General features: G+C 32.3%; 5 protein-coding genes and 2 non-coding genes across 7 annotated transcripts; 4 read left to right on the plus strand and 3 right to left on the minus strand.

The window, feature by feature from the left end:
• Positions 1-32,485: 32,485 nt before the first annotated feature.
• Trnap-ugg lies at positions 32,486-32,557 on the plus strand. Its single transcript has one exon. It is a non-coding gene; the product is annotated as a tRNA-Pro (tRNA).
• Positions 32,558-34,735: 2,178 nt separating this feature from the next.
• Trnap-cgg lies at positions 34,736-34,807 on the plus strand. Its single transcript has one exon. It is a non-coding gene; the product is annotated as a tRNA-Pro (tRNA).
• A 6,995-nt stretch (positions 34,808-41,802) lies between these two features.
• On the minus strand, positions 41,803-85,224 carry LOC123658203 (RNA/RNP complex-1-interacting phosphatase homolog). The gene is made up of 8 exons (XM_045593645.1): positions 85,151-85,224; positions 85,009-85,084; positions 61,142-61,179; positions 60,826-60,913; positions 58,810-58,889; positions 49,692-49,732; positions 42,400-42,507; positions 41,803-42,332 (listed from the first exon to the last, which is right to left on the minus strand). Exons 1-8 carry the CDS (start codon positions 85,171-85,173, stop codon positions 42,013-42,015), a joined length of 774 nt encoding a protein of 257 aa, XP_045449601.1. The 5' UTR covers positions 85,174-85,224; the 3' UTR covers positions 41,803-42,012.
• A 139-nt stretch (positions 85,225-85,363) lies between these two features.
• LOC123658204 (protein DPCD) lies at positions 85,364-88,332 on the plus strand. The gene is made up of 4 exons (XM_045593647.1): positions 85,364-85,460; positions 85,721-86,090; positions 86,684-86,920; positions 88,157-88,332. Exons 1-4 carry the CDS (start codon positions 85,399-85,401, stop codon positions 88,259-88,261), a joined length of 774 nt encoding a protein of 257 aa, XP_045449603.1. The 5' UTR covers positions 85,364-85,398; the 3' UTR covers positions 88,262-88,332.
• LOC123658205 (nucleolar protein 16) lies at positions 88,243-91,952 on the minus strand. Its single transcript, XM_045593648.1, has 4 exons — positions 91,661-91,952; positions 91,584-91,587; positions 90,056-90,306; positions 88,243-88,658 (listed from the first exon to the last, which is right to left on the minus strand). Exons 1-4 carry the CDS (start codon positions 91,756-91,758, stop codon positions 88,403-88,405), a joined length of 609 nt encoding a protein of 202 aa, XP_045449604.1. The 5' UTR covers positions 91,759-91,952; the 3' UTR covers positions 88,243-88,402.
• A 3,092-nt stretch (positions 91,953-95,044) lies between these two features.
• On the plus strand, positions 95,045-97,169 carry LOC123658198 (testis-expressed protein 10). The gene is made up of 2 exons (XM_045593641.1): positions 95,045-95,499; positions 95,575-97,169. Exons 1-2 carry the CDS (start codon positions 95,134-95,136, stop codon positions 97,147-97,149), a joined length of 1,941 nt encoding a protein of 646 aa, XP_045449597.1. The 5' UTR covers positions 95,045-95,133; the 3' UTR covers positions 97,150-97,169.
• A 2,108-nt stretch (positions 97,170-99,277) lies between these two features.
• Positions 99,278-121,565, minus strand: LOC123658513. The gene is made up of 9 exons (XM_045593912.1): positions 121,438-121,565; positions 113,659-113,731; positions 113,057-113,254; positions 106,875-106,988; positions 104,657-104,796; positions 103,305-103,418; positions 102,597-102,750; positions 100,010-101,361; positions 99,278-99,602 (listed from the first exon to the last, which is right to left on the minus strand). Exons 1-8 carry the CDS (start codon positions 121,467-121,469, stop codon positions 100,063-100,065), a joined length of 2,124 nt encoding a protein of 707 aa, XP_045449868.1. The 5' UTR covers positions 121,470-121,565; the 3' UTR covers positions 99,278-99,602; positions 100,010-100,062.
• Between the last annotated feature and the right edge of the window lie 331 nt (positions 121,566-121,896).

Genomic DNA, 121,896 nt, shown 5'->3' on the forward strand with positions numbered 1-121,896 from the left:
ATGAATATATAGATTACAATAAAATTACTTTTTCGGATTTTATCGCTGTTTATTAAGTTTTTTAGATGCCTGACGTTTCGGATACTTTACAGCAACCATGGTCACGGGAGGACAATGACACGGGAGAACCTTTTATTGTAATGAGTGAAATTCTCGTAAACATTAGAAAACAATATATATTTATACTGCTGTTTGCTTATATTATACAATTTTTATAAGCAGTTTATTTATATTTTTTTACTGTTAAAGTTTTTGTAGTGAAATAAAAATGTAGATGTGCTTCACAATGTCACTGATTATTTTTATTCGATGAGGTGAAGTTGGTTTTATTGATTTATTTAAATACATTTAAAATCGACGCTACGTCTAGTTCTAATGGTAAAAAAAAATTGACTGAGTGGTTCAAGACTATTACAAACAATCAAGTTTTTTCTTGATTTCCTTTTATATTAATGTAATATATTTATAGTGGTCGTGGTCTGGGTGTTTATGCTGTCCTTGTGGGTCTCCGTGAGAGAGACCTCTCGGAGAGCACGTTAAGCCGTCGGTCCCGGTTGTTATCATGTACACCTGATAGCGATCGTTATTCATTGTAGGGAATATATCCGCCAACCCGCATTGGAGTAGCGTGGTGGATTAAGCTTTGATCCTTCCCCTACATGGGGAAAGAGGCCTATGCCCAGTAGTGGGATATTACAGGCTGAAGCAATATTTATTGTGATTCGGTCCGTTTGTAGCCTAAAAAAATTTACATGTAAAACCCTACAATAAAAAAAGACTCTTTACTTGTAGTATTAGCATACCATAGATTATTTTTCAGGGTGGGCCTGAGCCGCTGCTCGCTAATATGCGAAATATATGAAATTTAAAGAGTCCACTCTTTATCCCCCTTCTTTACCCAACTTCCTTGACTAGACCATACTGGAGTGAGTACGACTCAACGGGTCCCCTTCTATATCTCTCACTAGGATTTATTCTTGTTCGGAGGTCCGGAAACACATAACGCAAATGTGTGCCATTTACGAGGATCGAACCCACCACCGCCATCGCAACAGCCATTATGCCAGCGTTATGATCGTTGCGCTAAAACGTCGTCAATATAGTGAGTATAATGGGTATTCCCCATATCTACAGTATCATCTAATATAGCAAAATAAATTTTAAAAGGTAGTTCACACTAAAATAACAATAAAAATATTTTGCATTCAGCATTCTGTTAATACCTACAATACTAAACATGAGACTTATAAGAGGTACCTATAATTTAATTAACAAAAATACCATCGACGTATTTTTAAACTTGCTAACGGTTAGAGTCTAAGCTCTTGATTACGTCGTTTAGATTTCAGATTTTACAGAACAAAAAGAAACAATATCTTTACCGAATCTCATTATATAGAAATCAAAGGTATTGAATCTACTTGTATCGCTACATATACATACATAAAGTTGTATTTGTCTAAATCATACATATGTAATTATGTTTTCTTTGACGTGTTTTTTTTATATATTTTTTACCTATGTATCTTACCTTTACTTATAAGCACCATAGCTTTACAAAATAAGTTACGTTTTAAATGTGATGAAAAAAAATGAAAGAGTGAAAAGTCAATAAAAGCTAGAAATTAGCAATCATAAAAGTTATATACATAAATTGATTTGACATTTTTTTTTAACTTTAGTGACCAGAGGACTAAAATAACTTCAATATTTTAGAACTTTTTCGTATTTTTATAAAATTGACAGAGTAGTGCTAAAAATATAAAAATGAAAAAGTTATGCGACGCCATTGCACAAACACGGAAAACATCTTTTTTTCCGAGTCATGCAAGGAAAGCTTACATACATTTAATTAAACATGTATTACTTCTACGTCTAGTCCCACATTACAATTATAATAATTGTGTTAACTCGCAAACTAAAAAAAACCGTCTTCAATTACATCAACAAGTAAGTAGACAAAACAAATTAACAAACGCACTAGTCGTCACTACGATTTTGCAGGGTTTCCCTCGATTTCTCTGGAATCTCATTATCAGATCCTGGTTTCCTTATCATGGTACCACACTTGGGATATCTCCTTTCCAAAAAAAAAAAGAATTATCAAAATTGGTTCATAAACGACGAAGTTATCCCCGAACATACATATTATATATATATATTCGGTCGAATTGAGTAACCTCCTCCTTTTTCGAAGTCGGTTAAAATATAAAAAAAGAGCATTTGACGAGTTTTGCTGTTTCTCTCTGTTCAGTTGTTGTTCACTATCGTACATTTTTCTGTAATTAAATTATAATTATATATTTATTTACTATAAGCCGTAAATAAATATATAATATCGGTATTTATTACGTAAAATTGTCACCCACTAATTAAAGGAACATGTTTATAACAGCAAACTATTTAATTTAAAAATTGTTTTAATATTTATACTTACTTTCAAACAAATAACTTCATTAACAAGTCTCGAGCGTCGACGCTTAACTTGGTGTACTCCTACCTTTATTTACGATTAACAAATACAAAGAGATCGATATCATTCAACTACTCCTAACTACGCAAATTATTCTTATTTATCTTGGCGTCTCAAGTGTACGTAACGTGTTATCTAGATGTAATACATTGATTATTTGATATCTGTAAACATTCATTTAAATGTAATTTTTACTCAATTACGTTATCTTTAACTTTCGGTGTATTTTGGTTTCAAGTATCTGTATATTTAAGCAGTGTACTTAAAAAAAGACAAGAACTGATGTCTAAACTTTACCAATGTGAGAAGAATAATGAAATTATTGTTTTATAATCTTTAAATAGCGTTAAGTTGCAACGAGTACGTCACATAACATACAAAAAAAAATTGCCAAGAAATATGTGTGATATTATACAAGTAATTGCAAATAATACTGAGATTGATCCCAAAACATAAAACGAGAAAACCACGCTATTTGCTTTTGCTTATAATTTCTCAGTCTTCAGATACGCTTAAGCGTACCTTCCAATAGTTTGATTTATTCTTCAGGATTATAAATTTTTATATATTGCAGACCTCTCGTCAATCCGTTATCCTTATTACCGTTTTTAGTTCTTAACACCTTATTATACCTAATGTCGTACAAAACTTTTGATAACTTCGGTTCGGCTATATCTATTCGGTTCCCGGGGAATTAACGTGATGACTTCCGTCGCTCTAGTAGGAAAAGTATGCAGCTTACGACGGATTCTTACGTGCAAACCTTCCCATACTGTGATTATTGTATATGTATATTGTATACTTTTTTATTTATATCCATATACTTCACAAACTCAATTGATCACTCATCTGATTAAATAATACAATTGTTTTGTAAGTAATGCAAATTGTATCTATTTGTTACTTGCATTTTTTTTATCTTTAAGCATAGATCAAGTACTTCATCTATGTCTTTAAGTATAATATTTTTCTATAGTATACATGTCTTCGGAGAAACAAAAAAAAAACTAGGAAACTAAAATAATAAAAAATAATAAAGTGATTTAAATGTTATTATTTGCATAATCGTCCATCTTATATTTAAATATAAACAACATTTAGCTATACCAGCTTCTCGCAAATATAGTCACAATAAACGCGCCTCATTGTTACCAAGTAGACCGTATCAATAGCGGAATACTGCACTAAAGCCAATAAAAACCATAAGCTGACATGGTATTTATCTGTAACGGCAAAGATGAGGCAATAAAATGGTTCTACGTAGTAGGCGCCAGTATAAACTCTTGTATAAACTGCGTTTATAATATCGTTTTGGTTTACACCCAGGACAGTTCAGTTACTTTAAATATTTTTGTATTGTTCTATGACACGTTCGTTGTATAGAAATGTTACATGTTGTTATAGAAAAAGAGTAAATGTCAAAACAAAAAAAAAACAATTTAGCATCATCATCATGGGCCTTTACGTCTATTCCAGACGATTTAAACGGTGTCTGAAGAGCATTTCTTCTGATGGCTGTGCAAGCCGATACGGGAGCGGCAGACTTTACCGCAGACCGAACAAGGAAAAGATGTGCTAGTGTCACTGATGTCACTGTTCTAGTGTTTTTTGTTTCTCCTGTCCGATAAGAGTCCAAACCAGGCTTCATCGTGATGTTTTTGACCATCCTTCACGCTCTTACGCCATTGGTCTCTGTTCTCGGCTAACTTTTCCCAGCTGTTGTGATTTATGTTAAAAGCGACCATATCGCGCTTGGTGCAGTCTTTAAAATGGAGCAAAGGCTTCCCAACATCCCTCCTTGCGTTCGCAACTGCGCCAAGCATGATCTGCCGCGGAAGTCGAGAGGGGTCCATCCGGTGTACATGCCCCAACCAACGCAGCCGACGCTGTTTTAGCATGGCAGTTAGACTGGGCATCCGCGCTATTTGTAGCACCCTCTCGTTGGTCGCTCTGTCTTTCCAACTTATACCCAGGATGTTCCGTGGGCAGCGCATATAAAAAGTGTTAGTCTGACGTTCTTGCTTCGCGTAGGACGTCCACGCTTCCGCTCCGTACAAGAGCGTGCTCAAAACACAGGCCTGAAATACTATCATCTTGGTCCTGTTGGTAAGATGTTTGTTGTTCCACACTCTTGTACTGAGCCGCCCGAACGTAGTCGCCGCTTTTCCGATCCGAGTATTGATCTCTGCTTCTAGAGAGAGATTGTTCGAGACAGTCGATCCCAGGTAGCAGAACTTATCAACCACTTGTGTAAGGCAGCGCTATCCAGCATTATTGCAGGTATTTCTGCACTGCCTTGCGCTAGAACCACAGTTTTTTTGGGGTTTATGGACATGGAAAACAGAGTGCATGCTTCGGAAAATTTGTCCAAGATTGTTTGAAGCTCGAGAACTGAGTTTGCCACAAAAGCTGCATCATCGGCAAATAACAAAGAGTCAACGAAAAGATCATGACGCTTTCGTTTAGCCTGAAGCAGTGAGATGTTGAATAGCTTTCCGTCTACTCTTGTATGAAGGTGGATACCATGTTGGCTATCGCCGAAAATTTAGCATACATTTTCAGTAAAGTAGGGATTCAAAATATATATTTTGGTCTATAGTTATCTCTACAATATCAACATTTATTTACAAATAAGATGTACTAAAATTTACAAAAACTGATATTTAAAAAATTACCAGCTGACGTGCTATTGAATACTATCGACGAGTATGGATAGAATATAATTAGACAGGGTGACATTCCAGTATTTATTGTTCCATTTACAAACCTATAGTAATTCGATTTACCTACATGGTTGCTATTCACTACACTCATACATCAAATACAAAATGACCAACCATTACGCCCTAAATAAATCGGAAACGGATAAATTCAGAGCCGAATTGCTCCATTTCCGAATATAGACGACTCAATTCGCCACGGTGTAGACAAATTGTCCGCCAATTACACGTTAATACAAGCAGAGATGGTGAAACGAATAAAACCCCTAGCTATTAATTAATTGAGTCCAAAATAAAGCGCAAAAGCATGAAATGGGTATTAAAATAATCTGCCATTCCTAACTATTGTAATCGTGTTAAATACCAAAATATGGAATACAGAGAGCTACAAACACAATAGCGAATTATTCGTAAACCTCTACTTTCGCCATCTGCCAGAGGGTATTTTTGGCAGAAGTAACGTTTATGCCACGTGTCTATCACCACAATGGCTATAAATTGTATTAGTTTCGATTATTGATACAATAGGTGTCAGATGGACTATAATTCAAACATTATATTGCGGTCTACGGTATTAACATTGTTACTGTTTTGGACAGTGGACGTGTAGTGTTCAAATCTGTGCTTTGAATGAGACTGTTAATATTTATTTGCAAAACGTTATTACATCTTACTTTCACGTATACATTGTTTTTGTTGATGAACGCAATCTGGCGACCATTACAATAAATTAAACAAACATTTCGAGTTAAGTGCTCAACATTTACTCAATACATCCGACTATTTGAAATATTTGTTGAAGGAATCGACTCGACGCCTACGCTAATAAAACACAATTATAAAATTAGCAATACCTTTAATAACATCATTGCCCGAAGAGCAGACACCTTCTTATGACCTTCTAAATTGTCCAAATTGACTCATGTTGACATTGCAAAGCACACATCAGTGTCATAGATGACTTTGTCTTTGTATTATTATGACTATGTCTTTGTTTATGTTCTTCATAGATATTAAATTAACGTTTATTTTCATTCAACTATACACCACAAAGATCAATACGAACTTATAGTTTGTGTGTCATAAATATTTCTGACATGGTTTTAATTTAACTTTGCTTAATAACTAACTACATTTGCTCAGTAACTAAGTAGTCGCACACGACTTTTCTCGTTTCGCTGCTATGTTATAGATTAGCTTTAGAAATAATCGTGATACTTGGAAGTCAATTTTGACCACACTTGATGTAAAATCGTCATCACTCAGCTGTCAATCCGCTCAAATAATAAATAACAGTAATAATTTAAATTATTAGTAAATTTGTTGTTAGTACTTTTATTGTTCTTACGAATAAAATTGAATATTTTTGTAATTGTGTTTGCACTGTTAATTCATGAAGATTTATTTTCTTACGAAATTTGTAGCTTGGACTTAAAACCGCATCTGAATGGGATGTTGATGATTCAATAAACTATTCAAAAAACTATAAGCAAATAAAATTGAAGTAGTTATTTATTATGACAAAATTTCAGTGCTCTAGCACTTTTGTTGCACTTTGTTTGTGAATTAAAAAAAAATTTTAATGTGTGATGTTTAACTTAAATATGAAAAATGTACAGATAACCATGCCAATAAATTATTATAATAAACGGTACTCCAAGTAAATAGTGTACCGAAAAATAATCAAAATAGCATAATTATTTGACTAGGTTTTACGACTTACAATCAATGCTGTTTTTGCCTTTCTTTCTATGAAAAAAAAAAATTAAAACAACCAAGCTCACAATAAGTGTGAGTTGAACTCGCATCTCTAGAAATTATAATATTTACAACAAAACATTTATCTATTAAAGAATATCTATCTATTATCTTTTGTTTTGTGTTGTTATGCAAAAATATTTATAAATACCTATCACGAAACTAAAGACAAAGCGCTATAACAAAGGGACGGTAGACGGCGGAGTCTCAACAACAGGATCCCATTAGTCACTGCTAATTTATAATTGTGGAAACTTTTTGTAATGAATGTAAAATAATGGGATAAATAGCAACGCCAATGACAAGTGGAAAAATTTGGCAAACTGTTACCATGAAAAAATGAAATAAATTTCGAGAGATTACTTCGCTCAGTGACAAAACTGTTACCTTTTTACTTTTAACGACGATTTGACGGTTGGTCACAGTTAGTCTTGCTTTGGAAATCGCGGTTTCGATCCCTGCTCCTGACGTTGTGTTTCTTTTAATTAAAAAAAAATATATGACATTGTTTTTTGAAGTCATACTTCTTTTTGGCGCGTTGGGGTAAAATTATGAGAATGAATTTTTATGATGCGCGTACACCGTCACAAAAACCCGACACCCTAAAGTTAGCTAGCCAACGAACAAGAAGTTAGCAACGTGAGTTAGCTAGCAAAGGAAATATAACTTCTTACGTGCGTATATAAGTACTGGGGGCAGTTCAGTGTAAAACGTATATAGCTAGATAGATAGATACTCTTTATTGTACACAACAACGATCAACACAATAACATATTACAAATAAATAAAAAAAACAGTGTACAAAGGCGGTCTTATCGCTAGAGTAGCGATCTCTTCCAGACAACCTTTGGGTATTTGGTATTTACTATTTTCAAAAATACATACATACATATAATCACGCCTCTTTCCCGTTGGGGTAGGCAGAGACCACTTCTTTCCATTTGCTTCAAAAATACCTTCAAAAGTAATAAGCAAAATTTCAAAAATATATAAACTACTTTTTAGAAATTACAAGATAAAAAAATACAATTATGTAAAGTGGCTACGATTACCTACCTACATTTCTTCATTGTACTAAAGTACTATAAAGATTTTTAACACATTTGTCCATGTCCTCTATTGAATTTTTTACCTTAACCGAAACTGATTTAAGCTCGACGTCTAAATAACGTGTTACTTTTTATAGCTGATAGTTTTAAAAATAAAGTTCTTTGAACGTCAAACATAAAATAAAATCCTGGCAGACAGCGTGCCGTGAACGCTAGCCACTAATTTATTTGACATAGAGTTACTAAGCATTTTATGGTTAGTAAAATGGAGGGAAATTGCCACTGGAGAAACATTATTTTCTGTCAAAAGTAGTAATAACATTATAGTCATGTTATCAATATTTCCTCTATTGACAGGGAATGTCTGTCGGACCGCGTTTGCTCTTTGTTATATTAAAGTACTGTTATTTTCTTTGATCGAATTCTAAATGCAAAAATAGCAAAGTATTAAATAAATATTTTATACTAAACACAATAAAGAATTATAATTTAAATAAACAATTTAAATAAACATACTTATAACCTTGCGTTAAGCTCCCACTTCGTATTCTAATATTTTTATACTCCTACCTTTCATTCAGTGCAAATTTTATTTGAATTTAACCTTAATTTGATCTATAACTAAATTACAGTAGTCTTAACTTCATGTTACAAACATCTGGACAAACCAAGGCCTGGGAATTGAGGAAGTATGACAAGATTAAAAAAAAACTAATAATCTACTATTTAGACGTCATTAAAAATGGTCGTGAACAAAAAAAAAACAAATACACGTTATCTGTTATTTAAAAACAAACACGCAAAAAGTAATGAGTAGTCAAACCAGATCATTTGCTTAGCAAGATAATGTTACTGTTATTTGATCGATAAGTAGCACCGTAGAGATAATGATATAGTTGATCATTGATTTGTTAAATATTCAAAATTCAATCTGAAGTGTAGTTACTTCCCGTTATACCGAGTTCGTATTTAGAAAATACAATAATTTACCTTTAAAATAAATCAATAATTTTATCACTACCTATTTTATATTATTATTGCATGTTTACGAAAATCTAAGAGCTGATTTACTTACGAGAAATATTTTAGGTGTAATCATGGTGTAATTTAAATCAATTTTGTATTACAAACCAACCGTGTTGTATAATAGTAATACCTTCAGGACTATTTTCAGGTATCTTGTAATTCTCTTTTAATTAATATCTGTAAATTGAGCTACATATTATATATAGCTGTATATGCAACCCTTCATGTTTTATAATACATAATAGTCTGTCGATGTTGAAGTTCTGTAGATCAATTGCTAATGTTCTCATACTCATTATATCGAATCGAAAAACTTAGCTAACGTTTATTTATATCTAATTACATTCACATGAAGTAATGACTTAACAAAAACATTTGTCTAACAAATTTAACTTACTTATATAATAAATTAGTAAGAAGATAATAAACGGATGCGAGCGAGGCTAAGCTTATACGTAAGACAAAAACGGATGCTCTGTGATTGCAATTGCTTACATATAAAGCATCCTTTTTTGTTTTTTCTTGACAAACACCATACATTTCATAACTGGCAAATAATTTCGCAGACCGGGAATGTGCATAAGTTTGTAGTAATACTTATCTATAAAAATTGAGGAGCTTCTTAATTCGACTATATTTTTTATGTGTGACACTCACTGAACCGATTATTTTTTTTATCAAAAGGTGGGGCTTGTCGTGTAGTCTCGTGTAAATTTAATTGAGATCTGACAAGTACTTTTTGAGTTATCTCTAAAAATAGGCATTTATTTCCTTTCCTTCCAGGCAGTCCTTTTTAGGAGTCGGTTGATAATATGACCAAAATTAATAAAAATATCATCCAAGCATTACCAATTGTTTTAATTTAATATTTATGTTGGTATCGACGCTATAAATTAGACATTGTTTGTAATTTTAATTTATAGAAGCCATCAAAATGAGGAGCGCGGGAATTGTATTTCACAAACCGCAACTTCGGCCGCATCGATGACTGGCGCCGTATCGCGTTACAATTCACCGCTGTTTTCGTATTATTTGTATTGCTCGTGACACAAATAGAAATATTTTAGGTTGTTAGTTCACTCGAATTTATTGCGTATGTTTCATACAATCAAATATCCGCCTCTTGTTTAACATTTTTACAAATATTTTTTTATGCCAAACAAATACAACACACAGCTAAATTTATTCTTACTTATTCTATATTATGTACTTTTAATAAAACTGTCATAGTTTTAATTCTGTATATTAAAGACAATCGCAGTATCCCGCGCACTTAAAATAATATTGTAAATTCTAACGAAAACTACAGACACTTGTTTATCATATCATAATGTACACAATACCTACATTTTTAAATGACAAGTCACATTAACAATCATAATAATTAAATCATAGTCAAGTAAAGATAATCAGAATTTTCAGGTCAATCGGGTAAATAATCTGTCAATCGGAAATGCTTACGATTAGCTAATATATGGTCAAACATAATATACATATGTATGTCTTGAGTATGACTTTTTTGTATACTATCATCTTCCTTTGGCATAAAATATATATTAGACATAAAAGTTTTTTTATCTCTCGTTTATAGGTTGCACTGCCATAGATATATATATATATATATATATATATATATATATATATATATATATAATGAATATGGTGGATTACTCTTTTAATATCACAACTATTTAAATACAGCAATTATAAAGTTAATTTGATAACTGACGGCTAGTTACGGATAGTAGTTCTGAAACGAGTTATTTCACTAAAGTAAACATATAACATAAACATTTTTCTCCTTATCGTTATATTGACGAATAGTAAATTAAGCTTGTCATTACTAAAAGGAAATAAAATTGATTGATTAGTGATAGTAAAAATTTAACGCGCGGTCTCTAAAATCGTTCAGGCTTGTTGAACTGGTATTTCGAACTGACTAATAATACGACAGCAGTTTTAACGTAGAACCTTTTACTTACATGGACATTTAAGGCTTATTTCATGAGAAAGCAGATAAGCGCCATCTAACAGCTCTATTTTCTTGACTTAATGATACCACATAAGAAGATTTATTTAAACGTAATCTATATTTCAACTTTACTATAAATTATATCATAAATACCTCTAATTTCTTCGATAACATTTTAATTATCTTTTATAGAATTAGGAAAAATAATCATGCATATAAAATTCAAGCAGTTAACAATACGCTTTCTTTTCAATTGAAGTGAATTAAAGGTTTTTGTTCACATTTTAAAAATTTACTTACAGAGATTATTGGAAAATTAACATTTAACGAAAATCATCGATAAATAATAATTGAAAGTATCTATACTTGTTTTTTTTTTAAATAAATTAATTAAGTTGCTACATGTGTCTTTTTTTAATAACCATTAATCCAATAATGATTTAAATAGTAATGAATATATAATGAGTCATAACGATTTTTTATATATAACTCATTAATCTCGAATCGGACACAATTTTATTTCAATGAATACATTAAGAACTGAATTTATTATTAACATACATTAATTTTTTACATGGAAATAAATGTTTGTATAGAAATTTTCAATTAAACCAACTGAACAATGTGTAAACAAAAGTAGATGAATAAAGAGCTTAATTGGTTTTCTTGTTCGTTTTTATCGCATTATATCTGTAATAACATGGAGTGGAAATACGAAGCCTCCGCCGAAGTTTTATTTTTTTACCGATGTAGATGGAGAATGTTTAACAAGAACAAAAGAGAACGGATATCAAAAAGAAGTTATTTCGCTCGCAAATACCGTTCATAACAACATCACGATTGAATCATAAAGACGTTTACACAACGAATGTCTGTAAATTTATATTTGCAAGTATTAAATTGCTATTATTATGTATAGATCAAATCTATATGATTTAAACTGACTACGTTATATATATATATATATATATATATATATATATATATATATATATATATATATACAATATCAATAAAAATATCTCATAATTAGTACATTCTTTACCCATGTACAAAAAGTACTGCTAAATTTTATTTAAAATTTGTGGTAAATTTAAACAAGGTAAGTCTAAAAGGACAATAATTATAGTTTATTTAAAAAAATATACCAGATTATAAAATCATTTTCAACGTTTCAATCTTATTATCAAAAATAGTGATAATCTCTACATATAACCTACCTGAACAGAAAAATTGTCAAAATAAAACCATCGATCACCGTGAAGAAAACTTATGGCGCGAGTACGTAAATAATTTACAGGTGTACGTGCGCAGTTCCGAACCAATTAATGGGGCGCATGATTCGATTTCGGAAATTTTTATCACTTTGTTTGCAACCTTACATCGTATTCAATTTGAAATGTTTACTGCGCTCAGGAAGCTGAACGCGACGTAAACATCCAAAGAGCGTCTACGGTTCGCGGTGGAAAGATATCAGTTTACGTAAATATATTTATCGTAGGTGGAGAAACTTTAGCGATATTTTTGTTTAATCATAGTTAAAAATAGGTTTAAAGTTAGAAGAGTTACGTAAATACCACCAATAATTATTAAACAGAATTTTAGTCTACAGAATGTATTACTCCTGAAAACATTACACAAATTTTACGCGTTGCTTTTACCACATTTATCTTTTTATCATTGGTAAATACGTTTGTTTCATACCGAAACATACTTGTAGTAAAAATAAACAATTGGTTAAGTTAAGTATATCTAGGCAATTACAATTAAAACTTATAAAAACAAAAAGCGCAATGCTTAATGCAAAACATTTTCTCATTACAACAGAATAAATTGAATTGCACGGATGAATCTGCGACTCCCCGGTTCATTTATTAAGTAGGTCTCGCGTAAGCTTATCAATATTCATTCCAATAAATAGTTGTTCTTTGTTAAGTTTTAATTTGGTAACTATTAATTGTAGTCTATTATTTTTCATCTTATCTTTATTAAATTATTATGGTGGATACAAATTAATACTGAATATTGTTATAAGATTCTCCTCACAATAAGAGAATATAAAAATAGTAATAGTGTCTAAAATATATTGATTTGGGTCCCTATATCATCCAGTTAATTACGTTTAATCTTAGGTTGTTTTAGTTACAACAGTTACAAAGAACATGTTCTTTTAGAGCGTTTGTGATCGATGTGCTATTTCGCGATTCAATAGATTATACACATAATTTGTATTTATTATAAATATTTGCAATAAAATAATTAATTTAAATAATGTGATTCTGATCTCATTTCAATTAACATTCAACGCGGTGCTTGCACTATCTAGTGAAAATACGCCGAATAACATTTTGGGCTTATTGATTTTGCAAATGTTTAACAAAATAGTCGGGAAATAATAATTTATTCAGTAGAGTTTAAATAAGTCTTAATTGTCAGAGAAAAAAAATAGTTTGTATTTTTTATTAAGTACACCTAATTTTACTTACAATGAAATATAATGTAATGATTTTTTGATGTTATAACATTATAATTATACTCCTTTTTATTTATTTAAAATAATGTAAAAAGATTGAGTTATAAATAATAATCAACTATTTTATGTGTTCTGTGGTAACTCCTCGGAATCACCTGAATTTCGTTTGTCATTGTGATGAGTTTGATAATCCACCAAGCAGTCAGCTTATCGCTTTGTACAGACTGTTTCAGAAAAAAAATGTAAGTATATATATGAAGGTCTCTGAAGGATTCGATGAAACTGTAAATAAATACTTTTTTTATTATATTTTAAAAATAATGTTCAATGATCATATTTTTAGTACTAAGTACTTCTGAACCGGATTTATAACTATTAAACGATAAGCAGAAAGCTATTTAGTAAAACTTTAAAAGCATGTGTATATAATAGACCGAGATAAAAACACCTATGGTGCTCGTATCCCTTGTCGGTTAATTGTGCTATTTTGCGAAAGCGTATTTATGAATGAAAATTTTTAGAATAAATTTGCCTTTGGATACTTGCCATATCCAAAAACGTTGTATGTTACACTAAAAGGCCAGAGGTTAACGAAAAACCAATGCCAAAAAGAGATTAACCCAGATTGTTAAAATAATTTCGTCGCATATTATTCGAAAATGTAGAACAAATAAAACAACTTTGAACTAAATGTGTACGTATTAAAGGATATCATAATTCTTATGCTCCATTAATAGTACTACCTTTAACAAATGATCATCCGCTACCGCTACTGGTTGCAATAACCACACACATCTTAATCTTTACACTTGACTAATAGTTTGAAAACAATAATTAGAATATTAGCATAAGATAGCTAAGTTTAGTTTTGTAAAAATTTTAAGTAAAAACTGGGCATTGACGTCGAACGATCCATATAGGTATATCAACTAACTAAATAATATATTTATATCGAGTTTGTAACGCCAAAAATATTCGTTTCCAGCATTTGTTTTGACTCTATAGTTCCATTAATAACTTTACTACAATATTTTCGTAAATTATTCCTTAAGCGAGTATGCAGTTTTGTAATTATATTTTAAAATAATATTATCATATTTTTAACACTACGTACTTCTGAAACGGATTTACAACTATTTAACTATAAGCAGAAAGCTTTTTAGTAAAGAGTTAAGAGTTTTTATTTTTTTATTTTCTTTTAGTTTAAGGGTACCTAAGTAGTTTGATGCTTCTGGTGCTGCTGACGTTTATAAGCTACGATAATCGCTTACCATTAGGTGAACCGTACGATTATTTGCCGAACTAGTTATAGGACCTAAGGTATGTATTTGAGATGGCGAATGCTAACGCGACCCCATCTCGCCCCACCCAGGCGGACGACTGCTCACACGTTGTGGTTTTTAGTCAGTAGGAGTCTGACATAACCCTCTGGCGCCCCCGTGCTGGAGGGTATCCATGATGGATTTTCCCCACGTAAAAAAAAAAAAAAAAAAAAAAAATTGTACCTATATAAAAAAGCAGTAATACGAACTCTAAAAAGTTCAAGTCTCTAATCTATCGTAATATAAATGACACAGTTAAGTGTCAGACGGACGGGCATAATAAACTCGTAACATTTAAAATATGATTTAAAGTTAGGTGCATTTATCAAGTTTTAAGGGAATAATGTGATAAAAATCAACAACCACGGCGAAATGTGCGTTTCTATAAAATTTACCTCAAGTCTACGCCATAGTAAAGGAAAACATCATGAAGAAGCCTTTTCGTCGAAAGTTATTGATAGAGAAGATTTTTTTTTTTGAGTTTTAACTTTTATTCTTCGTTTTTTTTACTCTTTAAGCTAAAGTCGAACACATTTTTAATTTCGGCGACAAACTCATAATATTATTTGCCATGTCGTTTATTTTATGATACAGCTACGCAAACTAAATTCTTAACAGTCATGTTTACGTTCATTGAATTTGTCTTGACAGGTACAAGCTAAAAACCTCAGTCAGTATGAAGTAAGAAAGAAAGAAATCAAATCTGTAAAATATATAAGCATATTAAAGTTTTGATGTTAACAACCTAGATATGGTTTCAAATTCTGTGAGCCAGAACATTCACTATAATACATTTTTATTTAATTTATTTATCAAATAAACAATATTGTACATATTTAATATAAATAGCATTAAAAACCACGCAGGTTTATGACAATGCTATGTAGTAACCAATGAACTAAATATATATATAATAATTACATAATTATCCACCCTCCTATTAGAAGCAAGCTGGCAAATTCAAATAATAAGATTCACACCACTAAATACGTCAAGTCACAATAGTATCAAGAAAGTAATTTTTAACTTTATTTTTTAAGTTAATTGGTGAAATACTTTCAATCAATTTTTATCGTAAGTCAAAATGATATGATATATATATATATAAATACATGGTCGTATAACCCAGTGGTACCTCTCCGTCACACCACGGGGACGCTCGCACATGTTACCGTGGAAATAGCATCCCCAAGAGAAACAGCCAGTTCCCAAGACCACGAGCTACTCATTAAAAAAATTATGTTATTTGGGTTTAACTCGGTTATAAAAGTACTTAAATCTGAGTATGTCTACTCATACATTATATATTGTTCTTTTTCTAAAAGTTTCTATCAAAAACTTGCCTGGAAGAAATTGCTGTGTAAGATAATGTCACCTATTGTCCATTTATTCTTTATGTTATTTGTTTTTACTTTTTCTGGTGTACAATACAAAATGTTATTATTATTTCAAAATTTAAAATTTTGCTCATGTGGTTACATCGCAATTAATTACTGATTCAACAAACAAACAATACTTCAGAGACAAAATTCCCTTTACCAGGTTACATAAGTTTAAAAATATCATTATTTTAAGAAGTACTTTGATAGCTTAAATACCCCTCTGTAAAAAGAAATAACGCAGTAGTAGAAATCATGAATGAAAAGCGGCGATTTGGCGAAGATCCAAATGGTGGGATAGATAGCGTGGGCTTGTCTGTCTTGAAAAGGTTAGGGGTGACGAAAATAATGTAAGAAATCATGAATTTGCGTTATATAGTCACACTCTTAATTATATTCGTATAAAAATAACAAAAAACTTTGTTTAAGGAAATATAATTTTAACGTCAATCAATAACAATTACAGTTTTCAGACTATACCATTAAAAAAGTACAAAAGCACCTTGTTTAAGTTTAGACAGTTCGGATACAATCTGCAATCGAACAGCGTGATGTTTTGAACTCCGACACTTCCATTTCGGGAAGTAAAGGAATTTTATTAAAATACAATAAAATAATTATTATGTCAATCAAATATCAAGTCAATAATAAATCGATCTAAGTCGAATAAGCGAATAGATCCTCATTTCGCATTTGTATCGAATATTTTTATTTAAAATTGTTAGCCAATTCAAACAAGCAAAATCAATATTCATATCTATAAGTTATTATGATTGGAAATGCAAATATTGTCTTAATTACTTACAATTACAAGATAACGGCCTCGAGACGAATGCAAATCTTCTGAAACCTTATAGTAAAGATCACGAATCATGTGTTTTAGTATCTACTCTGACTTTTGTATTTAAATGATAAACGAAAAGTGTTTTGTATTTTTCCACGTCATTTATAAAAAATTAAAAAACATTTTTATTTACTTTACACACTCATAACAATCAATACAAACATACAAATGACAATTTATTTTATCAACTAAATATATTTACTAGAATACTGTTAAAATGAAAAATAAAATCAATCCAAGTAAACTAGAGTAGTACAATAAACATTTCTCTCTTTTAGTAAAATCAGTAAAAAGTGAAAATTTCATCATTAATTATCAAAATATTTTTTAATCTTTATGACTGAACATATTCATATTTGATTCAAAATGTACTATTTGTGTTCGAATAAAACAAATATTACAATTTTATTAGCAACATAAACTTATCTCCAGAAGACATCTAATCTGAAAAAGTAATAATAACGTAAATTGTATATATAGGTGGAGATGTATTTTTAGCTGACATTTTACTAGTAAGATACTCATATATTTCATATTCCAAGGTCAATTCAGGGCGCCATTCCACCCTCGCGTCTTTCAGTGTGCCCACTGCCCATCAAGTTATTACGAGTATAACGAAAACATCTACGTCGCCTACGCACTGAAACGCCCACGCCATTATTTTGTTGTGAACGAAATATATAGAACATTATGTTTGAATGTCAAAAGTTAATCTAATTTTGTACCAAGTTGCTCGTGTAAATTTTTCAAATATGTACCTATATGATACCTTGTAGGTGTAAAGTGCAGTAAATAATGATAAGTAATGTGTGGTTCGTTATTTTGATCTATTTATTACTTATCAGGTTAAAGAGATTACAATTTTTACTTACATTAGTTAAAGATTTTCTTGATTTATGACTTTTTAATTTACAATACTTTGGGTTGGGGTTTGGGTTTGGGTTGTTTGGAAGAAATGGCTAAAAAGCCATAAGTCCGCTCGTTGTACTTCACAGTCTGTAAATGTTTTTAAATGTGTTTATTTTTTAAAATGTAGTTGTGGTGTACAATAAAGTGTAAATAAATAAATAATACTTATAAAAAAGTATCATTTTTTATTTAAATATTTATCTAATGAAATAATATAAATGAGCTATTTTCCCTCCTTAATTAATAAAATGGAAATTATCAAAGTTAAATAGAATTAAATACAAAGTTTAATCTGTTAAAAATGTATCACGCGTAAATGCGAAGAAACAGTCGATCGTAAGAAGACTTTCATGTTTCGAAAGATGTTGTCCGCAAATCATAACGAAGCAGGGCAGCGTGGTGAATTAAACTCCAATCTCTTTCTTCCTGCGTATAATATTGTAACACACAGCAAAAAGACGTTTCTTTTCTCAAAACTAGATATATCTCTCCATAAACACCTGATTCGGACTTTTGGAGGCATATAAAACAGAAAATCGTTTTAGATAAATGAAACTTCATCTTCTAAACAATACTTAATTTTTATTTCATCATCATCATCATCATTACAGCCTATACAGTCCACTGCTGGACATAGGCCTCCACAAGTTTACGCCAAAAATAACGTGAACTCATGTGTTTTGCCCATAGTCACCACGCTGGGCAGGCGGGTTGGTGACCGCAGTACTGGCTTTATCGCACCGAAGACGCTGCTGCCCGTCTTCGGCCTGTGTATTTCAAAGCCAACAGTTGGATGGTTATCCCGCCACCGGTCGGCTTTTTAAGTTCCAAGGTGGTAGCGGAACTGTGTTATCACTTAGTCGCCTCTTACGACACCTACGGGCAGAGAGGGGGTGGCTATATTCTTTAGTACCGTAGCCACACAGTACTTACAGTAATTTTTATTAACAAAAATACATATATGACGATGTTCATATTTTTACTTTACTTTTTAGTTTTTGAACTTACGTAAGCCATTGTAAACTTACATAATGTAGAAGTTCTACCTGTAACAAATTATAAATATTCATCAAGAGAAAAATTTAAACTTATATTGCGATATCATCTTTATATAATACGTTTATCGCATAAATTGTATTTTTTTCTGTAAACAAATAAATAAATAAATATAATAATTCATTTGTTTATTTTTATTGACTTCATAACTACGTCACAACAACGTTCATAAAGATACAGAAAAATAACATTTTTACACAGACCAGCGTCGCTAGTGGTCTGCATAAGAAATATAAGTAATTTATTAAGGGCGGGAATACATCAGATAAACAGAATACTTATTTATGTACTTATTGTTGGTTTTCTTTCGCGAGATTTATTGCTTGACGTGATTGTATCTACTTGAAAAGATTTTTCTTGCTTCGAGTGGACTTTTTATGCCATTAATTGCGTTAAGATTTATCGTGAAGCATTGTCATCATGATTAAGAATCGACTAAAATGTTTAATGTTATAAACTTTTTGATCTCATTAAAAGTCGTCACAAACTTAAGTAGGAATAAAACCATTATTTAGTGAAATGTGAACTCATCCATAATTAATAAATCATATAATAATCATACGAGTGTCTAGTGAGGCTCAGATACCCCAGTTCGTGAAAAGTAAAGATATAACTAGTTATTTGTATCAATATAGTTTTGTCACATAGTAAAGTTCTGTAAATGTCTTACGGTTGTTTTATGGTCACATTCAATAAATTTGTCCATCCGATTTGTAAAAATCCCTCACGATCACGATTTAGTCTGTAACATCCCACTGCTGGGCGTAGGCCTCTTTTTCCTTGTAGGAGAAGGATTGAACCATAATCCACCACGCTGCTCCTCTGCGGGTTAGTGGATATATTCCCTACTATGAGTATCAATCGCTATCAAATATTTATGATAGCAACCGGGACCGACGGCTTAACGTGCTCTAATCCAATCAAAACCGGAAAGAAATATTTCTACAAATACAAACATCCATTCCGGGTGGGAATCGAACCCGTAAACCATCGATGTTCAGGCGACTACACCCACCTCTACACCAGAGCGGTAGTTAATCCCTCATTTTTCTTAATTCGTAAATATTTTAATAATAAACTAATTTTAGTAAGAAACTATTTTTCAATTATTTTTTTATTTTTGTAGAATTATCTTAACATTATTTAATTAATTAATTTATTTAATTTCTTTATTGAACAATACAAGTGTGTACACAAGGCAGGCTTAACGCTAATGCTGAATGATCATTAGGTAAAATACAAACTTAGATAATGTACCCAGTGCAGCAGCAACCTTGTATGTAATATAATAACCGAAATGACAATACTTCTAACATATAAACAAATATACATACAAATAAAAAATACACACTGTACCTTACTTTACTTTACTCTTTTTATACAATATGTATCGCTTTAGACTTCGTCAGTCTTATAAGTAAAGTGTGTAAGCATTAGCTATATGATTTACTTCCTTCTTTTCCTTAGTTTTTTTACGTTTTTACAACTATTATATTTTCCACAATGAACAGATATATGGTTTACAGCTGTTCTAAAGATCGTCACCCTTTAACTAAGTCACATAACCGTTACCTTCTTCACAATCTTTCGCTTAGTGGATCTAAAGAGATTTGCACGTCGTTCCTTCCCTCGGCGGGCTTTGTATTGTCAAGTTGTCCTTTTCGAAAAGATTAGCGTCAATAACAACTGTACATCACTACAAACGTCCCGTTTACATATGGTCTAAACGAGAGCATTTATATTTATTTATTACTTTAAAAAAAATCAACGAAAAAACTCCACCTTAAAAGAAGCAGCACAGCGCTTTAAGCTTCAACCCTTACTCTTAAAGGAATAAAGGTGATAACAAGAAAGAAAGTAAGTAAAGAAGGTTATAAAAATAAGAAAAGCGGGATATTGGTTTACGTCTGTCTTTCCCGGTTCCCCGGTTTCCCGGCCGTGGGTCCCAATTGTTATCATGTACCTACACCTGATAGCGATCGTTACTCATAGTAGGGAATTCATCCGCCAACCCGCATTGGAGCAGCGTGGTGGATTAAGCTGTGATTCTTCTCCTACACAGGGAAAGAGGCCTAAGCTCAGCAGTGGGATATTATAGGATGAAGCGTAATAATATCTAATGCATGGTGATAGTATATTTCATAACTATGACATACAAACAAACTTCAAAAAAGTAATTTGTTTTATTGGTTTTTTTTTTGAATTTTTTAATGAATTAATTCTTTAACAAACTGACATACTTGATGCGACAAATGTAAACCGGCTCCAGGTATGCGTGTCATTCATCGAATATCATAAAGCCTCAAAATTTAGTTTACAGCTATTTACTCACATTTAACAAAACCATATACGTACAAAAAGAATTAAACATTAAACTCATGTTGTATGCAAATTTTAAGTAGGGTGGTCAGTTATAAGTCGCGAACTTTAAGATGAGTCACGTGCGGTTTTTTCTTTCAAAACATAAAGGAGAGAAATATTAACGTTCATGTTTTTTATCTTCAAATTTAGGTCGGATATCATCCACGTGTTAACTTTATTGAATAGCAACATTGTGAACTTTTTATTACTGTAAGTTATAATAAATGCGTAATTTGTTCAAATTATACCAAAATAATTTTGAGATAAATTAAGTCGCGTTTCATTTGTATAAAAAAAGAATACAGCATACATAATGATGGCATTTGTTTTAGTATTTAGAAGCTGTACCCTGTCCTTAAACCTTTGTGGACATGCACAACACTTTGCTAAAGATCATGACATAATCAAATGCATAGGTTACGATTCTACAAAAGACACACGGACAAACATTCGATATATATATATATATATGTATATATATATATATATATAGATTGGAGTTTGAGAACAGTGTAGGGATGTATCTTGTAAAACAACTGACGCTGACACTCCATGAAGCTGATGGTCAGTAATGCTCACGTTTTAAAGCACTATTAGCCGTTTATGGTATATAGGTATAAAGAATACCGATACGAATAGCAGGCGTTAATTTATGTTTTGATTTTAGAGTTTTATTATTGTAATTTACTACAATTCAGTTAATTTAATAGAAAATTTAATTTTTAAATATCACCCTAATCGCACTTATTTACTCCTTAAACTGCAGACGCATATCGGAACTGACATGACACACAGTTTTACATTATTTTATCTCTTTCTTTTAGTAAAATAAAATTAATAAAAAAAATTACAAACAAATTATTCCATTTATTTCTTAGTTTTTATTTATGTAATCCAAAATATATTAAAATAGCTTTTGTCATTTCAACACGCGCAGTCTGGTCCTAATAACAGTAAGCAAAGAAACTAAAATATGTAATATACCGTCGCAAGAACGTCCGAACGGTCAACAGAACAAACTATTGCCTTGTTTGTCTTTACAATTTTACATTCTCGGAAGACATTATTCGGCAGGTAGATGCTTTTTATCGCCAACTAAACCCGACCGTATCGAAGTGAGAAGTAGCGATAAATAGGTAATGGACATTAAACTTTGGTGCCTTTTATTACTCAAATAAATGACCACTATATTTGAGCTTTACACTTAAAATTTAATCATTACGTTCAAGATGAAATTATTATGACAATAAAACACGCTCGTTGACAACTGTAATCGTAATATAAATATCTATGTATTGCTTATTTTTGATCTCTTGCAAAACTTATCATTCCTGTCAAACAGATGCACCTCTTTAATATAAATCTAGTTCAAAACTTGCGTTTTTTTTCAAAAGGACAAAATATGCAATTTAAGAGCATGTACCATTACAATATTTGTAGGTATATAAAAAACAGATGTAGAGCATTTTCAATGTGATTGATTTAAACTGACAGTTATTGAGTGACAGCCGACAATCGAAGAGCCAACGCCTCGACTTGTCAATCTCATAAAGATGGGATTTTATTCGACGCATAAACATTTTTCATTCACTCAACAACATCGATATCATAACTGTAACCACTAATGAGATTATATTATACGAGTATTTTTATATTTGAAAATCGATCTTGTACTAAAACAGAGCTTGTATTAACACTTTCTCTATTTATATTCAAATATTTTTTTATGAAGCGTTTCTCGCCTACACATATAATTTCTACTACAAATATATGAGTATTGTGCTAATATACCTGCCCTATCTGGAAAGTGCTTTATAATTTAATTTAGAAATATTTGAACACTTTTTAATATCAATTTATGATATTAAAAAATGTTTAGAATTCCTTAATGTGTGGGGTAACACAATAAATAAATAATACGAATAAGAATTATTTGATCTATTATTTTTTTTAAATAATTGCGAGCCTTATGAAAGACAACGGCGGTTTTACTCGTCTTGTTTTTGATATTATTAATGACATATATAAATATTTACGCATTACTTTGTTCCTACGAGTGATGCTTAATAATCCCTCTTTTCGTAATAAATAGCATTCGAAAAATTATGTAACTAAAATAATTTTTCGAATACTCAAATATAAAATTAAAAAATTATTTTAGTTACATAATTATAATTATAATTATGTAACTAAAATAATTTTTCGATTATAATTATAATTATGTAACTAAAATAATTTTTCGAATACTCAAATATAAGCTCATTTATTATTTATAACTTCTGTTAATAACATTTTAACGCAAAAACAAAGATGTTTTCAAGACAACTTTAATTAAATTTTTCTTCGTCATTGTCATTTTTATAATATAACATGATAGAAGTGTAAAAATAATAAGAGTATTTCACGGTTGCTACGTTTTTAATGATTTTACATACGTATAATAAAAGGCTTACTTGTATTAGACTATATATCTCAAACTCAACCGTCTGTAATAGGACTACATATTTTGTCAAAGATCCGGAAATCCACATAAAATCAACTAACGCCTACAAACAACGAAAAACATCTGTACATTCTATATAAATAGTACCCGGGTGACCGAGCTAAGCTCGGTATTTTTACGAATTACATATTGATAAAATATGAATAATATTTTTCGATTTTACCGACATAATAATAAAAAATAAGAACAGTCTATTAAAATAAAAAATAACGAGTGCAATTAGAAAAAGAAAAAGAAAAAATAGTTGATCAGGGACATGAGGATTTGAACCATGATCTTCTCGGTTGATCCCGAGCGGCCGATTTCCCACCGAGCTATTGCAACTACATAGATTTATGCGAAATTTACCTTCTTATTCTAACGATATTTTTTTCAATTCCTAAAAACAGGGATAAAACGACATTTCCTGAAAATGAATCCTAGCTAGATAGATTTATCTCCCCCGAAACCCCCTAAATACTAAATTTTATGAAAATCGTTGGAGCCGTTTCCGAGATTCAGATTCTATATATATATACAAGAATTGCTCGTTTAATAGTATAAGATAAGATAAGATATATTTATTATTTTTCGTGATAGTCGTGAGATTGAAACAGCGACCGCTACAGCAAAACCTACATATATTGTTAACTACTACACTAAAAGTCTATTCTGTTAACTAACTTAATAAATTTTTGTATTTTATTATTATTATTTTTTGTAATTCGCAGTAATTTTACTGCATTAAAATTTATTATTCTATAATTACAGCCGAAGAAATGATACTTTGATGATGATTTAACATTAATGAAGGCAAAAATCTGTACTCTATTTCTATTTCTAATACTCAATGACTTAACTTGCCACCTGCACTCAGTATCAAAGTAAAAAATGAGTTTCTAATACAATTAATATTTTAGCACCCATTTCGTTGCATTACCCTTTACAATAAAACGTTTTAGCATTTCATATATAAAACCTTAAATTTCCAAAGATGAATAATTTAAAGACCATGTTGCTAATCGTTTTGAATATGCACCATCACGGAGTAAAAACTCGTAGCGCTAATACCCCGCTTAATGCTAATGTCCAAGTCGATAATTATAACTGTAAATCGAGACAGGTTAAATTCCGTTATCATCGCCTATTATAAAAAATATTAAAGCGTCAAAAAGGGATTTCAATAGACACTAAATTGTTGCTTCCACATTGTGATTGTTATGTTTCGTACAGTATGTTTTTTCTAGGTTGATTTTGGCTTAATGTTGATATATATGTAAAATTAAGTTCTTGAAAATATATAGAAATATATTTTAAATACTAACTAGGCTAGGCTGGCGTATAATGTATTCGCTCTTTGCAGCTACGTCCTTTTATTTAAAATGTTAAGGAAATAATTTTTATTTTTATTTAATCATCACGAAGATCACTTAAAATTGTCGCCAGTATTTATTCTGTCGTTTGTAGCGATTTAAATTTCTTAAGAAGTGATATCGTATGTAGAGTGTTCAAATTAAAAATCTAAATTATTACATCATAAGCTCCATCATTTTATATACACATGTAAACAAGTTTTTTAATTTGGCAGGTTTAGAATAAGTCTGTATTTGAGGAATCTGAAATCTTGATCGGCAGTCCTAATTGCAGATGCTTTTCCACCTGAAACCTAATCTTGAGTGTCCAACTTTTTTTTTAAATATAATTAATATATATATATACCTATTCATTAATTTAAAAAGAGTAAAAATCTGTATACTGGAGAATGTTTTTCCGATTTAATTGTTTGAACGCTTACAACTCACATAGTCAATACTGACTCTACAATTTGCTATATATAATTGTATTATATAGCTTCTTCTTCTGTTCAGCGAGCTTTCAAATGACTCTCATATATATTTTCTGCGTTATGTTTAATTTATTATGCGTTGAATAACAAATAATCCAATCATACCGAGTGTTTTATATATAAAATATACAAAATGGACAATTCCACGTACGAATATCATAGTAGATAAATCGATGCCATCTTTATTTACGATCTGTAATATCAAACATTAATATTTTCTAAGCGTACAAAACAAGATGAAAATACAAAAAATACTAAACGTATTATTGAAAGTATTATTGAAGACGTAAGCGCAATTTTAGAACCCCGCAAAAGTATCCAATATCGAAAAAGCTCGAGATGAATCTGTTGAGAATCGCGTTCCGTGTCATTTGCATGCGTTCAAATTTACATGGTCATAAACAACCAACATTGTGTTGTTACTGTAGTATTAAGTATGCATAGGTAGGTGCATATTCATATGGTCTTACACATACATACATGAAACGATGTACCTGAAAGCATTAAAGTTGTTAAAAAGTCACACTTTTAGTCGATACATATGCTTAAATTAATTGACGTTTATGAGACCTTTTATATACTAATAGCGTCGTACAAATAAATAAAATTCTTTTTTCAACTTTACAAAATGTAGGTACATTACACACTTAATTCATAGTAGTTATTCAAAAAGAAATTAACAAGCACTACTTGAAACTACCCATACAAAGTATAACGATGCGTCACGGACCAATAAAAATAAAGTTGACAGTTAATACGCCCGCAAATAATAATTTTATAACAGCATCCGCAAAGTTGATATGGGCAATAAAGCTCGCGAATACGTAGACGAATACAATTACATCTGAAATACAATGAGCGTGAAATAGTTGCAGCTATTGTGAAATTTCACCGGCGCTGTGAAATGTTGGCTTATTTAAATGCTATTTAAAACCTAACGTAAAAAAACGTAACTGCCACTTCTACTACACTTGTAACTGCGAATTACAAAAAATTGAATATATTAGTTTTAATTACGGTTTGCACTTGAAGATTTACATTTTTGAGTTGTTTAAAAGTAAACAGTTACAATAGACCTAATAAGCCCAACATTCAAAATAACTATACCTATACACTTTAGTTAAAAAGTTATTACTAATTATTTTCTAACAGACAAAATAATATGAAGCAGTAAATATCTACAATACCGAATGTCTGTTTTTACATACTATCTGCAACATATCGTAGTTACCGAAACGAAGGAAAGCCGCGTGAAATATGGATGTCGTCTAGCAATTTGAGGTTCCGTCGGCAGGCTTGCATGTGTTGCAGTTCAATACAGTGCCAAAACTGCCATCTTCCGTTGGCTGACGAAATAAGATGACTCTATTTGTTCGCACAACTAATTTTCGATTAAGATTTTTACGACTAGATTATTTTGATATATAGAAAACAAATATCATAATTTTACATATTTCGTTAAATAGTGTTTAGAATATATATATTTGATTACTTTAGTATAAGTGCTTTATTTTAATGCTTATAGATGTCTTTTCACAACAAAGCAATAAGGGAATATTAATCTTTTTTAGGGTTCCGTACCCAAAGGGTAAAAACGGGACCCTATTCCTAAGACTTCGATGTCTGACCGTCCGTCCACCCGCCTGTCTGTCACCAGGCTATATCTCAAGAACCGCGATAGCTAGACAGTTTAAATTTTCACAAATTATGTATTTCTGTTGCCGCTATAACAACAAATAAAATTTGAAGAAATACAGGTCCGTATACAGAACACCTTGAGGTGCAGTGCAGCCCTGCACAAGGTTTTGGTGTCCAAGCTTCTTAGTAGGAAGACAAAAATCACAATTTACAAAACCATTATTCGTCAAATCCTGATGTAGGGTTGTGAGGCTTGGACACTTACGCTCAGAGAGGAGAATAGGCTTCTGGTTACGGAAAGGAAAATTTACCGTAAGATCTTGGACCAACTAAAGGGCAAGACGGCAGCTGTCGAATAAAAACTAATACTGAAATTGCAAACCTGCTGTCTGAGCCAAACATCATTGGAGTTACCAAATCCCATCCGTTGCGGTGGCTCAGACATGTCAAACGCATGGTGGAGGATCGAGCAGTTGAGAGAGCGTATCTGGATCGACCAACTGGACGTAGACCGGTGGGTTGGCCCAGATACTGCTGGAGGCACTTCCAAGCCAATAATTGACGGAAAATCGTGCAAGATCGTGCGAAGTTTCAGTGGCTAAGACTCACTTCAGGTCCCTGAGCCAGATGAGTAGTAATTCTCTTCTGGCGCGAGTACGACTCGCACTTGGCCGCTATTTTCTCCTTTATACTCCAACCATGAAGGAGAGAACTCGATCTACCCAATGAAGATGATAGAAAATATAAATAACAATTATGTTATTTTCAAATGTATTGTTAATGAAATTATATCATAATATTAAAAATAACGAGAGTTAACAAAAAGGTTATTTGATGGTTAGGTTCCAAAGGTGACGCAACTCTTGTTGCGCACATATGATAACCAGCAGTTAACCAGTTTGATTTAATATAATACACTATACAGGATAATAAAAAAAAAATAGCTTGCAGGGACAGCTGAAAAATGGAACTATAGCTTTACTTAGGATTTGAATAATGTAACATTTTAAATGTACTTTTTCGTTGGTTGGCTACCTCAAAACTTTGCAAGTCTAAATTTCTTTACAAATAGAATTAAATATTGTAGTCTCACATCAGTATGAAGTAAAATATCTTAATTTTAAATATTACGTCATTTACTTTTGTTGAAAACATTACTAAATAGTAATTGATCACTTGCTAAAGATTAATTAATGATTAAATTATAACACCCGAACTTTAATTGGTTTTCTTCTAAAGTCTTAGAAAACTTTATGATACCCAATCCTTAATAATCCAATTCACGAGTTTTGTTCAATAATAATGGGAAATGACACAGAAATACAGTTTTACGGCTCGCTACGAATAAATCAAGATGTTCATAATAGTACTATGAAATGTACAATAAAATATTTTTGTAACTCATATTCGAATAATAAGCAGTATCTTCAGAGAAACATCAAAATTGATAGCCCAGAGATTTATTCAAAGATATAATTTATGTAAATATGCTACAAACACTCGACCGGTGGGAAAATCATTTCACACTTGCCATGCATAACATTTACTCTCAGCGGCTGTTTGTCGGTTCCACCGACCAATTCGCACTTAGCTCGTAAACCTGCGGTCACAGAGCATACTCAGTTGCAAAAGTCGTTTAAAACTTCATTAGTTTTAGTACACTGGTTCGTCCAATCATTCAGCCTACTTGTCAATTTTTTTTAATATTATAGATCAAAATAATATTAAATAAAATATCCCATCATCATCATACTCGACATTAAACTCGACAGATTTCCCAGTTATATCTTGTTTTATTTTTAATTGTTTTCAAATCTTCACAGTAAAATTTATGATATTTTTTTTTTAATTAAGTTGTCTGAGTAGTACCTAAATGCGTCATTCCTCAGAAGAGAAAACGCAACAGATTTTTTATCCCACCACACTGTTACTTTGTCAATAAAGTCAAAAAGACATACATTTTTCAAATTTTCCCTTTACACTAGTTTTTCTTCATCGGATTAAAAATTTATCAGCACCCACAACCTTTCAGGGACATCCACGAGATCTGTCAATTTTCTCGGCTGATAACGATAAAGGTGATGACTATTAAACCATTTTTGTAGTTGACTGTATGTCGCCTTTCAGGTGCTTATATCATATATACCACTGTACCTACTTAATTTTGAAGGCAATTCAAGTTGTTTACAACGCCAGCTTATATCGCACTTAATAAAACGACATCGATCGCAAAACACTCTTTATGATTCGAGTCGTAAGAAATCTCACAAATCAGCTCGTAGAACACTTCATCGTTAAAGATTTTCTATGAAGAAATAAAGTTTATAAGCCTATATCGACACCTGATATAAAGAACATTGTATCTGATTTTGTTAAGTTTTCAGGAGAGCGTTTTACAAAAAGCGGCCAAGTGATATTAAATAAAGCCGCATCCGTAATGAAATAATTTGTTCTACTATTAATTTTTGCGTTCTGTAGTATGACTTAACCACGTTGTGATACATCCAAGGAAAGCTGTTTTTGTTCAAATTACAATGATATAATATATAAAAAATACGATTGTTTTAGTTTAAAAACATTGTATGAATAGTTCCAATAATGTAGTATATCAACTTAATGTATAAGTATTATAACACGTACAAATAATATGGTTCCTGGCTTGAAACACCTTTTTTCCCCCTCAGTATTTTGATGATATAGTTAGAAAACATTGTTTCTTTACTTACAATGTTCTTCATATCAGGTGTCGATATGTATATCTATACATCTATGCAAATAAATAAAATTGGAGTGTCAGTTTGTACTATTAAAATAATCGCTTTTTACCAAATGCATATGGATGTATTCACGGTACATACCTATACAAAAATAATATTTTTTACAATTTTTGTCTGTCTGTCTATCTGGTTGTTCCGGCTAATCTCTGAAACGGCTGAACCGATTTTGTCGGGACTTTCACTAGCATATAGCTGATGTAATAAGGAGTAAGTTTGGCTACTTTTATTTTCGAAAATTATATATTATATAACTCTGCGAACTGAACAATAACTTTTTTAAATTCCACGCAGAAGAATTCGCGGGCACAGCTAGTTACCAGTAAAACTGTAGCAAGATCGTGTCAAAATGTTATTGCAATAACCCAAATATTTAAACTTATTCGTACAATCTTACCAGTGTAAGTTACAGTTCTTACCAGTACAGTTACTTACGAATACTATGCGAAGATTCGCAACATTATTTCGTATATCGTGGTGGAGGAACAAGTTTTTTTAATTAAATTTCTTTTACTTTCGTATTTATAGTATCTAGTCGATGTTGTGTATATGCGTGCTAAGTATTTATTATTACAGATATTTACTCTCGTTCTCTTTAGATTTTTATATTTTACATCGACGTACATTTAAACCCTCTCTTATCATTCAGTATCTTGATTGTGATTAGTAAATATACGTATAGACGCACGAACAACAAAATAAAGCAGAATCATTGTATGACGACATCAGAAGAATATACATAAGTAACACTCGTTCTACTATCAATATTTAAATATATATATATATATATAATTTATATAGGTAAATACATACTTATTCGAGTAAAGAAATAAAATATAAGCCACAGTCAGTGGATCTTCGACAAGGGATGGAAAGCTTAAATGCCATTTCACACATAGGAGGCATCTTTCTCATATGGTGATACTACTGCAACCTGTTTTCTAAGCGTAGATTTTCTCCTATATGATCGCTGCCGATATTGTAAAGTGTGGTGAAGCATCATATTCACATGAGTACTTTCAAAAAGAACACATAAGCTTGTGGAGTACCTACGTGTTTTTTTTAAATAAATAAAATCAAAATAAAAATAAAAAATAGCTTTATTCAAATAGGCTCAAAGAGCACTTTCGAATCGTCATTTTACAAATTAACGCTTTAAAAATAAAATATTATTTTTGTAAAAGTGAAGCTACCACCGATTCGGAATGTAGATTCTGCAGAGAAGAATCGGCAACAAACATTAATCAAGCCATGTAATGATTGCACTTTGTATAGACATAGATATATTGATAATAACTGAACTTTTGTCGCTTAGATATGATTTAGTAAAGAACATGTACTTTATTCAAAGCACTCAACTTTATCTTATATATAAAATTCTCGTGTTACGATGTTAGTTACCATACTCATCCGAAACGGCTGAACCGATTTTTATGAAATTTTGTGAGCATACGGTTAGGCTTGAGAATCGGCTAAAATCTATTTTTCATACCCCAGAGTTATACGAGGGAGTGGATTAAAGGGATTAATAATATATAGGCAAAAAACGTTTGCAGAGTCGGCTAGTTGTATATACATTTATTATAGCCATCTAGTTACATACTACGAAACAAAAATTAAAAATTCTACATTTAACGCAATGTCATACTCGCTTTTAGTTTATCTTAATCATTAAAATTTTACTTTTGTAGGTAAATATTTACAAGTTATAATTATGTATTTAGAACTCCATTTCTACTCACGATCACGATCACGATTCAGCCTGTAACATCCTATTGCTGGACATAGGTCTCTTTCTCCATGTTGGAGAAGGATTGGAGTTTAATCCACCACGCTGCTGCACTGCGAGTTGCTACTCATAGTAAGAAACATATCCGCATATGTTTCCTACTATGAGTAGCAATCGCTATCACGTATTTATGATATAAATCAAGACAGACAGCTTAACATGATCTCCGAGGCACGGTGAAGAGACCCATAAGGACAGACATCCAAACCGGAAAGAAATATTTGTACAAATACAAATATCGATCCTGAGCGGAAATCGAACCCGCAAACCGCCGGTGTTTCAGGCGCCTACACGCATCATTACGTGCATGTTTTCATATTTTGCCTATTTACAATGTCTTTATGTGTTAAATAAGAGCGTGTCTCGCCATCAAACAGCAAAGTTTGGCGAGGAAAATCAAGCTGTAAAACCATTGTAATTATTTTTGAAATAAAATAAATTTAAAAAAAAGATGTTACTACTCATACGTGGTTTTATTTAGAGGTAAATAAAGCTATGTTATGCTAGGTAACTACAAATATGAAATTAAATTATTTTTGTTTTCTAAGATTATAAAACGTCATTAGAGTTACTTTGATTATGATAATTATTTAATTTGACTATATCAAGTAATTGGCTCGTTGGTCTAGGGGTATGATTCTCGCTTTGGGTGCGAGAGGTCCCGGGTTCAAATCCCGGACGAGCCCTACTACTTTTGTATTTTAATGCTTATATTGTGTATTATATTTTACTAGCTACCCGCCCCGGCTTCGAACGGTTGCAAACACTATCAGTGTTCCTCTACTATAATATGCATATATTATACATATAAACCTTCCTCTGTAATCACTCTATTTACTAAACAAAACCGCATCAAAACCCGTTACGTAATTTCAAAGATTTAAGCATACAGACAGCGGGAAGCGACTAATCAACTCATTTTAAAGAATCATCTCCCATAACTTATTTATTTTTTACTTTTACTTTGTACTATGCCAAGTGTATATTTATGTACGTATAGCATATATTATATGGCGCAAATCGCAGAAATCTTGAGAACTTACTTACTATCGACTATTATTAGTCTTAGTTCTCGACTATAACATAACAACGTAAGAGTACAACAGTAAGTAAATACTTCAAATGACGACTAAATTTATATTACAATACTTTACAGTCACATTTATCTATACAAATGACTACAAGTCGATCTCTACTAAATGGAATACACAATATTTTCATTTCTATCTCAATAAAACGCATTATAATAAATAGGTTATAAATAAAACGGTGCTGCCTAAGATCCGTAAGAAAGAATAATGGTCCATTAATGAGTCAAAGAAAACATGGATGCTCAATATATTACAATTTAATTACCAATAGATTATACTTATCACTTACACTCGGCAAGAAAGAAAAATGCTTTATTTGACCTGATGATATGTATCCAGCATTTACAAGTGTATTAATAAGATTATCGACTGAATTATGTGAACGTTAATAACAAGTCATTTGAAGTTGTTCCGTCCCTATGTACCCTTTTTTGTAATAGTAGCTTAAAACAGAAATATATTATAGAAGTTATTTAAAAAAAATAAACTTTAATTTAAACTTTGTCTTTAGTTTCAAAAGAATAACGAAGCCACAAGAAGTGGAACATTATTTGACTGTTTACTGTGAACTGTTTTTTAAGTTTTAAATAAAAGGCTATGTTAATATAAGAACAATGAATTCATAAGTTCTAGAATTCTTTACACTCTTATTTCCATGGGTGTACGTAGGTACCTACGGTGTGATAAGGTAAGGAATATTCCACCTTTAGGTCGCTACAGTTTTGATTGGAAGTTGACTAATACATAATATATATAGTTTAAGGTATATAGATACCAGTCACCAGATATCAGCTACTTCCGAGCCCCCTCACCTACAGTTCACTACTATCAATATTACCTGTGTCCTCAAAATAGAAATATTTTGATATATTTGTGATTCAAGTTCTTTGTTTTATTACAAACAGTACCTGGGTGACCGAGCTTAGCTTGGTATTTTTAATAAATCATATTTTTTGGAAATCATATTTAAATACGAATTACATATTGATAAAATATGAATAATATTTTTCGATTTTACCGATATAATAATAAAAAATATGAACTGGTTATTTAAATAAAAATCATGAGTGCAATAAGAAAAAAAAAAGGAAAAATTATCGGTCTGGAGACATTGGATTTGAACCGTGGTCTTCTCGATCGATCCCGACCCGCCGATTTCCCACCTGAGCTATTACAAATTTATTGACAAATGCGAAATTTACCTTCGTGTTTTAACGATATTGTAGCCATTTTTTCATTGCCTAAAAACAGGAACAAAACGTCAGTTCCTAAAAATGAATCCTAGCTATATCGATTTATCGCCCCCGAAATCTCCTGCATACTAAATTTCATTAAAATCGTTGAAACAGTTTTCGAGATTCCGTGATATAAAAGTTATCAAGTTATATTTTCCATTACAGCTGGTGAACTAAGTAGAAAATATTTGTAAAGCTACTTTTTTTAAATGTATCCATGCTTGAATTGATACATGAAAATAAAGGTCAAACCCTAAGTAACACACGAACAAGGTTCGTAAGTTGATATCCTTTTTTGTTGTTGATGAGAGATGCACAAAATCACGGAAACAATCGCATTATCCTACTATCACGAACCATCGAGCGCCTCCGTCATTATAGTCATTATTAGGCTTATTTTATTTTGTACCACACACGATCAGTAGTATCAATCGCGTTAGTTAAATAGTTAACATACTAGTTAAGTGCTTCAGATAGACTTCAGTGGAAAATTATTTAACCTTCCCTCATTTTCATTCAATCAAGATAAGGCATGTGCGGCTCGTTGGTCTAGTGGTATGATTCTCGCTTCGGGTGCGAGAGGTCCCGGGTTCAAATCCCGGACGAGCCCTATTTCTTTTTAATATTACATTAAAATTTCGGTATCACACATTATAAGTTATTTGATCAATTATTAATCTCGTTATTTGTTTTATTTGTTCCAAAGAAATATAACATAGGTACAAAAACAAACAAACATAGCTGAAATAAAATTTTATTAAACGACAAAAGATTAATAATAAGGTTCTGGCGGCGTCGGAGGTAATAAATGGAATCAGTGAATAAATAAATAAAAAATTAACAAGGATAATATCAAAGTCAACAAAGGCCTGTTATTTTTTACACGCACCCTGTGATCAAGCGATCAAATTTTAATAAATCGCTTCCTGCTCTTCCATCGATATTATTTCAAATCCAGATAAAGTTCTACGTATCGAACGAAAAATAGAACAAGTAACTAACAGACATATCTTTCTTACACAATCTTATCGAAATATCGCCTCAAATTACCGTTTACGTTATTATGGAAATTCTTCAGATATAATATTATTTTGAAAATGCCAATTTACATATCAGTATGAGCCCACGCCTTGTAATCTCATACTTCCTTTTTTGTCTCATAAATTATAGAAAAAAATATATCATTTAATATTGAAAGTTGAAATAAAAATAGACGATGTAGCAAGCGTATTTTACGTCAAAAGATATTCAAGTTATTTTATTATGTTAGTCACATACTACGACACTCATCTGATTTGTTCGTTAATTAAACAATCTTGCAAAATTTTTTTTAGATGTGATCGCTGGATTTGAATCAGAAATTAAAATTTGGTAATTGTTAATTTGCTTTAAAATCTCGAAGCATTTTTCGGTCTCTGTTCGCATGTAAAATAAAATAAATAAAGTTTAACGAATTGTAATTTGCAAAACAAATTAAGCCATTAAATATTTTATATTCGGTTCTAACAAGATACATGATTTTCGTCTTTACTAAATTTTACATAAATAAGTGGAACAAATTGATAAATATAATAGGATTAAATAGTTTAAAAAAAAAGAAACATCCGCATTCTATTGTAAACGCTACTCAAAGTGAATACAATAAATTATTTACAAATTTAATGCTTTATTGCACATTTAGAATTATATAAAAGAATATTTAAACTTAAAACACTTAGTGCGGTTAATTAGTTACGTTCCACCGAATACTAGTAGTTAATAAGGATCATCGATATATGTCTTTTCCGATTATAAAAGATATTCTAATTGTGAAAGTCTTATATTAATAATTTAAAGACGAATGTAAATCATCAATAAAAATATTAATATAAGCATATTTTAAGCATGCTGTATAATTGTCTAAAAGGAATTGTATGTAACTATAAATTAAAACTAATAAACATTCGAAGTTGATATGTAGTACTCGAATTAACTGATTATTGATTTATTGCTAACAAAACACTGTTGCAAATTAAAAGAAAATAAAGTTGAAGTCGTAAAATTGTAGTAATTAATTGACAAAATAATCAAGTACGATTCAACGACTACTTCTTAAAATCACTGATGGTTGAAAACAACTTTATTGAGTAGTAAAATTTACGACGAGTATTAAAATCATTCTTGTTGTGAAAAATGTTAAATTGACGTCCAGACAAAAAGAAAAAATTAAAGGTCAATTTTTTTAAATTAATTAAATATTTATTAAAGATTATACATATTAACAAGTCACAATTTAAATATGAAACCACAAACTAACTTTATTTATTTAAACTAACTTAAACTAACATTATTTAACCACATTAACCTTTCAGTGTAGTAATTTTCAAACTGGTAATTTTCACTTTTCCGCAGTTCTCCTATCAACGTTTGAAAGTTGATTGTTTTGTTGTAGTAGTTATTAATTTTTAAAAATAGAGATAGGTAACCTTCTTTAAATATTTACGTTACGGTGGACTTCCTTCTCTAGATTAAATAAATTAAGTTGGTTCAGGTTGGTAAGATTAAAAATGAAATATTTTAGGAAGAAAAATTTCCATTTTTCGATGACAGTATCTATTATATCTAACTAGATTTAGATAGTGTGATGAAGATTTTTTTTCGCGGTGAAATGCTAGTATGATGAAGATAATTTAAATTATTCCAAGTTTACTCAGTTTCCCTAAACCTATAAATATACGTTAGCACAACTGGCCTACTCAACGTTTTCTAATAAAACGATAACAATCGAAATGGCGCCCGAAGCGTCACTAACTGTCACCAATGTAAACGAGCACATTAAAAAGAAACAGCTCAGAGTAATGGACATAAATTAAACGCTCATCGATGTCACTCAAGCGAAGGATCTGAAGAAATACGCTTTGACGGAAGCCAGGTAGTTAAGATTTGAAACAAAAATATGAGATAACACCAGTTAAGATGTTAAATTTTATTAGGAACTAAGAAAGTGAAGTTAATTTACGTTCGTTCTACCGACAGATAACGCCTATAATGATGGATCTCGTTTAACTAAACGAATCCTCGTCCCGAAACAACGCAACACTAAAAAATGTCAGGGTTCTCAGTAAAGAATATTCTTATTCAAGTATTAAAAAATATATTAGGCGTATTATATTATTTCGTAACAGAGTATATTATTACTGCTATAAATGAAAATAGCAACATTTATATGTAATATCCAAGATCGGTTTTTAAAAAAATACGATATAGGTACCTAGTTAACGAGTGTTTATTTTCAAAAATTTTATTAAAATTTTCAGGATCGTGAGGTTTTTCCGACCAATTTTTAAGTAATATTTATTAAGGAAAAGGGGCTAAGAGTTATAATTGTCTTGTGTCTTAGATAGATAATTCACAAAGTCTTAACTAATCTAAATTACTTTCTCCGAGTATATATAAAACCTTAATCTAAAAAGGTAGGAATGTATATAGGAATAATTAAAATTTGAAACGATTTGAAGCAACGAAGTACACTCATAAATCTGTATGAGTTCCGTTAATTCGCATCCTGCCAAAAACGACCTTTTCCATAGCTCAAAAAATTAACAAGCGACATTTATTCTGGGCGTCCTCGGTGCGACAAAGCCAGCCCCGCGGTCCCCAACCCGCCTGCCCAGCGCAGTGACTATGGGCAAAACTTGGTGCAAACTTGGGGAGGCCAATGTCCAACAGTGGACTGCGATAGGCTGAAGTGAAGTGATTTATTCTAGAATTTATTTCTAGTTACTGACACCGTTTCACAGTAGGTATTACTGTACTAAGGACCGGATTATAGATTACCTATTATGTACATCTTACACGTAAGTTACTGAAATGATTTATCTGCGGGAGATAAAACAGGTACTGGAAAAACTTTTCTATTGAAAGGTTGCGAATAGAAACATCTGATGGATAAATTAATTTGATAGTGAAAAATTGTCAGATTACTTTTAGCAACTGATAAAATAGGCCGTTAAAAGTGAGTGTGTGTGTTTGTGTGTGGGTGTCTGTGGGCTTTTTAAACATTGAGTTTAAATAAGTATCAATGGCTGAAACATCAAATGCTGCAATGTTATTTTTACCGAAACAACCTTTAGTGTTCTTTATATGTATGATATCATTTATATAATAATCCCTAAAGTGTATTTACTATACGAATACCAGTACAAAATACACCTACCTACAAAACAAAATTGTTTAGCTCAATCTGCGAGTTACTGGCAAACAAAGCAATAATGGAGACTAGGCCCGAGAACTGACTTCTCGCGAAAGCTACCAGATATCGTCAACAAATAAATCAGAGACGAAACATTATCTACGTCCCGTGAATACACCGAGAATACAAGACTAAGCAAACACAACACAAGTCGATTTTCTAAATCAGCTTCGGATTAAACCATCGTATATAAACGTAAACTACAGACATCGATAAGTAATAGGTGAAAAATTTGTTGCAAATAAAATGTTCAATTTATTTAAGCTATATTGTGTAATCTTCCTACTTGCTTGCAGCTTTAATTATTTATTTTATCTGCAAAGAATATCGTACTCTTGTCGAAATTTTCAAGATAAAAGTTTTACTTTGGAAAAATTTTATATTTCCAAGAACCAATTACATATGACTGCACCATAAAAATGATAATTAACCAGAATAAGTGACTCAAATTCTTTCACGGGCGTATTTCGTAAGCGCAATCTTAAGAGCATCGGAGCAGGTAGAGAAAATCGACTTCATTGCGCACACAATTAACCAGAAGCTTTGTTTAATAAATAGCCTCGTAGATTTAATCGGACTTCTTTGCATTTCACAATATACTTTACGTAAATATTATTCTTTTGTTTAAGTTTAAGAAACATGAAAATTTTTAAATATGAAAGGGACAGTGTCTATATTTGCTTTGCTTGTAATTCAATTTAGGTTTATAAATTCTAATTACGGTACCCACCCCCACACCAGCATAATTAGGAACACGAATTACCGTATCACATTAAGTTACTGCACATTTTTTTTATGTTTTATTTAATAAGCGCGTCCAAAACAATATTAGGACACTTAAAAAAATACATTACCTGTATTGATCTAGCAATGTTTTAGGGTCGCCCTTGACAACACATTTAGCGAATCGTACGATTTTATTTTTGTGTTACCCACACATTGGGGAATCCTAAACGTTTTTATTATCATATCAAAAATCGAATCTATCGTTTACATCGTTCCATATTTAATTGGCTAGAGCACGAGAGACGCAAATTTGATCCCCGCTGGAACGGTCGATTTTTGATATGATATTAAAAAATATTTAGCGAATCGTTTTTATGTAGATATAAGTTGTATGTATTATACAACTAAAACATTTATTTTTCGCTTTCATTCTATGAATATACTAACTCGCGGTTCAACCTGCGTTTAAAATCGATACTCACCTGATTAACTTTGATATTTACTGATCCAACATATCACTATGATTACCATGAAATAAAGCCTTTTTAACCATCCTCTATAAACGGAGTATTTAACCCGAAAATATTTTACAAATATTAATGACAGTGTATGACAAAAACAAGCGCATTCCAAAGAATTATTTAGCTTTGGTATATTACAATAGTTTGAATAAAAATGTATTGCTTTGTTTTGTTTCAATCACATGCTGTTACCTATTATCCTCTGCCCTGCATGTAACCTAGTGCCTTCATCACGCGCTAAACTCAACGCATCATACCGTCACCCAATCTCAAAGTCATCTCGATGCTATCAAGCACGTGCAACTTTATTCACGTCACTATACGTGATCCAACAAATTTCACCATAATTAGAGTTGTTCTCATGACTTACAATTTTTGTCTTCTGTCACCTATATCGAATTATTTGTCATATTGATTAAGCGGATAAGGGTCTAGACCTAACATTTATTGATTATCCAATCCTATTTTGTTAATTCTCGCTAAGGAATGAAAATTGTCATAATAAATCCATTTTTCACACTTTCCAATCACATTTTGATTTATTCTTAAAAAAAATCGTCAATCACTCCATCACATTACATATTTCCGAGTATCCGTTTCCGGAAAAAAAAAACGATTTAAAAGAAACTCATATACGGTTTTGGTAAAATTTATTTAAAGTAAAATTAGACTTAATCAGTGTTAAAATTGTACGGTATAAAATATAAATAAATATCTTATAACATACACACACTGTCATCTGTTCCTAAGATAAGCAACTTAATACTTGTGTTATAGGTAACAGCCAGCTGATATAGCTAAACACTTTTTTAATAAATATACTTAGAAATCTTACATACATATAAATATATAAACACAAATATTACACCCAGACTCGGGCGGGAATCGAACCCGCAACCAACCGAGCAGAAAGCAGGCATATAGACATATAAGGCAATGAAATATTCTATTGCAATAGATTCTTTCATAAAAGGTACAAAATAATCCTATTGGAGTTGAACAATAATTATATTCCTGTTATAGAAATGCACTAAATTGTTGAGATAAATATTATATTTATTTATTATCGCTTGACTGTTTTTACTTACAAAATAAAATATTAAGTAATACAATAAAAATATTAAACTATTACTATTTACTATTACTATTAGTTATTATATTATGAATGCTTTCTCAAACGAATACAATAAAGTTTAAACAGTTTATTATAAGCTTTTAAGAGATTATTTTTGAAAGTCCATTGTTGCCAATATATATATATACGAAATCAATAACCTATTTATTTACATCACAAGAATATACACTCAAATTTTCCAATTACTCATCGGAAACATATCAAGCGTTGTTTCAGTTTTGTTGTTCTCAAATGTTGAGATTTAATTAAAAATAAACGAAGTTTTAGATAGACATTTTAGTGTTTTTGAAGAAAAAATATGAAGATAAAATTGATATGTTGACAAAACCACAACTTCGCAATTTGCTTTTCCGTCAATACTACATACTAATACACACACACACTACATAATGTAAACCTTTTTTTATTTCTGAATACATTGTCTGTACTTCAATTGCTGTCTGTACTTTCATTTCTGAATAAGTCTGTAAGTTCACAATCTTATTCACGTTCAAATTCTTGGAAAATATCTCTTCCCTGTACAATTTCATTTACATTATCTATTTAAAAAAAAAAAACAAACGTAGTGGGCCTTTTTCATACTTTTACCGACTTCCAAAAAAGGAGGAGGTCTAAATTCGATTGTATTTTTTATGTATGTTACCTCCAGAACTTTTGACTAAGTGGACCGATTTTGGTACTTTTTTTTAAATTATTTCAATTTTAAAATCAATTAAGTTTAGTTGAGATCTGATAAGAACTTTTCGAGTTATTTAATAACGCATTTACTTGACTATTTTTTTCGTCGACCTACGTTGTATCGTATAATTTTTCACTCGGTGTACCGATATTGATGAATCTTGTTTTGATCGAAATATGCTTGTCATGTGGTCCCGTTTGAATTTAATTGAGATCTGAACACTACTTTTTGAGTAACCTTTGATAACACGTATTTACTTGACTATTTTTTCGTCTACTTATGTTGTATTACTTGTGGATGTAATTAAAATCGGTTCTTTTCGTTTGCGAGGAAACACAATTATTTATGATACAAATGAGTTCATCGAATATACAGTACTTCAAATAATATAATTATGCTATAAATAAATCCCACTTTACAATTGAAAATAATTATCTACTTCACATTGTTCTTTTTTTTAAAGTACATTAAATTTTATACCCATCACGTGTTACAAAACTTTACTATTTTCACCAAGTAGCCGTTAATAATCGTATCTGTAGTCAAACTCATAAGATGAAGTACTTGATTTTGAAATACTGCGTGATCGTTTCATTTTTTTAGAACTATGATACCTACTAGATTTATCACTATCCCTACTTGTAATTCTGTTGAGAGTTCTTTTTTGTGGGTATTTTTCTTGTTCTTCGTTTCTGCTTACTGATTTCGATTTAACGTAATATTTTTCTTCTACAGGTTTTACATTCGTTTCTTTTCCTAGATCAGGTGGAGGTGGACTTTTACCTAGAAGATCAGCAATGAAGTTGTCTCTTTCTATTTGATAGCCCCTCGCTATCTCAAAATCTACAAAAAAAAAATAATAATTAAAAAACTATTATTATTTTTGAATCATGTCTAAATATTTACATACTTTCTATTGCTTCCTTAGCGGGTATTCCGAGACGATCGCGCATATACCGGCATACCATGTAGCCTGTTCGATTTAAGCCATGTGTACAGTGAACACCAACCAGCCAGTCTAGAAAAAAAAGGATACCTACATATATTATAATTATTAAGAAACAATTATACTAGGGAAAAGTAAAAATAAACATTAAGATATTACGATGTTATGACCAACTCAAAAAACATTTGTTAACAAATAAACTATTTCGACAGCCAGTTTAAACATAGTTCAGAAACAAAAGTATTAAAATGACAACGTACTGCCGGAACAAACAATCAACCTCCAACTGGTTTTAGGAAATACTATTTGCAATTGAATTATCAGACAATGCTCGATCAATAACTTAAATGATCCTCGGAAAAATAAACGGCGAGTTCATGTTTGTGTCTTCAAAATCGTACCGCAAACATCGGACAGGGGTCGTTGACTCTCACCCGCTTACACCCTACGAAAGGGGTGGACGGGGTGAACGGAAGCCGTGGCCGTGGTTTGACGCTTCCTCAGGAAGACCTTTGAAGTAGGACGATAAATTCACACCCATCATAGCGCCTAGCAATCGTATTTACAATATTTTTATTTGATATAATTGCATTTAATTCTTTTAGAAAGAAAATGTCGAAATAATTTATTTAAAAGTCCAATTAAAAAGTAGCATGACATACGTATCTAGGGATTTAATCTTATCCGATACTATTCACGCAATTTTCTGACGCAAATTTAACCGGCCAATCTCTTAAACAGAGTTTTAACACAAAACAGAATGCAAGAGATAAAGTCGTTGCAATGTGAAATTTCAACAGTGAACCAAACATTTGTAAATAAATCAATCGATTGGACCAAATGAAAATTTGAAATAAAAATTTACCCTGGGTGTATAAATATATTTATTTATACAACTTTATACGATACCAGTCGGCTATATGTGTACCTATATCAGTCGCCTACCTTAGGAATGGACGACCGTTTGTGTATGCTAAAAAAACACATTTGTAGCTTAGGGTATTCTGCTAGGTTTTAATCAACTACATACCTCCAACATCAAATCTGACCTAAGAAAATAGTTCAAAGTAGTTAAACAAGATAGGAATGAATATAAGGTATTAAAATAGTGCATTCCGTAATTATAATAGTGATAATGATGATGAATATTATTAATAAGTACAAGGTTTAATTAACAGGTTCAAATAAAACGAGTCTAAAAATTTACAAATATTATCTAAAATAAATTTAAGGAGTATTTTTTTCAACTCTTTAAAATATGCGCCGTTAAGTTAAAAAACATTGGACTTATTTTAGATAAAAAAGAAATCGTAATTTATATTAGACTTACGACTTACTATATTATAATAAAGTTTCTAGCTGATAAAAAACACTATTCTAGAAGAGTCTCGTACGCTTTCTAAAGCTTAGTCCTGATTTCATCACAATCACAACTAAATGCGCGACATATTGTACATGTCATTAGCTAGGTGCGCACATCTCGTTGCGGATCGATTGCCGACATTCAGTGCACTGTGAGACAAGTCGATAACGATATGGGAGAGTTCACCCACGCAGCGACCCCCTTACACCGTAATCGGCTTATTAGGATTTTAAGACACGCGTCTCAGATTATGTCTCGCCTTTGGCGATATCCAAATCTTTTACAAGTCAATTTTTATATAATTGCACAAATAATGTATTTATTTTTAAGACATAAAATACAGATAATTATGTAAACTTTATCCGACGACAACAGGCTTTGACTAATTGCACCTCTCCAACACGCTCCATTGCCTCATTCTCCTTGGCGCCACGCGTGGGATGAGATGAGATGTTGACTGATTAGGTATTTAAAAGATAACTGTTGCACTACACGTTCTGTCATTCGGTATTTTTATGATGCACCGGCGGTAACATTTGTGTTACATAACGTTTATTTAAAAAAATTCTCTTGACATAAAAATACTTTAACGAATTATTGGTTGTTATCATCTATATTTATTTTATTGCCATATGTCACAATTTTATATCTTTTAACGTACGTTATCATGTTCCCAATAGTACTATCTCAGCTACATTTGTCACCGTGGCCCCCTTAGCTCCGAGTGCAACTTTGTCTACAAGTATTTTATGTTCGAACAAAATAGACCAAACATATTTTCTGTTTCCATACAGACAAATTTAACAAAAAAATTTTCTATAATCTCAGCAAAATATTTTGGAAGTAAAAATCTTAGTTGATATTTATCTGCAAGAAGCAAGTCATCTGTCTATAACGGAGCTATACTTCATTAATCAATCTTATGATGTTAAGAGTTGTGACAACTCCTGCCACACGCGTCAAATAATTTCTAGTATCAAATTTTTTGACATCATTTTATAGTCATTGTATAGAAATGTTCAATGACAAACATATGTAACATAATATCCATATATATTATACATAATTTAAAATTTATAAAATTATAATTGTTATGTAAGAATCTATAAACACGAAACAGTTTGTCGAATGTGTCGATAAGTAAGACCACCTTTGGAGAAAATAACAGTAGCGAGTGTAGGACATTCCCCGTGCTGCGCATATCTTGTAAATCAGTACACGAGCGCGATTCGCGTGCGATAGCGCGTGAAACATGAATATCGTCGCATTACCGAGCCGGGCGCCACGTCCTATTTCAATGCGAACATGTATGACACCTCAAAGCTCAAGTAGGCTTATTTATAATACCCTTGCTATAACTAATACACTATTAAATAAACTTTTTTTTAATATTTATTAACGCAATATCACTTGACAAATCTATTTGCGGATATGTTATTTAAACAGCCTGCCAGCAGATTTTCGTGTACTTCTCAACTTCGTTTGTTAAGAGTTTACTAATTGAAAATGACAATTGTTATTTAAAAAAAATACAATTACTGTCTAAAAACAGTCCACCATCATTGATAACAAGGGATATAAAAGATAAAAAAAAAACTAATAATAAAAATATTTCTCAAAATACAAATGAAGTAATAATAGCAATAAAAGGACAATTGGATTCAATTAAATATATTTGAAGAACTGGCGCTAAACAGAGAAAACCAGTCTCGTATGACACACAACTCGCTCAATCTACTTAGCAAGACCGATAACCAGCCATTACCAATGAAAACGCCGACAGATACTATTTTACTCACAATTAATTGAAACTACCCACGTAATCTAATAAAAGCTAGTTTTGGTGATCAAGACAAACAAGGGCGCTCATTCGTAATTAGAACTTAATGAACATTCTGAATATTGAGTTCGGCACCGTGAGAAGTTCGACGATAACCACGATTTGTGTCAATGTAATTAAAAGTGTAGCTGCCGATAATCTTAGACGTGTGGACCGAACTTACTAGTTTTGATTACTATGACGTATTGACAAACCAATTGAACGAGAACTCCGACGCGGCCTTCTTATAATAGTGAGTGAGATGTCATTACAGCTCTTTATTTGATAAACGCGTTATACATTCCGAGTTAAAATCGAATCGATCTTTAATTGAAATCGTATGTTGTGTCCAGCATTAACGATAAGCATTCAAATAAAATTAGGTGATCCAATTACGTAATATATTAACACTGCAAATGAGATGGTGAAGATATAGCACTTGTCTTCATTTAAGTTATTGTTGTTATTATGGTACACAATTTACAAAATTTCAAGAAAGGAAAATAAAAATATATACTTTTCACGATATTGCTTAGTGGACATGATTTGATTTGAAAAATATAAACCGCCAACGTAAAGTCACATGATAAAGAAACAGTTTTTTATTCAAGTGAACTAACTCTACAGTCATGATCAACATGCAGTTTGAGACGACTTCAACAATAGAATAACAATTAGTATCTATAAAGGCTTTGCTCAATGACACTCTTTATGGTGGTCTCGTAAAGTAATACAATTAGGCAATGGGCGTGCATTAACACCTCGCCGAAAGTTTTCTCCCACGCAAGTCATTTCTCCTTGTGAATTGTACCTACATCAAAGTTTACAAAACCTACTTCCACTTGTGCCATTAGCTATGCTCGCAAAGTAGCTGTCCGCTCCGACTTTGTATGGGTTTAAATTAGAGTCATACGCAACATTGACTCGAAAGGAAAGATAAACTTCTTTAATAAAAGGAATAACAAATGGTAGAAACCAACAATGAAATCACTTGATTTCTGAAATAAATCCTTTAAGCCTTTATTTTATACATATAACAACATTTTGAAATTAATGAATATCTCTATCATACGCTTAGGGTAGTTTTTAATAAACACTTAAAAATTTTGTATGCGTGGTGATGTTGTGGTGTGTAATAAAGGTTTGACCCCCCTCCCCCCCGTTGTACTGATCGCCTCTGACCGGAGGACCGTATAGATGGAGAAAGAGCTGCATGGACGGACGGTTTATCAAGGCGCTTCACGTGCTCCTCGTGACATATATATCTCCACGGACAGGGCAATACTATTGAACAATCTTGATATCGTGGTGATGGACGGTCAAGAGCGTTTTTAGTGGGCATTACCATCTCACATGATACCAACCTCGGGAAAGCCGAAACAGACAAAAAACGCTGCATTTTCACTTATCATCAGGTGAAATGGTGGTTAAACGCAAGCCTAAAATTATATTTAAAAAAAAAAAACATAAATATCTGGACCTGGCGCACGAAATTGTCGATGTGGGGTGTGAAGTGTGCTGAAATCATTACTATCGTAATTATCTGCCAACGGTTTGATTACGGCTAGCCACACTCACCATCTGAGGCAACTAGGGATCCGGTACGGGTCGCTCGCAGCCAGGATAGAAGGCGGTATTACTCGACTCGGCTAGGACAATGACCACTAGGATTTATTCCTGTGTCGGGGGGTCCGGAGACAAAATACACAAGAACAAACGCCACGCACGCACAGATCTGTATGGCCAATAAAATTGCATGCCATGTGCGGGGATCGAACCCGAAACCGCCAGCGCAACAGCTGCAATCCAACGCTGTGACCGTTGCGCTATCGCGTCATCAAAATTTAATTATTTCTCCTAAAAATGAGTGGAGATTTCGTTAGTTTAACTGTTATGATGTTGTATCAAAATGTATAGTATCCAAGGCATAAATAAATATTTTTAGTCTGTTGCGAACCAACTACGTGTTTCAATAGGTTATGGGCTTTCTACCGGTTTATCAGTTATTTTATAATTTAAAATAGGTAAATTGTGTAAGTTGTATCGCAGAAACACGACAATGAACTATATTGCTAGTGTGCCGAAATTAAAAGGCAGGGAGAACTATGACGAGTGGTGTTTTGCGGCCGAAAGCTTGTTGGTACTTGAAGGTATGGACAAGTACATCAAACCAACGGCAGATTTTGAAATAAAGCCGACTGATGACGCCAAAACGAAGGCAAAGTTAATATTAACGATAGATCCAGTTTTGTACGTGCACATAAAAAACACCAAGAGCTCAGCAGAATTATGGCATAAATTAAAAGTTATGTATGACGATTGTGGTTTTTCAAGAAAAATTACCCTCCTTCGAAATTTAATATCCATAAGGCTTGAAAATTGTGACTCGATGGCTACCTATGTGACACAAATGATTGAAACAGCTCAAAGGTTAAATGGAACGGGATTTATTATAACAGATGAGTGGATAGGATCGTTACTATTAGCCGGATTGTCCGATCGTTATTCTCCGATGATTATGGCAATTGAACACTCAGGTATTTCGATTACTGCGGATGTCATTAAATCAAAATTACTCGACATGGAGATTAATAGTGGTTTTGAAAATAATGGCGCAGCATTAGCAGTGAAAAATAAATATTCTTCTAGTAACAACACAAAGAAACATGGCGGATCATTTTCTACCTCAAATAAAAAAATAGTGACTGAGAATACGTCAAAAAAGTCAATCACATGTTACAAGTGTAAAGAAGATGGACATTATCGAAATCAGTGCCCTATGTTAAAGAAAAATGCAAGTAAATGCTTATTTAATGTTGTTTTTCTGAATGGAAAGTTTAATAAGAAAGAATGGTACGTGGACTCTGGAGCAAGCGCACATATGACTGCAAATAAAGATTGGGTAAAGAACGTGAACTTAACGCCGTGTTTACCAGAAATAGTTGTTGCTAATAAATCAAAAGTGCCAGTGGTTTGTTCCGGAGACGTAGACATTGTTTCAGAATTAAAATGTCAAATAACAGTTAAAAATGTACTGTGTATTCCAAGTCTTACAACCAATTTATTATCAGTAAGTGAGCTTATTAAAAATGGTAATAATGTCATATTCAAAGAGAAGCACTGTTATATTCGAGACAAGAACAATAGGTTAGTTGCGACTGCGGATTTAACAGACGGTGTTTATAAGCTAAGATTACAACCACATAGTTGTTTGTTGGCTGCTCCAGTGGTTAGTGGAAAGCTATGGCACAGAAGACTTGCACATATAAATAGTCAAGATATGCATAAAATGAGAAATGGTATTGTGGATGGCTTGTCATATGATAGTAAGTTTGATATATCCAAGTCTCAATGTTCTGTTTGCTGTGAAGGGAAACAAATGAGATTACCCTTTTCACATGTGGGTGAGCGAAGCACAGAAACGCTACACAGAATTCACAGTGATATTTGTGGTCCCATGGAAACAAATTCTTTGAGTGGTGCTCGATACTTCTTGTTATTTATCGATGATTATAGTCGAATGACTTTCATTTATTTTCTGAAGCACAAAAATGAAGTTTTCAACAGATTTAAAGAGTTCAAATCAGTTGTTGAAAATCAACAAAGTAAAAAAATAAAAATATTGAGAACCGATAATGGACTAGAATATTGTAATAAGGAGTTTGCAACTTACTTAAATCGTGCTGGTATAATACATCAAAAATCAAATAATTACACTCCAGAACAGAATGGTCTTAGTGAAAGAGCCAACCGTACAGTTGTGGAGAAGGCTAAATGTTTATTATATGATGCAAAGTTAGACAAAAAGTTTTGGGCTGAGGCGGCCAATACTGCTGTATATTTAAAAAACCGTTCTATTGCATCAGGATTGGATAAAACTCCATATGAACTGTGGTATGGATCTAAACCAGACTTGAGTCACTTACGTTTATTTGGCAGCAAAGTGATGGTTCATGTCCCTAAACAGAAACGTTTAAAATGGGACAAGAAAGCCACACAGCATATTTTAATTGGATATAGTGAAGATATAAAAGGATATCGTGTGTGTGTCTACGTGTTTCAATATTAACTCACCATCATTTTTCTTGAGAAAATAATCCATGGTCTCCATAAACCTGCAAAGAAACGTTAATTTAAAATAAGAATAATCAGTACAAATAATAAAAATCAAATAAAAACCAGAGAAGAATCAAAACACACGATTAAATTAACACACATAAAACTATAGGTGTAAAATATGATAAACTATAAATAACAATAAACGCTAATGGTCTTTATTTTGAACTAGAAACTGCTTGTTGTGTAATTTTATTGCATTCCAACACTCCATAATACCTTGTTTCTAATAGTGAAACATCAATAAGCTTGGCGACAAGGTAAAATGATATGTAACATCTCTGCGTCGCATAATATTTAATTGAAATTCACAAAAATGTTAAAACTACGACGCGGCTGTCCAAGATGAAATATTGTCATGTATCGATCACAGCGTGTCGCCATACTTTAATCGATTTTTTTACACCTAAAAACCGCATGATCAGTGGGCGTCCCAGAATTACAAGGCGTTTCTGCCGACCGGTAGATTGCATTTCTGCCTATTTGGTGAATTATGTTTGTTTTAATCATAACGAATGTCTTTTATGTAATAGGAGAGGTGGCGCCGAATACGTATGGAATTTTCTGAAATGATGACTAAGGGTGGTCTTTACTGATGCAAATTGATATTTTAACCAGTTTCAACGATAAATAAACCTCAAGTTATGTCACTTAAAAGATGTCTGATGGCACACTAATGATTGAGATTTGTCATGTAAATTATTATTTATCATTACATAGTACAAAACAAGGTCGCTTTTCGCTATCTGTATACCAAGATCTTTAAAACTACACAACGGATTTTGATGCGGTTTTCTTTAGTAAATAGAGTGATTCCAGTGGAAGGTTTATATTTATAATACATGCATAGGTAATATAAAACACTGATAGTTTTTGCAATCGTGAGAAGCCGGGGCGGATCGCTAGTTATATATAAAAGTGCTTTACTATTTACTTGGATTTCCCCCACGTTTACGTAAAAACCTAAGTAAGAAGATCACGTTGTGTTAAACTTATAAACAAAATATGTAAGTAATAAAAAAAATAAACGATTGTTTTAATTACCGTTCTTAAAATTAACCGTGAAACAGTAATTGGAATTGCTAGCTATGGCGGCTAAACAAAGACCGTATTAACAAACAAACATAAAAACCTCAATCCAATAAGATTTATAAATCGAAACTATTCACGATGTGTGGCGACTGGCGCCAAAGAATAAACAGTTTAATTATGCATAAAGCCACGATTCCGCAAATTCATTGAAACGGGTCTTAAGTACAATTTAGCGACCGATATTCCGAGATTGACTAGATCATCTTAAGCAGACTTCTTATTTGAAGAGGCAACAACTTCGAGCTCGTTGTCATAATCTAAGAACTTTAGTAAAAAAAATATTCACTGAATTCATCTTATTTACGACTCTTTAGTTTATGGCGCAAACATTTGCATTCATTTATTTTATTTCCATATTTTTTTTTCATACTTAGCGTTTAGTATAATTTCGAGGAACATTATTTTTTCTTCATCTCGTGGCGTATTTCTACGCAATCGGTTCACAAAAGGAAATGAGAAATGAGAATTTTTGATGAAAAATACTATGTGAAATTTGATAATTATGTACATATTCAAATAATTATCCGTCCTATAATTTGATTTTAAATTTTAAAACAATAATTAAAATGAAAACCTTATCAAAAGAAATCAAAACTGAGATTGAATGACTTTAGGGCCAAACTGAATTTAAACTTTCTAAGCATTTCCTGAGTAACCAACCAACACGGACGTCATTATTTAAAAACTGTCAGAATTGTGTATTTTATTGCTTGGCTGTGTAGATCGAACCAACGTGAATTACATGCTTTCTTATTTAATATTAGTCGCGTCTTACGGTTGTGAGATAATTTATATCTAGCGGCGTTATCTGTCGGTAGATCGCTCCCGAGTTATAATCCGGGTATTTTTCATGCGGCAAAGGCCGTGCCTCGCCGCGGCGTTACTGGAAAATTTATGTAACTGCGAGGTACGTCGCTGCAATTATTAAAACCCTTTACAACAGAAAGGACGGAAATGAGGACCACGGTCATATTTGCGTGCCTAAAGGTTTATACGAGATATCATGTAGCAACCTAATATGTTGTCTTATCAATGTGCGATCTCCAATGGGTAATCCAAGATATCCGATCAGTCACCAAGCCTGTGCGGTCTTTTTATTAATCGACACACGCACCTTTAAAATACTTATTACTGACTCTCCATCTCATCTTTAGAAATGTGTATAATTCAATAGAACTTTAAAATATACAATATTTTATTTGTTGAGAAATAAAATCGTAACTCGCTTTGTCTTACACACTCACCAAGCAAAAACTGCAGAGGTGGGTATCATGTCGTTATAATAAGACACGCAGATCAAATCACAAATATCATCCGGTTTAAAATAAACTAGTCTTTACAAGTCTTCATTAGTGTATTATGATGAATCGTTAACGATGACCTTGATTGTGATAATGTTAGTCGTGACATTGCAAGACATCGGTATCACATATGTCAAGTAATCAGATCTGATAGATGAAAGTAGTCTCACCCTTAACAACAGACCTCACATACGTGATACGAGCGCATCCATCATGGTAGCGTACAGCGTACATGTCCGTGCTCTACAAGCAAGTGGTCGAAACTGAGATAATAGGCGACATTTTGATACAACGCGAGATAAGGATTCGGATGGTTCCCATGCAATCCAGAGCGTCCTTAAAAGCAGAGACATGTATTGTAACTGTCCCGTGGGCCAAAGGTCAAAGGGAAGTGTTGACGTAAACGAGCAAGACAAGCAGAATGTACTAAAACACTGTACTAAACCTACGACAGTTCATTTTTAGTGCGTCCACTGGACCATCTCATCAGCTCGTGAAATCTAACTATAAATTTAACTATAAAGGAAAGATTTTATCGGATAGATGCGTCTGAATAAAACGAATACAAATATAACAAGTTCCGAATTATATTTTTGCATGGTTGTAACGAACTGTTCACATTTTATGATGTTATTTAAAGAGGCCATCCATTAATCAGGTAAGCTATTTTTAGATTAGTTTAGGCTCCTCTCCCCCTTAGGTGGGATTGAGTGAGATTTACCTGAACATCCCTCCTCCCATTCTGACCTCACTGTATATGTATTACACTAAATTTATTACTATTAACTGCCTATGCCTATACTATAGGCTCATTGCCACCACCTCGAGCAGCGAAATTTAAAAATTGATATGAAGTATAATACAAACAAATTAAAATAATATCAACAAGTCTAAACTAACTACAGAGTAAATTACCATGATTGCAAAAATTATCATATTTAATAGAAAACATATGGCTATTTCATATCTATCTGGACGGGGTGTAGGCGGCCGCGGTAAACACGGTATTTTCCCGAGTCAATCCCGATTTTACGGGAATCCTTAGATAAAGAATTAATATTGCTCCAGAAACTCCTCTATCTTCTAGTGAAAGTCCCATTAACAACGGTTCAGCCGTTCCGAACATATAGATCGGACAAACAGAAAGACAGACAGCCAGATAGACAGACAGAAATTTTAAAATCGTTTGCGTGTCTTTTAGTGTTTAACTACACGCACTTGAAAAAACACAGTTATTTTGAAATCACAGATAGGCACTTCAATTTTATTTATATGTATGTATAAAGTACAGATACTAAATACACCGACTTATATTACGTACCTATTTTCTTCTGACAATTTGAACCCAAAGGTCCAACTTGAATTCATAGAATAATATAATCATAGATAATTCTTAAAGTTACCATCGAACTTACTCAGACTTATAAAACTTATATATTTGTTAACGATTACAATTAAAGCATCGAAGCTTACGTCTTTGTTTCATAAAAAACCGCAATAACATATGAATATACTTAGTTTTACGACCACCCAACAACGAGTTACACAATTCCCTTTAAGAATATTCTCACAAATTGTGACTCACGAGACGTCACATAAGTATTACGTGTTCAGTACAAGACTAGTAAGCCCATCTCAATTAGATGCAATGATTCAGTGCCTACAGATGACAATTGTCGGTTCACAGAATAAGCAAGCCTTTGCGGTTTATGATATTGCCTTAAAAGGATTTTAAAAACAAACCGCTAAAAATAATGTATAAAGTAATGGTTTATGTAAGTCGCGACCTGAATTGTAAACAGGAATTTAGTTAAAATTTATTGATAGTATGGAAATAAAATAATATTTCTGAGACCTCAGACATACTAAATATAAATAAAACATTGATTTTTATGTCGTTATATCTAAACGGTGCTGAGAATTATGTTTTGCAGCATTTTATTGCTTAAACTTTTTATTTTAAAAGGAAATCTTCGTCTGAAACTTAAGAGCAATAAACGCCTCAATATGCATTCGTCAGCTAATGAACATGTAGGATGTGCTAATTAATTAGCATCAAAAGCCGGCGCCAGTTATACATAAACCGCGGAACAAAATACTCGAAACATTAATCGTGAGTCATTTTTGTGATTAATTTAAGTACCATCGCTTATATCGTGGAACAATAAATATTCGAATTATTTAATACTTCACAACTTATAAATAAATATTATAATTAATGACTGTACACTTAATAATGTAATTCATCAGTTTATATTGAGGCCATAACGAATAACCAATTGTGGGATTCAATGTTACATTTTATTATGAAGCGGTCATTCTGTTCAAATTTTCTTAAAATTTACAGCAAGTAAGAATCAAAAATTACTGACGTAAAAAACCGTACTGAAAAATATGAAATATTTATTAAAAATAATTTATATATATTGACATCACCAGCGTATGGTAATTAGATTATAGTAAATTTTGAAATATATTCAACGAACCTAGCATTACACGATCAGAATAATGATTACGTACATTAAAACAAGATTATGCCCTAATCAATACATGTATTTGAACATGTTTCATAACCCGATTTTAATTAAGTCCCACAGGTCAGCGCGAGCAATTTCGTAAGGCTCACTGACAAGTCGAACTATGCACAATAATAAGATAAGCAAGTATAATAATACATATTTGTCCAATGTCTCAATTATTACATGTGTGGTCTATAAATGATTATATAGCAGCGATGTAATGGAAGGAAACTATAACATTGTCGACATTAAGATCGGTTATTACTTCGAATGAAACGCGGTAACCACTAGTAATAGCCACGTTAGCAACCATATTATTACAGACATTATAAAAACCCTCCGTTTGTTTCTTCAATAGTTCTATGAATTGTACTCTAAATAAAAACAAACTTCATCTTTCTGTACTCTTGAAAATTTAAAAAATTTCAACTCTTTGTTTAATTTTTACCTCTTTAAACTCCATAGCTATTACAAAGCCTGTGTAGTTCTCTGACGTCAATGACAGCTTCTAGTTCCTACCAATTAGGCTGCGCCACTCAATTCAAAACAACTTTTTTCGGTTTTCCCATTAAAAACTTGAGTAGAACAAGTTAAAAATAGGAAATGACTTAATACAGCACTGTCAAATTGTCTCGAAATAACTCTCAATCATGTGCTAATAGATTACCAAACAAAAAATGTTAACGAAAAAAGCTTTAACGCGGATTTAGCGTGAGTAGATGATACGGTATCCAATGTATAAATATTGAAACAATCGATAGCATCAACCGATGATTTTAATCACAATTTGAATATATTGATGATTCTACATCACATATCCGGCATCACATTCGTATGTGAATTGAAAATGCATGAAAGGCAATAAGTATTCATTAGCGGCCACTAAATATAAAAAAATGAACCCCTCGGAAATCCTTTATAGTCTTGAATCATAAAAATCTATTAATCCGACAATCCTTACTTCAACGGTGGTCACAATTTATAGTCGGCCTGATTGTTTGGTACATGAGCTGGTTTGTAATGACGACATGATTGTGGACAGTCGACATGGAAAACAAGTAAAAATATAGCCGTGATAAATGAACAAACGGTCGAGGCACGCGAGCATCATTACGTGCGTGCGCCTGATCATCTTCGTATCGTACAGGGAAAGGTCACAACGAAGGTATTAACACGATACATTTGGTACGTGTGTAACATTTTATTATTTTATTTGTATTTACAAAGGGATACATAGTCAATAACTATTTATAAATGTTTGTTAATGCCACGCCAACTATTTTCTAAAACGTCACAAAGCGCCCTTTTAGAAGTAGTTGTACGGGTGGCACATTTGTCTAGACCTAACAGACAGATGCGAGGCTCACGGGCGCGATAACAGGGACGAAGTATCTGAGAAATGCCGATGGTTATTTATGACGATGCCATCGTCGTAGCGCATCCTCTAACAAAAGACTAAACAAATGACTGAGATAATCTTTGAGTTAAAGCTCTTAAAGTTTATGCAGGTGATAATAATCTGACGAATGCCACTGTTGTAATATATATTTTTTTATACTTTTATATTCAATTAAATAATTTGATATCGGGAGTATATAATGAACGTGTTTATATTTTTTTATTCATCATAAGTAGTGAGACATGTGTTACTTGGAGGGCGACATGCACAAGCGACAAATGCCTTTCAAATTCCAAAAGGCATCGGAGAACGCGTGGGAGGCAGACGCAGCGCGCCGCCAATGAACACAAGAGCTAGATGTGACCGGCTTCAATTGAATCCGAAGAGGTACCAGTGGTACCACTACGCTACACTAGCTTCGAGCGACTGCGGCCCTCAGGCGCGCCGACAACGCCCACGCATGCGCAGAGATTTATAACATTACCCATATTCGGCCTACGAATGGCGCCAATTCGACGCTTCAAATTAAAATCCGCGGCGAGTGCAAAAAGGTAACATACATCAGTACAAGTAAATCGTATTTATCGATGGCTACGCTTTTTGATTTACAGCGTTTATATCACAGTTAATACTGTTGTCTGTAAATTTATTTTGTTAGTTGTCAAAACAAAAATAAACGTAGATTAAATATTATATTTAGTTAATATTTTTTGTTTCTTAATGTTTACGCAAATTGCACTCATCATAATATATCTGACTGATGACTGATGAATATGTTTAAATATTGTTTTCTAATGTTTATGCGAATTTTAGTCATTATAATAAAACAACTTTTTCGGATTTTATCGCGGTTTATTAAGTCGTCGGTTTATTAAACGTCGGGCATCTAAAAAACTTAATAAAACGCGAAAACATCCGAAAAACACTTTTTTATTAATAATAATATCCCTCCGTATATTATCTAATATTTTAATCAGAAATAAAAAAAGAATTCACGTCAGCGTTTTTTAGAAATTTGTCCAACATTGAGAAAGAAAAATAGTGAAACAAAATATAACTCGGAATTTCGCCATTTTTAAGTATAAAAAGTGTTAGTTTTTTTTACGAGAGATTAAAAGATTAATTTAAAAAAGTGATTAAATAGAAACATTATATATTCGAATGTGTGAATGTGTGAAGCAAAGTAAATAGAACAGGTTTTACTTTATTATAGATATTTAACAATAATTGTGTTTGCTCGCAAACGAAAAAAAACCGACTTCAATTACATCGACGAGTAATACAACGTAGATCGACGAAAAAATAGTCAAGTAACTGCGCGTTATCAAAGATTACTCAAAAAGTAGTTATCAGATCAGAATAAAATTTATACGTGACCACATGACAAACATCAGCTTTCGATTAAATTAAAAATTATTAAAATCGGTACACCCAGTAAAAAGTTATTGCGGATTTTCAAGAAGTTCCCTCGATTTTTCTGGGATCCCATCATCAGATCCTGGTTTCCTTATCATGGTACTAAACTAAAGATATCTTCTTTCCAACAAAAAAAGAATTATCAAAATCGGTACACCCAGTAAAAAGTTATTGCGGATTTTCAAGAATTTCCATCAATTTCTCTGGGATCCCATCATCAGATCCTGGTTTCCTTATCATGGTACTAAACTTGGGATAGCTCCTTTCCAACAAAAAAAGAATTATCAACATCGGTACATCCAGTAGAAAGTTATGCGGTACAATACAACGTAGGTCGACGAAAAAAGCGTCAAGTAAAAACGTATTATTAGATATAGCTCGAAAAGCAGTTGTTAGATCTCAAATAAATTTAAATGGGACCAATCGGCACACACCACCTTTCGATTAAAAGAAAATTTGTCGAAATCGCTCCACCCAATCAAAAGTTCTGATGTAACATACATAAAAAAAAAAAAAAAAAAAAAAAAAATACAGTCGAATTGAGAACCTCCTCCTTTTTTGTAAGTCGGTTAAAAATTTCAAAAACAAAAATATACACATAAACAATCATATGTGATATATATAACATGAGCCTATGTTGCTTGACGATGTTTATTTAGTTTTATAAAAGATTTTTATTTTTATTTTATATTATAAACCCTTCTATTTGTGTCTGGTTACTAAATGAAGAAAGTTTGAATATTATTATTTTAATGAACTTTTATTTTCATTTTAATGATTTTTTTTTGTTATTTATTTCATAATGTATAGGGAAACCCTTAATGTAAATATAATATAATGTTATTTTATTAGAAAAGAATATTTTAGTTATTTTTCTACACTTGAGGTTACATTCTTGGGAGTTTTAGCTCTAATTTTTAGAAAATATATGTTATAGCCTCAGATCCGGTGATAGTGTAGTTTCGCAACAATGAAAGAATTTTTCAAATCGGTTCAGTAGTTTCGGAGCCTATTCAATGCAAACAAACAATCAAATATTTCCTCTTTTTAATATTAGTTAGGTAATTACCTATAAGGGTGTGAAATGATTTAGATATAAGTTCGACTCCTAGCTGCGTTTCTTCAATTGGGGTTCTGTAGGTATAATAGATCAAGTTCCGCGTGAAAAAAAATTCCTATTCATTTGAAAAAAAAATTTGACACATTTGGAAAAATTCGAAAAGATACAACAAGATTCAATGGTATGGAAATAGGGATGACTTAAAAAATAAAATTTAGATATTACTATTTATATTAAGTCAGTTTAGTAAAATAAAAAAAAATTATAATTTTAATATAAAGCATCTTACACATTGACGCTTTCCTCCGGTGGTATTTGGCGTCCTGGCACTAAAATTTTCTTATATAAAATACCGTTTGACTTCAGTTCCTACAAAAATAAAAAATAACCTTAGAAAAAAAAACATTGAAAAAAATATTCTCTTCAACCTTTAGATTGGCGCAACGGTCACTGGTTTGTGGCTGTTGCGCTGGGGGTTGCGGGTTCGATCCCCGCACATGACAAACAACTGTATTTGCCATACCGATGTTTTCCGTGGTCTGGGTGTTTGTGCAGTCCTTGTGGGTCTCCCCACCGTGCCTCGGAGAGCACGTTAAACTATCGATCCCTGTCGTTATCATGTAAACCTGATAGCGATCGTTACTCATAGTAGGGAATATATCCGCCAACTCGCATTGGAGCAGCGTGGTGGATTAAGCTCTGATCCTCCTCCTACATGGAGATAGAGGCCTATGCCCAGCCGTGGGATATTACAGCCTGAAGCGTAACCTTTAGATATTTCTTAAATATAAATTATATATGTATATTACCTCCACTAAACTGGATACGTATTTAGCTTTGTGTATATCTAGCGAATATCTTATATTTAGTTGTGTCTGCCATTAGCGCAACGACAGTACAAAAGATAACGTGCATGAAGCCTTTTTGAGATGGGCCTAATTTCGAATTTCCTGGCAACTGTGAATATAATGGAAGATAACATATGTCTATATGTTATTTTCCAGTACTTGATCGGTGTCGGCGTATGACAACAAGACTACATAATAACCACGCATATTGCACAAAACGCTACGAAGATTGTGCAATTACGAAAATAAATTATTTTTACGTCCAATAATTTGACAGATAGAACGGCTGCTGGCACAAGTATATTTTCAGTTATGACTTAACAATACAGTATATAAGACAACGAAACATTCAAATATTACTTATAATTGACTGATGATGAAGAAGAGTACAAATTATTTCACAAGTTTTTATAACGTTTAGTTAAGGGTTACAATCATTTTATTAAGGACAAAAAAAAACACTTTCCATAAATTGTAAAACAAAAGAACACAAAACTTTTGAATAAAAGTAAATACCTAAGTTAACATTTACCAAAATTCTAAAACGCAATGTTGTAGAAAACGGAGCTAATGATATTATAATTCAAAAATTATTTTATTAATCTGAGCCTTACTAAAATACGAAAACGCTGGTTTATGAAAACTTAGTTTATGATCGGATTATGCTAGCAGATGAATGCATGGCAATGAGACATAGAAACGAACAAAGCATCGTAGTAGAAAATGTGACTTTCAATCGTAAAGCTGAACATAATTTTATTGCTTCCCAGTATTCGGTACATACTGGGCGAGACGGGAATTTTACAAGCGCTATCTTAACAGCTAAAAATTGTTATCCTTAGCTGGAAAGTTGTTTTAAGTTCCCACAATAAAATTTTATGTTTTATTTATTACTTACAAATCACTTCAAAAATATTACGGTTGTTTGATTATTTTTTATTGTTATAGATTCGCGATAGATCAACAGATAAGCTTGATGGTTAGTTGCCCAATATAATACACCTGGCATTACTAGCTAATATATATAATACTTGCTGACTCGGCAAACGTTATGTTGCCGCTAAACGCTATTTAAAAATAGGGTTTGGTGGTAGAAGAGTGAAAATTTAGGGGTGTATGTATTTTTCAACGCCAAATAATAAAATAAAGAATAAATAATTTATCTAAAAATTAAAAACAAATAGGGGTGGGACTACCTTTAACATTTAGGGGGATAAAAAATATATGTTGTTCGACTCTCAGACCATCCCAATATGCACACAAAATTTCATGAAGAATCGGTCAAGCCGTTTCGGAGGAATTTAACTACAAACACCGCGACACGAGAATTTTATATATTAGATATTCTCTCTCTCTTTCTAATTATTTATATTTACGCAGAAATAAAAATGTTGAGAAAGAGAGAGAGAGAGAGAGGATAATTTGAAACTTTATTAAAAAGGTACAAAAGTAAGTACCCCTGGATCGTAGTACTTCGCTGTATTCGTTAAGTCTATGACTGCCCCCATTTTTGGAATAGCTTTCAAAAGCGCTTTAATGTCCCATCTGAAAAAGAAAATATATTTATAATGTTACAAGAAAGACTAGATAAAATATATTTCATAATAATTTAAATTTTTACCAAATTTTATTTTAATATTTTGAAATATAAACTATTTTTCAAGTCTAAAATGAGAACCATCACGGTTGATTGCAATTATTTGAAAAAAAATTTAATCTCACTGACTAAAATAAAAAATAATAATGACAAAAAATATTATCACGCATACTTACATGTCCTTTATTGCAACAACGCTGTTTTTTTGCACGACCTTAAACAAAAGATATACAAAGATAATTTATTATTTCTTAATTATTAATTTATTATGATACGCTTAGTAATGATTTTTGTGTCATCAGTACGAGTACACACCATTGTGGTTATAGACAATAGTACTTTGAAAATGCCGCACGTAGGCGACAGTGCACTGATAAGAGACCTGATCAATCATCGACTAGCCCTACCTCACCGGTGTCGTTGACCTATGACGCCGGCCACCTGATGGAATCAAGTTTTCGATGGGACATCCGAATTTCTAAATTAGTGGGCTCGTAAACATTAATTCCCAGATCTAACTATGAATAACTGAAACTATAGTATACTAACAATCATTGTTATACTCGTATATGAAAATTAGAATGTTAATATAAATAAAACAAAATGTACGTGAGAATTTAAAATTACCATAATTTTCAATAAAACGCCAAACATAAATCTCAAAATTCATTTATGTTGCACCGCAGGCAAAAAATTTTGTTAAAAGTTTTTAATTTCGGACAAAATCACCATAAATGAAATGTCAGGTGCCTAATAATAGGTTGTTATGGTGGAAATAATTTATCGGTAGTGTTGACAAGGTGAAAAAAGATTATCAAATAAAAATTCTCTTAGCCGAGGGGCGTGTTTTCAAAAGGGGTCAATTTTCAATTTAGGTAGACACTTAAAATATTATTTATATAAATGTTGCATATTGATTGCAACATTAATTATAAACATTTCGTACGTTCAGTTATTTATTACTACACAGAAGCAAACTGAAATTATTATTGCTTATACCTCCTTTCACATATCTCATACCAAAAATAATTATCTTGCAAGTATTATAAACAATACTGTTATTACAGTAGGCTTAGTCACCCGATTATCAAAGCTTAGTCATTTACATAATTATTATATCTGTGCCTCCTGTGACAAGTAATACAAGTCATCATTTTACATGGGAGTAAAAACAAGGTTTCAAAAAATTCTTGTTCGTGAGCTAAGTGGGCTAGGTTCAATTGGAGTATCTCCTTTTGTAAAGTAAAACATTCTCTTTCAATATTCATTTAAGATTATTTTTTTAATTTACTATTAAAGTAGGAAAAAAAACGATACGAAAGAAACTAGAGTTGTATCTTTGTTCACAATTATCAAGTGCTTAAATTATGTGATAAGTTATACTTGAACAGTTCAATCTTACCTATACTTTTCTTAGTGTAAACACTAAAATAATGATCCTAGCGGAATATTCCTTAGGCAAAAGATAAAGCCCTTGAAAGATATAGCCTTTAGACTTAATTTTTTTTATAGAACATTAATTATCTAAAACAAATATAAAGCTTGAATAAGAAAAATAATAAACGATTAATTGTGTTTCAGTAATTCATTAGGGTATGTAAACTTTTGAACTGAACTTAGCTTTAGTAGCTAACTGAACAGCATTTCGCCTGGAGTTGCTGTTAATGTTTTGGTAAGCGGATACTACATTAAAAATGTTTTTAAAAAGACAGAAAATACGACTTTAATTATTTGATTAATTTGTAAACAAGCCTTGTGAATTGTGATATATTGGAATGAAGAAAATGATGATAAAATTATCAACAATGCTCTTTAATAAATCTCTGATTACCCGCTGACAAAAATATACGACGCGACAACGCATTACTTGGACGTGTCGTGTAAGGCAATAAAATTAAATTTGTTATTTTAACGGCAGACCACTTTACATTTGCAAACATGGAAAAGAAGTCACCACCTGCAGCTATAATTACATTTTTATATATTGATAAATTAATTAAGATAAGACGGTTTACGAATTTATGATATTTACACGCGTCATTTCGACCTATATTAACTTGTAAAATATACACTTAAAGCATTTAAATATATTTAATGTACATTTTACGTACAATATATTTTTTAATTACGTCAATTATTGCATCAATAGAAATCACACTTATAATATGAACACTTAAATGTATGTTTACTCAGAAACTTTCCATCTCAATTCTGAATGCCAACCACTCATCAGATATTTAAGACGGAAGATTTTTTTTTCTAATCGGGCAATAAAATAAAATACCAATATAGATAATACAATAGTTATAGTCATAGTTGACCAATTACCATCAAAATACCTATTTCGTTTTTCGTTACTGCTGATATATAAGTACGAGTATGTCTAAAAACACAAAGATCGCCCAGTTGTTGTAACATATTTTCCGTTTGAATATGTCATCGTTTGTAGTATACCTCATCATCATCATCATCACTTCAGCCTATCGCAGTCCACTGCTGGTTAAGGTCTCCACAAGTTCGCGCCATTTTTGGTTTTGCCCATAGTCACCGCGCTGGGCAGGCGGGTTGGTGACCGCGGGGCTGGCTTTGTCACACCAAATACGCTGCTGCCCATCTTCGGTCGGTGTATTTCAAAGCCAGAAGTTAGATGGTTATCCCACCATCAGTTAGCTCTTTAGGTTCCAAAGTGGTAATGGATCTGTGTTATCCCTTAGTCACCTCCTACGACACCCACGGGAAGAGAGGTAGTGGCTATATTCTTTACTGCCGTAGCCACACAGCAGGTACAGTAGTATACCTACAATAAGAAATCTTTTTCATCAACAGTAAATCTACTATCCACTTACTTTATTTTATTTACACGTTTTCAAGTTTATTGTCACAACTGCTTATGGTATAATTGTAATCCGAAAAACGCCTATAACATATTTTTTTTAATGTTATATTTCGAGCGATAATAATAACAAAAGCCTCTAAAATCATACTGACTGACTATGAAATGGCACATAATCGGACTGTGGTGAGTCAACTTACATTCAAGTATTAAATTTCAATAGAACTCTATATTCACAAAACAAAGCTGATCGAACAGACATTGTTTACTGAGACGCAAAAAATAATTAGAAATAGCGATCAAAACACTCGATTTGTCATAAAACTTTTTTTTTTTAATAATTAGAATAAGAAAATCTAGTCTAAGTTTCAAATATTCAAAAAAAACATTACAAAAAGATCGCTAAAACAAAACTTCATGTTAAAAATTCTTTTAATATTTAAATAATTTAAGGAAAATTCAGGAACTGCAGTCTATAAATAATTTATAAAACTTTCGTCAAATTTTAAATGCTGCATCGTCAATCAAAAGGTGAAGGAATCCCTATAATTTTATTCCAGAATCTATGGAATTCATTTTAACAGTGTTTCATCAAATACTTATCACAAACCGTATTGCGTTGTGGTTCATTTTTTATCGTCTGATCCGATAGGCCGTTTATTCGAATGGTAATGATGGCATAATTGACAGAGATCAACCATTGTTCCCATTGTCTTCTATTGGTATAAGGGTTTTGTCGCCTTGTAATGGAGCGACTTTTGTTATTGTTTTAAATATCGTTACTTGCTCGTTCCCCTTTTGACACCGACGGAACTGACGCGGTAGATTTAGAAAAGGTGGAGTTGTAATATTCAAAGAATAATGTTTTATGCGTCTTAAGATTCATCATAAATACAAAAAGGTGAAACAATACCTTGGATGTGTCGTAAAACATATTTTTAATTATATTATTATTAAATATATAAGATCAGAATAATATACAGATCACGATATTTTATTGTAAGTGAGACATTAAACTTAACGAGTTGTACGATGGATAATGCTTACAGTAATCTTTGATGTCAGCACAATTGATATGTGGCGAGTATTTCATGCATGCGGGTCTTGTCAGTAGACCAGTAGTTGCGCTTAAATCATATTTTAATGATTTCAAGTCAATTATTTTTTTCGAGAACATACGGGTTTCAATTACAAGTTTTTATTTTACAAAATATTATACATATTTACAAGTCACAACTAAAGATATTAAAGATGATTAAGAAGTTACAAATTAATAAAAATAAACAAAAAATAATAATAAACAAAATTACAAGTATATATGAAGGTTGATATGGACAGTAAAATAGATGGTAAATAAATATCGTCAGGTGCTAGGTTACAAAAAAAAAATAATCATTCCATATTTTTAATAAATTCTTCTATAAACAACTAAAAGAAATGACCCGTTAAGTTCGAATTCCGTTTCGACCGATTAATCGAATAAAAGCTAGTGGATCGGATGTCGGGGGCATTTATCGCGCCTAATTGCGACCACCGCGCCGAAAATCGGCTTCGAAACGAGTTGGGTGGTGTGGCTTTAACGACGTCCTCTTAAAAGGATCCAATCTCTGGCTATCAAGAATGCTTCGTATTATTTCATTTTCATCATATAATGTTTACCAACTATATAGCAGGTCAAAACGCTTTCACATTATATAAATATAGTATTTAGTACGGAGTAATATCAGGAAAAGTGAATAGTTTATAATATTATGCTACCGTGAAGTATGTCTTCTTAAATGATTGTTATACCACCTATAAAATCATAACTTGTAACGTTATTTGAGATAACGTAATGCATGGGGCCACTCTACATGATATCATTTTTCAGATGTTGCAAGATTAAGTGGCTTATTTATTTTTCGTAAGATTGCACTCAAAGTTTTGATTTATAATTTTGAGTGGTACAAGTACAGCAAGTTTGCTGTTGTATGTACAGATATTAATGTATATTAATATAAACTTATGTATAATCAAAACTAAACAAATCTCCTGTTCATACTTTATTTTTAACTGACTTCAAAAAAGGAGGAGGTTCTCAATTCGTCTGTATTTTTTATGACGTGTGTTACCTCATAACTTTTTACTGGGTGGACCGATTTCTTTTTCTTATCCAAAGGTGCTGGTTAAAAACTGATAGATATTCTGATAATAATATGATGTACTCGTATGTGTTATAAACAAAATGACAAGTATTAAATTCCGGAATATCGTAAAACTGTATCTGGAAAATGATCCTCTCAACGTGTTCTTAAAATTAAATTAGGTTTTGATTTTTGCTTCACTTTTAAATGTAATTTCACCACGATGTTCAACCAGATACCCAACAGCTTTTCAGTTAATAACGACCAAATATATCCCGCAAAATAAAACGTAGCCGTTTAAAAGATACGACACGAAACACCCACCTTTCATATCATTTGACTGTTGTGAAAAGTGTAATTAAATCAAAAAATCAATTTATAAAAAAATAATATAACTAACTTAATCTCAAAACATCCTCTATGAGCTTATTGATTTACTTTTCTTGGCTATGTATTAATAAAAATAGCATAAAATTAGGTAACAATACATGCAAATACAAAAAAGAGAGTATGTGTAGACGCAGATTGCAAGAATTATAGTTTAGTTTAATGTATAATTCCACGGTTTGGAATCAAAACAAGACGGTCAAGAAAGCTGATTACACGGTGATCCCACGATCTCATGCCCTGGCGGCTCGAGAAGTACGAAACTTAGCGCGTACGTGTCAAAAGATGTAATTATGAAGAAATCCAATCAGCGGCCGCGCGAACCGGCGTAAGCGTCGACGTTGATTGAGCGATAAATTTATTGAAGATAAATCGCCTTATCGCGACAAATCAGTAGCTGATATACCCTTTATAATACCAGAGCGGAAAGAACAAGGGCTGATAATTACGTTAATTACATGCACTAAAGTGTTTTCTTATTGGTGATAATAAAAGAACATTTTTTTTATTTGACGTTTAATTTTTGTCGGATATAAGTACAGATATTTTAATTCAGTATACTTAAAAACTCTTAGTAATAGAAGCCAGGTGGTAATAATTTTGTGAGTTAAATTATTTTAACTTGAAGAATAATATTTTGATAACGGAATATGCACTGATATGTACTCGTATTGTATAAACTTAATACGTGAGTTATAAGTATTTTTATGACTGATATATCTTGCTGTCAATATACTGAACCTACTTAAAAGCATCAGACAAGAAGATTTAATGGCAATGCTAAATATGAAAATACTTTTATGAATATTCTCCGACAGATGAATCTCTCCACGACTTTTGAAACACAATGCCTTCTTTGTACAGACGTTCAATATAATATGAAAATATTATGTCCTTGTAGGGGTATTGATGGCGCCCTGAAAACGCGATATTAAATCTCATAGCGTAGGTACATGCAAAAGATATATTTTATGCGATGCTTTTAGAAGGTACATGGTGGACATACATTATTAAAACAATAAAAAAAGAAATCGTATCTGAAAAATTAATATATTCACATTGCATTTCATACCTCAACAAATCACATCGCATCGTATTGTACACCGTAGTAAATGTTAGCCCGCGGCGAGCATAGCACTAAACAGTCTGACTAATTAGACGCACTAGGCAACAAAAGGCAATCGTATGATCTGAAGAATCGTAGTAAGGAGAGAAAAGCTAGTAATATGAACCTTATGTTTATTGTGCTAGGTTAAAGGAGATGATATGTGTGTGAGGCGAGTGTATTTCATGCGACGTGCGATGGCGGCGTATGATAGGCCGCCCACGCTCAGGCGCCGCAAAGCGAAATTCGTGAGAAATATTCGAGCGCCGCAGCCCATTACAATATAGTAAACTGCGTACTCAATATATCAGACACATAATAAAATTATAAAAAACTATAATTTCAATAAATACCAATAAATTATTAATCATTTAAATCCGTTAGGTATATGTATTTAAACAAAAAACATTCATTTGTCACTCTTTTAAAACTATATCACAAAGTTCATAATAATTCCATAGAGTCAAATGTATTCAGCATGTGATATAGCTATAATAATTTTAATTGAATGGTGTGGCGTTCTAAAATATTATAATTTTGATCTTCTACTCATAATATGGCATGAAGGGTATTAAGGTTAAAAGAAGTATCAAACTGCATAATATTTAAAAATTATCATCAATTCACGTTTATATCTTTTAGAGCAGTACGAAATACCACAAGTCAAATTAGATATAATAAAAACGTATGAGGCGTCAGCAAAATCATTTGGCAACTGTTTAGCCGTCATAAGTCATAACACATTATAAAATAAAATACTAAAATGGTTATAAAGATAATCCACACCTAATAACTTAAGATTTTTATAATGATACGAAAATTGTGCAACGATATCGAAACAATATAAATATGAGGCAGATAGAGAAAGAGGGAAGGTGAGAGAAATTAAATCCTTAAAATTGACTATAAAAAAAATACCGTTATAACAGTTTTCGCTGTAGGTGGTATCATAATAAATCTTTTCAATATCTTCGAAATAACCCTCAGCGAGATGAAACATGCACTTTGTGAATTTACTCTACATTAAACATTCCGATAATTCATCAAGAACAAATTCGTATTCAATCTCAAAGCGGGAATAGTTAAAACTTTATTAAAAAGCAATTTCTCCGCAACGGGTTCGCACAGCATAAAATCAACATCAAGCAGGTTGCGAAACGTGCAGTCGACATTCGGGGCGTGGCGACACACCTCTCTATTAATGTTCAGCCTCTCGCAGGTGTTGGCCTCATAGTAGAAACAGATGAAGAGGCCTTATTAAAACTGCTTTACATAACAACCTTGCAAGCTAAAATATGTTTAATTACATTTGTAGTAGTGCGAAGTTAAATTGTTTTAACAAATCTTTCTCCTTTGAATATTCATTATATTTACGTTAATATTAAAATACAAGATAGTAAAAATGTTTATGTATGAGATGCGATACGATACAATTTAGCCTGTAACATCCCACTGTTGGTTGGCGATATGTTTCCTACTATGAGTTGCGATCGCTATCCGGCTATACCTCGCTATACGACCTACCGTGATCTCCGAGGCACGGTGGGGACACCCACAAGGACAGACATCCAAACCGGAAAGAAATATTTGTCCAGATACAAACATCCATCCCGAGCGGGAATTGAACCCGCAAACCGGAGCTGCAATACACGTAATCGAGATCAAAATACCGAAATGTATTTTTTGACACACACCACATCGATCTTACAAGCAACCAGTAATCAAACTTTCATTTTAAAATAAATAACAATGATATAGATGTAATAAAGAAATTAAGATTGTTAACAGATAAACCCTGAATTATCGGTGATAAATTTACTAATCAACAAGCGTTAGACGTGTGTAAATTAAATTATAAGATAAGAATTGAAGCAAAAGCCCTCGAGTTAACGATTAATATGACCATTTGACCCCAACTTTTATCCGAAGTGAAGACCTAACTAATAAAGATTACAGAACAACGTAAACTAATGTTTTAAATGCAGGGAAAACATAATACAGCATAATGTATAATATCACTCTTCTCTATCTAAAAGTATGCTAATAGGACATAAATTATTTTTGGAGAAAATAATAATAAATAAAAAGTTTCATCCTGTTTTTTTAATAATTTTGCGAATGAAGGCAACGAAGCGACTGCTGCGTATTATATTAACGTACCTAACAGAAAACTGCGCAATAGCTGATTGACCTTATAACTCTCTACATGTACATTGTTACATTCATAGATTTACTAGGCCATAAACTCTGCTAAATAAAATGTAAGAATTTTTAAAAAATAACTTTTTTTTATTTTATTAACCTGTAAAAGTTCAATATAGAATTATACATTCCCAATTCACAAGACAACAATCTAAAATTCAAATTAAATTAACAATTGGTGGCGAAGTGGTAATACACGTTAAATATAAAAATATATACCTTAACTTTCTAAGTAAATCTTACAAAGATTATTCATGCGAAAATCACGTTTTTAGATATGTTTTAAACTTTATTACAAAGATTGTAAAAGTAAAATTAAGTTTATAATTAGGTATACAACGTCAAAAGAGATGCTAGGTGAGAAAAATAACATATCGTACATGGAAATTACTATTCTTAATTAATTTATTGTAATTATAATACACACTTTCGATGGAACAAACTATATGGTATATTGTAATTTGAAAATCGACGTCGATCGAATTTATGTTAAAAAAAATTTAAATCCGCTATGTACCTACTCGATTTCTTCCTCTTTAGTTTTTGTTTTTTCCAATAAACTAAGATCTTTATAATTAATACAGTTACGCATAAATTAATATAAAGAAGAATTAAGATTGTACAATTAACAAACGGCAAGTTACGAATAAATAAAATCTCAATCAATTACCCATAAAATGATTTAATACAAATGAAACTTAAATGAAAAGTAATAACTTTCCATCCAAACAAACAACGTAATCACATAACTGTCCACGCTGATCACATAAACATTCTTATATTTTGCTTTACACTCAGAATCTTATTCGTTCCCATCTCTGCCACTTTAAAATATTGTAAATCACAGGCGAATTCTCCCTGGACGTCTTCATTTGCATCGCCTCAGGCGATACAATGACACTAACGACTCACATTCAAAAACAACAAAATTAAACTATCAATTTTTGTGTTCCCAAAAGAGTCGTTTTAAAAACATTAAGAAAGTTATTAACATCGATCATTTCGGGTCTTTACATAAATATTCAATTATATATTTTTATATTAATAGAACAAAGTACCGCTAATGTCGAAAAATGCAAACAAAAACTTTTAACGTCTTATTTATAACTAAATGCAATCAAATCATTGATAAATGTACAGCAAATTGAAATTTTACTGATGATAAACTCCAATAACTGATACAAAACTTCTACAATTCTCTTATTTCACTGATAACGAGTTAGCCGTCTCATTTCTTTATATTTTTCATTTAGGGCCAGACAGATAAATGTGATTATGATTATTAAATTTTACAGCATAAATTAAAAATCAGTTGACAATTTAATAAGATTGGAATGTAATAAAATAATCACACCGTGTCGACGCTTAATCACTAATGATATCTCATTTAAAGGGAGCTAATGAGAGGCGTAGATCACATTCGGTAATGGTGACACGTGGCTATTTATCAACACTTTCGATCCAAGACTTATGTTCGACTATTAAGACATTCGTGTTGACATAATAGCCGGGCAAACGGTGTTAAACGGTACTATTATTCATTGACCGTTTAGTATTATAATTACAAAATTACTAACTGCAACATATTAAACTATAATTTATTTGTCCTAGAATATGGTCACCAGTTAAATAAAAAGAACCGACAACCACAAACCATTTATTACAAGTAAATAAATTAAGCTTATAATATTGTAATGAAGTATTTATTGTATTTTCTATAATAAAGTATGTATATAAATTTTTTATAGATGAAATAATATAACAATTTTTGACAGTTAATACCTAATAATTTTACTTCGTTTTAGATATATACATACACACATACATATAATATCAACACTGCAAAGAAATATAATAAGTATTTTTTTGTACAAACTTAAGAAACAAAACTCGCGATGATTTTACCCTTTGAATATTTATAAAATAAAACAAATCCAACGATTAACGTTTGTTCTACAATATAAAAAGTGAAGCATGTAATATTATCCACATTCAACGACCATGCAAAAGACGACTGCACGTTGTATGTTAAATGGTGCGCAATTAAAGGGAATGGCGCTTAATAAACACATTACAGCGCGATATTAGGCGCGCGCGCAGAGCTGACGTGATTAAGAGAGTCAAACGTGGGAACATAGTGAAAGGAGACGAACTAAGTGAATAGCACTTTAAGAAAATATACAGTGAACTCAAAAATATACTAAATTTACTTCTATACCTACCAAAATATAATGGAGTCAGACGATATGACAAGATTTATTACACTCAAACTATAAAGTTATAAAACTCCAATGGATAAGTTGGTGTTAAACTTAGTTTAGAACGCTATTAAGATAGGACAAGCACGCCGACAAATTCAATTATCAGAAGCTTCCCTCGTAGCCTGAGGGCTCCAACTTCCAAGGTTACAATCAATCTTATTTATGATGCTATATAGGAAGTAAAATTTAAGGACGAGACTGAATAGCAGTTCTGAAAGCCAGCCTCATACGTGTGCTGTTATAACAAATAAATCGATACAGTTATCTTCAAAAATGATGCAACAGAATAAAATAAACAATACAAACTATTTCGCTTACTATCATTCTACCACAAGAACATTCATGTAACAAATAGTCTTCCCACGAATGATTAAGCGGTCATGTTCGATTTACAAAATGCTTATTTAGTATTGTGCTGAATGTTGTCGCATAGGTGAGTCCCAAATCGGGCAGAGCCAATACGTTCACAAGATACGTTCTAGTGGCGTTATCACAAAATATGATAGATCGTTGGTTGGTACGCGACGCTCTCCCACGCGGCAGAACCGTGATTAATTATAATTCGAATTTTATTCAAAGTGAACAGCGGACAAACTACGATACCAATCAATAAGCGTTCTATACCGTCGACGGTATAGCCATGATACCACAATTTACTGTTGATGATACCGCATATGAAGACGTCACAGCCAAAGTGAATAACTCGCTTAGATAGAAAGCTCCAGAACAATAGTAGCAACATTTTTATTGTATTATGGTTCTCTTTTAACAATAGAACAAAATATTTAAGATATCAACATTCGTTACTATGCAATCGTTAGACGCATTTCGAAATAAGATAATCATTTAATAAGAAAATCATACAATTTTTTCTCAATATAACTGTCGACATACACGATGCTGTCCAGTACATAAAACTGCATATTCTATTCGTGTATATCAACATTCGTTACTATGCAATCGTTAGACGCATGTCGAAATAAGATAGTCATTTAATAAAAAAATCATACAATTTTTTCTCAATATAACTGTCGACATGCACGATGCTGTCCAGTACATAAAACTGCATAATCTATACGTGTAAACAATGATAAATAGATCTGTGTTTTTATGTTCCTAACATTATACTCCTTAGAGGCGACAAGAGACTGAATCGTGTGAAGGTAATATCATGTCCTTATAACAGCATAAATCATAGAGACGAGCTCACAAGCGCCACAAAGATAGAAACGACACGTATCCTCATCTCGTAGCATAATAAATAACCATCCAGTTTCTTTTCAAAGAGCGACCGAGGAGCAATAAGTCGCGGATGGGTCAAAGGTGAAGTGAATAAAAAACGGCCGACAATTAAATAGCGTTCTTGAAGGTTAATGAGCACAATAAATATGTTGTCGGCACCGCAGCTGCGGACAAACAAATGCATAGCTGTCACACGTGAGGAGGGTTCAGACGATCAAAATAGGGCTGACTACTTTTTTAGGAGACAATTTTTAAAACCATTTATGTTATGTAGTTTTAGATACAATTTTTGCAATATTTTTTTTTCAATTTCGTTTTATATAATGTCCATGGATATGTTTGATACAAATGGATATGATTGATAGCTATAGAATTATAGACTAATATTACCACGTGCTTATATAGGTTTACTGTTATTTTAGCTACATTTTTTTCCTATATTTCTTCGTAAATTTCATTTTCGCTTTTGTTAAGGGCGTACTGGAAATACAGGTTCAGGGTTTAGATCAACAAATCTTTATTTACAGTTAAGTACCTAATACGTCTTTAGATAATAAACAACAATCAGCTTGTAACATCCCTCTGGCCTCTTTCTCTATGTATGTAGGAGAAGGATTGGAACTTAATCCACCACTCTGCTTCACTGCGGGTTGGCGGAAAATAATATGCCTTACACAATTCATAAAAAAATCATAAAATTCACATAACGGTTTGGTATTTTAAATAGATCATACATTAAATATATATGTAAATAACAAACGCTAGAATAAATTTTGTAATTCACATTTGGCATAACCCTTTTTCACTTATACAATAATGTCTCAAGGTTTAGACATCGATAAAATATTTCGTTATTAAAATAATATTAGCAAATACATTGATTATAAATGGTAAATATTATTTAATAACCTAAACTATAAGCAAAAATAACGAAAATTGTGGGTACATCGAAAGTAAATTTCATCACAAAATGTCCTAAATCAAACATATCTATCTCCCCATCAAGTATTCTTAAAAGTCTGCTATAGGCAGACACAAAACTGCATTTGATTTATAATGAGGAGGGAACAGTTTCTTTCACATGAAACCATTTGGTAAAGACAACAACGATATATGCAGATAAACACGAACATTTCCAAGGGAGGTTTAACAGTCCAATGAAAAGATTATAAAGATTGAGATATTAAAGTTAATCAATTGAAGTATGATACACAGCGGGTAGCGAACGCTGCTGGCGTCTCAGATTGGCTATCACGGTGAGCGTGCTTGAGCACAGTCTATTATCACCAACGATTTTTACATATTTTTATGGTAACAATTGTATTTGATTACACATTTAAAAATGTATAATGTATAAAGCTTTATTTATTAAAGAGCTCTGTATATAATTATTACCTATTCAATTTTTTCTCTTTTTATTTAAAGAGTTTTAGCAAGCAGCAAGGCCCATTTTACCCTCATCACAATCGACAATTCAACAGTAGTTCTTTTTGAAAAGCAAAAATAAACAAGAAAGGAATTTTCTAATATAATCAGGAGGTCTGCATTGATAATTTAATTAACATCTGCGGTTGCGGCGACCGTTCTTAAGTACATGGAAAAAATGCATTACCGTAGACATCATTACTTTCGTGTAGCTTCACAAAGTTGAGCTAAACGCGTAGTGTGAATTAGACCTGACTTATGAGCATAGACTTTTATTGCCTTTATAAAACTTTTACCTCTATGACATTAAAGACTATTATCGCTGTCTCTGAGACTATTTGAAATGGTCAAGAACATAAAATCAACAAGGACGTATTAACAGGGACCGGAAGATATAGACGAACGTGGGTGTTCTTGGACAGATGAACATATCCAAAAAATATTAATAACTGAATTATCACACAATATAAAAAATAAGCAAGCATTTTATACTAAATAATAATGTTAAAAATAATGAGGCGATAAAAAGTTTAGGTGTATATTTTAAAAAAACCGTAAGAAAAAATATGCTCGCTACTTCTGTTACATTACAGCGAAACTTGTGTGTCGAGTTCGTTTTTCGCGCCTACGTGTTGAATGGCTGTTTGTTTAAAGTGTTTATTCATCCCACGAAAAGCTTGCGACTGGATTATACTTTTGTGCAATTATTACAATAGACAAATTCTTGTTATATATATAAAACTAAGGATTTGATTTTTAAATCTTTTAACTACATATTTTACTTCCTAAAAGGCGTAACATTTTGTGCACAGACAAATTTTGAAATTTTCTCTTTTACATGAAACATTTATTTTAGTCAATATTTATGTAAGTTGAATAATTGTAAACATAATGATTATTTTTGTTAATAACAAAACACTTGTTTGAAATTGAAAAACATAAAATAGGAGTAAAAGTTTCAAATAATACGAAGTTGGACGGACTTAAGCACCAGTACCGTCCAGTGGCTTACCAAAACGCCGCCTTCTGTTTTAGAAGACGAAAGCAAACAATACGAAGATAGTAGACAAACAAATGTAAATGACCGAAATGTGAACGTCATGTTTGGCATTCCCATAAAGCAACGTTAACACGTCATTAGAGGTAATGATGGCATGATTACAGGTGGGGCGGGAGATGGGCAGCTGATTACCTACATATTGTGTGGTCTTGCGCCTTTATAAACAAATAAGGACTCATCACCCTGATCAAGACCACGTGCTGAGGATACCCCATATAATATTTTATACTCTAACGAGGAATACTTAAGCCTGTTTTAACTTTGATTTTGTTTGTGTTTATCATAAATGAAATATCTCTTATTGTAAAATTGTTTGCGTTTAGAGTATCAATCATAATCTATACAAATAAATAAAATTTGAGTGTCTGTTTGTAATATTAAAAAAACCGCTGATTACTGAATGCGTATGGATGTATACACGGTACATGTACCAAAATAACATTTTTCACAATTTTGGTCTGTCTGTCTATCTATCTATTTGTTCCGGCTAATCTCTGAAACGAGTAACTTAGGCTACTTTTATTTTAGAACTTCATTTATTTTATAACTCTGCAAATTGAACAATAACTTTTTTGTTACATTTCACGCGTACGAAGTCGCGGGTACAGCTAGTATTAAATATTAGTAAATAAATCGCATACTATATTTGACGGTGTCGATTCAATATTGCTTGAATGAGATGAAGTAATACTTATTCCATAACGAGATTACCAAAATATAAAAATAAATGTAAAAATTTCAATAAGAAGATGTGTTAATCTACATATTTATATCTTAATGTACTAATTAAAAATATCATGATAACTGAACATGAAAAATGATTATATGAATCACAAGCTTTTATTACTCTAAAAAGTAAGTAGTTGGTGGTCCCTTGAATATAACAACCAGTCGTTACACAATACCGTAATATGCCGCCGGGCCTATTGTTACAAATAGTGCCAATAATATTTCGTGGTGTAATTGGTTAGCGCGTGCATCCAACGACTATCGCTGATTGAACGCATAAACCACCCACGCACTGCGCCTGTCATTTCCACTGTAAGGGAAACCGTGTACAGAATACATCATCTTAAGAAAGTTTTACGAATTATGAACTGTGTTCGTTTTATGAGATTCTATTGTCGACTTTACATTTTTGTTTTTATTTCTCAATTAGTATATTATCATCGAAACACAATTGTTTGCCCTCAATAAAAGACTGTTATAAATCAAAATCTTAAGCTATGTCAATAATAATATAATAGAGAACGTGCATTCATCTCGGTCGGTAATTCAATAGTTATGCTCAATAAATTTTAATAACAATAATTGGATGACGACAGAACTGACCGACAATATCAATAACAGTTTCAGTTTAATTCTAGTTGTGTAGAGTTTGGCTGGAGTTTAATTGGGTATATATGAGAGCCTTCAAATTAAGTCGTGAGCAAAAATTTTATTTAGAATCAACAATTATTGCGTATTAAAAACCGATTATTTTATTAACGAAAATAGTGTAAGTACATTGTGTAAGAAGTGGAAGGGAAATCTTACGTTTTGTAACGTAAGACATAAATACTGAACTTCGGCTCCAGTCACTAAATACTCATATATAAATCAATTAGTACCTAAGTGCTGCGTCACTTAAATATTTTCGAAATTTAAAATTGCCAAACATATTACTCCGAACAAGTGAGAGAAGCAACAAAAAAGGATCTGAGAAGCTACGTATGTATGTATGATTTGCACAAAAATACAACAAATTGTATCTTCATACTTAAACAGCACCAATAAAGATATTTTCTGTATAAGCCCCTATACAAAACCCATATTTTAATTTTCTTCAGACATCAAAAGTTTAACTCTACTTAACCTTGACTAACAAAAAGCTAATTTTATAAGTATATTCCGTTCAGTGCGTTGTCACGACTCACAGCGAATCATAAGCAGATATCAACTGTGACATCATACGTTAATTTAAAAGCTAACAATATATCACATATCTACATCTGAAGTAACCTATGTATTATACTCAGCGGTGCCATCATCTTCCATGAATTGTTTTTTTTTTTCTTGTTTAGACCACAACTTTGTCATAGATCGATGTTACAATCATACTTTTTCCATTTAATGTTGAAGTTATCAAATCAATAATGCCTCAATTATATAAGCAATTAGGAAAAATATTTCCAATTGCAATAAATCCATGAAAACACTTCTGAATGAAACAAACGCTTAATGTTTATATTACCTACTACTACTAAATAAATAAATAAATAAAATAAATACCCACAATTAGTCTGCTTCCATTTTAGCAATTCAATACTTTAAAAAAAAAAACAATATATTTTAAAACTCTAAAGTATTTGATATTCTTTAAACCGAACATGTAATTGTTCGGTCATTTTAAATTCACACCAAAAATTTAGTGAAAAGATAGGTGCCCTCTAAACCTGGAACACGGAAGTTTAACAAAAGATAAATCACCAATCACCTCTATTCACATCAAAATAACATTCAAGAAATACCGATTATTTTACAATCGGTAATCGTATAATTGAGGTGTAATGTCGCTTCCAATTCCACAACAATTGAATAACTGAAAGTCCTGCAACAAAGGCGACCTCCTGAGGTTTTGTACAAAAGCTGACTGCATTAGAAAATTCTATGGCGTTTACCAGAAAAGATTACAAGTTTGATTTACTTCGATCTAGACAAGGGGGAACCGAAACGAACCGTAGAAAGTAAAAAATAGAAACTCAAAATTATCTCGTCGTTACAAGGACAAATATCAAAGAATTTAGCAAAAGCAAAGTGAAAAGGGATTTATTAGACCGAACGCTACGATCAAACTAGCGTGAGTGTATTCAAGGTATTACTAACACTCGATCAATTCATTCGTTAATAACTTGTACCTTTACACCCTGATGAATATTCAAAATGATCGAAGAGAGAGCACTTATTCGACCCTTCCTAATTATGGACGAAGCAGGAATGGCTTTAGTTTTGAATTTTACGATCATGTAACGTAATATCATTACGTTTCGATAGGCGATAAGTATATGTACGTATTCGGCTTTCGCTATTGACCTAATAGAATGAGAGCATGATATCTGGCGTACATTACTTACTACTCAGTGTTCCCAAGCCTGTCGTCCCGTTTTATGACTTTTTTATTTAGTTTGATTGCGAGAGAAACGCAACACCACTATCCTGTTCAGATTTCCATACTGATACGAAACAGTGTCACAATAAAATTGAAGAATGAAAAAATATAAAAACATTGCAAAAAAAATTCCTTTGGATTAAAAGTTTAGATTAAAAATAATTTCTTATAATTATAAAAACATTAATATCATTGATACAAAATGAAAATATAATCAAAATACGCTCGAGGTTTACCAAAAATAAAAATAAAAAAAATTATTCTCATAATTCTACTTAGAATGTATTTTGTTATATAAAAAAAATATTGAATAGTATTCATTGCCAAATAAAATATAAATATTTACACATTTTTCACGTAAAACATATTGCCCCTTTTACTACTGCAACTAAAAGTATCTTTGAAATAACTCAAGACTTTAACTGAGGCAAATAAAAATAATACAAAAAGAGAAGAGCAATATTTATAACTTTATAAGGCATCTTCGTGTGCGTGCATAATGGTCCATCTGATCAATGTCATTGTACCAATTGTGGCCTGTGCTAGAGGTGATATCGTAAAAGTACATTGCGAAAGAAAATATTGTTATTGTCGTGCATCAAAGGCATATTTAGCTGATTGACACAAAGTGCCTGGTGGCTGCGAGAACGCTTAAGCTGATGAAAGTCAAAACACTCGTAAAAAATATTTATCGATTGTAGTACTTTGGCAGCGAGTGTAATTTTTTATCTCTCATAAATAAACCCATATGACCGCCTCGATGCTAATGCATATAATCGCTTTGCATATGCGTAGCACGTTAGTGTTTAGTGGCTTAACAAATATTTGAAAAATGTACAATAATTTAAAAAAAAAATATACATATACAAATATCTTATTCGTCAAATCTGACGATATAAAAATGTATAAGAAAATGTATAAATTCATTTTCATATTATAGGAAACCTAATCTTAGTAGTAAATAACAATAAAAACACTTGCATAGTTGAGATATATCAAATTACATCTACCGATTGCCATTACGGTAATATCCCTTTATAATTCAAACTAAACAAAACATGAAAATTTATTATCGGATCCCGTTGAATAAAAGAACGGAATCAAAGCGCCAAGGATACCGAACGTAGGGTTATTTCTTTGAACAAAAAATTTCAAAAGATGTAGAGATAAAGAGGAACTACTATTCATAGAGCGCAGTATGAGGCACCCGGTTTATCATTTATAGGACTAATCCTAGCGAAGTCGGGTTTACTTTATAGAGGACAAATGTTTTGACACGTCGTGAGTAAATAGAGAATTGGATTTAGAAAGGGGATTATGTTTATCTTTTTACGAGCAATTGCATAATATACAGAGTTTATTACTTTAATGTACGTAAACTGTAAAAAGTCGGCACTTTATACCTCAATTCTAAGCATTAAGGACTAGCTTTATCAACATCTCAATTAACAGAGGCAATTGAATACCAAAAATTTATTCTCTTTCAAATATATAAACGACCCACATGCTCCATTTAACTCCCCGATAATGGCAAAAACAGGTCCGCAAAATCGCATACCAAAATATTTGCCCCTACTATAAGAACAAAATACGAATAAACAGTTTCTTTAATTCTTTATTTTATTACTAGCTGTGCGCGCTACTTCGTCCGCGTGGAATTTAATAAAGAAGTAATTATGTAAAGAAACAAATTTCTAAAATAAAAAAAGTAGCTCCTTACTATATCTGCTATCTGCCAGTGAAATTCCTGTCAAAAATCGGTCCAGCCGTTTCAGAGATTTACTTTGCGTGCATGAATAATTGTGTTTACTCACAAATAAAACTGACTTCAACTTATAACGACAAGTAATACAACATAGGTAGTCGAAAAAATCATCAATTAAACACGAACTATTGTTATGGATAGCTCAGTAAAAAGTACTCGTCAAATCTCAGTTAAAGGTTTATTTTTTATTTTTTGTAGTTGTTACAGTTTGTAGTGACCCTGCTTTCTGCTCCGAGGGCTGTGGGTTCGATTCTCACCCCGAGTCTGGGTGTAATATAAATATTTATTTATATATTTATGTATGTATTATTTATAAGTATGTTTATCGAAAAAAAAAAATATGTAGCTATATACCAGTCGGCTGTTACCTATAACACAAGCATTAAGTTGCTTACTTTAGGAACAGATGACCGTGTGTGTATTGTGTAGATAAAAAAAAAATACAGTCGAATTGAGCACCTCCTCCTTTTTAAAAATATTTTTGACAAAAAATATTTTTATTGACTCCTTTTTAAAAATATTTTTGACAGAAAATATTTAATTTGACAGAAAATACGACCTTGTGAAATGTGATATATCGGAATGAAGACAATTATATATGATAAAATTATAACTGTCGGTTAAAAACAAACGTCAGTTAAAATAGCTCCTTTAAAGTACGTATCAATTATAGAGATCAGTTCTCGATAAATCCGTAAAAAAAAACAATGACTTAGTCCTTAACAATATCATAACCAATATCACTTATGAATCGTCAGAAATATAGCATTTTATTTAAATCATGTCATACTAAAGCCTTATTTTGAAATAAAAAGAAGGGTCTTTCGATTTAATTCACAATGGAAGCGATTCAGTGGCACGCATGCAATCTACACCGCGTGCGGGGCTCGCCCGCGGTCTGACCTGAATGATATGGCTTTATATTGGCAGAGCGGTATTGAGCTAGTTCACTTGTGCTACCTCTTTTGTGGGACGCAAATTTTTGCAAAGAATGTCTAACCATTTTAATAAGGCTGCTTTAGAAAATATTTTTAAGTCACTGAGATAAAATTAAACAAATTATATATTCCATACATACATCATCCGGGATTAAAGAAAATAAAATTTTAACGAATTAGCATTGGCTGTTATAAGTTGTTATACTGTTGTTAAAGGGTTTCAGTTTGATGTACTTGCTTTTCAACAAAAGCTACTCCGAAAATCCAATCCGTCTAAAATATGGTAATCCTGTCTAAAATAATGGTTCCTACAATTTAAACCGTAAACTTCATTTATATTTTTCAATGACAAACTAATATTTCTAATAAATCTCGACTTCCTCATATCGTATACTTTGTTATTTTAATAACATAAACGTAGTTCAAGAACAACACAGAATTTAGAAAGAGTTAAACAGAAACTTGATAGGTTTTATAGTAGTAAAAATATAATCTTCTTTAATCGTATCTTTAAATGCGTAAACTGCAGTGTGTTATTACTGGGATCAATAATGATACAAGTTAAGCAGTTTACATAATATGACTGACTTGAGGTCTCTCTCAAAGATAGATAAATAATGAGACTATCCGCAAGAGAACGAAAGTAATCGAATGTAAGTAAAGTAATCGAACAGTATAAACAAGTTGAAGTTACAGTGGGCTGGTCAACTGTGTCCCAGGACCGATGGACCTGGAGTGGAGACCGCGTGTTGCCAAACGCAGTGTGAGCCGTCTTCCGGCCCGCTGGACCGACGATCTACGTAAGATTGCCGGTCGAGGTTGGATGAGGATTACGTAAAACTGGTATCTCTGGCGCGAGCTTGAGGAGGTTTATGTCCAGCAGTGGACTGCGATAGGCTGAACTGACTGACTGACTGACTGACTGACCGATAATTAATAAAAATTTGACATATTTTTAAATGAATGGACTCGCGCAGCAAATTATAATCTACAATAAAGTCTAGGTAACAATTTTCTTGAGAAATAACTGATTTAAAAGTTTTTTCTAAAGACATGCAAAATATGGACTATGTAGGCTTATAGGCAAAAATATAGCAGCGATTGAAATGCTATGCATAACAAATTAACACAGATCGGAGACTGTGTTTGTCATCTAACTGTGGTACGGCCAAGTGAACGCCCAAGTTTTACAGTTAAGCAAACATGTACTGTGCGTACTTATACGCCAATAATGCATTTCATTGTCGGCCCGCCTTTGCTAATGCAGGTGCAAATGCTTCTAATTCAAACATCGGTTCATTCTATTAAGTAACTGCTGATTATTAGTTCTCAATGTTTTCTCTCGATATCCTAATCAAAGCTAGTACAGTGGGTTTACTTGTCTTCTTTTCTTACGTCAATTTATGTAGAACTCAAGTCACACAGATAAATAATAAACTATTTTTGGAACGTAGTTCCCTATGGAAAGTTGCGGAGGCTTACCTTAGCCGGAAAAAAACGTCCGTAACGTTAAATAAAAGCATAAATCAGGGCCGAATCTACCATATGGCTTTTTGGGCTTCAGCCCAGGGCACCGTGGATTCAAGCCATCCATATTTTATTAAATTAAACAGATCGTATGGTTTGCTGTGTGGTTACGACAATGAAGAATATAGCCAACCCCTCGCTTCCCGTGGGTGTCGTAAGAGGCGACTAAGGGATAACGAAGTTCCACAACCACCTTGGAACTTAAAAAGCCGACCGATGGCGGGATAATTATCCAACTACTGGCAATGAAATACACAGGCCGTAGACGGCCAGCAGCGTCTTCGGTGCAACAAAGCCAGCCCTGCGGTCACCAACCCGCCTGCCCAGCGTGGTGACTATGGGCAACACACATGAGTTCACACCATTTTTGGCGAACTGACAGTTAAAATGTTCGGCTAGCATTACACATTCATCTCAATCGTAGTCATATTAGGTGTAAAGTAGTATTAGCCCATGGCCCTCTGCATTAGATTCATAAGTATAGTCATGTATGAGGGCTATAAAGTGTCTAATGTATAGTCTAGTGATGACTGTTATTATAATTGCAGTTTGCTACTATTATTATATCATTCGATAATTATTACATATTTTTATAAATCATTTTAAATAAAAAAAGTGTTATAATAATTTTGTAAAGCAGTTTTTTTGATTTTTATTGATAAAAAAATCATAATAAAAAAGTATACCCCGAATTATTATTTTCTTAACACCTCGAATAGAACTTAAAATTAATATTTTATAATGAGGAACTTCGTTCCTATCTGGTGTCCCACGACACTACACGGTTTTCATCAATAACACAATAGAGGGCTATATACTTATTAGTAGACATATAATATATTAATTAAAAAAAAATGCTAAAAGGCAAGTTTTTTGTTCTATTATTCTTCTTTATCTTTATGATTATCGTTATTATGCATCATGTTGCGACAGTAAAAATATTGTAACACCATCTATCCAAGAAGACAGGATTAAGGTTAAACTCAAAATGCGAGCATTAAATGATGCCTGAATGTTTCCATAGATGGCAGTACTGGCTAAAATATAAAAAGTAGTTATATCGGTTTCAATGAATAATACCTAGATGGCACTAAAACGGTACACTAATATTTGAAATTCTCATTTCTTAGTTCAGAGTCACACTTCCGAAGTGGCGGTGCAATCAATATTCACCGAATCGAGACATGATTATGGAATAATTTGATTGTTAGTTATCCAAAAATAATTTTAGACTTAGTCATCAGTCATTAATAGCCATTGTACAAAAATACTGATCACAGTGAATATCTAAAAAAAGCATAATTACAAACCAACTACCTACAATATAATCACTGGCTGTCGCTTGTTTGATCCTTGATCACGACAGACACTTGTATTGGCCATATAGATGTTTGTCGTGGTCTGGGAGTCTGTGCTTGTGTATTGTGTGTGTTTCTGGACCTCCGACACAGGAGATAATCCTACTCGGGGCCGTTGGTTGTGAAGCGTTTATTTATTTTTTAACTTTACATATAGATTGTGAATGGTATCAAAATTGCATATAATAAATCTTAATATAATTTTATACTTTTAGGACAAACAGACTATTTATGATAACTAAAAAGTCATTAATTAGACATAGAATTACAATCTTGTTTACCTTCATAAGATTAAAAGAAATTGAAAGCTTCCAGTAGCTAGTGCTTCCAGCTCTCTGACCTACAGGTTTTCTCACGACTTACCATATACTTGACAAGCTCATAACCATAACCAAAAACATTGGTTACTTGAAATTAAAAATTACCCTTTTTAATTCTTTTAAATAGTGATAATAACAGCCTAAATTAAACATGTTATGTTATATATATAAATCATGCAATACTATGTTTTTGCAACAATTTTTGATTATAACTTTAATATGCCACAGCATTTCATCGCCTATTGACATATAGAATAAATATGTTATCATTTTTAGTTCATTTGAACATGAGAACACGTCTAAATACACATAAATGCTTAATCACTAATACATGATTAAGGTATCTTACCTTTCTTAACGGTACTTTGAAGCATATTATTCGTGTCCCTTCAATTACTTTTCCAAAAGCTTTGTACGGAATCCACCTATGAAGGAAATTATGATATAAAAACAAATTCCGATTAATATAACATAACACAATATCTCCATACCTGTCTGGGATACTTGGTGACATTTTTTAAATTTTTAATACTAATAATGTAGATACGTAATTCGTCACTTTAATTTATGTTACTTAATTTCTATTATATTATTTATAAAAACGTTTTCGATTTTTGTTTGTAAATGCCAACATTACAATTAAATAACCTCTAAAAAACCAATATCAGTTGTCAAAATTGACATCAACAGACTAAAGACCACAGAGTACTATGGTATAAACAGAAACTAAAGACTGAACATGGGAAATGGAAATTCTTTTGCCTCTAGTCTTTACTCTGCACGTAAAGAAACTCGTAAAATGTAAATATATTAATATAGTATAAAATAATCTATACATAAATTGTGTATAGGTCATATAATTTGTATTATCGAATTCAAAATATTATTATTACACATTTGAAAAAAAAAAGTGTTACGTGGAATAAAACACTCGTTTCTTAATTTTTTATTCATAGTTTAATGATACTTTTTTCTTTTAAATTAAACTAATACCTGTTAAAATGATCTAAAACGTGAATATGATGTATATTTAAAAAAAAATCTATTATTTGTTGCTATAGAAACAATATGAAAAGAAAATTTAATTTAATCGATAACGTCGAATCTAGTGACAAAAATTCTAATAACCAAAAGTCTAAGGAAGACGTAAAAGAAAAAATGTATAGGAATACAATCTGGTACAATTCTCTACTCAATTCAGAAAAAACATGTTTGAAAGACGAAAAAATTAAAAAGATACACTATAAGTTTGACGATGGTAAAGAAATGGTTGAGGAATACAATGTTGATACAAAGGTCTTGTTAAGGAGAGCTTGGAAAATGAAAGGAAAACTTGGAGGGGAGGGTAAATGGTCTGTAGAAATAGGCGATCCTATAGTAGATAACCCACCAAACACTGATGCTAATAGTATTGTTGAAAGTAAAGATCAAGTGAGTTATTAAAACACAATATGTGATTGTTACTTAATAAACAATTTTTCATAAGACTAGGGAGGCAAACAAGCATACAGCCCACTTAATGGTAAACGGTTTCCATAGCTTAATGGACACCTGCAACCCCCATCCCTGATCTCAGTCAGAGTGCTCCCGTTTATGAGCAGGCTGTGTCCTGTGGTGACCTGCATGAATGAAAAGTTAAGCATCTCACTTTTACAAATAAAGTGTCTTATCGAAAGTGAATTACTATGTTTGGATTCTTTATATATTTTGTTATAAGGGGTTCACGGGCATGGGCATACCCAGAGTTTTCTAAATATGGGATAAAGAAACAAACAAAACTCTATTAGTAGAAGAAAATTATAGATTAATTTTATTTACTGCAGCTTTTCACTGCAGCAGTCACCTCATTTAAATCTAAAATATCAATTATTAGCTTCGAGTCAGCTTGGGGCATATGACCCCCCCTCCCGTGAGTATGCCTGTGTTCACAGGATTGTATCAATATGGGATATATATATTAATGTAATACCGTACATTACTTTTTCTAAAAAATTATATAGAAAATTAGTTTCTTGCTTTTGCAGCCTGTAGTTTTGAAAAGAAATACGAGAATAAATATAGAATGGAGGATAAGAAATTTACCCTACCCTATAGAAACATACTCAATCAAAGCTCAAAAAGAAGACAAGATAATTATTATAAGCACTTCCAATAAGAAGTACTACAAAAAGCTAGAGGTTCCAGAATTGGTCAGATTAGGTCTGCCAATAGACCAGATGAATATTGATGCTACCCACAAATATAATACCCTAATTGTAACAGTAAGTAGAGATTATTTCACACATAATAATATTTATTGTTTCAAGAGATTGATTCCCATAATAACAATATATTTTTAAATGTGATATCATACACACATGCTATTTTCAGGATCCACCAGTTCAGCTCTACATACTATTTATTTGTTTGTTTGCAATAAGTAATTAAATAAATTTGAGCTACTTTGTTTTATGAACCACAGCAATTGTGTTAGTCTAATTTAATAATAATCATTGTGTGGACATAATTAGTATAGTATTTTCTTGGAAGATGGTACTTTCAAGTTACTGAACTTTTGAGAATGATATTTTAGTTGTAACCTTTTTTTACATTAAGTACTTTATAATATGTTAGACAAGCTTTAATTCATGCAGAAAATTTTTAAATTCTTTCTCTTCTAAACATGTTTAAGAAAATGTAATTTTCATCGAGTCTTAAATATAATATTGCTTTTTAACTGACTTTTAAATAAACTAGTTTCTTAGTTTGATTGTCCTTTTTTTGTTTTAATGTGTTTCCTCATAACTTTTTACTGGGTGACCCGATTTGATGATTTTTTTTTAATTAGAAGCTGGTAATATGATCTCATTTTTAATTTTAAATGAGATATACAGAAGGATATTTCCTGTTCAAAATATGGAGTGGCCTGACTGTGGTAGTACTTCGACCTTACAGAAGATCACAGCTAAATTACACTGTTTTCAAGCATTGTTGTGTGCCTGTTGGTGAGTAAGGTGACTACAGCTCCTGGGGGGAATTGGGGATATGATCGGCGACGCGCTTCTGATGTTGCAGATGTCTATAAATTGCGGTGATCACTTACCATCAGGTTAACCGTACACATATTTGCCGACCAAGTTACAAATTTTTTTTATCAAGATCCGACAAGTGCTTTTTGAGTTATTCCTAATAAGTCATATTTGAGTGTTTTATAGACTACCTACGTCATATTACTAATTAATAGTCGAGTCCTTAAATATAGAGAACTCTGTGTAAAACTAATGATTGGACGTATTGCAGCAGATTTTTGTTTGAAAGTTTTTTAATTTAATATTTGCTGAAAGTATTAAATTTAAATAAAAATTGCACTGAAAATCGGAAAATTTCAGAAACTTTAACAAATATTTAAACTACATGCACTTGATAGTTTTCAAGATAGGACGAACATCTGGCAGGCATATTTGTTAATAAATAATTGATAGGCAACATAATTATAATATATTGCTTTTTTTTTTCAGTACAAAAAACCACAGCAATTATTAGATATGGAAAGGGAATGGTATGAAGAGTTGGATAAAGTCAAACCCATTAAAGATATACCAAGTGAATGTCAAACTCAGTAAATTTAATGAATCCATTGTACTGAATTACATACTTTATAAGTTTAATAAAAAAAATATTTGATGTAAGTCACCATGACTGTTTTATTTCTTTTGATTATATTTAATGCTATCACTTCAAAGTTGCCTTATGTAAAATATTTCTTAATCACTATCATCCATTACTAACGCTTTAGCCTGTTGCTTTAATTCTTCCTCATTTTCATCTTTTTCTAATAATCCTCTAGATTTAAGATATTCGCCATATTGTTTTGGTATACCCATAAAGGTTTTTATTTTAGACCGTAGTTGTTTCCATGTCTCTTGATAGTAGTTCTTTTTATCTCTTGCCATTGCTTTATAATCATGTCCGTATTTATCTAGTAAGTATGTTATAAATTCCACCTGCCCCTTTGGTAGCCTTTAACAAAAAAAAAAAAACAAATATTATATTGTTTCATTATAGTTAGTGAAACTTGCGTAAACAATACAACAATTATAATATAAATCCTAAGTTATGGTATATTTTATTATTATTATTATGTATATACATGTGATAACACTACTGGATGAGAGAAGCCAAAAAGCCAAAGACTGCCAGGAGAACTCAAAAAATGTTGAGCTAATAGATTTACTTGTATTATATAAAAGCATTGTTAAACGTATGTGGCAGTAAACCAATTTACTTTATTTTTAAAAAATAATCTACATGAAGAAAGAGTCCTATTAGAGGCACAGTGAGATATTACCGGCTAAAACGTAAAAAATTAAAATTTAATTTACTTATAATGTAAGGAATTTAGTAAAAAAAACGAATTCTACTCATTATTACTACTTATCTTTAAGACTTCAAAATGGCCGTATTACGCTAGTTGCTAATGACCAAGATGACTTGAGATGACTACTTGGTGAAAAATGCATTAGGCACTAAAAAACAATGTGTGTGCTACCACTATGCATGCTATATTATTAAAATTTGTAAAATTACGAGAATCTTAAAAGCTTTCATTATTTTATTTATAAAATTGCAAATAATATTATATGTTTTTCTTAGGATTTTATATAAAAGTAGCTGACCCTGCAAACATTGTTTTGCCATATGTTATTAACCACCTTAGTCCCCCCCCCCCTTTCTCTCTCTCTTATACCTTAGGGGTATGAAAAATACATGTTGGCGGATTCTCAGACCCAATATGCACACAAAATTTCATAAAATCGGTCCAACCATTTCGGAAGAATATGGTAACTAACATTGTGACACAAGAATTTTATATATAAGATTTGAATTTCGAGTAAAATCTATTTAATTTATTACTAAATGTTACTTTCATGTATTTTACAAATTGTTGTATTTTTATAGTTTATTTGTGTTTATACATTCTCTGCACTTGTCAGATGATTGCACCATAGGACAAATTAGAATAAATACAATGCCCAAAGCACAGTAAGCAGTCCTGGATTTATAACTAGGCCGTATAGGCCGCGGCCTAGGGGCGGCAGATTTCAGAGGACAGTCATTTGATCAGTCAGAGGATAAAAGTCAAAGACGTTTCTTTTTCACGCTCTCTTTCTTAATGACTAATTCTTTCTTTTATTTAAATAATAATTTTCCATTTGTAGTAAAGGGGCCTCCTTTACTACAAATGCATAATGTTAGAAAGGTATGAACATGAGGCGGCAGAAATAAAGTAGCCTGCACTCATAAAAAATATAAATCCGGCACTGACAGTAAGCTGCTGTTGAGTTATTAAATTTCTGCATCAAATTTAGCTGAGTCACCCATATCTAATTATCTATATTTATTTTTATGCAACTTACATAAATTTCCGTTCCCTTGGTGCCTTTGCTTCTTTTTCTAATGCCTCTGCAACTCGTATTTTAGGAGGAACTCTAGTTACAGTGGTCTCCTCATCATCTGTTTCACCGTTATTAACTATTTTTTTCGCTATTCGTAGCTGTTCCTGTTTAAAGTTCGGGATTTTAATAACCTTATTTGGATCATTTGCAAGACCCATTTCGTGAAGATTACGATACGAAGACTTTTTGTGATTCCAGGCTTCTTTCAGTACCTGGTAAATCTTTAGTTAAGTGGGTTCCAATTTATGGGGTCCTGGGGGAAGAGGGGGTGAAGGGAGGGGGGAGGGTGGGTTTTTTACCCCCCTCGTAGTGTGCTTTTCGCGTAAACCCCGTGGTTTCGAAGATATCGTGTTTGAAGTTTTGAGGTTAACTTTACGTGATTCAGAGATATTACAATACCTTAGAGCTCCGCGTCTGACTCCACCTTAACTCCGGTGCTGCGGGAAGTGCACTCATATGCTCTGTTCACCAACTTTCACACTTTATTTTCGAACAAATTTACGTAAAAACGATCTCGATTGCAAGATCAACAAACGATACGAACTGACGTTTAACGACTAACAAATAGACACCGTTGACCAAAATAAGGCGTCACTTAGCATTTCCTTTAAAACACAAAGCTTTAGATTAGGAAAAACCGAATTTCGGGACCGTGGGGGGAAGGGGGGGGGCGCTACCCTTGGTACCACTGTCACACCTCAGAACCCCATGGTTATGGAGATATCCATGGTTAAAGTTTTGAGGTTAGAAGAAGAATTTCGAAAGTTAGAGGAACGCTTGGCTCCGGCGCTGCGGGAAGTGCAGCCCTTCCGCCCTTGCGTGCGAAAGCACGCTCACTCATGCTCCGTTCCGCAGCGGAGGCTGGTCGCCTTCGGCGACCAGCCTCAGCCGCTCCTCTACGCATTCGTTCGCGCGCTTTCGCACGGCGGGCGAGGGCTGCCCTCCCTCCGCGCCTCCGCGGCACAAAAAAAACACTCTAGGGGTAGGACAGACCAAGACCACGTGGACAGTGGGGTGCTCCGATTCGGTTTTGGGTATTTTTCGAATTTCTAAACCTATATTCTAGCACGCAATGTTACTAATTTTATTAGAATATTATGTCTGACGCGTTATTTTGTTTAAAAGTGTCGATTTGTCAGTCGTTAAGCGTCAGTTCGTATCGTTTGTTGATCTTGCAATCGAGATCGTTTTTACGTAAATTTGTTCGAAAATAAAGTGTGAAAGTTGGTGAATGGAGCATATGAGTGCACTTCCCGCTGCACCGGAGTTAAGGTGGAGTCAGACACGGAGCTCTAAGGTATTGTAATATCTCTGAATCACGTAAAGTTAACCCCAAAACTTCAAACACGAAATCTTCGAAACCACGGGGTTTACGTGAAATGCACACTACGGGGGGCTAAAAAACCCACCCTCCCCACCTCCCTTTACCCCCCCACCCCCATTTCACCCCATAAATCGGAACCCACTTAACTAACGAATGACCCAGTACCTTACTAGATGAAACAGATCAATATAAATCACCGAGAAAAATAATACGTACAATAATAATTATTTTTTATACATTACCATTTTACATCGCCAGTACTTCGTTGTTTGTTGTGCATTCTTTTTCTGTTAAGTTTATGTAAGTATTTTTTCTTACGATGCTGTTTTTTAACTTTCATGTTGAACAATATATTGATATATTCATAAAAATAATTATATTATTAAAGGTTTCCGATTTTTTAAAACGAGTATGGTTACAAACAAATATTACAATGCTGTTTTAAATGACAAGATGACAAGAATAAGGTTAACATGAGGTTAACTTTGAGTTACCTATATAACAACACACACTAGGCAAATAGGCTAGGCATATCGATCTGAAGTCGATTAATCGAAGAATCGATTCCTCCGACCAAACAAAACGATTTTTTAAATCGAAATGTTGTACTGAATCGATTCAGTGAAACGATATTTCACCCTTGAAAATCGACATTAAATTTTTTTCACGACCTTCGGTCCCACCATAGCGAACTGTCGACCGAAGGTCCACCCTCCGTTAAGGATGAGCCCCAGATATTTCATTTGGGGCCTAATCCTGACCCTCCACTCTCCCGTGAGAAAGCCGTAGTTACTAGGTGCCAAGTATGTAAGATCTAAATTCGATAGAAATGGAGTAAAATGTCTCGTGTCTATCCGAAACTTTTTCGGATTTTCCTTAAGAGATAAATATGGAATATCTAGGAATTGCTTCAACTCGTCCGGTGTTACTTCGAAGAGGCTATAGGTATTAGCTGCATTGTTGCTGGTTGCAGCAACTACCATCTTTTCGTGTCGAGACTATAATGACTCTGATTCTGATAACGAAGAACTTTTACAACAACTTTTTACATTTAATTAATATATATAAAGCTGTGTCGGTGAATTTGTCCCTGTGAAATTGAGCAAAAAGTTATTATTCAGTTCGCAGTTATAAAATAAATAAATTTCTAAAATAAAAGTAGCCTAAGTTACTTCTCATTGCATCATATATCTATCAGTGAAAGTCCCGTCAAAATCGGTCCAGCCGTTTCAGAGACAGACAGACAAAAATTGTAAAAAAAATGTTTTTTGGTATATGTACCGTGTATACATCCATATGTTTTTAGTAAAAAGCTGTTTTTTTAATATTACAAAACAAAGAGCAACACGGAGGGGAGTAGCCATGTACAGGCGTTCCCCTCTGTCAAGCTATAAGGCCAAATGGCCATATGCGTACAATAAAACTAGTTGCAGCCGCACTGATCACTAGACTAAATCTAGTTGCGCGATTGAATCAACGTCCTTCAAAAATGCCAAATTGTTCTGTTTTTTGCTTCAAAAAAAGATCTGCCACGTCAAATTTACTAAAACATGGCGTTACCTTTCATACGTAAGTATTTTTTAATCACATTATTACTTGTATACTACTTTTAAACCTTTTTTAAACTTAAAAATTACAAATATTATCGATCGTGTTGACTCGATTTGTTTACCAACATAGGCCGCTCGCCCTCATACAATATGCGGATCGGTCGAGCAACTGATCGAAGTCTATTTCCGAGAAGTCACTGTCGCCGAGCGATAGTGTTGTTACCGGTTTGTTTGTAGATAGTTATCGATAAAAACGGCAAAGGCAAAAGAGGAGACAGACATTTTTGAGATCTTGATTTATTTATAATATAATATTGCTAGCTTTTTTAATAAACATAGTTATATAATAAAATTGCATTAAATTAATATAATACGCGTATTACGAGTATTAATACATTTTACTAGAATGTTTTATATAAAAATTTGGCAGGTTTTCTGAAAATCCAAATTTAAGGGATACATGGAAAAAAATTGTGATAACAGACAGACCTGGACGCCCACAAAAAATAGTGTAGTTTGTTCAGATCATATCAATACCACTAACTTTCAAGTGTTGGCGAACAACGGAGGGATTAGTCGAGAGCACCAAACCAACACTAACGCCACACTGTTTTTGTCCCGTAAGTTTTTTTTTTGTCTCATGTACAAGGTAATCAAGATATGGTTCACCTTTGGCATAGTAGTGAAACGAAACTTAGATTTGTCAACTTTGAAAATTAACAATGTTAAATCCATCCTTTCAGAGTCATCAACAAATCATTCAATCTAGCAGATGACAGGCTATCATCTTATGATACCATTAGTGCTACGCTCCCTATTCCTGATTCGTTGACATCACAGTGTACATCATCAACTCCTCAAAATGTGGGTTAATTTTAAATCGTTTATTGTAGACTGGCATTGTTTGGCACAACAATGTTGCACCAAACGTATTGTGACATAATTATAATAGTTAGACATATGCTGTCGCGACACTTTTTAACCGACTTCCAAAAAGGGAGTAGGGTCTCAATTCGGGTGTATTTTTTATGTATGTTACTTCAGAACTTTTGACTGGGTGGACCAATTTTGATAATTTTTAATTTAATAGAAAGCTGATGTTTATCATGTGTTTGCGCCTAAATTTCATCGAGATCTGATAACATATTTTTGAGTAACCTTTGATAACGCGTATATATTACATATATTGTATTACTTGTCGATGTAATTGAAGTCAGTTTTTTTTTTCGTTTGCGAGCAAATACAATTATAGTAGATAATGATGTATTCTACAAAGTCTTACTACATTTTGTATTTCTATTATCATTAGTTTTTGCAGCGCACGCAATGTAAGGAATTTTTTAGGATATTTTTTTATCCCTTGGGTTACATTATTGGAGTTTTAGTAAAGATCCCTAATATTTTTAAAAATATAGTATAACCTATGTCGCTCAAGGATAGTGTAGCTTCTCAACGATGAAATAATTTTTTGAATCGGCCCAATAGTTTCGGAGCCTATTCAATGCTAACAAACAAACAATCAAATCTTTACTCTTTATAAACGTTTATTTTACATGAAGATGTTTGATTTGTAGTATATAATAAATTAAGTCTATTTTTATAATAATATCTTACCTTTGTATCACTTTAAAAAAAATATTTCCCTAACCGAGTAGTTGAATTTATCTATAATGCATATCGACAGTTGTTACAACCACGGCTGTTAGCAACTTTTCAGTGTAGTTGCGGCGTGTCATTATACTGTAATGACATAGAATGTATCTATGTGTGTGTGAAAAATGTAAGTGTGATTTTAATTTAGTATGTGTGAGTTTCGTAGTGACAGACGATTATTTTTGTGTGGGAATTAGATAAAGTGTGCATGTGTGTAATTTCCCCCCGCAAAAAATGACAGAAAGTTTTGTATCGGTAACAAACGCAATGGCCACTCCCCTCCGTGTTGCTCTATGTTACAAAAAGACAATCAAATTTTATTTATTTGTATAGAGTTTAGATAATTCGTTTTTTACGGTTTTCAATATTATATAATTTGTATCGATATATCGATACTTTTTCAGCAAGCCTACACAGTACACACTTCGTACTTCGTAGCTTTGGTTCGTAGATTTAAAAATTGTAGGTTATTTTTCGTAGTCTTACTTTAAATTTATTATAAAAAAGTAATTATGCATAAAACGGGCGCTACTCGTTACCAAAAATTTCTGAAAGCTGAAAAGGCTAAAACAAAGTTAAAGGGGAAGAAAGATAAAGAGTTACCTAAAGGCACTAACGTAACTAAGACAAATTTTAAAGTAAAGAAAATAGTTTTAAAAGAACAACTTAAAAAGCACGGCGACAACGAGGCTTTATCAATTCGCAAACTTAATTTAAAAGAGCTTTTGTCTCGCCTTAACCATTTTAATACAAATTCGCGAACAGATGCTCTCGATGGAATAAAGGAGCTGATAACAATACATCCAGAAGCCTTGGAACAAAATTTAGGAGAATTAATACATGGAATTACAATGTTGATTTTGAATATAGAAAAAGTGGTATGTATTTATGATTTTATGGATAAAGTAAGTGGTACTAGTACTCAATAAGTTATTATTTTGCTCTTTTTCTAGGTGAGACAGAGAGCATTGAAAGTGTTGCACGTAGTGCTTTCCAATGTCGCTTCAGAGAAAATAGAACCATTCTTTGATATCATGTCGACTTACTTGAGAAGTGCTATGACTCACATTGACAGTAGAATTCAGGAAGATTCACTTTTCTTTCTTGATATCCTTTTGACATGTGTTCCTTCAAGAGTTGCTGAAGATTTTCATAAAATAATACCAAATTTTTTAGACATGATTTCCAAGTTAAGAATTGATGCACAATCTGGTAGAACATTGACTGTCAATTTAAATAGTCAACTTACTAGTGTTAAGTGGAGACTTCAAGTTTTTCAACGATTACAAGAGTTCTTACATAAGTTTTCTTTGTATAAGCAAATTCATCAAACAGAAAAAACAGATAGCAGTAATACACACATTTTCAATGCCGCTCAGCTAAATTATTATTCTTTATTTAATCCACTTTACATATCCAACTGCCAAATGTCATGTTTTTCATCAAAATCGTCAGATGTACAAGTAGATGAAATAGAAAAATTTAAAGAATATACTGAAACTTTAATGCCATTGCTTTTTGCAACATGGCTTGAGGTATGTCCAAATAAGAAATCTGATGCTAACTTTGATACTGTTTTAAATGAAGAAACAGCATGTTTGTTAAAAAATATTTTACAAATAATTTCTTTACTGCAATCTTTTGTAAAATATTTTAAACTAAAATGTCCAAGTTCAAATATTGACAACATTTTTAATCAAAAGTATAAGTATCTATTTAGTCATAATTTTCTCAATTCTTTTCCCTTCGTCACAAATATGAGAACAAAACAAAAGGTTAAAATTAATAGTGCTGATGATGAAGAAATAAAAGATCCGAAATTAGTAGCAGAAAATTTAGAAATATGTCACCTTTTTGTATTGTTTAACCCCAGCATAAATTTAAAGAATCAAAGTCGTGAAATAAGTTCTGTACTAAGTTACATTGAAATGACATTCAATCAAAATGTTGACAGTAAAATTAACAATATCATTATAAATATATTGCATACTATATTTTCTAAAGAAATCACTGGTTGGACTAAGACAATATCAGTTTTGGATAATTTATTCAGAAAAATAATTTGGATATATTTCAATATGACTATATCTGAATCATTCAAACAAGACATTTTTACATTACTATGTAAAATTGCATTAAATGAAAAATTACTACATTTTCACAACTGTGATGCTTTTGAAATGTGGTTAAAAAATTTACCCCTCATATTACTTGGACAGCAGTTAAATGTTCAAACTGTAGATATAATTCACCAGTTTGCAGTGACTAATAATAAAGTATTTAATTCTGTTATAAAACCTAAGTTATTAGACATTGTAACTAACCTTCCAAAAATTGTAATAATTGATGCAGATAGTAATAGTACAAATAGTTATCAAAAACTGTTATCAATTTTTTATTGGATAAAAGTGTGGGACATTGAGTCACTAAATTTATTAGAAAGCCAATTAATGGATAATTTTTATGAACCAGACCATGGAAAATATATTTTTGATACTTTAAGGTTAAGGAGTGGAGGTATTTTGTAAATAAATTGAATGAAACACTTTATTTTATTTAATCACAAATATTCTTTTAGTATTCAGATTACTAACATGCTGTTCTTCAAATGCTTTAAATAGCAGAACAGAGTAACAGCAGATTGAATTGAATAATCATAATATTAAAATGTTGATAGATACATTTTTTAATATAAATATTTAGTTTAAGGAAAATCGTCATAATTACATTACAGAAAAAAACTGTAAAAAAAGGAATAATTTAAAAAGGAAACATGCTCCTAGCATTTTTACCAGTTAGCTGGTAGAAAAAGCAAGCAACATTAATCCTGCCTTTCATGAACACTTGTGTAAGTATATTGGACATTAATGAATTTAAATAAACAAATATATAAACCACATAAACAAGTATTAAGGTTAGTTAATAACAGCTAAATTCATCTTCTAATATCTACACATAGCCTTTGTATAAGTATTGACAGGTAAAATATTAAACCATTCCTATGTCTAGACTCGCTTATTTAAAAATTGAATTGGTAACTTGTTTGTCTTTCATCTTGATTTTGGGTACACCTATATAGGCATCATACAAAATAAATTAAAACTAAATCCAATATAAAAGAGAAACAATTACCTCTTGAGTAAAGCTTACATATTGAGACATTTCACATTTTTTTTTATTCAACTACTATTTTTATTTAAGTTTATTATGATATTAATAAATGTCTCTTAGACATTTGCTACAAAGATAGATAGTTAAGTCTGGCCATCTTTCTATAAGCCTTTTAAAAAATCTACATTAGACTCAATTAATTTGGCATTTTTGGCTAAAATAATAATTTTCCAATTAGTCAATGGAATAATACTAATGTACATAAAAATAAAACATAGCTACCTAATACATAACAAAAATTAAATACCTAGACATTTTTGTAATTATACACATTATTTTGTATTTTATTTGGTGAAAACAATATGTTTCACATTAATTTACAATGTTATGGTTGTAAACAATGATTTTTAAAAATGTACTTCTCATAATGTCTTATATAAATTACATAACATTTGCATTTCATGCTAAGAAATGTTATAAACATAATAACATTATAATTGTACTTACATAGCCTGGATATTTTCTAGACAAAATGGGTAACTATCGACTTCGAAGCTATAGAGCTACATTGCACAATATAGAGATTACAATTAGTATATTATTAGCATATCATATTGTGTTACCAGCAAAGAACATAAACCAGGCATTTTATACAATGCCTAGGCATTATGTATGTATGATTGTATGTTGATGATGTTATGTATTATTGTATGATTCATCATCATTCATTGTCTAGAAAAATAAATATAAAATGTCGAGTGGAAGTAGAGTATGAAATACATTGATTTATTTTTTGTTAATTTATCTTTTTGTACGACTACGCTTATTCCGAAAGTAAAAACTCATTTTCAAGAAACTTATTATTACTAAAACCACTATAGCGAAACGGTAAACGTATGACATATGAGTACATAAAAGTTAAACTGAAATCGCAAGGCGTAACGTCTAACACACTTCCATACTTCGCTGAAATCTTTGCCCTTTTAGGGCATCCCATTTATCGCAATTTAGATACAGCATGAAAATCTAGGTATTGTATAGAATATCTAGGTACTGTGTAGAATAGCTAGATATTCTATAGAATACTAGATAATCTATAGAATGCAGGAGTATGCACTTTGCCAGTATATTTGCAATAGATATATTATAAACAAACAATGTACACAATACCACGGTGTTAGGCGCGCTAAGTGTTTATATACCAAGTTTTGCATATGTACTAGTATTGTTTGTATGTAAACATACAGCGTCGATAGGCTTTTACTCAACATTATCTATAAATACTGATCATGGCGTGAATTCAAAATAGTAACAGTACAACAGATAAGTCCAAACTAAAAACTACAAATTACTTATATAGTATACTGTGATACATATATACATATATAATTTTTCGATTTTATTATATTAGAATTACTGAAGGTAAATAAAATTAATATATAATTGGTATGAAAATTCATAAATGATATGTAATTTACATATTATTTGTTGTAATCTAAAGAAAGTATGTGTAGTAATGTATCGTTAAATAAATAATAAATAATATTTTCAGAGCATATCCGTGTGCATTTTACGAGCGTGCCTAATTTTTTTTTATTTTTCAGTAAATAAGGTACACTTAGATAATACAGGCAAAAAGGGCGGGAACAAAACACACATTCCACATCATAGAGCGTATTTTGTTTGATATTAAGCATGGAGGAGATTTTTTTGTGGGTTTATTAATTTTAGCAATAACATAATACGCGGATAATTTAAACCTTCTATATGTGCTCAATAAAATGGGAATTAATATCGACATTTACTACTGAGTTTTCCTTTTATTAGACTTTTTTGCGCGAGGTATTGTAGCAGAGGACGACAGCATTGCCTGAAAATAAAAAATAAATAAATTCAAAACTAATTTAAAGAAGCAGAAGCGGTTCGCAGGTTAATGACACTTATAATATAAAAAAATTAATGGTATTTTAATTTGTACTAAAAACGAAGTTTTTGATATTAGTAATTAGTAGTAGGCATACATTTATAAAATAACCACACCATACAATGAAAACCTACTTTTATGTAGATAAAATAATACAATTACGACTTATATACATACATTCCTAAAATCACAATGTAAATTATAAGTAAAATAAAAGTAATTAAATCATAAGATTAGATATAACAAGTGCAACTATTGTTATATATAACTTGTTAAAAATCCAGATTAATATATATATTTAATTAAAACCATATCATGCAAACTCAACACAAACAACTAAATAATAAACATACTGTTTGGTGATGTGCCTCTCTATCAAAAATGGATTCGGATATAGGATCAACATTTAAACATCAGTGCTTTTTGATGTTGTCGGTATTTCTTCATGTAAGGAAACAAATTTGTATTCAGGATGATTTTCTAATTTTTCATTAATAATTTTTTGCAGCGCATCACTCTTTTTTAAAATGTCATTTGAAATATTTTCGCCACTAACACCATCTTCCGCAGGCATCTCTGTAATTTTTATTTGCGGGACATCGTGTTGACCAATATAAACATTTAAGTCATGACAACTTTGAAATTCGTCAAAAGTATTTTCAACTGACGATTTTCTACTTGCATTTGTTAAATCTACGTCTAATATTGATTTCTCATCAGTTTTATGCCAGAACACCAATTTGCTTGGTATATGAAATAATTTTCCAAAGGTTATGTTTCCTTTAGAAATTCTAACAGAAGAAATAGAAGGTTCGGTATTTTCTTTGTCTTGTTCAAAATTATCCTCCATTGAAGCATTCGCAGTAAAAGGAGATCCTTGTAATTTTTTACAATCCTCATTCAAAACATTTGTCATTTTTTCGGATTCTGGATTTTGATAATTTGAATCTTGTATAGTGTCTAGTTTTTGTTCTAGAATATCTGATTTGTTACTAATTAAATTGTTAACACTAGTCTGGTCGTTTTCGTTGTTTTCCATAGACTGTAATTCTTCGCCTTTGCATGCGTTAAGTTGTGGTGGAGGCGGTGCTTTATTTTTACCATATTTACCTTTAATATTTTTCCGAATACTTTTAGGCGTCGATATAGGTGTTTCAAATGACGCTTCATCACTACTTTCTAGGTAATCACCCTCTATAGATGATGTTTCAAAGATGGTATCTTTTGATGTGCAAGGGTCACTAGAATCATTCATAAAACAATTTTCTGTTTTTAATTTTTTTTCTCGGTTATTAGATAATTCACTAACTTGATATTGTTTTTTAATATCGTCATTATTGTCTTTAGTACCGATATCAATAGGAATGTTTATATTAAAGTCTTTATTTACAATTGCTTCTTCCTGCTTCGTTTTGTCATTGCAGTCATTTTCTGAACATTTAGTTATGGGCGGCGCGTTAGTCTCCACATGGGCTTCTTTTTGGTCCCGTTTATCTGAATTATCATTATTGCTGTTAAAGTTTTGATTCAATGGAAAGTTACCTAATACTTGAATTATTTTAATCTGGTCTCCAATGTATTGATAAATAAACGGAGGGTCGGTGTGGGATAAGAATAGAGGGGATGAAAAATTAACGAGAGGAGGCATGTTTGCATAATCGAAACTATCGTCGTCGTGTAGCTCCTCGATGAGAACTTGATTATCCTTTAAATAGAAATTAACTAAGTTTGAATAAAAAGAAACAAAATCAAACTATTATAAATACATAAATGATATAAATGCATTTGAACAGTCTTATTATAATAGCATTAAACACCTCTGATTTCTATTAGACAAACAGGCTATAATTTAATACTTTCTAAAATGGTTTAAATCTACGATACAAAAGCCTATGTATTGAATCATTATTTATATATATTTATTTCCATATTAATGAGGTATTTTGGGTGTGTAAAATGTTTTTCCTCCTTTGTGTAAAATCTACTTGTAATGCCTAAAAACTACATTATGTGTTATTAAATACGATACATCCTTATATTAATTAATATGTAGGAACCGATAATTTATTACATTGATAAATATTAAATATTATATATTGTATTATGTTATATTATAAATTGTATACATACAGTTATATTTTTAGAAAAAAACCATTACCAGCACCAAACCTACCCTGATTGAGCAATCAATTTAGCCATCTCCATCACAACGCATTTCTTTAGTAATCTCTTCTGACGTAACCAAAATACTATTATTTTTTACTATTATAATACAACGGTAAAAATCATATCGTTTGATATAAACGCACTTGAAAAAACTTATTAAAACCAATTTAATAATACTCAATATATCTAAATCATTACTATACTTACTATATTTATTATTATAATCTGGCACTCCCAAGTATATTTTTAGTTAAATATCTGTTTGATTACAGTATCATTTGTGAGTTATCTTGTTTTTGGGCTCTAATGCTAAATTGAAATATTCACGCTAGTTGCGCTGTTCACACGCATTTATCACTCTCTAGTCATATAACTTAACTTTAACAGTAAGTAGCTCAAGGGTCTCTACAAAACCTTAGAAAATAAAACTTTTGAATTGAATTTTCATAGCAATAAGAGATATTCGTTGTAAAAAAAAATTTTTGTTGAGTAGGTTAAAAATTCTAATACATAATCTACAAACGCTAACAACAAAAATTGTTATCATTGGGAAGGTCGTCTATAAAAATTACATCGCTACGAGATTAAGAAATGTTAAACAATAATAAAAAAAAATTTTTTTTTTTGTTTATCCGAATACGCTAATCTGAGATAATACTATGTCGATTTTGATGAAAATGTTACGCGTGACTTCGAAACATCGAGGTCCTAGTTATAGGGGTTTAACACACGAGTGAGGGTCGAAGCTGTCGGTCGGCCGGAACGTTACCAGACCTCGGCGGCGGGCGGGCGCTTGATGGCGGTGACGGCGGTGCGCGAGGCGCGCGCGCGCCGCGAGGCCCCGCCCACTGACGACGTGCGCGTCAGCGACGACGAGTTCTCCGCGCTCGAGTAGCCCGAGCTTATGTCCTCCGTCGACTTTATGTGACTGCAATTGTACACATTTTATTATTCGATTGAAGGAAATTTTTAATAAATTTATAACTAGGCACGTTAATACTCTGACTGCAAAATTAAAAGAATATAGTACTATTCACACACGACTGAGATGGAATAGCGTTTTAAACATTGCGCATTGGCTTATTTTAAAATTCAGCACCCCGGGTCAATAAAGTGTTTCGGCTAATGTTTCGGCTGACCTTTTTTTAAGCGGGCACTATTCCGTATATTTTTTGCCACTCCTCGCAGAATACCGCCACGGGCCATGGCGCTTTTAGCCCTAAGGCAAATACGCCCATGGTTCTAAATCTCATTAAACGATTTTACAAATAATAGTAAGTGTTGTCAATGGACAACTTCTCCTGCTTAAAAGAAAATAATAACCAGTCATATCTCTGACATAGAAATAATTCTACCAAATTTAAGAGAAATATAAGACTTATCGAAATAATATTCCTAGGATTATCGAGTCAGATTTGGGTGAAGAAACTTACTCTTTTATGGTTGGCAGAATAATATCTACTGCATGATTAAGATAATTACCTGAAATCCGGTTCATCCATCCGTGGCCTCGGCCGTACGTCCACGTCCACTTCGGGGAAGTACATCGGTGAGCGACTATTCGACTCAGACGCGCTTCGCCGAGTCGCAAATCCGCTGTAACAATAAATAATAAATAAACGTTTTACATTCAACGACGCCGCGTTGACGCAACGGTTACAGCCATGGATTGTACCTGTTGCGCTAGCGGTTGCGGGTTCGATCCCCGCACATGACAAACATTTGTATTGGCCATACAGGTGTTTGCCGTGGTCTGGGTGTTTGTGCAGTCCTTGTGGGTCTCCCCACCGTGCCTCGAAGAGCACGTTAAGCCGTCGGTCCCGGTTGTTATCATGAACACCTGATAGCGATCGTTACTCATAGTAGGGAATATATCCACCAACCCGCATTGGAGCAGCGTGGTGGATTAAGCTCTGATCCTTCTCCTACATGGGGAAAGAGGCCTATGCCCAGTAGTGGGATATTACAGGCTGAAGCGTATTCAACGACTCCCTGTAAGATTTTCTTCTGCGTCAAGGGTTCAGGCACACACAAAATGCACAAGTACAAATGCCCAGACTACGTCAAACGTCTATATGACCTTATACAAATAGTCCTGAAGCTAGTGACAGATTTTCATGACCAAGTCCCCCACAATCGGAAATTCTTAAAATGCATTAGAGATTAATATTACGAATATTCGCAACCGGCAGCCTCCCACGCGTGAAGAAAAGAGTTCTTTTAGTAATTTCCTCCCATTTTAAAATTTGTCGGATTAGTTAACCTAATATCTTGAAAAATAAATAAAGTCAGCTGACGTCCACCATGACACCACGACATCCACCATGTTATGGTCATCTTATACTATAAAGCTGGCAAGGAAGTGTACGATCCTACTTATAATAAGCCATAGCCTATGAATAACTGCAACATAGGAGCATTGCAAGTGCGATGCCAACCCTTTTACTCCTCATCATTCCCCGTATCTCTAGCTACCTCATTTAACATAGGAAAACGACACTATTTGAAAACAGCATTACTTAGCTTTGATCTTCTGTAAGGTTGAGATACTTCGCACGACGAACAGTTCCAAATTATGAGAAATATATATCCTGCTGTGTCCTACCTCAATGTAATGGGAGCCAATGCTCTAACCTCGAATGATTCATTAGATCGAGCAAAGTGGAAGTGTCAGTCGGAAGGCAGACATTGGCAACATGCGTAGCAACAGCGTGGTGGATTAAGCTCCGATCCTTCTCCTAGACGAAGAAAGATGCCCTATGCCCAACAGTAGCATGTTACAGACTGAATCGATCGAATTATACCAAGTACAAGAAAGTTCCGTACATACGTACCTCTTGACCGCGCGTCGTATGAGGCGCGGCTCGGCAAGCACGTCGTCGGCCTCGTCGCCACGCTCCTCACGCGGTTCGCACTCGCTAAGGTCCGACAGGCTGTAGCTCTTGCGCAACTGCTGAACCAGCCCGCCACCACCCTGCAAGTTTCACACATATATCCCCTTTCTAAACGTTTCGACTAAGTATTATAAACCATCTTAATATATATAAATAGCTGCCCCCACAGACGTTGCTTTGTCATAATTAGGGGTGATCCCATTAATTACGAGAGCAAAAGCAGTTTTTTTTAGTGGTGAGCTTTTAGACTACCCCATACCTAAAAATCACGTCTAGTTTTTCGTGAACTGTTGTTTTATTGAAATTTACAAAATATTACTTTTAAAAACATATATAATCTGATTAAATTTCGGAAAATTAAGCGATGCGACATAAAATTTTAGACAGATTTTAAACTTGTTTAATTACAGGGTTTTTTGGCTATTTATTGTTTAAAAATCGCGTATCAAGGAAAAATAAATACACGTCATATCTCATTACAGCCCCGACCCCACCCCCTCCAGTTACAATCCTTGTGATATTTTATGATTTGTGTCGTTGAGATAATGTAAGCATTTAATTAATGATCTGTACAAAATATTTGTTTCTAAACATTAAGGTTTTAGCAGAGGTGAGCAAGCAGTTTTATTACACACCAATATATCAAATTAAAATAAAATTTGTAATACTTACTTGTAAACGGTGCGCAAGCTTCATGTAGCTAGCACATGCAATGTGATTATGTCGATTTTTATATATTCTGAATAAAGGTCAAGAAATGAGACCGCTATTACAAACACTATATTTATTTAAAAGTTTAAAAAACAATTATGCTAAGTCAGTCATACGTTACAATTAACTAAGAACACATACAAAACAGGTGATTTCGCTAAATAATATATTGCATGCAAAAAAACACTAGAAAATGACCGCAAATACAAGTGTCATCCTTAAAAATAACTTTAAATCATAGTGTGATACTGTTAAAAAATGTACAACGGAAAAAGGAGTAAAGCTCATTTTTTGGTTAACTTTTTTACATTTACTTTAATATACTTTTGTCATAGAATTAAAAGTTGATTGAAAGATTCAAAAAATTTGATTTAAAATGAGAAAAAATACACAGCAGGAACTTTGAAAACAAATTTAGGACGCAATCAAAAAATAAATTGACTTGACCCTAAACTTTCTAGACGTCCAGTAAAATCACAGTTGCATTTTGTTAGATCTATCCAGTCGACTCAATCGACTATTATTTCTTTTTTGTTTTGTAAAGCAGCCTGACTCCTGGTTCGTCTTCCCCTTGAATTACTACGAGGTCTTTTTTCTTTTTCTTTCGTTGTTTTACGTTTTCGAACAACATTTCCTCGACTACGAGCTGAAGATATTTCTGGGACATAATCTGGATCATTGGCATCCCCATCACCAATAGGTAAATTTTCGTTGTTATCATGATCTAATTCAACTATTTCTACGATCCCAGACATGTTGTCTGATCCTTGAAATTCCATTTCTTCGTAGTTATGGTAGCCATCAGTGACATCACGATCTTGGATTGCTCGCCTAACTTCTTTGCCTTGCTCGGGACTCGGAAGATTTAAGTTCTAAATGAAGCCGTCGATAGGAAAAATGGGAATATAACGGGTGGGAGGGAGGAAATTAAAAAAGCGTGTTAATAAAATTAAAAAGAAAACAAGATTACGCATTTAAAACAAGCTGTGGTACGACGTGAATGTTTAGAGGTGGTCATGATTGATGACGAAATGTCTAAACATAGGAAAGTGTAAGCTGTGCATAAATATCATTCTGTGTCTTATTCTACTATACTTTGTAATATTTCGTGATCAAGCATGACTAGTCTCATTTCTATTACCATACGTGACAACAACGAGTGAGGATAAAACAAAAAATTACCAATCGCGCTTACTCTTGTGAATTTTGTTACGGGTTATACCGCAATCCAAGATTTTATGAACTCAAATAAGAAACTATATTTTACATATCCATTATTCTTGTATTTCACGTTACATTATAAATAATTTTAAAATTATATATGATAATTTGGAGTTTACTCAATAAATAATAGTTTAAAAAGAAATTGGAGAACATCTTATTTGAGCATAAATATTTTGAGCAGCATGCTATTAGATTATCTATTCAACAATATCTAGAATCTTACTTTGATTGCAGTTTGCATAATAACAGTTGTGGCATAGTTGACTCCTTTAGTACCCAAATTGAGAACAGTATGGTAACCTTGATCTTTGGCTTTTGCAATGTACTCATCGATCTCCTGTAACATATAAAAATATTTTTATTGTAAATATGTATGTATATTTAAAAGTTAACTTAATCAATCAATAACTAAACTTATTGTTAGTTTTTTGGTGAGTGGATTAAAGACGGAATGTGTTAAAAATATTGTTTTTATTGTTATTACATTTCAGTATTTGTGAAATGATGTTGAAAACCAGTTGAATATTATTTAAGATACACTATTTAACGTTTTTTCTATAACAATTACCTAAAACTATTTAAAATCAACAGTGTTTCAAGGATATCTGCCAACCGATTCATACTTTCTATTAAGTTTGCAATTAAAACATTGTGGATTTGAATTTAAAATTCGGTAATATGATTTATAATTTTTATTAGTCACTTTCCAGTATCTAAAAAAAACAGTTTTTCTTATATATCGTCGATTCTTCGTTCGAAGGGAATTCGTGTACATACATTTCGGCGATTTATTATATTAGGTCGAGGAAAAAGTTTATTTGTATTTTATATAGCCAATGCAATCCACTGCTGGACATAGGCCTCCACAAGTTCGCGCCAAAATATATAAAAATCCAAAATTGCATACATATTTTTTTTTAAATTATAAATCAACATTATTTCAAAACATTCCTATGTTCGAGATACAGAGGTAAAATTTAATTTTTCGAGTTATGGAGGGAAAGTATATACCAAAATGGCTTGGAGGGACTCACTAATTATTTCGACTAATAGAGGGTTGAGATTTCGAGTTATGGAAGTTTTGGTGTTTGAAGGGAAGGCAACAAATTTATTTTCGAGTTTTGGAGGTTTTCCACTTAACGAGGTTCGATTTAACAAATACAGTATATTTTGATGATTCTTTTTTTGTTAGAATGGAGATATCATGGGCACCATGATAACTAAAGCAGGAACCTTCGAAAATCTTAGTGGCGACTAGTGCGTTTTTTCATTTTTTTTCGTTTGCTAATAAACAATTTTTGTATAGCCAGCCTTTTTGAAATGGATCTAAATTATTGTATGGCCAATTATCAGATCTTCAACTATATCGTAACAACTCAAATGTCGATCTAGCTCCACTTTTTTCAAAATGTCGTCTCGTTTATCCGTAACTGGGCAACCAGAACGTAACGCATCTTTGAAATCAAAATTTCGGGACTGAAAACGCTTAAGTCGATTTTGTGCTACTCTTACTGACACTGCGTTAGGTTAGGTTAGGTTTTTGCGGCTTCAGGCGGCGGTCTCCCTCTGCGAAGAGGTAATGACGCAGAAGGAGGCCGAAGAGCGCACTCCGGCGCAGACGTACGGGGGCAAGGAGGAGACGGTTTGCCCACCTCCTCCCCCCTCATAATAGTAGGGGTCGCCGGCCGATAGTCGGGGGATTTCGGCCGGCCGGACGACACGACCCCACACGTCTGAGGGATGGCCTTGTTGTGAGTGAGGCCCCCCCACCATTGTGTCGGGGCCCGGAGGCTTTGTCCGGGCCTACCACCGGGGCGAGGTGGCGAATGCTAGCGCGACCCCATTTCGCCCCACCCAGGCGGACGACTGCTCACACGTGGTGGTTTTTTAGTCAATAGGAGTCTGACATAATCCTCTGGCGCCCCCGCGCTGGAGGGATCCATGATGGATTTTCCCCACGTAAAAAAAAGAAAGAAATAGAAAGGTTTTTGCGGCATAATCGCATTTTTCCTGTAAGTAAAACTTGTACCGAATTTTTTTATTCGTTAGATTCACCCATTATATATATGTATATGTGTATATATATATATATATATATTTTAATTACAGCTTTTTTTAGTTTTAAGATTTTTTTGAAACTTAATTTTAGCATTTATTTTGTATGCATTATTGTGTATATAATATCTAGTTCATAGGTGATTATCCTAACAAAAGGAGTAATAATTCTCGAGGCGCGTACTAGCGCAGGAAGAAGGCCGCTATAATAAATTGATATTCAACAGGTCGGCGATTTGTGACGTGAAAGTACTTCGACTAACGTTCAATTAAATAATTAAAATGTAAAAGAGATACAGTTTAGAGTAATTAGGGGTAACCGTGCGCAGTGGGTAAGTGAGCGCACTGTGTATATCTTCGGAACGAGGTGCGCGGGAGGAATGGTTTGTTTGGGTGAAACAAAGACGCCAGAGCGGCAAACTAGTTGTGACATGATATTACGCCGCGCGACGTTTTATTTACTGCTTATCCATTTTTAACAAAATTTATTAGTTTCATTGTTAATTTTTGGCATTTTGGAAACTCGTGTCGCATCTAAGTTTTAAATCCAGTAAAGGTAAGTCATATTTTGCTTGATAATAAGCATATTCTAGTACATTTGTGAAAAAGAATATTTAGATTATATTCGCTGCCTAAATCCTTTATCAACGTTTATTTGTATTTTGACTTCCTGGGGTAAGTGTGCGTGGGTAAGTGTGCGCACGCGTACACTTACCCGCGCATTAGTAAATTTTCAGATGGCATAATGCCTTAGTTGATTAACAGATAAAATTCTAATTACAACTCTTGAATATTTATTTTAATTTTTTTATGTTGCAGAGTTGATCATCATGCCGCGAACATATATGAGGAAAAAACCTGAACTAGCACCAGTGACAGAACAACAACTTGCTAGGGCCAAAGAACTTATCCGAAATGGAAAAAGCAAGCGAGCTGCTGCTGCCGCCATAGGCATAAGTGAATCCTGTCTGCGCAAGAGGCTTAAACTGGATAAACCCGCATATTCAATGGGTCGTTTTATGCCAACATTCAACAGTGAACAAGAGAAAGAGTTTGTCGTTCATTGTAAGAAAATGGATGAAAGATTTTTTGGACTTACCATAAATGATTTAAGGAGATTAGCATATGAATATGCTTCTGCGAATAACATCGATAACAGATTTGATCATTCTTCAAAAATGGCAGGGCGTGACTGGGTTGCATGTTTTTTAAAACGTCACCCTGAACTAGTCATCCGACAATCTGCAGCCACCAGTCTGGCTCGAGCTATTGGGTTTAATAAAGTTCAAGTTGAACGGTTCTACAAAAACTTAAAAGAGTTGTATGAGAAATGCAAATTTCAGCCAAATCGCATATTCAATGTAGATGAGACTGGTATGAGCACCGTGCCAAAGAAAACTCCAAAGGTGGTTACTACAAAAGGAAAAAAGGTAGTGGCTAAAGTGGTATCCGCAGAGAGAGGCGTCACCGTGACAGTGGTGTGTTGCATGAGTGTTAATGGCCAATATATCCCACCAGCGTTTATATACCCTCGGAAAAGACCCCGTGCTGATTTATTGGACGGAGGCCCTTCACAAAGTATTTGTATGGTGTCTGACAGCGGTTTTGTAAACACAGATCTTTTCGTTAACTGGTTGCACCACTTCAAATATTTCGTCCATCCCACACAAGAAGATCCAGTATTACTCATACTTGACAACCATTCATCTCATATCAGTTTAGAGGCTGTTAAATATGCTCGTGAAAACAACATTATGATGCTGACACTTCCTCCACATGGAAGTCATAAGCTTCAGCCCCTGGACAGGTGCCTTTTCAGTCCTTTAAAGGTTAAATACTCGATTGAATGTGACAAATTTATGTCACAACACCCTGGAAGACCAATTACTCAATATCATGTGGCTCGTTTGTTTAATGAAGCGTATAAAAAAGTAGCTACGCTAGGAAATGCTGAATCTGGCTTTAAAGTTACCGGGATATATCCATACGACGATGACTTGTTTGATGAATCAGATTTTGCACCCTCATTGGTCACAGACCAGATGCAACAAGATGTTCAACAGTCATCAAATCAACTAATGGCAGTTGATCAGTCTGCAGGGAATGATACTGGAGAAGAATCTTCCAATGAGAGCCAAAATCAGCCGGAAGAGATAGTTAGTAGACAAATTGAACCAAACGAAGACAACATCTCTTGTGTGTTAGGTGAAATTCCTAACCAAACCTTTGAAGACTGTGTTCTTAGAAAGACCCCAAGTCCATCAATACTTGATCTTATGTTGGCGCAGTCTAACGCTGAAGCCATATCTATATATAGCATATATGAAAATCCCCACATTGAAAACCAGCAATCATTCAATGAATCTAGCGTGGACGTTCAATCAACACCAAATCCGTATAATAATCCCGCAACTGAAAAATCACGTAGTGTTGACCCTGACCTAAATGAAATATCGATAACTGGCGAATATGTGCCGGTATCTCACCTCTCGCCTCTTCCTCGGATAAAAGAAAAAAGACGTGGAAGCAAACGGTCCATTTCATCCCAAGTAATTACAAACAGTCCTTATAAACAACAACTAGAAGAAAAGAAGCGTCAAGAAGAGGAAAAAAAAAATAAGCAAAAGAAAGGTTCCAGCTTTTAAATTAACTGCTCCTGCTAAAAAGAAGACGCAAGGTTCAATGGAAAAGAAAAAAGGACACCTTTATAAAAATAAACAGAGTCCTTCTACCTCAAAAGCAAAAGAAAGGGATTACTACTGTCCACTTTGTCAAGAAAAATACAAAGATCCGCCAACAGAGGAATGGAACAAATGTAATGCTTGTAATGAATGGTGGCACGAACAGTGCACTGCTTATGAAAGAGGCGTTTTTGTATGTGACAATTGTATTGAAAATTAATAATGTTTGAGTATTGTAGTTCTTAAGAAAAATTATATTGATTGTTTTCACTAAATAAGTACTGGCTGTGGCAACAATCTTGTTGATTTCCAAAAATTTAATAATAAGAAATAATATGTTTTTTTTAAAGGTTATTGTTATTGTTTTAAAGGTTATTATTATTATTCGTTGAAACTAGTTTTAATTAGATTGTTGTTAGTGACCTCTATTTAGTAAAAAATAAATGTTACTTTCTAAGCTTTAACGATACTGAACTCTGTGATTGAGATAAATACGATTGATCTCAAAAAAATATACTAGTTAAATTACCTTATGACTGAAAATGAAGACTGAATTAATTAATAGGATCTTCAAGAAAATATTTTCACAATTTTTTTTTTTTTTTTTTTTGTAATTGTTTGTGTGTTTTACTGAAGAATGCGTTTACTTACCCCATACGCGTTCACTTACCCCATAGTGATGCGCACAGTTACCCGCAATATGGGTCAAGTGAACGCATTCCGATTTTTTCTATTTAAATGTTTATTGCAAAATGAATAACTTTAAATTTGTTTAATTTTTAATTTCCATTTATAGACTAATAAATGCTCTTTTCAAAGATAAACTTTTTATTTCTTTGTCTTTAATATTTAAGACACAGTATCGTATGAAAGACAAAAGTGCGCACAGTTGCCCCGAATGACTCTATTTATCCAAGAATATTTCAATAAAATATATATCCTAAATGCTATTCGCTAAAATGTATGTACACGAAAACTTCCGAATAACTGCAATGTTTGATCACATTGGATCATTCAATTAAATTCAACCAATTATTTTTAGAATTTTTGTCTGTGTTAGGTAAGGCATCCATTATGGCCTAACTTGAATTCTCGTAACTTGATAAGAAAACATTACGAAATTATTTATTAAACATAAGAACAGACTACGCAAAAACCTAATTACATTATAAGAACAATAGAAATTTGTATTGCATAATTACTGTTATGTCATTAATAATTAAAATATACATATTTCCTATAACGAATTTTCTATACTCTATATATAAAGTTGGAGTGTCTGTTTGTAATATTAAAAGAACTGCTTTTTACAACGTTGATATACACACGGTACATATACCAAAATAACATTTTTTTACAATTTTTGTCTGTCTGTTTCTTCCGGCTAATCTCTAAAACGGCTGGACCGATTTTAACGGGACTTTCACTGGCAGATAGCTGATGTAATAAGGAGTAACTTAGGCTACTTTTATTTTGAAAATTTATTGGTTTAATAACTCTGCAAACTAAAAAATTTTTTTTGTTAATTTCCACGCGGACGAAGTCGCGGGCACAGCTAGTTCATTATACATTTAATGTGAATAGTTAAAATACTACATACGACTTTATACAAAATGAAGCAACAGTTTTGTTTTAATACTAATCAATAGCAAAAAAAATGCAACATTACCTGTTCTCGCCTGCACAGCGCTGGGTGAACAAACTTCCTGTATAGAATCGAAGAGCCCTTGGTGGCTGGTGACAGGAGCCATAGTACTAGCACTATCTTCACTTCGTAGTAGAAAGGAAACCAAGACAGAAACACATCTGTGAACGTTTCTGTGCACGTGAACAAAGCGAACACGATCCAGTACATCATCCATTTTACCTGAAATTGAGTTAAGATTCAATATTAGAAAAAAATATTCTGTTTTATCTTAAATAATACTATTAATTATTATAAAGCTATTATTAGTTAGTTATTTTTCTTTCAGGAGACTATTTTCTTTACAAAAAATACAAATCAATTCTTAGCCTTTGTAAATTAAAGGATTTTGTGAGCTTTTCGTTATTGAACATAAAACGGTAAATAAAATATAGAACAATAGAGCACCAGTAGATCACGCTATACTAATTGCGATAGATGAGGTAAAGGACACAAAACGAACTGAAGCGTTTCGAACAAGTTGTGCGCACGCCCGTGACAAGGCCAGCGAATGTTTTGTAAGCAATTTGTGCTAGATCTACTTTAGTTGTAATGTTATTTACAATTATTAAAGAGTTAATACTCACATATTCTTTCAAGTTCTTTGTCCGCACAGCTTTGTATGAAGCATACGCCGGGTAGAGAGTTCCAAATACTAATCTGCAAAATGGATATACGACCAGGTATGAGATCATCCTCGGAGCGAACAAGCCCGTCGTCACGGCCAGAAAACCGAAATTAGCTAAAGTAACACTGGGTATGCATTTACTGAGCGCCACCCCCAAGTTAACAACGAATCTATTCAACAGATACACTTTCTGATCGAAAGAGAAGTCATAGTAATCGTTGCTGATATCGTTACACGAGTTGTATTTGACGATTTCGCTTCTAAAAGCGTTAATAGCTACGACACGAGCGTATTCAGTCTCGAGTTTTGTGACAATGTGACGAACACTGGTCAGTCCGAGACTCAGTGTCGGCAAGCCGGGGTTGTCACGGTTACGCGCACGTCCTGCCTCCATGGATACGGAAACACATCCAGTTATGGTTTGTTTACGTTCAATTTGTAGTAATGTCTTCAGAGTGCGCCCGCATGCTCCGTATGTTCGCGGACTGGATGCTTTGCGGATACTACTAGCACACGTTTATTCTCGGTATAATTGCGTGCTAGTTTCAAATCAATATTTAGATTTAGAATATGAGTTAGGCACCATATTACGTAAATTATCACTAAAAGTACGAGTTAAATACTTAATGAAGATTAAATTTCTCAAAGTTTGTGTTTAAGATTATAACTTTTTTCACGTCCGAGGCAAAATAGAAACGTAGAAATATAAACTATCTCTTTAAAATTGTTTTGCCACGCCCCTCTTCAAAATTTGGCAACTACAAAGACAATAATAAAAGTTACTTTACATGACCTTAAGTATACAATGAAAACATAATTGTGTTTGCTAGCAAACGAAAAAAAACCGACTTCAATTACATCGTCAAGTAGACAAAAAAATTAACAAACGCGCTAGTCGCCACTACGATTTTCGAAGGTTCCCCTCGGTTTCTCTGGAATGCCATCACCGGTTCCTAGTCTCCTTTTAAGAATAAAAAAATAATCATCAAAATCCATTCAAAAGGGACAAAGTTATCAACGAACACAAATAAAAAATACATATATACGGTCGAATTGAAAAACTTAGTCCTTTTTTGAATCCGGTTACTAAATGGCAAACAGTCGTTTTTCAGACTGTAAATTAACTGTTAAAGGAATACGATTGAGCAAGTCGAACCGAAGATGACTAAGATATGAAGAATTTCAACAAATGTATCTCTTTACAACCAGACACGGACAAATAAAAGCGTATTATTTAACATAATAATTATTTGTTATATACATACATATATTGCCCATACACATACATATATTTAAACTATTATTGCCTTTTAGGACACATAGGTCGTATTAATAGTTAGAAACTTGTTGTTCATCGTCACATCATGACGGCTTCCGGTCGTTCTATTAAAATAGTTTTTTATTATTCTACTTTCCATGCCGCATTAAAAATATCTAGTAGTGGGTACCTAATGAAATTTGATAAAACACTAATCAATAATATTGCTGAAATTTAATTTTAAGTCGTTTGACGACATAGTGTTTGTATGGTCAAAGCAGTTCCTCTAAACACAAAATGCATGTGTTTAATTATAGCATATCTTCTGCTCAGTTTTAAAAATAAATAATTCTGGTCAAAACATAAACCCTTAGAAAGTTAAAAATTTGTTAATATTATAACAATCAACAACATAATCTGAAAACGAAACAACTTGTCTATTAAAATAGCTAATGACTCGTATCATTAATTAATAATATGAAAATGAGGTAAAAAAATTAAATAAACAGGAAACCAGTTATTACTAGTGACTACAATTCAACGAATGATGAATAATAAACGACCGGACAGCGTAGCGTTTGCCTTCTTCAATTTAAATTGCACTAACTGGTGGCAGACACTTGGTAAGATATATAAAGGTGCATACCGATTCTAACATTTGTCGAGTATCGTATTTCGAGCAGCGTAATCAGAACAGAAAACACGGTATGCGTGACTACTACACTTCCATATATAGACAGTCCTCTAGGAAACCATACAAAGTTGTACAAACGATATATAGGAATATAGACGAATATGTTTTTATAGATGACTAAATTAGCATTAACTTTTTTTTCGTCAATTTCCAATGAGTGAGTAGCCTTAACTTACAATTCATACGTACATGAATTGTTCATCTCCCTGCCTTGGTCGACGGTTTTAAAAATAAACAAGACAATTGCACAGATGCACTAACAAGTTTGTCTCACTATATGTAACTATTAACAATTGAGTATTGTTCGTCGAGCTCCAAACAATGGTCGGTTTATTTTCGTTGCTTTCATTGTAATTATTGTTGTAATTAAATGTTTTGTACGTTAATTAACATTAGTAAGTATTAGACTCCATCGATATATCGCAATCAGTAAATAAAACCACATGTCGAATCGTGTAAAAAGACTTGTTGATATTATCTTTTGTTTATAAATTAATAATAGTAGCACACATTATGTTAATAAATACAAGCAAAGTTACGAACTAATGGAGCATGATTTGGCTGAGTTTCACTAGTTACGCTTCCTAAAAAATTAAAAATAAACCGTTCAACGCTGAACCCTTCACACTAAGTAATTACTCATAGTGGTTTTAAAATATTACTTTTGAAACATTGCATGTTTTTGTCGTCTTTATTTCTCGACTTTTACTCTACTACTAGTTAATAGCAAAAAAAATTAAAGGGTATATAAATTAGGATATAATTCAATTGGGTTCGTAGTAATAATAACTAGTGGTCGCCCAGAGGTAAATTTAATTTAAAGAAAACCAAAAATAATGAAAATAAAGAACCTTTTTTTAAATTTTCAATTTGACTACTGACTGACTATCAAATATAATATGCGTGTGTGTCAAACACAATATAGAGTAATTTTTTTTTTTATTTGATTTTTATGCATAATCCTCCGTCCACGCAATTTTTGTAAAAAGGAGTAAAAAGTTTATGCTTCACGTACATACCTATATAGATTATCGAAAAAGTGCAGTACAAAAAAAAGGAATGTGAAACAACCTAATAAATATATATAAAACAGCACCATATTTATACTTTTTTTTCGTTTTTGTAAAAGTATATTTACATTTATAATGCCATATTAACATAAGTAAAGCATAGTTTTGTTAGTCCTCTTATCAACTGATTATTTAAAAAAAGTTTAGTAATTTAGTTCACCCATATTCGAGATAGTTAATACTCGTAACGGGAAAATAGAACTATCATTATGAATATTCTTTCCGCTAACCGCATAGCATATAGGTCAAGAACCTCTAGTCCGGTTACAGGAACCGAAAACGAATATCTTGTTTTTATTAACCTAGCGCGTTTTGATAGGACAAGTTTATCTAGCGCGGGCGGATTTGGGTTTATTATATCGGTAATAAAAACAATCTGGACCAGCTATTGCGCCGCTCTTGTGTGACGGACTGTGATATTTTATAGCCTTATAACCTTCCTCAAAAAACACGGTTTCTTACGCAAATCGAACTAACAGATCCCGATATTCAATGTTCTATAGTTATATATATATATATATATTATCACAGTTTTATACTATTTGGTTAGTACCAAATGATTACTGGTATGCTAATATACAAGTAATATTTACATATATAGGTAATGATTTGTTACATGATTGTTAGAAAAATATATATTATTTTCAATGCTCACGAAATATAGGTATATCTAAGTTTTCAGCTATTCGTTTCATTTTACACTTAGCATTTATATAAATGGAGCTAAGACGTGAGATGCACACGCTATGCATTATAATTATTTCCCTCAGGGGCTAAACTATATTCTAAAACGAAGTAGGTAGATTGATATAAGGTACCCATTTATCAAACTATAATTTAAGACAATACATAATATAATCTCTTCGGCTATATTAACACCAGGTTCAAGGTATCGGAACTAACATAGTTATCCTTCTACATATAAAGCAAAGTCGTTATAATAAATACAGAAAAAGATATAGCGTGCTGCGTGCGTATAAAGATTGTTCCTCAATTCCTAGCAACAACAGTACGCAACAGTTACTGAAGCGTGTAATGAATATAATTTATTATACGAACAAGAATTATTGATTTTAAGCTATGTAGTTAAAACGTCGTCAATTTTTATCAACCGTTAATCTTGATAAACGATCATAATCAAGGTTCAGGTCCAGAAAACATTAACATTGTATTGTTGTAAATTTTTGAAGATAATTTAATAAAATAATATAATATTTTTTTCGTTACTATTAAGAATAGTAATTGAAAATTATAATTACATTTAAGATAGACTATATTATGTTCATTGGGGAGGTTGACCAACTATCCTTAATAAATATTACATTAAATGAATGATCGATCTAGGATGTTCAGTCCGGACTCAAAAAAAGTTAAATTTGATTACTTAAAATTAAAATCAGTTTAGCACATTGTTAACATTTACCTATCTAAAACATGTGTATTTTGGTATGTAAATAAAAAAAAAACAAATAAATTCATGATATCATGTATTAAAACTGTGAAAATAGTTTACATTACGTTAAATATAAATAATAACCATATGGTCCTCATAATAAATCGTTATTCTGATATCGAGTTTCGTTCGCGAAGACATTTAACAATGAAATTAAAGTATGACACCCGTGAAACCCAGTAAAGGATCGAACATCAGTCGAGGCTGCGCCTAATAAGGCAAGACAAGTGGTCTCAATATAAGCACAATATGTAGAAGTCAAGGTGTACGACCTCTGCACGACGCGAATAAATCGAGCGCACTCAGAAGAACAGACACTAATAATTACAGTAAGCGAGGACCGATTGACAATAAATGATTCACAATACAGTTAAGTGTCAATCCACTACACTCGTCTTGAATAGAGGCACGGCGCGAGCGCAAGATGCGATCGTCACGGACTAAAGCATAAACTGCACCCCAGAGGCGAACGCCCAGCGTCAGGCCTCACCGAAAATAGCACCCGGCAGTGCACTGGGGCACCCTAATGACGAAACTTGAAATGCCAGCAAAACCAACGTTTTTGTTTCAACTTTTACGATAACTGACCGTATTTGGTTTTATAAATGTTTATAATCATTTACTATCCACATGGATGTAAATGAGTTTATAGATTTTGACTATTAATTACACTTTCTAATCTGTCACGAAACAAACACTATTACGGCAAGGCACCAAATGTCTGACGGTGAAAATAAGATTAAAAGGTTTAAGCATGCTACAGTGCTGCCAAATTTCAGAACAGTTGTTCTTAGTCAAACATACTTGGATGCCTGCCAATATTAGACATACAGTGGCTACTTTGAAACATATGGCACTGTAAATGATTGCTATTTTACAAATGCTATCTATAAATTTCAATTAATGACAGTAATGACAGTTGATACTGGCAAGTCCTACTACTGTAACTTTATTACAGTACTGATGATTTTTTTAAAGTACCAATCCTTCTAGTAAACTACACAGTTTAATTAAATAATCATATGAATCATAGTAAAAAAAAATATTCATAAAAAGTATCTGTGACAAAAAAATAAAAAACATAGTTTTATTTTTCACCTAATAGTGTATTTATTAACCATATCATAAAAAAAAATTGTTTAAGAATGTTACTATTAACTTTTTCTTATATTGCAAATATAATATTATTTATATTATTTCATATTGTACTGTGTGTTATCAAAGAATTATTACTAAACACTAAATAAATAAACTTAGCACAAAAACTATATCACCATAATATTTAATTATTCTATATATATTCTTGTAAAAAAACTGACTTCAATTACATCGACAAGTAATACAACGTAGGTACTCAAAAAAAAGTGAAATATACATTATTATAGTTAACTTAAAAAGTACTTCTTAGATCTCAATCAAATTTAAATGGTACCCTGTGACATGCACCAGCCTTTGATTAAAAGAACAGTCATCAAAATCGTTCCACTCAGTAAAAAATGTAAAAAAAATGTGACATTGACGAAATCATCTGTGCTAATTTGGCACTGTTGGAAGCCATGAATCTGAATGAATGAAATGATACAAAAAAATACAGTCAAATTGAGAAACTCCTCCTTTTTTGAAGTTGGTTAAAAGCAAATTTTAAATTAAAATATACTTTATTCCGGTAAAAGAGTCTCTCGAAAGTTTTGTTTTACAAAGTTTGCAAACAAGTTTATGATACACATGATGGTAAGCGGATACCGTAGCTTATGGATGCCAGCAACACCAGCAGGATAGCAGCAGAACTACTGCGTTGCCGACCCTATCCCTGACCCTACCCAGAAGCTCTGGCTACCTTAAACACCACAGGAACACAACACTAGTTGAGAGTAGCGTTGTTTAGCTGTGATCTTCTGTAAGGTTGAAGTACTTTCCCATCCATCATCCATCCCTTTGCTCCGAATTTTGAACAAGAGGCGGTAATTATCTTAAAGTGTCATTATAAATAACATGTAAGGGGTTTCTAATATGATGAAATTGTGCATCCAAAGTATCACATCTTTATGTGTTCAATTGACAATATATATTAAATTATAAAACAAATCTAGAAATTAGATTGAACTATTGATTTTCTAATAGCTTTGATTTAAGACTTGTTCAAAACTCCACCAACAATTTTAGGCAATTAACTTTAAGAAACTGGCCAAATTAGTCAAGCTGTTTGAGATTATCTGCACCTATGCACTATTGATAAAAGAGAGAGGATTTAAAACTTTAACCAACTAAATTTTAATAGCTTTTGTTTGTGCAACATGAATGCTATTACATAACATACTTTTTAAATTGCTCAGTCCTAAAAATACTCTGTCTGGAAAGTATTAATAAACTTAATTGTATATTATTCAAATATTTTGTGTTAATAAGCCTTGCAAAAGGATCATTTAGTGATTATCTAAGTCAATTATAATCATATCAGATCAATTTTTACTTATATTCCAATGACTCGACTGTATTATTATTATTTATCTGTGTTAGTACAATGGTGTATATTATAGTTATGTTTATAAGCATAAAATTAACAACAAAGAGAAAGAAGATCCTGAAATAACCTATGTAGATCAAATTATATTATTCGACAAAATAAACAGCACTTCCGATAATTTTTTTTAAGTACATTGTGCGACAAATGTCACTTTCATGAATCATAAGAGTTAACCCACATTTAATTGTAATGATTTTTTATTGAGTCACCTTCACACTGAAGGTCCTAGATAAATATGGTTTTGGTGAATGAGGATTGGTCTAAATTAACTGGGGAACAAGAATACTCAAGAAATAACAGCATACAGCATGCAGCAGCCTTTAATAAAAAAAATTTACGAGTTACGAGTAAAATAATGTTGGTTAGGTTCATTTTTATCAACGCCGCAATACCAAGTATAGAGAGTAAGAGAATACCAATTGGTATTCTCTTTTCTGAACGTTAAGAAAATTAAATAAATAAACAAAGCGCTTTATTTTGGGTTCATATAGAATATTACACATTTTGTGATAACATTATAAATTCCGATATTTGGTAATTTCATCTACATATTAAAATACCGCTATAGTATTATTTTTAATAGAATAAGAATATTTATATAAGAATATTTATCAAAATAAGATGCGCACAAATAGGAACTAATTTTCAAACAAAGAAAGAAAGACTAAAAATATGGACAATAATATTAAACGAATATTCGTCATAATCAAAAAACGAATAGTTAATTGTTTATACTTACATTACCAGTCGGGAAATAATCGACGATATCATATTAAAAATCACATAAGAAAAATCCCACTAGAAACAATCGTTAATGTAAACATGACAAAACACAACCGTCTCATAAAAAGATCAAATCCGCCATATTGAATTAAACTCATGTTTTGATCACGTGATCTTAATTCTTAACAATCAATATGACGTTTCGTTTAAAAATTTCAACATAGAAATCAAAAATTTTCCAGTAACCAATTCAGTTTTTTTATTTTGCAAAAATAAAATTTCTATTTCATCTAAATTTAACATTTTATATATATTTAGGAAGTGAATAAGAAAAAAAAAAAACAAACGGAAACATTCGCTAAAACCGCCATCTATTAGTAAATAATTTCTTTAGATCTAAAACACCATCTATTATACAATAGCTGTACCACGATAGCAAGATTTGAGTCGCTGTAAGCAATACAAATTTAAAAGC

Source organism: Melitaea cinxia, chromosome 12, assembly GCF_905220565.1.
Source record: "Melitaea cinxia chromosome 12, ilMelCinx1.1, whole genome shotgun sequence".
Classification (NCBI taxonomy): Eukaryota; Metazoa; Arthropoda; class Insecta; order Lepidoptera; family Nymphalidae; genus Melitaea; species Melitaea cinxia.

Bases quoted from the DNA above. Each gene is read 5' to 3' on its own strand.
- LOC123658203 (XM_045593645.1), bottom strand. From the start codon at position 85,173: ATGTCACCAAGTATCCCAGACAG. The intron at 49,733-58,809 runs GTAAGATGCTTT...GTTTCTTTGCAG, and splicing joins CCGGAGGAAAGCGTCAATGT to GTTTATGGAGACCATGGATT. The intron at 42,508-49,691 runs GTGAGTTAATAT...TTTTTTTTCTAG, and splicing joins TTTTCTCAAGAAAAATGATG to ACTGGCTGGTTGGTGTTCAC.
- LOC123658204 (XM_045593647.1), top strand. From the start codon at position 85,399: ATGGGAAATGGAAATTCTTTTGCCTCTAGTCTTTACTCTGCACGTAAA. The intron at 85,461-85,720 runs GTAAATATATTA...TTGTTGCTATAG, and splicing joins CGTAAAGAAACTCGTAAAAT to AAACAATATGAAAAGAAAAT. The intron at 86,921-88,156 runs GTAAGTAGAGAT...TTTTTTTTTCAG, and splicing joins ATAATACCCTAATTGTAACA to TACAAAAAACCACAGCAATT.
- LOC123658205 (XM_045593648.1), bottom strand. From the start codon at position 91,758: ATGAAAGTTAAAAAACAGCATCGTAAGAAAAAATACTTACATAAACTT. The intron at 88,659-90,055 runs GTAAGTTGCATA...TTTTTGTTAAAG, and splicing joins CCAAGGGAACGGAAATTTAT to GCTACCAAAGGGGCAGGTGG.
- LOC123658198 (XM_045593641.1), top strand. From the start codon at position 95,134: ATGCATAAAACGGGCGCTACTCGTTACCAAAAATTTCTGAAAGCTGAA. The intron at 95,500-95,574 runs GTATGTATTTAT...CTCTTTTTCTAG, and splicing joins TTTTGAATATAGAAAAAGTG to GTGAGACAGAGAGCATTGAA.
- LOC123658513 (XM_045593912.1), bottom strand. From the start codon at position 121,469: ATGATATCGTCGATTATTTCCCGACTGGTAAT. The intron at 113,732-121,437 runs GTAAGTATAAAC...TCCATTTTGCAG, and splicing joins ATTATTTCCCGACTGGTAAT to ATTAGTATTTGGAACTCTCT. The intron at 104,797-106,874 runs GTAAGATTCTAG...TGAAACTTGCAG, and splicing joins TTATGCAAACTGCAATCAAA to GGTGGTGGCGGGCTGGTTCA.